The sequence below is a fragment of the Kogia breviceps genome, chromosome 3 (genome assembly GCF_026419965.1).
Source record: "Kogia breviceps isolate mKogBre1 chromosome 3, mKogBre1 haplotype 1, whole genome shotgun sequence".
Taxonomy (NCBI): Eukaryota; Metazoa; Chordata; class Mammalia; order Artiodactyla; family Physeteridae; genus Kogia; species Kogia breviceps.
The window spans coordinates 97,260,661-97,403,810 of NC_081312.1; the positions used below are offsets into that span (position 1 = coordinate 97,260,661).

At 44.7% G+C, this 143,150-nt stretch overlaps 2 protein-coding genes and 1 long non-coding RNA gene across 10 annotated transcripts in view; 2 read left to right on the forward strand and 1 right to left on the reverse strand.

Annotated features, from left to right (window-relative positions):
* The first annotated feature begins 1,685 nt into the window (after positions 1 to 1,685).
* On the forward strand, positions 1,686 to 87,433 carry PAQR5 (progestin and adipoQ receptor family member 5). 5 transcript variants are annotated; one of them, XM_059056065.2, is made up of 8 exons: positions 1,686 to 1,794; positions 44,093 to 44,259; positions 63,580 to 63,707; positions 66,582 to 66,787; positions 70,779 to 70,905; positions 79,075 to 79,171; positions 81,705 to 81,846; positions 85,185 to 87,433. In XM_059056065.2, the coding sequence occupies exons 2-8, from the start codon at positions 44,209 to 44,211 to the stop codon at positions 85,424 to 85,426; spliced, it is 993 nt and encodes a 330-aa protein (XP_058912048.1). In that variant the 5' UTR covers positions 1,686 to 1,794; positions 44,093 to 44,208; the 3' UTR covers positions 85,427 to 87,433. The 5 variants fall into 5 exon arrangements, with proteins under 5 accessions (XP_058912048.1, XP_066885358.1, XP_066885356.1 ...); XM_067029257.1 differs by lacking the exon at positions 1,686 to 1,794 and adding an exon at positions 8,671 to 8,840 and having other exon boundaries at positions 85,185 to 87,248; XM_067029255.1 differs by lacking the exon at positions 1,686 to 1,794 and adding an exon at positions 8,779 to 8,899 and having other exon boundaries at positions 85,185 to 87,248.
* Positions 87,434 to 93,897: 6,464 nt separating this feature from the next.
* On the forward strand, positions 93,898 to 131,986 carry KIF23 (kinesin family member 23). Of its 4 annotated transcripts, XM_059056053.2 has the most exons (24): positions 93,898 to 94,076; positions 96,082 to 96,151; positions 97,509 to 97,637; positions 101,774 to 101,879; positions 111,987 to 112,123; positions 112,335 to 112,444; positions 112,828 to 112,998; positions 115,627 to 115,668; positions 116,349 to 116,461; positions 116,617 to 116,738; positions 118,031 to 118,133; positions 121,923 to 122,002; positions 122,087 to 122,206; positions 122,432 to 122,558; positions 122,816 to 122,974; positions 123,820 to 123,977; positions 124,608 to 124,781; positions 125,058 to 125,237; positions 125,507 to 125,818; positions 128,514 to 128,744; positions 129,622 to 129,704; positions 129,888 to 129,966; positions 130,573 to 130,643; positions 131,354 to 131,965. In XM_059056053.2, the coding sequence occupies exons 1-24, from the start codon at positions 94,066 to 94,068 to the stop codon at positions 131,367 to 131,369; spliced, it is 2,904 nt and encodes a 967-aa protein (XP_058912036.1). In that variant the 5' UTR covers positions 93,898 to 94,065; the 3' UTR covers positions 131,370 to 131,965. The 4 variants fall into 4 exon arrangements, with proteins under 4 accessions (XP_058912036.1, XP_058912037.1, XP_066885360.1 ...); XM_059056054.2 differs by lacking the exon at positions 115,627 to 115,668 and having other exon boundaries at positions 93,899 to 94,076; positions 131,354 to 131,891; XM_059056057.2 differs by lacking the exon at positions 125,507 to 125,818 and having other exon boundaries at positions 93,933 to 94,076; positions 131,354 to 131,750.
* The window catches only part of LOC131752037 (uncharacterized), a 33,629-nt gene continuing 13,112 nt past the window's right edge, over positions 122,634 to 143,150 (reverse strand). Inside the window, exons 2-3 of the long non-coding RNA XR_010839697.1 lie at positions 129,086 to 129,200; positions 122,634 to 122,937 (exon numbers count right to left, since the gene is read on the reverse strand). This is a non-coding gene — a long non-coding RNA (uncharacterized lncRNA). The remainder of the gene's footprint in view (positions 122,938 to 129,085; positions 129,201 to 143,150) is intronic.

Genomic DNA, 143,150 nt, shown 5'->3' on the forward strand with positions numbered 1-143,150 from the left:
AACGCAGCCAAAACTAATTAGAAAAGAAAGAAAGAAAGAAACCCACTGAGCATTTCCCTTTATGTTGGGAGACTCTTCATCTTTCCTCTTTCTCTCCCCAAGCCACACACCAGGAGGCCTGCAGGGGGCTGGAGTCTGGTGGGGCACTGCATCTCTGTTCACCTTCCTGGTGTCTGTGTATGGCTGGCATGTGGGGGTACCTGTGCCTACTGCAGCGCCTACAGGGTGGGGATGAAACAGCTCTATAGGCTTCAAACAGCTCATGCCCCATTCTGTCTCCGAAGCCCCTCGCTGCCATGGGCATCAAAAGAAAGCACACACCCTTTGCCTTCCCCCTTCAAAGGCCTTCATAGCTCCTAGCTCATCTAGTCCCCCAGTACCCTTGGGAAGGCAGAGCAAGGATTAACAAGGGACCTGTCTGAGGCCACTCTGAATTCAGCATAAGCTGGGACTGGGATCCATGCTCCCTTGTCAAGCTCTGGTTTGCACAGGATGACTGCCTACCTGTTGGTACAGCCACACCACTTGCCCTTCAAGAACTTAAGTCTGAGAGGACAAGCTAGTCTAGACTGAGGGACACACACACACACACACACACACACACACCCCTTTACAAGATATGTAGCCACAGGAAAACCTAATAAGCCGAATGCTCACTAGCATGATTGAGGATCTATAGAAAGGACCTTAGCGATCATCAGCTGCAACCCACTCACTGCAAATGGGGAAACTGAGGCTCAGAAAGGGACAGAGATTTGCTCCAGTTTACAAAGCTAAATGGAGCCTAGAGCCCAGGTCTCTGGACTCCAGGTCCAGTACTCCTGCCACCGCCGGCACACCTAGCAAACAAGTCAAGGCAGGGAGAAGGAGCTCAGATAGCCTGGGGCCACAGGTGGGATGCACCTCCACTTCAGTCTGGGAGTTTTATCATCCAAAGAGTGGACTTTCCTGAGTTCCTCTGGGAGGGGGAGGGGTGAGGGCAGGAAGTAGCTGCAACCTGTTCCTTCAGCACATGGGAGTAGCCACGGAATCTGGGTGGCGGGGATGGGGGGGTAATGTTTTTTCTTTGCCCTCTGTGTGCCTTTGACTCTTATCACCGTGTCCTCTGAGTGGCAGAGGTCCAGGCCCAGCACCTTCCAGACCTGGGGAAAGGGTGAGGGTGGCAAAGCAGCCCCCTGCTGGGGCACTCCCGAGATAGCTGGGTGGAACTGATGACAGGGGCCCAGAACAGACAGGAGCCTCTCCCACGGGGGAGAGGTCATGGTCGGGTGGGGCTGCGGGCGCCCAGTTGGTTTTTTTCCCTGTGCTCCACCCCACGCATTCTTCCGAAGAGCAGGCTCAGTGGCCTTGCCCTCCAGGGGGCCTCGGGGCTCCCAGGTCTCTGCCCATGAAAGTGGGAGAAAGTGGGGGTGGGCAAGAAGGGGCAGGGGAGAGGGAGCCTATGGACACCTCAGACTCCACCTGAGCGCGGGGCTTGCCTCGCACCGCAGGCTGGCGAGTGAGGGGGCGACCCTTTGGAGGTCAAGGAGCCCGGCGTGGCTGGCACACTGTTAGGTGCGGGCCCCACGATGGGACCTGTGCCTTGCCTCGGCTCCTCCCCCGCCCGCACCTCCCGGCCCCGCCCCGCGTGGGAGGGGTGGGCGGGGCCCTCGGGGAAGCGCGCCGACCTCCCAGGCAGGTGCAGCGCGGGCTGTCCCGTGGCTGACGCGGCCGGGAGGAGAGTTCGGGTCTCCTCCTGCCAGTGCTGCGTCCCTGCGCCCTCTCGGCCGGATGCCCGGGACACTCAGAACCCAGGTAACCGAGGGCGGGACTCCCCCGCGGCACGCGTCCTCCCGCCTCCCCGTCCACGCGCACCCCGCCTCGGCGGCCGCCCCACAGGCTCCCCGGAGCTCGCCGGCCGCTCCCCGGGCGGCTCTTGGAAAGTTTGCGCCCGGAAGACCGTGAACCGGACGGCGGCGAAATGCAGCCACTTTGCCCCCGCGCCCTGCGCCCGGGAGCCGATGCGGTGGGGTGGCCTCTGCCGGTGCACGGGGTCTCCGCTGAGATCGGTTGGAAGTTTGCCTTCTCGCTTTTCCCATCCCTCACTCTTCTGAGCGTTTGTGTCCCTCCCCCGTGTCCCTCAGTTCCTTTAAAAATATGTGTATATCCTTAGATGGGGACGGCAGAGTTGGTGATTTCTTAAGGGATGTTTACGTTTGTGCTTCCCGCCTCCTCCGGCCAAGATGTACGATAGGAGACTGGGCTGAGCCAGACAGGGTGCGGGTGAGGGGGCGGCCCTCTGCCGGGCGTGGGGTGGGAGGCAGGCGTCGTCTGGACCCTGCTGAAGTGGGTGCCCAGCCATGGGGAGTTCTGGGCTTCTGTCTTGTCTCCCACAGTTCACAGCCCGGAGGGGCATCCTCGGCTCCCCCAGCACTCCTCGAGATGAGCACTGGGGAGAGGGTGGACAGAGGCAGGCATCTAGAGCGACCTCTATAACCCTCGACGATTTGAACAGAATGGGCTTCCCTTTGTCTTGGCTGCGAGGAGGGCTCAGCTGTGTGTGGGAAAAGGGGGATGAAAGATGGTCCTAACCACGCAGAAGCAGAGAGGACAGGTGGGGGAGGTCAGAGGATCAGAGAAGAGCTAACAGCACTCACACGGACACTTTCTTGATTTCATCCACACCCCCTCCCTAATTAACCGGTGAGGTAGTAGGTCTTATTCCATTGTTAGATGAGCAAAAACGGTTTAATCCAAGAGGTTAAGTAACTTGCTGGAGCAGAGTGGTGGACCTGGACACAAACCACAGTCAGATGGTTGGTTCTCCATTTTGCTGGGCCCCTGATCAGCAGGGGTTCATTTCTTCTCCCCCTCCCTTGAGTTTCTTCCCCTGAAAGGGGTAGGCCCAGAGAGTGCACCTCCAAGAAGAAATAAAATCTGGTCAGGAAGCTCCTCCAAGAGAGGGCCAGCACCTTGCTAAGCTAGGAGGTCTGCAGGAGGTGAGGACCTGTTTTGTTCACAGCTGTAACAATAGTACCTGGCACTCGGAAGGTGCCCCACAAGAATGGAATGAATTAACCTGAAATAGCGGAGACTCGTTTCCAGCTGATGGATCTTTGCCCTTGGTGAACAGAAAGGGCATTCTGAAAAGTCAGACCAGAAAAGCGCCCAATGACATCACTGTGGGTCCTTGAAATCCTTACCCCACTTGGTTCTTTTAAGCCAGTGAGCATATCCATAATCCCATGTGCGTTTCCAGACAGCCAGATTCACCTGACCCCCAATCTACTTCTTGTCGGGCTAGGAGAAGCACCAGGAAGTGGGTTCCATGCCCAACTTGGCCCTGCTCTAGGTTGGAGGCAGAGGACCCTTGGCCCATCTGTACCAAAGTCTACCCATCTCTCCAGGAAATCTTATTTGGAAACTCTAATCTTCATTGCCTCTTCCCTGATCCTTCCATGGGGCAACCATGGATTCAGGTTGGATCCATGGATTCATGGATTCAGGGAAGAGGACTTGCTTTTCTGAGCCTCAGTTGCCTCATCTGTAAAATGGGGACAATAGAATCTGCATGGCTTTACACGAGAGTGTGTGGTCTAAAGCGCTCTGCAAGCTGCAAAGCAGACTGTGAGAGATGATTTTTCTTTCCTCACATGTTTGTTAGCCTTACCTCCCCAGGTGGGCTGTAAATTCCTTCTGGGAACTGATCACACATCTTGGTATCCCTCTGTGAGCTCTCCTCATTGTGAGCACACAGTAGGTTCACAGGAATGAAAGAGGAATTGCTAAAATTGGTGAAAAATCCACCCCTGCCCCCATGTAAGGAGAGGGGATACTCTACAATACAGGGGAGGATCTAGGAGGGACAGGAGGGGTCTGAGATCCAAGACCAGGAACGAGTGGGAAGGCAGGACATAGCAGGCTTTCCATGGCAGTGCCCCGAAGATTTTTGAGGCTCTGCCAGGAACCTTATAACCTTGGACTCCTTAGCAGATGTGGTGTCTGCTTTGGCCTGAGGACAGGCCAGGACACCCAGAGTTGGCCAGTTCTGCTCCTTGGGAGAGACCACTGAGAACATAGCTGGGATTCAAGCCCCTGCATATCCCCACCCCCATTCCCCACCCCCCCACACACCATCTGTTCCTCCCCAGGGGTTTGTGCACACGAAGGGCGCACCCAGCTTCCTACTGCCTGTTCCTGGCTCTTAACAAGAACCCAGTGGAGTAAGACCTTTAGACGCGGAATATCTCAGCTGAAATAAACCTTAGAGGTCTTATCTCTACACCCCTTCCCTGCTTTACTTTCCATAGCACATATCACCATCTAACATCCTGTATATTAAGAATATTGAAGAATCTTATTTCTTGGCTGTCTTTCCTGTTAGAGTATCAGCTCCATGGGGGCAGGGCTTTCCGTCTGTTTTTTTTTTTTTTTTTTTTTTTTTGCGGCATGCGGGCCTCTCACCATTGTGGCCTCTCCCGTTGCGGAGCACAGGCTCCGGACGCGCAGGCTCGGCGGCCATGGCTCACGGGCCCAGCCGCTCCGCGGCATGTGGGATCTTCCCGGACCGGGGCACGAACCCGTGTCTCCTGCATCGGCAGGCGGATTCTCAACCACTGCGCCACCAGGGAAGCCCTTTCCGTCTGTTTTATTCTGCTCTATTCCCAGGAGTCAGAGCAGTCAGTGCCTGGTGTGCAGTGGGTGCGTAGTTAATATGCGTTGAGTAAATGAATACTCCAGGCCATCCTTCCTCATTGTACAGTTGGGGAGACTGAGGCCCAGAGATAGGAGTGACCTCTTGAAGACAGAGCTGGAGCTTTTCTTGATTGGACTCGAGTTAATTCTAAGCTGGGTCTCTGTCCCCTGCACCAGGTTGCTAGGGGTGCTTAGGAGCTGCCTTGGAAAGAACCTTCAGACCAGCTGCCTCCAGTTACTCAGAGGGGCAGCTCCTAGCTGAACAGATCACCATCCACATAGAATGATTTGAGAGAGCAAAGGGGGAGCGCTCCCGATTAGACCCCCATCCCCCAAAGAAACCTCCTAATGCTGCTTTTCAAAGGTGGTTGGTGCCTCTATTAGTGGTGAAAACAGTGCCATCTCCAGGCAGGCTTTTCAAATTCCCCGGGGCACTGGACGACCCAGGCCGACAAGCCAAGTCCCTGGCAGCCCTGGGGAAAGAGGTGGAGCTTCAGATCCGCTGGGCCAAGGATAACAAACCAGTCTGAGAAGACGCAACCAGATGTGTGGGCCAGGAAGAGTGAAGACATTATTCTGCCCAAGACGCAGGAGAAGGTGGGGGGCTCTGAGGCCTCACTTAGGAATCTGATGAGTGGTTTTCTGGAGGCCCCAAGAGCTTGAAATTCTGAGGCACTGTGTCAGGACAAGGAGGATGGAGAAGCTTGCGTGTGTGTATGGGCGGGGGGATAGGGTAGAAGCTGGAACTATCTATGGGCTAGAAAATATGGGAGACACATCCACAAACACCAAGCAACTTTAGTCTCCCACCCCACCCCATCATTCTGCTGGCCACTGTTGTTTCTGTAAAGGACTTTTGTCTGTGTTCTAAGGGAGAACTCTAGGCCGTGTGGAATTGATTGGAGGAAAAGATACCTATGGCAAGAAGACCTCCCAAAGAGGCTATTGCAGGAACAAAGCCAGGAGATGGGGTCCCTGGAGGTGGCTTTCCTCCTCACACTCACTGGGAATGTAGACGCTTCCTTCTTTCCTAACTGCTTGGAGGAGCAGGGTTACATTTTTTTAAAAAAATTTATGTGTGTATGTATGGCTGCGTTGGGTCTTCGTTGCTGCGTGCGGGCTTTCTCTAGTTGCGGCGAGCGGGGGGCTACTCTTTGTTGCCGTGCGCAGGCTTCTCATCGCGGTGGCTTGTCTTTGTTGCAGAGCACGGGCTCTAGAGCGCAGGCTCAGTAGTTGTGATGCACGGGCTTAGTTGCTCCGTGGCATGTGGGATCTTCCCGGACCAGGGCTCAAACCCATGTCCCCTGCACTGGCATGTGGATTCTTAACCATTGCACCACCAGGGAAGTCCCCTGAGTTACATTTTTAATAATAGTAATAAGTATGCAATAAATGCTAGTTGGATGCCAGGCACTGTTCTAAGCACTTTACTTGTACTAGGTAGTCCTTACAACAGCCATGAGGTTGAAACTGTATCATCTCCATTTTACAGATGAGGAAACTGAGCCTCAGAAAGGTGGCATAACTTTGCCCAAGATGACTTGCAGGGAGAGGGGCACCAGAATTAGTCTGGCTCCAGACCCTGCAGGCTTTGCCTCCACGCTGTGCTGCCTCAGTCAGCCAAGTAGGCCACACAGACAGGACAAAGAGCCTGGAGGCCAGGGAGGTCGGCACACATGTGGAGACAGGGGAAGCAGCTCCTGTGCAGGCCCCCACATTAGATCCATAGGGAACTTTGGCGTTTTCCCTGCTATTGACCCCCAGATCTTCTCCCATTGGCATTGTGGTTTGCCAAATTAAGAGCTGAAATTGATGTTGGGAGAGAGACTCCAGAAGTTGGGCTTTGAGGGATGTGTAGGAGTTTACCAGCATGTTGGGAAAACTGGGGAGGAAGGGAGGCAGGGCAGGTGGAGGGAACAATGATAATGCTTTGCCTGAAGAAATGAGTCCATAATAGTGACTCGTCCTGGGCTTCCCTGGTGGCGCAGTGGTTAAGAATCCACCTGCCAATGCAAGGGACACAGGTTCTATCCCTGGTCTGGGAAGATCCCACATGCCGTGGAGCAACCAAGCATGTGTGCCACGACTACTGAGCCTGAGCTCTAGAGCCTGCGAGCCACAACTACTGAGCCTGCGTGCCACATCTATTGAAGCCTGCATGCCTAGAGCCCATGCTCCACAATGAGAGAAGCCACCGCATTGAGAAGCCCGCGCACCACAACGAGGAGTGGCCCCTGCTCACCACAACTAGAGAAAGCCCGCGTGCAGCAACGAAGACCCAACACAGCCAAAAAAAAAAAGTGACTCATCCTGTGTCTGAGGCCACTGTAGCTCCCCTCCCCCCATTCTTGTCCCCCAACCACTCCTTATGGGCTCCCTTCCTGTGAAGAGGGGAGACCCTGACATGAGACATAGCTTATGCATTCCTGTCCCTTGTCTCCTTTATTACCACCATCACTACAAGGCTGGTGGCTTTCAGCAACAGTAGATGAAAAAGTACGCCTGTTGTGACATGACGTGAATCAGTCCTTCATAAATAATGGGGTTGCATTGTCAGTGCTAATGCCTGGACCTGTGCTCTAGTGTCTGGTCCACAGTGGGAGACATAGTGTTGGCTCCTGAGGGAAAAGGACAAGGGTGACTCTAGGTGTTAATTCTGAAATTGTGCAGGATGGCAGCAAGGAGCCAACAGGTGTGAGAGATACAGTCATTTTTGGCAGCTAGGGAAGAAGACAGCGTTCCCCCAAAGCAGTGATCCTAGCTGCTTGAGTCGGTCACTGGAGTCGGGAGCTGAAGGCCTGGTGTGGCAGGTGGGGAGCCCTGGATTCTAATTTATATATATATATATATATATATATATATATATATATATATATATATATATATATATATATATATATATATATATATATACTTTTTTGTTGTTGGTGGTGTTGCGTGGCATTCGGGATCTTAGTTCCCCTACCAGAGATTGAACCCCGGCCCCCTGCAGCAGAAGCTCGGAGTCTTAACCACTGGACCGCCAGGGAAGTCCCCCTGGATTCTAATTCTGACATGATCTAACTCACAGTATGACTTCGGCCCTGTCCCTTCCTGGGCCCCAGTTTTCTCATCTGTAGAAGAGACAGCTTGGCTGAGATCAGGGACTGTTGACCTTTTGGACCAGATACTTCTTTGCTGCAGGGCTGTCCTGTGTTTTGTAGGATGTTCGGCAGCAGCCCTGGCCTCTACCCACTAGATGCCAGTAACACCACCTCTCACTTCTCTCCTGGCAAACAGCAGTGTCTCCAGACATTGCCAAACAACCGCGGTGGGCAAAATCGTCTCTGGTTGAGAACCACGGGGTTAGATGATCTCTGAAGACCCTCCCAGTGATTACTCTCAGGACCAGGAAGACACTTTTCTCTTTCAGCCCCTGTTTTGGAGATGTTGACTGTGTGAGAACCAGGAGCCTGTGCTTGGGGTCTCCAAGGGCTTACAGGGTAGGATGTGAGCTATGAGAACAGGAAAGGCTCTGGGCCCACTGGGCCTCTTGCTGAGAGCCAAGGCCAAGGTCTCTGCCTCCCAGGCCTTGGGTTACATAAGAAGGTGGGGGGTTGGGGAAGCAGGCCTGTGGTTGGCCCAGGCACTAAGGTCAGCAGCCTTCCAGCCAGTGACTAATCATCTCTACATGCCCTAAGGACTTAGCTCCTCCATGGTCCCTTCTCCCACTGCTCTGGGAGGGGACACAGGAAGTGAATCAGCCCACCCGCAGTGCAGAGGAAGGGGAAGGTGGAGCGCAGCAGTGTTAGACCCAAGGACCACACACCCTTACCCCAACCCATCCCTGGTTTTATTTTGTTTATTCCTCCCAAGTTAGTTGTTTATTAACCACCCATGGAAGCCCCTTCTGACCTTGTTGCTTAACAGAAGGGCGAAGATTTATCTTCTCCAGGAATGGGAGGAGTTTGTCAATGAATCTTGGAAGGAAATCACTGTTCTGAGGACAACAGGCTCAGAAATACGGGGAAGTGTTAACCCAAAATGATCGGTTTGGGTTCTTCATTCTTACAGTTCTCAATGAAGGACGAGAGACTGCTCTAGACGACACACGTTAGATGCTGAGGAAGGAGCAGGGAGTCAGACAAGCCCCCTGCCTCAGAACCCTGCAGTCTGGGAGGACAGAGGTCAGTCTGTAATTGCAGTGCCCAGAGGAGAGTCTGGTCAGCTCCACCCAGGGTGTGAGGTAGGGAATTGGGGATGGTGGGTGGGGGCGTGCATGGGTTTTTTGGGGGGGAGGTAATGGTAGCGTGCAGAGGGTTTCAACGAGGAGTGCTGGGTTTGGGTTTTGGTTTTTGCCTTTTTTATTGTGGTAAAATATACATAACATACGATTTACCATTTTAATCATTTCAAAGTATACAGTTCAGTGCCATCAAGGACATTCAGACCATTGTACAACCATCACCACCATCCAGCTCTGGAATTCTTTGCACTTAAAACCAAAACTCCCTACCCGTTAACTCGCCTTTCCCCCCTCCCCTCAGCCCCTGGTGACCACCATGCTTCTTTCTGTCTCTGTGAATTTGACTATTCTGGGTACCTTACCTAAGCAGAGTCTTACAACATGTGAGTTTTTGTGTCTGGCTTCTTTCACTTAGCATGATGTTTAAACGTTTATCAGTGTTGTGTTATACATCAGAATTTCTTTCCTTTTGAAGGCTAAATAATATTCCAGTGTGTGGCTATCCCACATTTTGTTTATCCATCCATCTATCGATGGACACGGGTTGCTTCCACCTTTTGGCTGTTGTCAGTAGTGCTGCTGTGAACATGGGTGTACAAATATCTGTTTGGGTCCCTGCTTTCAGTTCTTTGAGGTGTATTCCCAGAAGTGGAATAGCTGGATCATATGGAAATTCTGTGTTTCATTTTTTGAGGAACCACCATACCGTTGAGGAATAGGTGTTGGAACTAGATCTTAAGGATGAACATGAGCTCTCCAGGCCTCTAAGTAGAGGAAGAGGGAGGAAAGCGGGAGGGGGAGGAGAGAGGGCAGGGGAGGAGAGAGCCTGGACTGCGGCAGGAGACAAGTGGCACAGTGGTGTTTGTGCTTGGGGCTGGAGATGGGGCCCTGGACGGGTAGAGTGTGAAGGGTCTTGGACCAGGCGAGGAACTTGGGCTGTACGCTGTAGGCAGTGAGAAGCACTGAAGGGGATTTTAATCAGGAAGTGATACAGGCCTATTATCATCCTAGATGGACAGAGCTGGGAGTGATATCACAGATGGTCTGGGAGGGAAAGAGGCTTAAGGCAAGAACCAAGTGGGAGAAAACTGGGTAACACTGGAGCCTTGTGGTTGGGGCGGGTGTAGGGAGCAGGTCAGGAGGGTGGGTGCGCTGCACAGGGCACCCAGGTTTGTGCTTTGGTGCTGGGTGAGTGGTGGTGAGGCTGCCGATAAGCTTATAGGAGGAGGAGCCGGTTTGACAAGATGATGAGGGCATATCCATCGGCTTGAAGGGGCCATGGAGCCACCTGGGTAGAGACAGGACTTGAGGGCTGTGCAAAGCTGGGCAGAGCTAGATGCTGTGAAATAGGGGGAGAAGCTGGTCCAGGGCAGGGAAAGGACCGCAATCGGATGGCACAGAGGACCCAGTGGAGTTGGAGGCCAGGACAAAGGGAGGTCTCTGCTCAGTACCTCTCAGTCCCTGCCCTGCGTATTTCATATCGAGCCGCACATTTTCACTGCCAAGCTCAAGGCTCTAAGCTTGAGGCTGGGCACGGAAGGTGGAGATACAGAGATAAACCCAAGCCAGTGACTTTAATTCATTTATTCATCCCATAAAGCTTAGAAAATGGAACTTGGCCAATACCTTTGCACAGTTAAATATTGACACAATTGGGATAGGTGCTATGCAGGAGAAATGGAGCATGTTATGAAAGTGTGTCAGGGGACATGCCTAATCTAGGGCAGGGCTTCTCACATCAGCACTCTTGACGTTCTGGATCAGGTAATTCTTTGTCGTGGGGTCTGTCCTGTGTGTTGCAGGATGTTTAGTAGCTTCCCTGGTCTCCACCCACATGATGCCAGTAAGTAGCCACACACAACCCACCCCCAGTTGTGATCAACAAAAATGTCTCTAGACATTGCCAAATGTCCCCTGGGAGGCAAAATCACCCTCAGTTGAGAGCCATTTGCCTAGGTGCCAGGAGAAACTTCTTGAGAGGATGATGGTAATCTGAGTTCTAGAAGTTAGATAAGAATCAAGATAAAGCAGGGGTGGGGAGTGGAGGGGAATGTTCGGGGCACAGGAAACTGTGTGCAGAGGTCCTGAAGTGGGAAGGAGTGAGGAGGCTGGGGGAGCCGATGAGGAAGGCTTCCATTAGGTGGGCAGTGGTGGTGGCAGGGAAGAGTGGATGGATTCAGGGATACTCAAGAGGGAACACAGGCAAGGGAGCCTCCTGGGTGTGGAGGATGAAAGTGGCTGGAAGCTGACAAGTTACATTTTGGGCCTGTTGGGTGAGCGATACCTGGGAGTCATCCAGGTGGGCCCCTGCGCTCAAAAGAGAGGTCTGGCTGGAGATGCACATTTGGGAGTGACATGCGTGTAAATGATGAACTTAGCCTTGGGTAGACCAGATGGCCCAGGGGGAGTGTGTGGACCAAGAAGAGAAGAGCAGAGAGGAGGACCTAGAAGTGAGCTCCAGGGGTGCCAGCATTCGGGGACGGAGCATGGGGAGGTGTCCCAGAGAGGGAACAGGGAACCCGGGGAGCCCAGTGCTGGAGGAGCCCGAGGATGCTGAAGGATGGGGGCCTGGCCCACGGTGAAGTCTCTGGAGCCTCAGGTATGAGAACTGGGAAGTGGCCGCTGGGTTTAGAGTCCGGTGGCTGCCACGGGGGAGGTCAGCCTAGGGTCGCTGAGGAAGGGGCAGGAGGGGAGGGAGGGGGCTGGTAGACAGCTTTTCCAAACCTGTGTCAGAAGAAGGTGAGGAGAGAGAGCATGGAAATCAGAAGGGAAGTGTGTTAGGGAGGGTTTTGTTTTATTTGTTTAATCTTGATTGTTTTGCCCCCACCCTCCCTTTGTTTTCTTAGAAAATAAAAGTACATGGTTCAGAATTCAAAAATTGTGAAGATTTCGCTGTGAAAAAGTCTCCACCCTCATCTCCCTTGGCCTCCCAGTGCACTGCCCTCCTCTGGAGGCAACTTTACCAGTTTCTTAACATATTCTTCCAGAGATATTTCATGCACAGATCAGTAAATGCATATGTGGTCTTTCCCTCCACATGGTAGCAATATTATATGCATCCTTCTACCCCTGATTTGGTCTTTTTCCACTTAGCTCTCTTGAGAAGCTTCCAGATCAGTACATGGAGAGCTTCTTCATTCTCCTTTACAGCTATATGATGTTCCATGCTATGTATGGCACGTAATTTATTTAACAAATCTCCTGTTTGGGGACATCACGGTGTCTCACTGAATCTCCTTGTGCTTCAGTCATTTTGCAGTGTTGGTGGGTGCATGTGGGGAAACGTCTCAGAAATGGAATTGGTGAGTTGGATGGTTTGTATTTGGAAAGATATCAGCAGGTTGCTCTCCATAGAATTTATAAGAATGTACACTCCTACCAGTAGTGTGCAAGGACGCTCATTTTTCTACAACCTCCGAAATAGAGTGTTACCAACTTACTGATGTTTACCAATCTGGAAGACAAAGATAGTTTTTTTGTTTTGTTTTATTTATTTATTTATTTATTTATTTTTAGCTGTGTTGGGTCTTTGTTGCTGTGCACAGGCTTTCTTTAGTTGCGGCGAGCAGGGGCTACTCTTTATTGCGGTGTGCGGGCTTCTCATTGCAGTGGCTTCTCTTGTCGCGGAGCACGGGCTCTAGAGTGCAGGCTCAGTAGTTGAGGCGCACAGACCTAGTTGCTCCATGGCATGTGGGATCTCCCCCGACCAGGAATCAAACCCGTGTCCCCTGCATCGGCAGGTGGATTCTTAACCACGTGCCACTCAGGGAAGTCCCAAAGATAGTTTCTTGATGTAGTTTTAATTTGCATTTTTCTTGCTCTGAGTAAGGTTGAACATGTTTTCATAGATAGAAGAGCCATGTGTATTTCCATTTCTATGAACTGTCTATTCATATGTTTTGCCCATTTTCTATGAGGTTGTTGGCCCTGTTCTCATTGAATTAGAGGTGATCTTTGTGTATTAGGGTAAACTAGTCTTTTGTTGGGAATGTAGTTTACAAGCATTTTCCCCCCCAGTTAATCAAGGAAGTTTTTTGTTTGGTTTTGTTTTTGCTGTTGCTGCTATGTTTTCAGAATTATGAATGCTGATGGGAGAGAGTTCCGGGGTTTGGGGGTCCCTGGCTCAGGGATCCCTGAGGAAGCATTGGAGTGGGTTCCAGATTGAAACCAGGATGGGAAACACCTCTGCTGTGTAACAGTTGGAAGGGCAGGTGGGAGGATGGTGCCTGGTGCCAGGGGGTTGGTGGCAACGAGTTTTGAGAGCAAGGGCAGATAGCTGGGTTCGTCCAGGCATGGGATTGTGTTAACAAGTTATCAGAAAGTTAGAGGGCAGGAGAACTACTGTGTTAGCGAGAGAGTGATCAGATTAATGAACGCTGACACCAGAGCAAGATGAGGGGAAGTGCGTGGATGGGTGTTCTGTGTTTTCTTAGATAGGATACTTGTCTGTTTGGCACGCGGTAATCACCAGGCCAGGCTAACGGCCAACGTGGTTACATTTCCCCTGCGATCAGACCCCATACTCTGAATCCCCTGCTTATCTCACTCTGTCACAAGCCAATATTTCCCCTGCCCTAAAGCAATCCAGTGCCAGGTACCAGACAACTAGGGACAGCCCCGATGCCGCAGAGGCCACGGGAACTATTCAAACCAGCCAATCCCAAGCTGCTTTGCCATGCCTTTCCCACTGGAAACCCCAACAGAGGCTCTGGCCTTACGCCTTCCCCTTGCCCCTGCTTCTGCCTCTTGACCAAAGCCTAGTGCTTCCCTGTGGTCCTGTGTGCTGTGAGGTGTCCCCTTCTCTTGGGAAATGTAAGCAATACGTTCTTCTTTCAACGTCATCAGCCTCTCCGTGCGCCATTCAGACACCTCTGTAAATTAAAATCCTATGGGTACAGTTAAGACAAGAGGGACCCTTGGACGGGATAGAGTGTGAGGGTGAGTAAACTGCAGGTCCCAGTGGGGCTCCAGAGCTGTCACCGTGTGAGTGGTTAAATAAGCAGGCTCTCAGGGTGGACTTCCTGGAGGAGGTGGCTGGAGATGAGGAGAGGCTTCGTGGTGGGAAGGGCAGGAGCACAGACTGGGAGGCACAGGGAACTGTGTGGCGGGGGCCAAGGGGGCGGGTGGCCGGGGTGATCAGAACTGGGAAGCTGGAGGAAAGTATACAAAGAGGAGGTGAATCTGACCGTGTACGGGGAAGGAGGGAGCCGTGGGGTCAAAGACGCAGGCTGGGTCCTGTGGCAGCTTCTTGAAGACAGTGTTTAAATTCCCAGTGTTAACTCCCTTTATGAGTTCAGGGTGGGGCTGTGGAGCTGCAGATGATGAAGGACCTGGAAATGACATGGGTCTAACCCAACTCTGGCTTTTTGATGTCGCGTTAACGAAACCCTGTCCCTGGATGAACTCGGCTATCTGCCTTCACTCCCGCAGCTTGCCCCCTCCCACCCCTGTCTGCCTGTGCCACCGCAGAGGTGTTCCCGTCCTGTCTCAAGTATCCCCACCATTTGGGCTTTCTGCCTCCCCCATGAAAGTTCCCTCCTCAATCCGGGAGCCTCCTTTCTCCAGGATCAGTTGCTCATCCCTGGCAGCTGGCATTCCAGTGGCATTGGGTTTGAGAGAAGAATTATTGAAGATCAAAAAGTCTTCAAAACATGGAGAATAGAGTAGTAATGGTAGAACGGTCGGTATTAGAGCTGGGGGCCCTGGTCCACACGGCCTCAAATCACACAGAATGTGTGTGTGTGTGTGTGTGTGTGTGTGTGTGCGCGCGCGCGCGTGCGCTGGGGGAGGACATGCCTATTCTAGTAATGATGGTCTACCTCCCAGTCTTGTGTGCTCTAAGTCAATAAATCCACCAGAAATTCACAAACACATGCACACTTGGCAATCACTCATGCTACCTTGCGATTTTTCTTTTATTGTTGCCTCCGGAGTTATTTGCCTTTTTGAGAGTGGAATTTGTGGGGAAATAACCTCACATTCAGCTAGTGTTTACCTAGTTCCCCTGAACTCTGAACTGGGCTGGGCATTGTGGGTCTTGCAGGTTTGTTGCATTTGTTCTGCTTCCCCGGAAAAGGCACGGTGTCCCCTTCTCCAATATGCTCTATCGCCCCAGATGCCAGTGCAGAGAATGAAGGGAAACCAGCTGGGCTGTGGTTGGCAGAGATGACTTCTAGAAGGAGGAAGAGCTCAAGCAGACAGTGGGTCTCCTCGAAGGAGAAGGAGGCAGCAGGAGCCCGGTGAGGCCAGGTGAGGCCAGGTGTCCCCCCGGGGAGGTTGAGCATCAGGCCCCCTGGGGCGCAGGAGGACGGGTGATGGCTGCCCTGGGGGCGACAGGTGAGCCCCTGGGAAGGGATGGGGCAGGAGACGGGACTGGGGGGGAGGAGGAGAGCCTCTCTGTGTTCTGTCAGCAGTGTCACCTGTCTGCCGGGAGGGGAGCCCTTGGGGGCTGCCGGCTGGATGGACTGTGACCTTGCACTTCTGTGAGGGACAGTGAGGCTTTGAAAATGCTTCCAGCTGGGCGATTGTTGTCCCCTCAAGCATCCTTCAGTGGCCCTCAGGGCAGGAAACAAGTGTTTCCCCAGATCAGGACCCAGTAATGCTTCTCGCTGGGGTCCTTTCTCATGATGGGTGGAGCTGCGGAGCAGCAGCTTTGAGAAGGGTGCCAATAGTGGGGGAGGGGGGTCTGTTTCTGAAATATGGGACGTCAGTGGTTTATTTCTTAGATGCTTTTGGTACACATCCTCTCTAGAACCTGACCGATGCTTTAAGAAAAGTTTGATTTAAAAAAGCAATTATGTGAAGGATGACGAAACTTCTGGCTTAAGCATGAGGCAGGGCGGGGCGGGGGGTGGGATTCAGGAAGAAGAGAAAGTGGCTCTTCCCCTCCTCCCTCTCCACTCTTGGTCTGGTTTGGTTTAATCTTCACTGTCCTCCCAGGGACAGTTCCTCTGAGTCCAGCAGGGGCCCAGCTGCTAGAATGTTGCTTCTAGGTTGCCCCTTAGCAAGGCTGGGGGCTTTTGGACTTACCCTAGGATCACCTTGCTGGGTGACCCTGAGCAGGCCTCCTAACATCTTTGGGCCCCGGTTTAACACCTGGCTTCTCTCTGGAAGCATCAGTTTTGTCCTTTAGGTACCTTTTAGTCTTTTTCTAATGATCAAGTCTTTGCTTACCACCCTTCAGATTTCCATCAGGGCCTGAAAGAACATAAGGGGAGTCTGAGGAAGTGAAGTCCAGTGGTCAGGCTCTCACGGGCAGTGGGCCAGGGAGGGAGGGGAAGGGAAAGGGATGCAGCCTCTGCCTCGGCCTCCACCCCACTGACCTGGGTGTGCTGTGAATACCCCTCCTTGTTCGAAGGCCTCAGATTTGACTTTCAAAGGGAAAACCTGTCCTGATAAAGTGGGCCTTGTTCCATGCAAGTCAGCTTTGTTCGGGCTCCCGGGCTCAGCTCAGTTCATGTGTCCCGCCGGTGTGAGGAGGACAGAGGCTGGGCAGGGTCTCTGTGGAGCTAGATGATCCCTGCTTTGGGAGAGCCAAAGGGTTTCACACACTTGATGGTGCCCAGCTGTGCCTTCACGCTGTTCCCCTGGCGCCTCCTGGTACGGGCAGGTATCACCACCTCTGCTTTCTCACACTGGGATGTGGAAACTGAAGGTCACTCAGCTCATGCAGGGTCACCCGGGCCACCCAGGGCAGCTCAGTCAGACTTGACCAGGTCTTCTGACTCCTTGTCCAGTGCTCTCTTCCCACAAACTGTTTATGATGGACACTACACAGCTGGGTTCTCTGCCCCTTCGTTTCACCCCTCATGCTCGGATTTATCCCCCTGAAGTGCCAACTGCCACCAGTTAGCGTGGAAATGAATTCACTTTGTGCAGGAAGGAAGATCAGGGACTCGGCATGAAAAGTAAGAGGGAAAAAAATTCCTCCGATAATTTCCACTACTCCCCATGACACCTCTCCTCTCCCCAAAGTATCAGCATGTTCCTCAGGCCCTTCCTTAAAGGCCCAAAGAAATGAATCTCTAATGGTAAAATTTCTAGCCTCACCGTATGGAGGTGGCCCCTGACTCAAACTGCAGAGGTGACCATTTTTCCACCTCCTTATGTAGATGCCAGTCCAGTCTGACATTCCTGAGCCAAGAAATAAAGGGACCTATCTCCAGGCGTGTTTCCACCTTGATGGTACTTCCTGCTTCCCAGTGCTCTGTGGGACACTGTGGGGACGTGATTGGGAGAGGTGTTTTAATCGTGGAAATGATTTTTTCCTTTCTCACTTTTCATACAGAGGCCCAGCTTTCCATGCATGGGCAGAGTGAATCACTGTCCACAGAAACCAGAGACAGTTGGGGCTTTGGGGGGCAGGAAGGGATGGCCAGGGATGGCTACGGCCAGAGTCCACACCCACTGTCGCCCGCTTGCTGATCCCACGCTGCTGCCTCTGGTGGGCCCTCTCGGGTTCTGGGCCAGCCTCCGGGCAGGGGTGCAAGCCAGCCTGGAGCCTCAGAGGTGGTCTGGCAGCAGAGGCTCAGGCAGGGCAGGGTTAACTGTTTACAACTTCCTGAGCTCTGGCTGCTCCTTCTTGGGGGCTGATTTGAAGGCACCTATTATTCTCATTCTTCATGGGGTTTTGAATAATGCATTTTTTCCTCAGCCCTTAAAAAAAAAAGCCTGTGCTTAATAAGACTAGAGTAATGACCTTGTGTCACACTTCAGCCACTGGGGCTCTTAATCCACCGCTGCATTCAAATATTGTGAAATGTGTTGCCTCTGACATTGGTTAGCAGGAAAAATACCGTGCCAGCGAGGAGGAAGGAGGATCTGTTTTGTGGTCTACCTTGTAGGCTGCGGCAGCCCAGCAGAAGAACATCCTCTGTCATAACAATGTTGTACGGGCAGGTGACTTTCTGCACGCCTGCTGTGCACGAGGGCCTTACACATGCACTCTTGTTAATGCTCGAGACAGACCAATGGCGTAGTCACTCTGGGGACTATAAAAGCACCCACCTGGAGGCAGATTGTAAAAATTCAGTGGGGTGTAAAATGCCCATAAGGGTCTTGGAATAGACCAAGTGCTCAGAAAGAGGGATTTCAAATCAGTGCCATCATCGCCATTTACAGAGGAGGAAAGTGAGGCCTAGAGAGACCTCAGGACTCAAAGCCAGGTCCACCTGACTCCAGGGCCCAGACTCACTCATCACCGATGGGAATAATTGTATGTTACAGAGCTGCCCCCCGTGTCCCCCGCCCCCCCCATCTGAACTCCTCATTGGCTATGGGGCCACTTGTAAAGTCATGTGGGTCCTGTGTCCTTCCCCTTCCCCCTCTGGGCCCCATGTCCTTCTCTGACCCCCAATGTCCTCTAGTCTCCGCTGAAGGTCTGGGCACATGCCAGTCCCCTGCCAGGTCCATAGGACCTCCTTTCTCCTGCCAGCTCACACCTCCCTGGCTCCTTAGCTGCCCCTGACCATTTCCCCCTTGCTTGTGGGGTGTGTTCTTTGGGTAATAATTACATGAAATGGCTCACTTGCCAGTTAGATCAGTAAATAATTCCCCCCAGTCCTAGTGGGTGAAGCTCAGAGTTAATGATTACCAGGAAAGCTTCTCAGGATGCAGATCATCTGAGGAGGTCATGCTGAGCTTGACGGCTGGGAGGAGGGGTGCACCCAGGGGCTCCTGTGCCCCGCTCCCTGCCCCCTGCCATCCTCCCATCTCTAGTGTCTGAATTCAGCACCAGCAGACCTCCCTGTTCGCAGCCAGCCCATTTCCCCGCCCGGGGTCTTTGCTCTAAAGCTTGTCTCCTTTCCCCTCCTCTCTGCCGGAGCAAGTACTCCCCCCCATTTGGGGTCCACTTCTAGCGCTGCCCCCCCTGCCAGGGGCCTTCACTGACTGTCCTGACATCCTTGCTCTGGGCCCCTTCTCTGGGCTCCTCGGGGCCATTGGGCAGGTCTTTTCTGAGTGCTCTCCACCATGTCAGGGGCAGCACTTGGTTCCGGGGACCCAGCAGTGGGCAAGGTGGGGTTGGACATGCTCCTGGAGTACCCACACCGCTTGAGGTGTGACAGGGAGGCCCCGAGGACCTGGGGGCAGTGGGCAGGTGAGGGGCACTGGAGCCTGATGAAGTGGGGCTCGGGCAAGGATGAGGTGGGACTTTCCAGGCAGACGCGGAGTGAGGGCAAAGGCATCTCAAAGCCGAGGGAGCGGTGTGTACTAAGTACAAAGGCATGATCTGGTGGCTGGATGGGTGATGCCTCACCTGCAGATGTGTGGCATTCCAGACACCTGGGAATCGCCCAGGTGGGTGTGTCCAGGGGGCGGGTGGTCCCTTGGAGAAGTCTGTTTCCCTCCCTCCTGTCGCTCCCTCATGGTTTCACTACTGGACATGTCTGGTTTCTCAGAAAGAAGGGATTCTCTGTGTGGGCGGCCGTGCTTTCCTATACCCTGCTCACCAGGGACCTGGGGTTGCAGCACCTGCTCACTGAGCAATGTGGATTCGAACCTAAGCTCCTTCAGTGCACAGTGGATTCTGGGCCACGTGAAGGTGACCGATCCCAGGAGCTCAAGGCAGTTGCTTCCCCCCTGGGCCATGCGCTGGAATCCCCACAGGCGCTTGATACTGGGGATTCTGATTGAAAAAGCATGAGGTGGACTCACCCAGTAGGTTCTGCGTTCACGGCCCCTGGGTTATTTGGATGCACGGTTGGGTTTGGAACTTCCTGCTAGAGTGCTTTTCCAGACTCCTGCCTCTATCCCTAACTTCATCCCCTCCCCAGAGTTAGCACCCCAGACCCCACCTGGACAGTTTCCGGGTGGGAAGCTCTGCCCATAGAGCAGCCCTTCCTCGTTGGGGGACGATGCCTCTGTGGCTTGAGCTGACGCCTGCCTCCCAGAAGTTCCCATCTGTGGGGGAGGTGCGGGGGTGTCTTGGTTCTGCATGGCCTCCTCCAGTCTTCCAGGGCTGCTTCCCTTGGATGTGGGAAGGCAGTCACCCTTGCCCAGAGCCCTCACTGGGTCTCCCTGCCTTCCTTCCTCCTGTGGTCTGGGCTCCGTCTCACAGGATGACAGCCTTGTCTCAGACTTTAAGCTTCTGATCAGATTAGCAGCTTGGGAGGAGGGCGGAGATAGGATCTGCCTTCACCAGCAGCCTGACATTTCCTGTTGGGGGGAGGGGAACGCCAACAGTCAGGGCCTGGTTCACCTTCCATCAACCTGGCAGGGACTCACCCTTTCCCAACCTTGGGGGAGGGAACTGCCTGCTGCTCCTACCCTGGAGGTCAACAAGCTGTGTAGCTTAGACACCCTGGTCCTGATTCTCCAGGACTCAGTGGAGGACCAGCTCAGCTCTTGCCTTGGCCTAGAGTCTTAGCGGCCTCACCCTGGCTGTGCTGTAGAGAGTCACCTGGGCTCCTCCTTCTCTCCCTGATCTTCGGAGGCCTTGAGTAATGGGTCCAGGCATCAGTATGTTTTCAAACTCCCTAGGAAAATAGTACTTTATATTCCTTATCATATCACTTTTTGTAAGTGTTAAATATATTCCTGTTTATTTTTCTATGTTGTTTTGTAGCCTTAAGAAGTGTTTCAAACATATCTGAATGTATAAAATAAGAGTAAATGCCCTACATGGTGTGATGCTGCAATATATATAAAACTGTGTGTATATATTAAATTTTGTCTCTTGAAAAAAAGCCCAAAAAACTCCCTGGGTAGCTTTAAGGTGCATCCAGAGTTGAGAACCACTGGGCTAGGTGCCCAGCACCCACCTGTCCAGCTCCTACAATGTGTGGAAATAGTTTCACTGGAGTAAAACAGCCAGGGCCTTTTTATTATGTATATCACCTAATACCAAAGTACATCTTTGTATTTTGCTGTTGTTGTTGTTGTCAGAAGATTTTTAATCACAGTTTCAATTTCATTACTTGTGATTGGTCTGTTCATATTTTCTGTTTCTTCCTGGTTCAGTCTTGGAAGGTTATACCTTTCTAAGAATTTGTCCATTTCTTCCAGGTTGTCCATTTTATTGGCATAGAGTTGCCTGTAGTAATCTCTTAGGATGCTTTGTATTTCTGCCATGTCGGTTGTAACTTCTCCTTTTTCATTTCTAATTTTATTGATTTGAGCCCTCTCGCGCGTTTTCTTGATGAGTCTGGCTAATGGTTTATCAATTTTGTTTATCTTCTCAAAGAACCAGCTTTTAGTTTTATTGACCTTTGCTATTGTTTTCTTTGTTTCTATTTCATTTATTTCTGCTCTGAACTTTATGATTTCTTTCCTTCTGCTAACTTTGGGTTTTGTTTGTTCTTCTTTCTCTAGTTCCTTTAGGTGTAAGGTTGGATTGTTTACTTGAGATTTTTCTTATTTCTTGAGGTAGGCTTGGATAGCTATAAACTTCCCTCTTAGAACTGCTTTTGCTGCATTGCAGAGGTTTGGGATCATCGTGTTTTCATTGTCATTTGTCTCTAGGTATTTTTTGATTTCCTCTTTGATTTCTTCAGTGATGTCTTGGTTATTTAGTAATATATTGTTTAGCCTCCATGTGTTTGTCTTTTTTATGTTTTTTTCCCTGTAATTCATTTCTAATCTCAGCGTTGTGGTCAGAAAAGATGCTTGATATGATTTCAATTTTCTTAAATTTACTGAGACTTGATTTGTGACCCAAGATATGATCTATCCTGAAGAATATTCCGTGCGCACTGAGAAGAAAGTATAATCTGCTGTTTTTGGATGGAATGTCATATAAATATCAATTAAATCTATCTGGTCTATTGTGTCATTTAAAGCTTGTGTTTCCTTATTAATTTTCTGTTTGGATGATCTGTCCATTGGTGTGAGTTGTTAAAGTCCCTCACTATTATTGTGTTACTGTCGATATCCTCTTTTATAGCTGTTAGCAGTTGCCTTATGTATTGAGGTGCTCCTGTGTTGGGTGCATATATATTTATAATTGTTATGTCTTCTTTTTGGATTGATCCCTTGATCATTATGTAGTGTCCTTCCTTGTCTCTTGTAACATTCTTTATTTTAAAGTCTCTTTTATCTGATATGAGTATAGCTACTCCAGCTTTCTTTTGATTTCCATTTGCATGGAATATCTTTTTCCATTCCCTCACTTTCAGTCTATATGTGTCCCTAGGTCTGAAGTGGGTCTCTTATAGACAGCATATATATGGGTCTTGTTTTTGTATCCATTCAGCAAGCCTGTGTCTTTTGGTTGGAGCATTTAATCCATTCAGATTTAAGGTAAATATCGATGTGTATGTTCCTATGACCATTTTCTTAATTGTTTTGGGTTTGTTTTTGTAGGTCCTTTTCTTCTCTTGTGTTTCCCTCTTAGAGAAGTTCCTTTAGCATTTGTTGTAGAGCTGGTTTGGTGGTGCTGAATTCTCTTAGCTTTTGCTTGTCTGTAAAGCTTTTGATTTCTCCATCGAATCTGAATGAGATCCTTGCCGGGTAGAGTAATCTTGGTTGTAGGTTCTTCCCTTTCATCACTTTAAGTATATCATGCCACTCCCTTCTGGCTTGTAGAGTTTCTGCTGAGAAATCAGCTGTTAACCTTATGGGAGTTCCCTTGTATGTTATTTGTCATTTTTCCCTTGCTGCTTTCAGTAATTTTTCTTTGTCTTTAATTTTTGCCAATTTGATTACTATGTGTCTTGGCGTGTTTCTCCTTGGGTTTATCCTGTATGGGACTTGCTGTGCTTCCTGGACTTGGGTGGCTATTTCCTTTCCCATGTTAGGGAAGTTTTTGACTATAATCTCTTCAAATATTTTCTCCTGTCCTTTCTCTCTCTCTTCTTCTTCTGGGACCCCGATAATGCAAATGTTATTGCGTTTAATGTTGTCCCAGAGGTCTCTTAGGCTGTCTTCATTTCTTTTCATTCTTTTCTCTTTATTTTGTTCCGCAGCAGTGAATCCCACCATTCTGTCTTCCAGGTCACTTATCCATTCTTCTGCCTCACTTATTCTGCTATTGATTCCTTCTAGTGTAGTTTTCATTTCAGTTATTGTATTGTTCGTCTCTGTTTGTTTGTTCTTTAATTCTTCTAGGTCTTTGTTAAACATTTCTTGCATCTTCTTGATCTTTGCCTCCATTGTTTTTCTGAGGTCCTGGATCATCTTCACAATCATTATTCTGAATTCTTTTTCTGGAAGGTTGCCTATCTCCACTTCATTTAGTTGTTTTTCTGGGGTTTTATCTTGTTCCTTCATCTGGTACATAGCCCTCTGCCTTTTCATCTTGTGTATCTTTACGTGAATGTGGTTTTTGTTCCACAGGCTGCAGGATTGTTGCTCTTCTTGCTTCTGCTGTCTGCCCTCTGGTGGATGAGGCTCCGTCTTTGTATTTTATAAGAAGGTATTTAAAAATTTAAATCAGTAAAAGTAAGTATTTAATAATTTTAAAGACAAAAATTGTGTAACATTTTGGAACCTCAAGTAAATGTAAACTTATAAAAACAGACTTGTAATTCTGGTCTATATTTGCAGATAAACAAAAATGAAGTATTCAAAACATTGAAATCTACACACTTCAAAAACATAAAATCTGGGGCTTCCCTGGTGGCGCAGTGGTTAAGAATCTGCCTGCCAATGCAGGAGACGTGGGTTCGAGCCCTGGTCAGGGAAGATCCCACATGCCATGGAGTAACTAAGTCCGTGCACCACAACTACTGAGCCTGCGCTGTAGAGCCCGTGAGACACAACTACTGAGCCCGCACACCTAGAGCCCATGCTCCCAACAAGAGAAGCCAGCACAATGGCTTGCACACCACAACGAAGAGTAGCCCCCACTCGCTGTGACCAGAGAAAAGCCCGCATGCAACAACAGAGACCCAATGCAGCCAAAGATAAAAATAAAAATAAATTTATAAAAAAAAAGATCTTAAAAAAGGGTGGATATATGTATACATATGACCGATTCACTTTGCTGTACAGCAAGAAACTAACACAACATTGTAAAGCAACTATACTCCAATAAATTTAATAAAAACAAAACAAAACAAGCCCCAAAGCATAAAATCTAGTCATGAAAAATGGAAGATGAATTATTTGATCCCTTTTAGCAGAGAATCTTTTTTTTTTTTTTTTTTTTTTTGCAGTACGCGGGCCTCTCACTGTTGTGGCCTCTCCCGTCATGGAGCACAGGCTCTGGACATGCAGGCTCAGCGGCCATGGCTCACGGGCCTAGCCGCTCGGCGACATGTGGGATCTTCCCAGACCAGGGCACGAACCCGTGTCCCCTGCATCGGCAGGCAGACTCTCAACCACTGTGCCACCAGAGAAGCCCAGCAGAGAATCTTAAAATCAAAGTTGGCAGTATAATTATTTCACAAGTATTTTTTTTCTGTAACATTTTCTAGAAAAAGTTTTCCCTGACTCTACCCTAGTTGGGGAATGGTAAGAAGATATATTTGTGAGATAACTTCGAACATTTTCCACTGACAAGGCCTTTTGGCTTATTTTTTTCTGGGACTGCAGTCTTTTATTTATAAGGAGCCATAGTTTTTGTTTCTAAAGCATTTCTGGTTTGTCCTTAAGTTATTTAGTTTTATCTTGTTCAGATGGAGATTCTGATGCAACACTTCCTGTGTCAGTTTCAAAACTGTCATGTTGATATTCCACACGTTAGGAAAGTCTGTGAATAGAGTAATAATTTTCCTTGCAACAGCATTTTGCTTTGTCTACTGCCGTGCAATGTCTGAAAAGAACTTAAGACATATTTCACATTTCAGCATTTTTTTTTGTTGTTTTTGGGTTTTTTTTTTACATTGTGATTGTCTTCTTTTAAGAACATACCAGAGCTTCCCTGGTGGCGCAGTGGTTGAGAGGCTGCCTGCCGATGCAGGGGACATGGGTTTGTGCCCTGGTCCGGGAGGATCCCACATGCCGCGGAGCGGCTGGGCCCGTGAGCCATGGCCGCTGAGCCTGTGCGTCCGGAGCCTGTGCTCCACAATGGGAGAGGCCACAACAGTGAGAGGCCCGCGTACAGCAAACAAACAAACAAAAGAACATATCAAAATTGAGAGATTAGTATAATGAATTTCCATGCCTGGCCTCAACAATTATCAACTCGTGACCAACCTTGTTTCACCTATACCCCTACCCATACACCCTGCTCCTGCCAGATTCTTTTGAAGCCGATTTAAGACATCATCTCATCTCTTCTGTGACTACTTCAGTATACATCTTGAAGTGAAAAGGGCCCTTTAAAAAATGTAACCATCATCCTATTATTATATCTTACAAATTGATCATTTCTTGTTATCATAAAAAATCCTGTGCTCAGATTTTCCCAGTTGTCTCATACATTTTTTTCACAGGTGGTTTGAGATTTCAGATCTTAAAAATTCTGAAATACAGCAGAAACTAACACAACATTGTAAAGCAATTATACTCCAATAAAGATGTTTAAAAAAAAAATTCTGAAATAAAAATTTTAGACCAAGCAAAAGAGACCATTTTGGCATGGAAGTGCAGGATTCACCAACAGAGCCTGCAACCACTGGGTGGAAGTTTCTAGACAAGTGGGCCAGACCCTGTCTCTAGGTTTCAGAGTGCAGTGGATGGCAGAATCGTTCATTCAGTAAACGTGTTCATTCCACAGTGACGCCGGGCGCAGTCCTGGGCTGGGCACCTCGGACAGAGCAGTGAACAAGACAGACTGGGCCAGTCTTGAGGGGAGCCAGAGCTCATTTCACCCTGAGGTTTGCAAAGGGGATGTTATAGACCCTTGTAGGTGGTATTGAGCGTAGCCTGGAGCAATGAGTAGAATTCCGTCAAGAAGAGAGCGTGGAGGGAGTGGTGTCTCTCCCTGAGTAATCAGCAAGGGCAAAAGCATGGAAGTGTGAAAGCCCGGTGCGAGCAAGGACAGGGATGGGTGGTGGGCGTCAGGGGTGTCTCAAGGCTGGGGACTGGTGAGGCTACTGCGGGCTCGAGGATATGCCTTATAAGGAGCGGGGGCCTCTGGGGCCTTCCAGAAGGGACCCCACAGTTTTGTGGTAGGAGCCTAAGGTGTGGACCGTGAGTCTGAGAGCCTTGCAGGAACTCTGAGGAGTTACCTGGAATTCCTGGCCCTTCGCAGGGCGGGGCCTCCGCGAGACTGGAGCCCCTCTCCTGGGGGCGGCCAGTGTCTGCCTGGACCTCCACGTACCTCCAGGGCGAGCATGGTGCCCTGCACGCAGAATGGGCTCACTGTGTGTCTACTATTGATGACCTTCCGGCGCTCCCAGTGCAAGGCACCCCTGTCCCCCTCCCCCTTCACCATGGCCGGCACAGAGGGAGCCCCTGAGGCCTTCGGCTTGGGGAAAGGTGGTGGCTTTTCCAATACGTGTCAGCTATTTGGCTTTGGAACCTGGGCCCCAGCGACCCTGAATGGGGGACTGCAAGGCCAGCGTTGCCCCTGGGCCAGCAGGCAGGCCGGGGGCGCATGGAGGAAGGCTTGAGACCAGAGCTTCTCATGAGGAAATGCCAATATTTGCAACCCCTGGGCTGGCTCGCATAGCTAGTTTATCCAAGACTGGCCAACGGTTGGAGGACTCATTCATTTATTTCCTTTTAATAGCATTGGCGCTTTGGTAAAAACAAAACAAAACAAAACAAAAAACGAATTAACAAATACATAAATAAATAGTAATGCACATGCTCATTGTGGGCAAACTCTAATGTTATAGAAAAGTAGAAGCAAGAGAATAAAGCATATCCCAAGAGGTAAACCCTACCGTCTAGAGAGAACACCTGTGAACTCTTTGTGGAATCCTTTCAAACACTTTTCTGTCCATAAATACAAGCACTTAAATGGAACACAGTTTTATATAGATGGCATTACAAGATTTATGCTGTTCCATAACCTGCTTTTTTCATTTAATAGCATGTCATGACACCGTTTCCTGTCCATAACCACAGATCTGTAACATTTTTATAGCCCACAGTACAATTTTACATGGATGTACCATAACTTACCCAGCCAGCTCTCTATTGCCAGAAATTTGGATTGTTTCCAGTTTTTCTCTACAATGTGCTAAAGAGTATCATTCAGCTTTTTTTAGATGTGCAATAATTGCCTAGCAGTAAATATCTAGAATAGCTGGGATAGCTGGAACAAAGGAAAGATTCCTTTCACGCTGCACAGGAGGTCACCATGGCAACCCCGCCCCAGTGTGTGGTGCACCCATGAGCCTAAGCTCCAGCCAGGGAGATGGGTCAGAGACAAGGGGAAACAATCCATTTTCAAGCAGAATTATAAACCAACACAGAAGCAGCATGAAGGAGCATTAATGCAGAATTGAGATGGTTTAGGATGCAGTAGTATTCTCTGGTAGACACCATGGCTTTTCATTCTCACAAGAGCCATCAATACTTTTATTATCCTCATTTAGCTGATAAGAGAATTCAAACTGAAGAGGTTAAGTAATCTGCCCGAGGGCACACAGTAAATGATGGAGCCAGGGTTTGAAAGTGGCCTGCATCCACTCCTCATAATCCTGCTTACCTGACCTAGGGTCACCAGCCACCATCTCTAACCTTACCATCCCTGAGACTTCCAGTCCTGACTCCCCGCAACCCCTCCAGTGCGTTCATTCCCACCGCATCAGATGGGGTCCGCACTGAGCCTTCATCTGGGCTCTTCCCAGGCTCCACCTTGGCCACCTGCCACTCCACACCCTATGCCACCTCCACACTAAACTATGGACAGCTCTTCCTTCCTCCATGCTTTGGCTTCTGCTACACCCTCAGCTTAGAATGCTCGCTCCTCCGTGGCTGCTGGGCTCCTGTTTATTCTTTTTTTAAAAAATAAATTTATTTTATTTTATTTTAATCTTTGGCTGCATTGGGTCTTTGTTGCTGTGCGTGGGCTTTCTCTGGTTGTGGCGAGCGGGGGCTACTCTTCGTTGCGGTGCGCGGGCTTCTCACTGTGGTGGTTTCTCTTATTGTGGAGCGTGGGCTGTAGAGTGCAGGCTCAGTAGTTGTGGTGCACGGGCTTAGTTGCTCCGTGGCACGTGGGATCTTCCTGGACCAGGGCTCGAACCCGTGTCCTCTACATTGGCAGGCAGATTCTTAACCACTGCGCCACCAGGGAAGCCCTCCTGTTTGTTCTTCAAGGCTTAGCTCAAGCTTCGTTTCTTCAAGAGGTGTTTCCTGACTCCCTAATATGATGTCTCTCCTCTGTGTGCCCCTGGAAGCATCTGGTTCTAACTACAGTTTGACCATCAGATGTACTTTGTGTCAGTTGTCAGTGCCGAGCTCCTAAAAGGTGAGCTCTTAAGGGGTGGAATCATCATTTTCGTTTCTCCATCCCCACATCCTACCATAGCCTTGGACACAGAGTGGGTATTCAGTAAATGTATGCTGAGTGAATGAGTAAATAACCAAGCATCTTCCCATTCACTCTCCATTTCTGCTTCCAGCCCCAGGGACTACGTTAACCCAAGCAGATTGGATGAGCACTCTGACCACAGGGAGCCGCTCCCTGCGTCACCACCTCTCACCTGGCTGGTTCCCCAATGTTGCCCGACAACAGCTGGCCCCAAGCTCCAACCTCCTTAAGCCCCAGTCACCTCTTTTCCTACCCTTGCCTTGCCAGGGAAACTGAGGTACTGGGCGCCTCCCCATCCCAACTTTGTTAGTTTTGCCCCATCAGTCCTAGGAGCCCTTTTCTCATTCCTTGGGCTCCTCTGTCTGTGGCTCCTCTCCTTGAGGAACCTCAAGTGCTTTGCAAGTCACCTGTCTCTGCCTCCTAAATTGATATGCAGCCTCAACTTCTCCTCCAAAATGTGGTCGCATTTTTAAATTGTAATGTATGCAAATCCAACTTGACTGAAAACTGCCCTGGTCTTCCTCCCTCCCTTCATGGGTGTCACCATTTCCCAGCCCTTGGAACATGACCCTCTGAGACCCCTATGATTAGAAACCTGACCCTTATCACCAGCTCTCCAAACGCAGAGCTCCCGGCCAGGCCTGGTTGGCACATGGGGGCTACCGTGAACCTCAGAGACTTCCCTCACTTTCCCCACAGGAAGGGACAGCCAGCTGCTGCCATGGGCGAATTTGACCCAGGGCTGTAGATCTTTCGATTTGTCAAGAGAAACTGGAGTCCAGGTTTTTACGTGAGGTCCCTTGATATTTTAATATTGGCCTAGGTTTTTTTTTTTTCCCCTTAATAGACTTTTTTTTTTTTTTTTTTTTTTTTGCGGTACGCAGGCCTCTCACAGTTGTGGCATCTCCCTTTGCGGAGCACAGGCTCCGGACATGCAGGCTCAGCAGCCATGGCTCACGGCCCCAGCCACTCCGCAGCTTGTGGGATCTTCCGGGACCGGGGCACGAACCCATGTCCCCTGCATCAGCAGGCGGACTCTCAACCACTGCGCCACCAGGGAAGCCCTAGACTTTTTTTTTTAAGGTGCTGTTTTAGGTTTTTAGAAAAACCGTGCAGAAAGTAAAGGGTTCCCAGTAGCCCTTCCCTCCCCTCACAGTTTCTCCTATTATTAATATCTTGCGTTAGTGTGGTACATCTGTTACAAGTGATGAACCATATTGACACATGCCTGTTAAATAATGTTAGGGTTCACTCTTTGTGTTGTATATTCTCCGGGCCTTCACAAGTGCATACTGTCATGTATCCATCATGGCAGTGTCATGCCATTTAAGTCTGCTTTCCATACTCTCCGCCCACTCCGCCCCTCCTTTGCATTGTCTCTACCCCGCCCTGTACGCAGGTCTTCTCACCTTTCTGGACTCCCTGGAGCTCCCTATCCCTGGTCATGGACAGTTTCCTGTCCCTCTCACCTCTCCATCAGACTGTAAGTTCCTTGAGGCCCTCACAGAAGGCTAAGAAGTCTAGAAGGCTGAGTCTCCCCAGCACCTGGGGCAGGGCCTTGAATGCTTTGGGGACTCACTATAGCCTGTGTCAATGCTTGCTTATGGGCCGGGTCTGGGGCTTCCAGGGAAAATGCTTTGGGTACAGTTGACAACAGGGAGAGGGCAGGGGGCAAGCAACGGAGACCTGGGCAAATCTCGTTTCAGTGGCTGCATGGAGGGGAAGGAGAAGAGATGTCCCACTAAGTCTAGTTTTAGAGAGGGGAACATTGAGAACAAACACGGCCCTGGGGGGTGGGATGTTTGAATCCTTAGCAGGAGTGAGAGGAGGTTTCCACGGCCCAGGGAAGGAGGCGCCCCCAGAGAATGCCTCCCTGTTCCCCACACCTGTGCCTTCCCCTCCCGCCCAAGCAGCTGCCTCCTGTGGGAAAATGGGTGAGCAAGCAAGTATGGGAAAACAGATCAAAAACACCTCCCTAGTGAAGCTGACCTTCCCGCCACCCCTTGCTCCCAGCCCCCATGGCAACCCTAGGATCCCTCCTACTTGTACCCTCCCAACTCTGCCCCCAGTTAGGCAGAAGAGGACACACATCTCCCACTCTGCTGACGGAACCCAAAGCAGTGACTTGCTGTTCCTGTAACATGCCTCTGGGCCTTTGCACGAGCTGTTCCTCCTACCAGCTGTGCCTTCTCCAAACTGACCGATCCTCTCTGACCTCTTACGCCCCAAACAAACGTCACCTCCTCTGTAAAGTTGACCCTAACCTTCTCCTCAAGACTGGCAGCACCCCAACCTCCCCCAGATGCTTGCACAGAACTGTTTCCATTATCCACGTAGCATCTAACCCACTGGGTCACTGGTTTGTGTACCTCCCTTGTTCTGTGTGTGCCTCCCACAAGGTGCAGCTTGTGGTTACACCCTGCATCCCAGCTCTCAGTGGAGTGCCAGCACCTGGCAGCCTCATTTCATGGATAAATGGATGGACACATGAATGAATGACCCCTTCTTTTGGTTTGTTTTTGGGCTGTGCCACGCGGCTTGCAGGATATTGGTTCCCCGACCAGGGATTGAACCTGGGTGCAGTGAAGGCTCCAAGTCCTAACCAGTAGACCGCCAGGGAATTCCCAATGGACCACCTCAGAGTAGAACAGTCAACATGCTTCAACATGCTATTATTGGGTCTCTTGTTTTATATTAAAACAGATCCAGGCCCTGTCTTCAAGGAATCTAAATTGTGGCTGCCTAAACAACCACACCTAAGAGAATCAGAACAATATACAACCCGGCTAGTTATAATAATTGCCAATGACTGAGGTGTCTGCTGCAGGCCTGGCTCCATGCAAAGAGCCCACACACGTTGCTTCCTTCACTTCTCCCGGAGCTCACTCACGAGTGAGGGATGGGACCCGCGCTGAGGTTAGGCAACGTGCCCCGGGGCACCAGCTAGTGGCCAGAGAGGCTGGGACTGGAGCCCAGGTCTGCCTGAGCCCAGTCTGGGATTGCCATTCCCTCACTTCGTCTAGAGGTGCTCAGGGAAAGGAGCGAGAGGGGGTGAGAGGTGCCGTCTGGGGAAGGCTCCTTCCTGGAGGAGCCCTGCTGTGCGATGCTGGAGGCTCGGGGTCGGGCCTGAAGCCTAGACAGACAGTGTGGAGAGACCCCAGGAGTTTCAGGGCCCCAGCCTGTGCTCACTCTGGGGGGCCCACAGAGGTAGCGGTACTAGCAGTGCCCTGCTGGGTCCCGGGGGCCTTCCCCCGGCCGGGTGGGGAGAGCCGGGTCTGCGTGAGCAGCACACGCCCTGCGCCCATGGGGTGGGGCTGTGTGTGTAGGGGAGCACACCTCCTGAGGGGGTGCCCTGACCAGCCCACAGGGCCAGTTTCCAGGGTGGGGCGGCGGGGGCAGGAACAGCTTTCTGGAAAGAACACGCCCCTCGTTCACTGACTGGTAGACACACCCAGAGGGTCCAACTGTTTTCCGAGGCTTGGAGCCACTCCTGGCCTTCGGAGGGAGGGGGCGGATCCTCTGAGGAGCTGGCACAGCCTTCCAAACATTGATCAAGCTCAGGACGGCCAGGGGGCTTGTTACAGTATATCAAGGGGGGCGCTTCTGGTCCAGCTGTTCTTCTGTCTAGATACCTGGCAGCCTTGGTCCCCCCTAAACTCCATGGACACGTCACGGTGTGTGTGACTCTAGATGAAAATAAGCCATAGCTCCCCCAAATCAGTACAGGTGACCTGTGACATTAGAAACTTTTTTGACTGTGACCTTCAGGAAGAATTACCTTTGGGGCTGGACCGGGCAGTGGAGAGAAGACATGAGGATGTGTTTGTCAGGGGCTACAAATTTTCAGTTATGCAAGATGAATAAATTCTGGATATCTACTGTGCAATACTGAGACTGTAGTTAACAATACAGTATTGTACACTTGACATTTGCTAAGAGGGGAGATCTCTTAAGTGTTCACATTGTAAAAGAATATATGGTAACTGTGAGGTGATGGATATGTTAATTAGCTTTATTGTGGTGATTATTTCATGATGAATATGTAGAGCAAATCAAGTTCTACACCTTAAATATATATAATTTTAAATTGTTAATTATACCTCAGTAAAGCTGGAAAAAATAATTAGAAAGAAAGAAATACCTTTTATGTTACAACCCAGTACACACATATGGTCATAAGTAATACCACAAATATACATAACATACATAACAGAAATATCACAAAATGATACTTATCTGTACTCTATGCAATACGCTGATATTTTCTGTTCTTTTATTTTGCAAACTGTTTTTATTTTTTTATTTTTTTGCGGTACGTGGGCCTCTCACTGTTGTGGCCTCTCCCATTGCGGAGCACAGGCTCCGGACACACAGGCTCAGCGGCCATGCTCACGGGCCCAGCTGCTCTACAGCATGTGGGATCTTCCCAGACCGGGGCACGAACCCGTGTCCCCTGCATTGGCAGGCGGACTCTCAACCACTGCGCCACCAGGGAAGCCCTATTCTATTTTTAAATGCTAGTCATGATCCACAAAATTGATTTTATGATCTACTGACAGGTTGTGACCTTCAGTTTGGAAAACACTGCATTAACAGACTCGGTAATCGTGGTTTTAATTATTAGCGAGCTATCTGGAAGTTGTGTCTATTTTGCTGAGGTGGGCATGTGACCCTGGCCGTGGGCAGGCTGGAGTTCAGGTACAAGTCATCCAGCTAAGGAGAGACCCACTCAGTCTCCTGGGATTTGGTTCTTCTCTCCCTGTGGTGGGTTTCGGAGCTGGCACTGGGACTGCTGGTCTTTCAAATCCTGTTGGCCATCTATGTATATGTTCCCACTGTTCATTACAGACCTCGTTTCATCCTGACCTTGCCAAGCCGATGTTGAGTGACCTCAGATGAGACAAGTCATTTCCTATCTGGGGTCTTTATCAATAGAATACGATTAAGGGTGGTTGTACTAGTCTGTGCTTCTCAAAGAAGGAGGGATTTTGCAGCAGTAAGTTGTATATAATTTCTCTGTATGTATATGTGTGTGTATGCATGCTATGGTCTGAATATTTACATCCCCCCAGAATTCATATGTTGGACTCCTAACGCTAGTGTGTTGGTATTAGGAGGTGGGGCATTTGGGAGGTAATTAGGCAGAACCTTCATGAATGGGTTTAGTGCCCTTATAAAAGAGGCCCAAGAGAGCCCCCTTGCCCCTTCTGCCATGTGAGGACACAGCACGAAGTTGGCAGTCTGCAACCTGGAATAGGGCCTTCACCAGAGCCCAGCCATGCTGGTACACTGGTCTTGAACTTCCAGCCTCTAGAACTGTGAGGAATAAATATTCGTTTTTTTTTTTTTTTTTTTTTTTTTTTGCGGTATGCGGGCCTCTCCCGTTGCGGAGCACAGGCTCCGGATGCGCAGGCCTAGCGGCCATGGCTCACGGGCTTAGTTGCTCCGCGGCATGTGGGATCTTCCCGGACCGGGGCACGAACCCGTGTCTCCTGCATCGGCAGGCGGATTCTCAACCACTGCGCCACCAGGGAAGCCCTAAATATTCGTTGTTTATAAGCTACCCAGGTAATGGTATTTTGTTATAGCAACCTGTAGGGACTAAGACAATATGTATATTTATGATTTATACTTTTTCTGGAAGATTTGGAGAAAATAAAATTTTGTATTAATACAAACATAGCTAGGTTATGGAGCAGACTATAAAACTCACAATGCTTTTTAAAAAATATACTTCTTTTTATTGCAGTAAAATATACACAAGATAAACTTTAACATTTTAACTATTTTTAAGTGTACAATTCAGTGACACAAAGTACATTCACGGTGTTGTGCAAACATCACCACTATCCATTTCCAGAACTTTTTCATCATCCCAAACAGAAACTCTTGTACCCATTAAACAATTACTCCCCATTCCTTCCTCCTCTTAGCCTCTGGCAACCACCATTCTACTTTCTCTCTCTATGGATTTGACTTTGTACCGGATATAAGTGAAATCATACAATATTTGTCCTTTGGTGTCTGGCTTATTTTACTTAGCATGGTGTCAAGGTTCATCCATGTTGTAGCATGTGTCAGAATATCACTCCATTCTAAGGCTGAATAATATTCCATTGTATGTATATACCACATCTTGCTTATCCATTAATCTGTTGATGGACACTTAGATTGTCTCTACCTTTTGACTGTTGTAACTAATGCTGCCACGAACATGGGTGTACAAACATCTGTTTGGTCCCTGCTTTCTATTCTTTTGCATATATACTGAGGAGTGGAATTGCTGGATCATATGGTAATTCTGTTTAACCAGTTGAAGAACTACCATACTGTTTTCCACAGCAGTTACACCTTTTGATAATGCCATCAGCAGTGCACTATGGTTCCAATTTCTCCATATCCTCATCCACACTTGTTCTTTTCTTTTCTTTTCTTTCTTTCTTTCTTTCTTCCTTCCTTCCTTCCTTCCTTCCTTCCTTCCTTCCTTCCTTCCTTCTTTTCTTTTCTTTTCTTTTCTTTTCTTTTCTTTTCTTTTCTTTTCTTTTCTTTTCTTTTCTTTTCTTTTCTTTTCTTTTCTTTTCTTTTCTTTTCTTTTCTTTTCTTTTCTTTTCTTTTCTTTTTTGTAATAGCCAACCTAATGGGTGTGACGTGGTATCTCATTGTGGTTTTGATTTGCATTTTCCTAATGACTAGTGTTGCTGAGCATCTTTTTGTGTACTTATTGGCCATTTGTATATTTTCTTTGGAGAAAGGTCTATTCAAGTCCTTTTGAACTGGGTTGTTTGATTTTTGTTGTTGTTGAGTTGTAGGAGCTCTTTATATATTCTGGATATTAATCTCTTATTAGATATGTGGTTTGCAAATATTTTCTCCCACTCTGAGCTGTCTTATTACTTTCTTTTTTTATCTGTCAATATATTTTTTCTTTTTTTAAAATTAGTTATCCATTTTGTACATATTAGTGTTTACATGTCAATCCCAATCTCCCAATTCATCCCACCACCACCACCCCAACACTGCTTTTCCCCCCTTGGTATCCATATGTTTGTTCTCTACATCTGTATCTCTATTTCTGACTTGCAAACCGGTTCATTTGTACCATTTTTCTAGATTCCACATATATGTGTTAATATATGATATTTGTTTTTCTCTCTCTTTTCTTTAATAGATGTTTATTGGAGTATAATTGCTTCACAATACTGTGTTAGTTTCTGTTGCACAACAAAGCGAATCAGCCATACGCATACACATGTCCCCATATCCCCTCCCTCTTGCATCTCCCTCCCATTCTCCCTATCCCACCCCTCTAGGTCACCGCAAAGTATGGAGCTGGTCTCCCTGTGCTATGTGGCTGCTTCCCACCAGCCAACTGTTTTACATTTGGTAGTGTATATGTGTCGATGCTACACTCACTTTGCCCCAGCTTCGCCCTCCCACCCCATGTCCTCAACTCCATTCTCTGTGTCTACATCTTTATTCCTGCCCTGCAACTAGGTTCATGGGTACCATTTTTTTTTTAGATTCCATATGTATGTGTTAGCGTACGGTATTTGTTTTTCTCTTTCTGACCTACTTCACTCTGTATGAGAGTCTCTAGGTCCAACCACGTCTCTACAAATGACCCACTTTCGTTCCTTTTCATGGCTGAGCAATATTCCATTGCATTTCTGTACCACATCTTCTTTATCCATTCATCTGTCGATGGGCTCTTATTGGTTTCTTGATAGTGTCCTTTGATACTCAAAAGATTTTGATTTTCACGTTTGAAGGTGGCGTGGGGGCTGCTTCTAGGCTCTGCCTTCCACCCTCTTCCCCAAGGGCACGTTAGTCCTCTGTGGTATTGAGGACCTTTGGTGGTCCTCTGATATAGTGATAGGATGGAAACTCTGCCCGGTCACCTCCTGGGCTCAGGGCTGTTTTCTGTTTACCATGAAGGACATCTCGATGGGCCTGGAGGAGGCAGAGGGTCTGAAGTGTGACTCAGACCCCAAGCCTCACCAGCAGCTGCGCCTTAGCGAGCAGCCTCCTGCCACATCCAGGAAGCTGGAGCCTTATCAGGACCAGTCAGCATTCAGACAGCTCTGGGGCCCACCCAGCCTAGAACGGACTGATGAGTAGGGGCAAAAGGTGACTCTGGTCCCCTCTCCACTTACTCCCCACTGGCTTCTCACGGAACCTGAACTCCTGCTGGTAACCTCACTTCTTTGGGTCAAATGTATGACCTCTTGTCTGAAACGCCCTCAGTGACATCCACGCATCCGTTGGTAATTTGGACTAGATGGCCTCTCAGAAGCTTCCTGATCTCATGCTTGTAGTTTTCTAAAAGCAAGCAATGGAGAGATTCCCTACCAAACAGCATTCTTTGCCTTTGCTATGTATGCCCAGCAAGGAATTGTATGTTTTCCAACATAACATTTTTCAGAAAAGAGGGAGGTGGGTCCATCCAGAGTTCTTCCTATTTAGGGTCACTCTGTTCCTGTATTTTGAACAATGGGCTGTATGGGCTGCTTGAAGGAAGTCACGGTCACCTGAAACTCTCACAGTCAATGCTTGTTTGGGGTCCTTTCAGAAGGCACCTGACATACACAATCAATTTAAAAAGAGAGAAGGACAAAAAATGTAATACAGGTTGAGATTTATTCCCAGGAATCTGGTCTTCCATTTGCAAGTTCTGGTTTTGTTGTAAAGGAGCTTTTAATGATCCCTGTAAAAAGCAGAGTAGTGGGTCTGGAGAGAGTAGCTATGCAGACTGACCCGAGCCAATCAATCGTTTATCCTCACTGTATTTCATCAATTACTACGTGCACTTTAAAAAAAAAAAAACAGCTCTGAAATCAGGATTCCCTTCCAGTCCGTGCTGTCTCATGATTATAATTGTCGACAATGTTTTTTCGGTCGTAGTGGTACACAAAATGGTGGTGTGACTTCCAGCTGAGCTGAGCACATGTGAAGTTCCTGGAAATACAGTCTCAGGCACTATCAGTACTTCGAGGTCCATGAGGGCTACAGGACCCCCAACCTGACCGGCAGGTGGCGCAGCACAGTGGGAGTCTCAGGCTGAGTCCCACCCGCCTGTTCCCTCCCCCCATACAAATATTTTCCAGCAAGCGGGCACAAAAACATTAAGATGACCTGTTTCGTTGGCAGAAGTCCCTGCAACCTACCCTCTTAGGGGCTCTTAAGCACCTTTCTTTTTTTTTTTTTTTTTTTTTGGAGGGGTACGCGGGCCTCTCACTGTTGTGGCTTCTCCCATTGCGGAGCACAGGCTCCGGACGCGCAGGCTCAGCGGCCATGGCTCACGGGCCCAGCCGCTCCGCGGCATGTGGGATCTTCCCGGACCGGGGCACGAACCCGCGTCCGCTGCATCGGCAGGCGGGCTCTCAACCACTGCGCCACCAGGGAAGCCCTTAAGCACCTTTCTTGAAAGTTCGCGTGAGCTGGTGTGACAGCTGTCTGGTGGCATGTGTCAGCTGAACTTCTTGTGGGTTCAAGCCCAGAATCCTCCTTATAGGGCTCATCTGGGCTCATTCAGAGGGGAAGCCACTTTGGGACACCCTCTGCTCATGCAGGAGGGAGGGTGCCTGGGCAACACTGCTCATCAGTGTACATATCTCTAATTCCACTCATTTCTCCAATGAGACAGCATCCATCTGGCTAATTAGTAAACCCTCTGGTGTTGATCAAAAATAATCCCAACTGAACAAAAGTTGTGGCCTCTGGAATGTGAGTTTAAGGTTTGTCTTTCAAATGCTAATGAACCACCACCCCAGGGGTATGGGTTAAAACTAACATTTTCACATCACACTGTCTGTGTGAAGTGTTTGAAAGCAAAGTGCCTACAGTGTCATAATAGCAAATGAATACTTGTGACTTGGGGTACATTTTTAGCAATAGCATTAAACACAGCTTCAAAAAGTGTAGCTTTCGAATAACTTAGATGGAAATGAGAATATTTTACTTAAACTGTGTTAGGTGACTCCAAAGAGTGGCTGTGTTATGAAGATACTGTTGTCAAGGATGCATGCAAAGATTGTGAACACACATTTCTATGAACTAGAGGTGGAAAAACAATATTTTAAAATTAATACTGGGACTTCCCTGGTGGTGCGGTGGTTAAGAATCTGCCTGCCAATGCAGGGGACATGGGTTCTAGCCCTGCTCCAGGAAGATCCCACATGCCGCAGAGCAACTAAGCCCACGCGCCACAACTACTAAGCCTGTGCTCTAGAGCCCACGAGCCACAACTAGTGAGCCCACGAGCCACAACTACTGAACCTGCGAGCCACAACTACTGAAGCCTGCGCACCTAGAGCCTGAGCCCCGCAACAAGAGAAGCCACTGCAACGAGAAGCCCTCATACCACAATGAAGAGTAACCCCCGCTCACTGCAGCTAGAAAAAGCCCGTGCACAGCAACGAAGACCCAATGCAGCCAAAATAAATAAATAAATAAATTTATTAAAAGAAATAAATAAAATTAAATTAATACTATGTTGGATATGGTAAGGGATTCTAAATAGGTACGTCTAACTAAATTAATAAATTAATGTGATAAAGAGTGTGTACCATTTGCATCCCTAGAAGTTGTATATTTTTTTGGACCCTCTCATTGGGGAAACAGCCCATCAGGTTATATTCAGCCACCTAATATGTAAACATACTCATTCGGGAGGTGATAAGTTTTGCTGGCCATGTCCTTTAAGGCCTGGGATACACAGTGTGTAGGCTGAAGTTTACTGGGGGAGGATCCAGGAATATGGATGGAGCACTAGCCTGAAACAGATAAGAAGTCAGGTGCAAATTTCACCTCTTGTTAATTTCCCTTGGTTAAATCTGCAGGACTAGCCTGAAACCTCCTGGTGGTGGTTTTGTTGTTGTGATTTGTCTTTTTTCTTTTTTTTTTTTTTTTTTAGGCTAAATCAGGAGAACTTGGCAGGTCCCTGAAAGTGTATAACAGCCCATTTTCCTTTTTTTTTTTTTTTTAAAAAAAAAGCTGCTTTAAAACATATTTTAAAGCTGTGGATCCTCTTTTAAATGAAATCCTATAAGGAACACCAATATACTGTTGAAATATCAACAAAGCTTCACGTTGTGGGTTTTAAAAAATATTTATTTATGTATTTGGCTGTGTTGGGTCTTAGTTGCGGCATTGGGATCTTTTCATCGCAGCACGTGAACTCTTAGTTGCGGCATGTGGGACCTAGCTCCCTGACCAGGGATCGAACCCGGGCCCCCTGCATTGGGAGCACGGAGTCTTAGCTACTGGACCACCAAGGGAAGTCCCTCACATTGTGTTTTGATTTCAGAATTCTCTGAAGCCTTTGTTTTATTCAGTCTTATTTCTAGACCTCTGTGAAAAGAGACAACAAACCAAGCTGCAGTTTGAAATACTGGAAATTACACTCTGGTTTTTACAATGTTGGTGAAATTAAGAACTTTAGCTTGTGATGGCTAAAATGACGAGTGAGTTCATTTTACGTGCAGTTAATTGAAATGATTAACAATAGACACAACATACGAATCATCAGCTATGCTTTAATCACTGCCCATGATCATCCATGGATGTTTCACAGTATTTGACAAACATAAAGGTTTACATTTTACAGGCACAATAACAGTGTATTACTGGGAGAGTCCTTATTTCTTTGAATGGTGGGAAAACACCACACAAGAAATCTCCAACTGTTGAAACAGCAAGGTCAAGTTTGGTCTTACCTGTGAGTTTGTCTCAACCTGATTAATTGGCAAAGAGGGTCATTGTTTAGCATCTAGGTTATAAACATCTTTGTGAACACTGTATTTTTCATCTTTTCTCAGTAGCAAAGAAAAATTAAGTCCTAGTGCTTTGTGCTAGGACTTAATTCCCCTTAATCAAAGTTACTTCTCTTCTTAAAAGGAAACTTATGCCTCTTATATTTTCTTTCTCAAAGAGAGGACTTGTGTTATTATATTTTTACTATAATTCAGAAAAATTTCAACCAAGACATCTTCTGGTTGAAATAGGGTAGAAATAACCTTTCTGTTTCTCCTAGTTACTGGTACAACGTCCACCCCCCCAAAAGTGGTCCCTAGAATGTAACTTAGGGTCCCACAGAATGCAGTTTCGAAGTCTCCAATCTCTCTCTACGTACGTAGCCTGTAGTCCTCAGATCAAATAACACAAATCCAGAAGCATCCCCATCCCCACCCAAACCTCCCTCCACAGACATCCATACAAACTGGAAATCAAATGATAGCATCTTTGGCAAAGCCCCCTAACTTTCCAATGCCTCGGTTTTTTCCTGCCTGCAAAATAGAAAATCAGTTTCATATCTGAAAATGAATAACAATAGCAAGTGTTTGTTGGATCTTTACTTTATGGCGGGCCCTTTACATAGGCTCTCTCTTTTAATCATAACCACCACCACCCTATGAAGAAAGTAACTGCTGTTATTTCTATTTCACAGATGGGGAAACTAAGGCACAAGGAGTTAAGTTCCTTGCCTGGAATTGCACAGGAAATGGCAAACCAGTCTTTAAACCCATGTGGCTTGAATCCAGCCCCGAGGCCCTTAACTGCTCTGCCTTAATTCCTGAGAGGGAGTGGTGAAGGTGAAGGAGACCAGGTGGGCAGGCAAGGTGACCAGCACAGGCTTGGCACAGAGTGGGTGAGGGTTCCCATCCTTCGAGGGTGACTTGTCCTGGTTAGTTGGGTGCCTATCTGTCTCATCTTTTCCTTTATACATTTCTTGGGGACAAGGACTGTCTTTTCATCTTTTTTTTTTTTTTTTTTCCTGTGCAACATAAGGATACAATGGTACAGAGGACACCTATTTTCCTCCATTCTGTGTGTCACAAACCTATGCAATTTTTTATTTCAGTTAAATTCTCCTTTTCCCTCCAGCTACTGCAGCTCACAGGGTGTAATCAGCTCTACATTGAGCCCTTAACCTTATTCGTCACATGATAAAAATGCCAGACACACTGGTTGAATGAAGTGTGTGAATCATATGCTACTAAGTATTACCCTCCTTTTGTATGTTTCGTCGGGTCATCCTTCCTGGATGGTGTGTGCTTTGAGAGTAGGGACCATTTCTTTCCTTTTTCTTGCCCATGACATTGAAATCCAAGGAGAACCAGGGGACCAAGGTGGGCAAGTCCGTGGAAACCCAACCTTGGTCCCATTATTGCTAGAGGTTTTTCTGATGTGCCTGAGTCTCCCCTGGTACCAGACCATTGCCTCTCATCCTGCCACCAGGTGAATTAGTGGTACATCTGGGAGTGAAAGTGTCTTGGTGATTTAGATCAGAAAACCAGGAGGACCAAGGTGTGCCAGGCCCACTTACATCAGTTGTTCATTTGTTTGCAAAGTATCAACTTATATTTTTTAACCTGGGTAAAATGTACATGTGCTTTAAAAAATTATTTTCTATATTATTTTGTCATTCAGAAATATTTTGTAACTTTTTTTATTGTGGTAAAATATACACAACATAAAATTTATCATTTTTAAGTGCATTTTACGTTTACAGTAGTGAGCAACCATCACCACTACCCATTTCCAGAACTTTTTATCCTCCCAAACAGAAACTCTGTACCCCTTAAACAACAACCCCTGTTCCTCCCTCCCCACCAGCCTCTATTCTGTCTCTGTGAACTTGCCCATTCCAGGCCCCTCATATAACTGGAATCATGCAACATTTGGCCTTTTGTGCCTGGCTTATTTCACCTGGCATAATGTTTTCCAGTTTTCATCCATGTTGTAGCATGCATCAGAACTTCATTCCTTTTGAAGACTGAGTAATATTCCATTGTATGTGTAGACTGCATTTTGCTTATTTGCTGGTTTCTCTGTTCACCTGCTGGTGGACACTTGGGTTGTTTCTGAAGCACTCCTTCTTGGATGGTACTCTAACCCAGCCGCACCTCGGATTGGGACTTGAACCCATGAGCTCTGACTTAGGAGGGGTCTCGAGCCCATTGTCTTTTAATTGAAATGGCTCACCTGGTGTCAGGACTTACTGAAGCTCAGGTTCTTTTGTCTCATTGCACAAATAATTCAGCGTGAGGCAAAGCAATAGGCAAAGGGTGAGTTTATTAGCATAGGATGCTTGTGAGAGATACAAGCGGGCAGGCAAGGGAGAACAGCCCCGAGAAGAAAGAGGGATACATTTTTATAATCAAAGCAAAAGTGGGGAGGGGAGAAGACCACCTTCTTCCTCATTCTTGGGCAGACATCAAGGCTTACATCATTAGTTCCTCCTTTGACCCTACATGGTTTAACCGGGACTGTCATGGCACTATTTAAATCATATGTATATTAGCAAAAGAGTGGTAACATATACTAAAATATGGTAATTCATCTCAGGTTTTAGTATCATGTCCCCTTTCACCTAGTTTCTTTCCCCTTTCACCTGTATTCCTGTCTTGGTTACATGCAGAGATGCTACTCTTTAAGGACCATTAACTCCCTGACTTCATGTAACAAGATTCAGACCCCGTATCTATTGTCTTGTGTTTTAACTATCAGGATTTGTGGCTTGAGTGTGTCTGGCGCTCGGATGCACCTGGTCTTCCTTCAAGGTAGTGCTGATTGTTGCTAGGTTACTGGATTCTTTTCTTGAGTGATCATTAGTTTACAACAGTCTCCCAAACTCCCTTCTTCCCTGTCTTTAATCCCCTAGTGGGATTTCTAAACTATTTAATTATCCTTCTCTATCCCTATCATTTCCACCTTTTGACTATTATGAATAATTGCTTACACCAGCAATTATTATGCTTATAATTTCTGCTTACACCAGCAATTATTATGAATGATTGCTTACACCATAAAGATGCATATTTACGGTGAAACGTAACTATATTATATTTTGCTACATAGTTCCAGATAATAATGCATAGGACCTAAAGAACTCTAATAAAAAGCAAAAGTATAAACAAACCACAACAGCAAAAAATCACTTTAAGTTCAAAGAATGAACACCATTGCATCATTACATAAGCATTTGCTGAAGGCCTGGGATGAGCCAGGCACACACCCTGCGTTTCCAGCCAACTCAGGAGGGTCCTCCCCAGTTGGGACGGATGGGGGTGCAGGGGAGACAGGGCCTAGGCGGGTGGCTTTGCCTGCAGGCAGATGTGGATGGCGCTGCAGGAGAGGTACAGGCAAGGTCTTGGGGCCTTCGGAGGCAGGGACAGAACCCGTCCGTGGGGCTCTGAGGAGGTGGCAGATTTGGGGAGTAGGTGAGGCATGGACTATGGTAAACTCCTAACTCTGCTCTTTCTTTGTGGAACCCAGCTAGTAGTTTTCAGTTTCTTGGGCCTGCCCTGAGGGCTTTGGGTTCCTCTAGTTTACATTACTCACAGCTTATTAAACAGCCTGAATCCTGCATTTAAGCAGCCCTGTTGCTCTGATTCAAAGTGCCTCGGATTTACCTGGTCTGGTCCTTTGGTGCGTCTTAAGTCAGCCTTGTGGAAGTGCTGCATCTCTGTGGGCGATCTGGAGGACAGCGCTTGATGGACTCGGACCCGGGATCGCACTGTCCGTCCAGGTGTAGCACCTGATGCAGGGAAAGTGAGCAGCCCCAGCTCTCCCCGAGCTGTGGGACATTGGGGAGGTTACTCCACCCCTCTGACCCTCTTGTGCAACATGAGGGCATTGGGTGACCTCTGTGGCCCTTTCCAGCGCTGTAATTTTATGATTGCCCTATTATGATTTAAGTACCTCCCTCTATCACTCTCGGAGTGAATGACTCAGCAGTCTGAGAGTTTCACTATTGTTTTTAAGGAAGCCTGGTTATTTTGCCATCACAGGCAAGGGTATGTTCCTTAGGTAAACAATCTGACAGTGTTGATCCAGCTGGTGTTAGGCTGACACTCACTGGAGTTCTTCATGCTGTATTCTTTCAGTGAAGCAGCTCAGACACCGGCTGGCCAGAGGAATCCGGAGCCATGTCAGAACTTTGAGCGAGGCCTGGTGACAGGGACCGGCTGTCACCCACCAGTCTTCCCAGCTCGGCTTCGAGATGCTGAGCCTGAAGCTCCCCAGGCTGTTCAGCATAGAACAGGTGCCCCAGGTACGTGCTGTTGTTCCGGTGGTTGAGTTCCAGGCTGGGACTGGGGCTTGGCCTCTGCAACATGGCGACTGCTATGTCTTCAACCAGTCTTCTCTGTGTACTCCCACTCTCTTCAAGGAGCCCCTCCCAGACTCCCTTGGGGAATTCGAGCCTCCTGTTTCCCTCACCTACACCAAACCTGGAAACGGAAGTGATCCTGAAACCGTTTAAGTTGTAGCCCTTCCCTGTGACATCTGTATTTTTTTCCCCGAAGCAGAGTCATTATTGAGACTACTGACTCAAGCTACAGAGGTGAAGCTAGCAGCACTTGTCTGAGTGACAGTTTTTTAAGGATGCTCCCGTGGGTGCTTGAAAGCAGGCCAGGGGCAGAGTCACCTCAGAGCGTGGCTTTGGGGTTGTCCTCATCCCTTGCAGGAGGCCCAGGCCAGGTGTGTGTTGAGGCGATGAAGAGAGTTATTGATCCGCCTGTGCCTGGGTGCTCAAGGGCAGCCACCCCGAAACATCTGGGATGCATTGATGATCTGCGTTTTTAATAAGCCTTAGGCGAGGTCATGCTGCTTGTGAGCTGGGCCAGTGGTGTGCCTCCTCCTTCCCTTGCAGAGTAAACGTCATCTCATTACACCCTTGTTTCGGTGTTATGTTTCCTTCCTCTTTGACTGAACAAGAATAACTTGTTTCATGGATGTTTCATCTGGAGGATGTCACAGAGGGAGGGGAGATCTCCTTCCCACCCAGCCGACCGCCAAGCCCTTACGACTTTCCCCAGGAAAATAAATCCCAAATGATCTCAGCATCATGAATGGAAGGTTAAGGGGAGACAAACTACCAAACCCTCTTCCTAAAAGCCTGCGCGGCTAGGTGATGCCAGCAAGATGGCATTGGGGGAAAATCAGAAGGATGCGGAGCTGTTGAAGGGCAGAGATGAGGATGTGGCAGGTAACAGACACACTGGAAATGAGACCAGGTTCCCACAATGCTGTTGGGCAGGTGGCCCACCTCTGTTCCCACAAGGCTGTCTCTTCCTGGTGCTCTGCCCCAGTTGGTCCTACCCACAGAGAACTAGTGGCTGTGATTAGCGGGGACACAGTGATCTTTTGATTCATTCACTCGTGACATTTTTATTGACTGCCTACTATGTGCAAGGTGTTACTCTGTGTGGGGCCCAGAGAAGAATCACATACAAATCCTGCCAAGCCTTAAGGGTCTCTCTGTTGGTTGGGAAGATTTAAAATTGTGCAGGAGCACTTCCGTTGCAAACTGGATTAGGGTGTGTGTGTGCTCAGAGAGGGAGAGATGGGTTCAGAAGAGGAATTGGTCACTTCCATCATGGGGGAGGGGGGAATCAGCGATGGCTCCCCAAAGGGGGCGATCTGTAAGATTGGGTTTGAGGATGGGTAGAATTTGGGAGGCGGGGAGAGTGCTCTAAGTGGAGGCATGGCATGAGTAAAGGCCTGGAGCTGGGAAACCAGGGGGCAGGTGTGGGGGCCTCTTGGGGCGGGGATTATGGGTATCTGCTCGGATATCTCCCTGGGACTTTTGGTCAAGGTTGGGTTCAGAGACTGTGCCCAGGAAAGAAGTGAAGGAGAGAGAATGGTCTCACTGGGGACCTTGGGTAAACTGCTGGGATTCTGAATGTATGGGGGTTCTGAGGGTGAGGACCAGACGACCCCTGAGAGCTGAAGATTTAATGTGTCTTCTCCGTCCAGTTTTTCATAAATGATGGAGATGACAATTTTATTTTTAGTAAAATGGCACTAGTCAGAGGCAGAGAACCAACATCACACCTCACATCCGTTTACTTCAGAACCTTCCTTGGGCTTCTGCATCCGCTACTGGGTTTCCCAGCATCATGCCCAAGGTTCATGGGGCCACAGAGTAAACACAGTGGCTCTGCCTGCCAGGAGGGTAGTTTTTTTTTTTTTTTAACATTTATGAAATATTGATGTTTATTCTCTTTGCCCAGTAACTCCAGGAGGGTAGTTTTATTTGAGGATTTAGTGGGGGAGGGTGAAAGGCATTTAAAAAATATTCAAACAGATGCAAACATATTAAGGAGAAAATGCATAATTTTCATGAGTATTTAAAATAGGAGACTTCATAGAAATAGTAAGTTTACTTTTGGTGGGCTCTGTGGGTTCCAGTACTTGGTCTGCAGAATGACCTTGGGCAGAGTGCCCTTAATCTCCCTACCTCAGTTTCTGCATCTGTAAAATGGGGTGGTGCTAGAATCTGCTTCCTCGGGTAATGGTGAAGATTAAATGAGGTAACCCATGGAAAGTGCCTGGCATATGGTGAAGTCAGTAATGTTGGCCGTTATTATTATTATCAGCTCTCCTGTGCACTCCGCACTTGGAGGGGTGGAGGGTGTTGGGAGGAGACGTTAAGCAGCCCCTCCCACAGACTCCCACCCCAGCTCCCTGCCTGGTATTCACAGGCCCAACCCCTACCCACCTCTCCCACTGTTTTTCATCTGTAAACCCTCTTCTCCAGCCACACTGGTGCTCTCTCTAGACTTCCCACCAGATTGGACATTCACTTCTCTTGATCTCTGTTTGAAGAAGGCTTACCTCCCCTGCCCCTCCATCCCCCTTTCTGGCCTCCTTCTCCGTGGAGCTGCAGGTGCCCTCTCCCTTCCCTGAGCCCCTTCAGCTGTTGGTTGGCACCTCTGCAGGCTGCCCTATATGGCCACCTCTCCCTTCGTATATCAACCAGCTGTGTGGCCTGGGCCACTTCCCTACCCTCTCTGTGCCTCACCCATCAGAGGAGAGCGGGGCACCACCTCTTGGCATCCTCAGGGTTCTAATCCTGGTGCATTCCTCCTAATGGACTATTCACAGGAAAGGACAGTTCTCCCTTCCCGTAGAAGGTAGGACTTGGGTACATGCCTCACAATTTCAAGTCTCCCTGTGTCTAATAACAGACCTGGGTACGTTAGGGAGTTGTGAAAGACGTGAGCATACAGCTCAAGGAATGGAATAACTATCTAGGTGTTGATTTCTACACAGACCCAACCTAGAGACAAACAGGGAAGTCTAGACAGCAAGTTCATATGGAACATGGCATGACACTTGGCCAGGAAACAAGAGGATTTTGTGTCAAATTGAGAATCTTTTGTTAACGGTAGTCTTGGCCCCCAGGCTACAGGTAAACTCACCATATTGTCCTGGAAGCCTTAATTTAGGGGCACAGGCAGGAAGATTCCAGAGGTGCTGCAAAGCATTTCCCAGCCTGGCACTGTAGCTCTGCCGCTTACTGTGGGAATTTGGACAAGACTTGTAACCTCTCCAAGCCTCAGCTCCCTTATCTATGAAATGGAGATAATATCTGTCTCACAGAGCTATTGTGAAGATCCAAGAAAAATGAAATAGAGTAGTGGGATAATTATGAAGGAACGGAAGCAGAGCCAGATCAGTGGCTGGGAGTGGTGTTGGGTAGGTGGGCTTGGGCACCTGAAACAAGCCATATCTCAATAGGCAACTGGTTTCTCCAGCTGAGAATTTCTCAAAGTGGGCGCTTAGATCGCCACCACGAGAATAACTGGGAGTTTACGAAAGGGAGTCATGATTGCAGGCTTTTTGTATTGTTCTTGATTTTAATCCAAATGAATGCTTTCAACATTTCATCATTTAATATAATAGCTCTTTCTGTGTGTGTGTGTGTGTGTGTATGTGTATAAATAACCTTTATCAAGTTAAGACTATTCCTTTCTATCCCTAGTTTCCTAGGATTTTTTTTCCCTCTAATCAGTAATAAACTCTTTTTTCTATCAGTATATCTTTTGAGATGGCCATATATGATTCATTTAAGTTATTAACATGGTGAATTACATTGATTGATTTACTAATGTTAAACCAACCTTGCATTTATTTATTTATTTTATTTATTCTTTTTATTTTTACTTACCTACTTACTTATTTATTTTGGCCACACCACGCAGCATGCGTGATCTTAATTCCCTGACCAGGGATCAAACCTGTGCCCCCTGCAGTGGAAGTGTGGAGTCTCAACCACTGGGCCGCCAGGGAAGTCCCCAACCTTGCATTTAAATATTACTTGGTCATGATGGAGTATCTTTTTAATCTATCGCTGAAATCAGCTGATATTTTGTCTAGGATCCTTAAATCTATTTATTGAGTTGGCCTGAAATTTTTCCTTCTTATACTGCCCTCCCCTGGATTGGGATTAAGATGGTGCCAACCACAAATGAGTTGGAGAGTTTTGCCTATTTACTCTATGGAAAATATATGTAGTATTTGTATAATATTAGAATTATACATTCCTGACAGCTTGGTAAAATTTACCTGGAAAATTGTCTGAGCAGAGCCACCATGTTGCCCACCCAAGGGAGCATCGTTTATCTCTTAGTCTGCGTGAATGACAGACTGTGGAATTGTGCAAGGAGCAACCCGATGCTACAGCTGCATTTTCTCTATAGAAAGTTTTTTTTTTTTTTTTTGCAGTACGCGGGCCTCTCACTGTTGTGGCCTCTCCCGTTGCGGAGCACAGGCTCCGGACGCGCAGGCTCAGCGGCCATGGCTCACGGGCCCAGCCGCTCCGCGGCATGTGGGCTCTTCCCATACTGGGGCACGAACCCGTGTTCCCTGCATCGGCAGGCGGACTCTCAACCGCTGCGCCACCAGGGAAGCCCGAAAGTTTTTTTAATAACAGTTTTGTTGAAATATAATTCACATACCATAAAATTCTCCCTTTAAGAGTATACAGGTCAGTGGAGTTTAGTATGTTGACACACACAAAGCCATCACCACAGTGAATTTTAGAACACTGTTAACACCGTGGAAAGAAACTCTGTACCAATTAGCAGACGTTTTCCACTGCCCCCACTTGCAGGCCTATGGCAACCACTAATTTACTTTGTCTCTATGGATTTGCCTCTTCTGGATATTTCACATAAATGGGGTCATGCAGTAGGTGGCCTTTTGTGAATGCCTTCTTTCACTTAGCATAGTGTTCTCAAGGTTCATCTGTGCTGTAGCATGGATTAGTACTTCATTTGTTTTTATGGCTGAATAATATTCCATTTATGGATATACCAGTGTGTTTATTCATTCTTCAACTGATGGACACAAGTTGTTTCCAATTTTTGGTTATTATGAGTAATGCTATGAACATTTGTGTACAAGTTTTTGTGTGGACATATTTTCAATTCCCCTAGGTACACACCTAGGAGTGGAATTGCTGGGTCACATGGTAACTCTATGCTTAACTTTTTTTTTTTTTTTTTTTTTTTGTGGTACGCGGGCCTCTCACTGTTGTGGCCTCTCCCGTTGCGGAGCGCAGGCTCTGGACGCACAGGCTCAGCGGCCATGGCCCACGGGCCCAGCTGCTCCGCGGCATGTGGGATCCTCCTGGACCGGGGCACGAACCCTCGTCTCCTGCATCGGCAGGCGGACTCTCAACCACTGCGCCACCAGGGAAGCCCTTAACTTTTATTTTTATTGTGGCAAAATATACTTAACAAAATTTACCATCTTAACCATTTCAAAATGCACAGTTCTGTGGTATTAAATACATTCACCTTGTTTGGCAGCCGTCACCACAATTCGTCTCCATTCTTTTTATCTTGTAAAACTGAAACTCTGTACCCATTAAATAAGAACTCCCCATTTTCCCCTACCCCAGCCTCTGACAACCACCATTAATACTTTTTGTCTTTATGATTTGACTACTTTAAGTACTTCATATAAGTGGAATTATATAATATTTGTCTTTTTATGACTGTCTTATTTATTTTACCTAGCATAATGTCTTCAAGGTTTATCCATACTATAGCATATACCAGAATTTCCTTCTTTTTATTTTATTTTTAATTTAATTTAATTTTTTTTTTTGTGGTATGCGGGCCTCACTGTTGTGGCCTCTCCCGCTGCGGAGCGCAGGCTCCGGACAGGCAGGCTCAGCGGCCATGGCTCGCGGGCCCAGCCGCTCCGCAGCATGTGGGATCCTCCCGGACCGGGGCACGAACCCGTGTCCCCTGCATCGGCAGGCGGATTCTCAACCACTGCGCCACCAGGGAAGCCCTCCTTCTTTTTAAAGACTGAACAATATTCCATTGTATGTACATAGCACATTTTGCTTATCCATTCATCCATCAATAAGTACTAGGTTGCTTGTATGTTTTAGCTATTGTGAATAATGCTGCTATGAACATAGGTGTAGAGATATCCCTTTAAGACCCTGCTTTCAATCCTTTTGGGTATGTACCCAGAAGTGGAATTGCTGGATCATTTGGCCATTAAAAAAAATTTTTTTTTGAAGAACCACCATGTTGCTTTCCACAGTGGCTGTACCATTTTACATTCCCACCAACAGTTCACAAGTGTTCCAGTTTCTCCACATCTTCACCAACACTTGTTGTTTTCTGTTTTTTTTTTATAGTAGCCATCCTAATGGATATGAGGTGATACCTCATTGTAGTTTTGATTTGAATTTCCCTAAAGATTAGTTATGTTGAGCATCTTTTCATGTGCTTATTGGCCATTTGTATATCTTCTTTGGAGAAATGTCTACTCAAGTCTTTGGCCAATTTTTAAGTTGAGTCATTTGTCTTTTTGTTGTTGAGTTGTAAGTGTTCTTTATATATTTTTGATGCAAGTCCCTTATCAGGTACATGGTTTGAAAATATTTTCTACCATTCTGTGTGTTGCATTTTCATGTTATTCATGGTATCCTTGGAAGCGCAAGAGTTTTAAAATTTAATATTATCTATTATTTTTCTTTTGTTCCTTGTGCTTTTGATGTTATAGCAAAAAAAACCTTTGGCTGATCCAAGGTCATGAAGATTAACTCCTATATTTTCTTCTAAGAGTTTTATCCCTAAAATTTAAGTCTATGATCCATTTTTTTTTGTGTTAGTTATTGCATGTGGTGTGAAATAGGGGTCCAACTTTATTCTTTTCTTTCATGTGGGTATCAAGCAGTCCCAGCACCATTTGTTGGAAAGACTATTCATTATTTCTTCAATGAATTATCTTGACACCTTTACTGAAAATTGATTGACTGTAAATGTGAGGGTTTATTTCTGGATTCTCAGTTCTATTCCATTGATCTGTTTGTCTCTTCTTATGTCAGTACCACATTGTCTTGATTACTGTGCTTTGTAATGATTTTTGAAATTGGGAAATGTAAGTCCTTTAAGCTTGATCTTCTTTTTCAAGATTGTTTTGGCTGTTCAGGGTCCCTGGCATTTCCTTATGAATTTTAAGATCTATTTGTCAATTTCTGCAAACAGACAAACCAACAAAAAAACCAGCCAGGATTCTGAGAGGGATTGTACTAAATCTGTTGATCAATTTGGGGAGCATTACCATCTCAATAATATTAAGTAAATTAAACCCATGAACATGGACTGTCTTTCCATTTGTCTAGTTATTCTTTAATTTCTTTTGGTGATGTTTTGTAGCTTTCAGTATACAAGTCTTACACCATTAAAATGATTTGTTAAATTTATTTCTAAGTATTTTATTGTTTTTGATACTGTTGTAAGTGGAATGTTTCCTTAAATTCATTTCAGATTGTCATTGCTAGAATATAGAAAACTGAGTTTTGTATATTTATCTTATATCCTGCATGCTTGCTGAACTAATTTATTAGTTCTAATAGTATTTTAGTGGATCCTTTAGGAATTCCTGTATGTAAGATCATGTCATCTGCAAATAGAGATAGTTTTGCTTCTTCCTTTTAATCTAGATGCTTTCTATTTCTTTTTCTTGTCCAGTTGACCTAGCTAGAATCTCCACTACAATGCTGAATAGAAGTGGTGAGATCAGACATCCTGATCATAGGGGAAAAGCATTCCATTAAGTATGTTAGCTGTGGGTTTCTCGTAGACGGACTTTGTTGGTTTAAAGAAGTCCTGTTACTATTTTGTTGAGTATTCTCTTGTCATGAAAGGGTATTGGATCTTGTGACATGCTTTTTCTGTGTCTATTGACATGAATATGTCATTTTTGTTTTTCTGTTCTCTTCTTGGTTAATCTTGTCAGTTTGTCTCTTTAAAAAAATTTGAAAAGAAGATGATTTGGGCTTCGTGGAGCCTCTCTATTATGTATTTTATATCTCTAATGTCTTTTATTTTTATTATTTTCTTTCTACTTTGGGTTTATTTTGCTGCTACTGCTCTAACTTCTTAAGTTAATCACTCTACCATTGTAATGTAAGCAATTAAATATATATATATTTCTCTCTAAGTATTGCTTTAACTGCAGTCCACATATGCAGTTTTAATTAATTTCTAACTTCCATTTTGATTTTTTATGCAACTTAACGATTGCCCAAGGTATCCATAATTGAAATGTGTTAAAATCTTTCCTAACGGTGTCAGATTTGTGAATTATTCCTTGTAGGTAAGTCAATTTTTGCTTTATATATTTTGAGCCTGTGTTTTTTAGGTCCTTCCAAGTTTGTAATTGTAGCTTTCCAGTGAAGTAAAGTTCTTATTATTTCTAAAAAGTGATTCTCTTTATATCTAGTAATGCTTTTTGTCTTAGCATCTGTCTGATAGTTGTACAGTGACTCCAGTTTTATTGTTTTTGATATGTGTCTGGTTTATTTCTTTCCTTACTTTGACTTGTAATCTCTCCCAGTCCTTATATTTCAGTTGTGTCTCATGTAAATTGCACATAGTTGGATTTCATCTAGATTGACAATATTTGTCATTTAAAGGAACAGTTTAGTCTGTTTACATTTATAATGAGTATTGAAATATTTGCATTTATTTTGATCATCTTATGTGCTTTCTATTAGTCCTGTTTTCTCTGTTGCCCTTCCCTTCCTGCGCTCTTTGAATTGAGTTTTACATTCTGCTTTTCTTTTTCCTTTTGAACATGCTGTTTTCCCCTGCCCTTGTTTTATAATTAATATGCTAGAAATAGTCTCTGAATTTATCAGCTTAATGGTTACTCCAGCCATCTTTACATGAATAACTGTAGGAAGCAGGAAGGGCTAGGCTATGCTGAATTTAAACATTACCCCAGATAGCTCAGTGACTTAACAAAGGTTTATTTCACCCTCACATTACATAGCTAAGTGGTCAGTGAGGAACTGTGAACGGCCCAAGCAGATGGAAGTTCTGCCACCTCATAGCTGCTCCATCTGGAACATGTGGCCTTCTAGGTCGCCACAGAAGGGGAAGAGAGAGAGGTGTCTTAGGTTGGGTTTCCCAGAAACAGGCTCTGAGACAAAGATATACATGCAGGAAGTTCATGAGGGAGTGTTCTCAAGAACACCTGTAAGGAAGTGGGGGAAGCAGGCTTGGGTAGAAGGAGAAGTTGCATCAGAGGCCTCTCCTGAGCACCCATGGAGCTCTGGAGTGGGGTTGACCCTTCAGAGTTATCCCCAATGAGAAAAGAAGGCCAGGACTTTATATCCATCCTTAGTGGGTATGTGCTGCCCCTGGACAGTGAGCATAAAGTGGGCAAGGTAGCAGCCTTTGGCCAAAAGTGATTCCCAGAGAGGGATAGTGGCTCAGTTCTGAAAAGGGGAAGAGTTGCATCCCCAGTCCATCATGACGTCTCCTACAAGAAGGCATTGTTCTTCAACTGCCCTGGCCTGGAATTAACTTTAACCAGAAATAGTCAACATGGCCCCAACCTAACGACAAGACAGTCTGAGAAATGTAAGAAAGCACATGTGATATTTGGTGAGCACCAACTGTCTCTACTATGCCTCACTTAACTTCTTGGATCTGAGGACTGGTGACTTGCAACAGTTCTAGACATTTACCAGTTATCTCTTCAAATATCACATCAGAACCATTATATTTTCTCCTTCTAGAGAAATATTCGTTATGTCTCTTGTTTGCTTTTTCACATCTTCTGTCTCTTAATCTCTCTGGACTGCATCCTGGATACTTTCTTTGGATCTACTTTCAGTTGACTAATTTCCTCGTCAGCTTGGTCTAGTCTGCTATTGATCCTTTCAGTGACTTTTTATTTCAATTATTGTTTTTTTTAATTTCTGAAAGTTATATTAAGTTCTTTGCAAATCTGCTTGCTTATTGTTCATATTTTTAAGCTCTTTCTTTAAACATATTGAACACAGTTATTTTATATTTCAGTATCTGTTCTTTGATCTCTCTGCTATCTCCTATTTTTTGCTGTTTCTCATTCATGGCATTTTGTTTCCAGGTATGTGCATGATTGTTTTAACGTAGAAATCCTTCAGAGAGGATTTGCATTTGTTTTGTTGCTTGCCTGAGGGAACTACAAAACTTTGACCTCTATCTATTTGTAACCACTTTAAATTTTCCACTTGAGAGTTCTTGGACCTCAGTGGTAGCGTGGATTTGGACCACAAACCCCTATGAAGATGAACTGATGGTTCTGAATTCTTGAGAGAGATTTTTTTTTCAGAGAGACAACTTTTGTAATTGTATTGTTCTGTCTGGTAGGATTTATTTTACATTCACTTATCTTGAAAGTCCTAGCTTTATTGATAAGGTCTCCTATTAGATTCCCTGCCTTTGATGGGCCTTGGATTTCATCTCTCATTTGCAAAGGCTGGCAGCAGAAACTCTGATGGTGAAAGCAGCATACCTCACAGGGTTCCTGGTTTCCCTTTGTTTTGAGGGTTTTGTGACTTCCTTGCTTTTGTGCCATCTTGCTGATAGATTTATCCAGCGTAGAATGCAGGCTTCATCTAGCATTTTAATTGTTTTCATTGGAAGGATCCTTCATGACATCTAATCGACCATCATTCTGCCAGAACCAGATGTTCCCCAGCTATTCTTCCAGGTCCTTTCTGCATCACATGGGTCCAGTGATCCCTTCCTTCTGAAAACTTGTATAACATCTAGTATATCCATGAAATGTTTGTAGCAATCCTTGGTTCCACTAGGCTGGGTGCAGTGAAGCGTCCTGGGCTTTTCAATCTAACAAACTAGGAGTTGCATTTTGGTTCTGCTATTTTTTATGAAATAGCAGATGAAGCTCCATCTCACCGAGCTTCAGTTTCCTTTAAAATGGCTTGACAATCCCTACCTTTCAGTGCTCTCACAGTGAGCTAATGATATCGGGTCTGCCCCTGCCATGTGCTGGATCTGAATCAGGAGAACAAATAGAGGCCACAGACCATATGTCTAAATATGTAAAAGTCACAAATGAAGCTCATAGTTATACAAATTCTACCTTGACAAATATTCCTTCATAATGACAAAAAACAATATGTAAAGCTCTGATTTTTGTACAGCTAACGCCAGCAAAATGTCAAAGACAACTAAACTTAATTATTATTGCACATGTCTGGATATAATGTTGATGGATTAGTGATGTTTAGATGGGCATAACATACATAATTCATAAATTTACATGTTTATTCTATAAAATTTATTTTTCTTGCCTTCATTTCAGCAAAATTTTGAGATGTTGTAATCAACATTATCACATAATTTGTGTTCTGTTAACAGTGTTGCCAAAATAGACCATTATTCTTGAATTATTGTAGTTCTTAGATTTTTTAAAAATTTTAATTAATTTTGCTTGGGAGAAACTTCTGTTGAGTTTTTATTCAATTCTGCTGAGGCAGAGCAACTGGAATTATCAAAAAATATTCTTAAAGCCACATTTAGAATCAGGAATGAGTATAAATTTTACATACCAAGTTCAAACATTGTAATGAGGTTTCATATGATAGAATTAGGTGGGAAAATTATTAAATATTTTAATTTCATGTGGATCACCATCTTTTATGTTGCTGTTTTCACTTTCTTAAAACAATATCTAGATCCATGTAGTACTTACTGAATTTTTCTTTTTCCAAGAAAAAAATATAAAGAAAACAAAATAGCATCTTGCTCAGTCAAAATTATACCTCAGTTTGCAATGGCCAGAAAAATAATTTCTGTGGGAATCAATTTCAGGATTGTTTGTATGTGAATCTTTTCTCTTTCATAGTCCACAGACATTTTTGTTTCCTTATTTGAATTTTATTTTATTGGAATATCATTTTTGTTGCATATTTCATGTGTGGCTCTTTAGTTTACAAAAGTCCTAGAGATATTTAAAATAATAAATATGCATTTTTAATCCCTTTAAAAGTGAAATAGCCAAACTAGATTTTTTTTTTTTGTAGGCTTTTGCTAACAACACCCCATAACATATATCTGTGGACAGCTCAGGTTCAAACCTAATGTCATTTCCCACCAAAGATGGGATTTGCTTTGTATTTGAGGACCTTCTGTTGTTTCACTGATTTCTTTCAGTCATCTTGCATCTTGCCTAAATTTTACTTAAGTGTTTAATGATATTTATTTGGCATTCCCATTGCAAGAATAAGAGTAGTTTGTGGTCAAATTTGATATGTGTTTCAGGAAGATATCCCATATTGGGGAAGATTCTGAGGATCTCATATATAATCTTTGAATTGTTCCAAAGGAAGGCATCAATTCTCCTAGTAAGAAATTGAAACCATGTGCTGCCATCTCCAGCTCTAAGAATGCTTTTGGATTTTTGGACAAATCGTGACCTTGTATTAGTTTTCTGTTGTTGCCATAACAAATTACCACAAATTTGATGGCTTAAAAAAGAAGATAAGTTGATTATCTTACAGTTCTGTAGGTTAGAAATCTCACATGGATCTCACTAGGCTAAAATCAAAGTGTCGATGGAGGCTCTCTGGGGAGAACCTGTTGCCTTTTCCAGCTTCTGGCAGCCACCTACAGTCCTTGGCTCCTGGCCCACTCCCTCCATCTGCAGAGCTAGCAATGTTTCATCTCTCGACCCTTCTTCATAGTTACATCCCCTTCTACCTCTCCCTTCCACTTTTAAAGGTTTTTTTTTAAAAAAATATTTTATTTATTTATTTTTGGCTGCGTTGGGGCTGCGTTGCTGTGCGCGGGCTTTCTCTAGTTGCAGTGAGCAGGGGCTAGTCTTCTTGTGGTGCACGGGCTTCTTATTGCAGTGGCTTCTCTTGTTGCGGAGCATGGGCTCTAGGCGCACCGGCTTCAGTAGTTGTGGCTCGCGAGCTCTAGAGTGCAGGCTCACTAGTTGTGGCGCACGGGCTTAGTTGCTCCACGGCATGTGGGATCTTCCCAGACCAGGGCTCGAACCCGTGTCCCCTGCATTGGCAAACAGATTCTTAACCACTGCGCCGCCAGGGATGTCCTCTCCTTAACACTTTTAAGAACCCTCGTGATTACATTAGGCCTACCTGGATAATCAAGATAATCTCCCTATTTTAAAGTTAGCTGATAAGCAACTTTAATACCATCTGTGTCCTTAATTCCCCTTTGCTGTGTAACCTAACATATTTACAGGTTCTGGCGATTAGGACATGGACATCCTTGAGAGGCAATTATTTTGCCTACCACAGACTCAAATCATGTTATCACAAGCTTGCCTGTGGCAGGTTTTTAAATCAATGTCTAAATTTTAAGGTTATTTTTCTAGTTCTTAAATCAAAGACTGTTATTATAATAAAGTAAAACTGATGGAGTGCTCCATTATTTCAACTTCGTCACTTTCTTCTTCTGCAGATCAACACTCCGTATAATGCTCGTCATTCAGTGGGACTTCTCACCCTGGTACACCTACCTGTACTGAGTAACATTTACTTCTTAAAAACATCCTATGTGACTGTTTTTTTCACTTTATTGCTCATTAAAGTACTAATATCCTTCAGATCCTCCATCCTAGATACAGTGATCATTTGTTTCACTACTTTGTATCCATCTTACATGTTCGGCCAGAAGAAGTTTACCATCATCTTGTATAAATATTGTCTTGCATGTATGGAAAGCATCCTTATGCTTGACTGAATATTAGACACCTATATTTTAAAGAACATCACCCCAGTGTTCTAAATTGACCTTTATCTGTAATTGCTTAATACCAACAATGGTTGGCTATTAATTCAGCTAATTTACAGTTCTAGTAATTGCATGTGGGCTGTGTACCAGTGATGTTTTATGTGTTTTAGATTGAGAACCTCAGTGTTCTCTTTTACCAGGACCAAGCATGGTCCGTCCTGCATGAGACAGTGGCTTGGTGTCCGACCCAGTGCCAGGCGCGTGACAGATACTCACTAAATGGCGGGTTATACTCGATATGGCAATTTGTGGCCTGCTCTCTTCCTTCCCATTCTATCCATGCCTCTGCCTGCCAACACCTCACCAGACTCCTCGCTGGTCTCTCACGGTCCCCTACCTTGCTTTTCATGCCTGTGTCTTTGGGTTCATCTTAACATACCTAAAGGGCACCTCCTCTTCTGTGATGAACTACAGATTCTGGACAGGGAGGTGACAGCACGATGCTGAGGCAGGAGCCTGGGCTGGGAAGCTGGAGATAGCTGCAGAGTCAGCATGTGCTGGGAGCGTGTTGGAAATGCAGACTCACCCCAGCCCCACCGAACTGCAGTAAGATCCCTAGGTGATCTGCAGACACCTGGAGAGGCGCTGGCTTAGAGACTTTGTGCCCCAACTTTACCACTTGCATTTTGTATTAGCTCGAGCTGCCGTAAAAAAGTACCACAGACGGGGTGGCTTAAACAACAGAAATTTATTTTCTCACAGTTCTGGAGGCTGGAAGTCCAAGATCAAGGTGCTGGCAGGGTTGGCTTCTTCTGAGGCTTCTCCTCAGCTTGCAGAGGGCCATCTTCTTGCTGTGTCCTCACCTGGTCATCCCTCTGTGCACACACAGCCCTGGTGTCTCCCTCTGTGTCCAAATTTCCTTTTCTCGAGAGGGACACCAGTTAGATTAGATGAGCTGTCTTGTTTTAACTTAGTCACCTCTTTAAAGACTATCTCCAAGTACAGTTATATTCAGAAGTGCTGGAAGTTAGGGCTTCAACATATGAATTTTGTGGGAGATGCAATGCAGAACAATGACACCACTTTAAAGAAGAAGCAACTAAGGTTCAGAGAAGTACGTGACGGTCCACAATCACACGGCAGGTTGAGAGGTGAGAGCTTCATCTCCGACAAGCCCTCTGCAGTGGCAGGGAGGATAGCGTGAGAGGCCAGGACATAGAGTCTGATGTCTCAGCTTTGCTTCCACTACTTCTGTGATCTTCGATAAATGCCTTAACATCCACAGACCTTAGTTTCCTTTTCTGTGAAATGGGGACAGTAAAAGGTTGTCCCTCACGAGGCCGTGAGGATTCAATGAGATCTAGACGGGAAATACAGATTAACACGCCGAGGACAGTGGCCTGCTGACCCTGCTCTGACAGCCTCTGTGCTTTGCCTGCCATGAATATCCTCTCTTATTTACTGCTAGCCAGAATGCCTGATTATTTTCCCCAGGTGATTTGCAGTTTAATAGCTGGAAAAACCAAGGGTTTAAAATGGTCACAGTGGAATTTCAGGCATCAGCTGGCAGGGGCACAGGGCTGTTCTTGGAAGCCGAGTTCATGACAGGCAGTAAGAGAAAAACCCGCTGACGTGCCCTTCCACCTGGCTGCCTGGGGGTTCTCGCTCCTAAATTATAGGCCGCGCGCAATTTGATTTCATTTCCTTCTAGATTGCCCAGCCTGCAACCTGGGAGGCGAGGTGGAGTCAAATCAATTCTGCTGTACAAATATGCCAGCATCTGCTAACTTTGGGCTGCTTACAAATGAGGCCCAGCTATGGAGTATTAAGGCAATGACCACAGTTTGCCTTTGGGGGTCAAACTAGGCACGAACGCAAAATTGTTTTCAAGTGTTTTGCTGTTCAGATTTATGTAGCATGCATTCTGTAAGGATCTACTCTATGCAAAGTGCTTTGCTAAGGCTGGAGCCAGACAATGGAGAGCATGCATCTCCCTTCCTGTGTTTGGAGGGGCTCAGAGCAGGAGTGGACATAGCAATGCCTCCTCATGAGTAGGGGGTCAAGGTGGAGAGGCAGGAGGCAGAATCACTCTTCTGGGACAGAGGGGCTCCCTTTCTTTTATCCATCCTTTATCCATCTGTCTTTTTTTTTTTTTTTTTTTTAGGGGCTGCTTAAAATCCTGCCCCCATGTCTGGCGTCAGGATAGCCGGTCAGAGGGAAGCAGGTTCTTTTAATCTGTGCCCAACCCTGGCCTTGGTGGTAAGGCATTCTCCCCAGGTCTGGGGCCAGATTCTTCAGTGTGGTCAAGCTGTCCAGTTTGTGGACTTCCCAGCCCCTCTGTTCCCCTCTGGCTTTTGACTCTATCAGCATCCTCTCTTGCCTCCCAGAATGCAGGGTCCAAAGAGAGAAGGACAGTAGTCATATCCTGAGTCACCGTGGACAAAATGTGGGAGACTCCCCCCTGCTCTGGGTCCCGTCTATCCACCGTCCAGCTGGGGCTGTCACTGCATCTGAGCTGTCCTGCAGCCCCGCCCTGCTTCCTCCCTGTGTGTCACCCTCACATGCCCAGGGCTCTGTAGGCCCCTTGTCGTAAGATGTCCTGCTACTCGGGATCTGCTGAACTTATTCACATGAAGCAGTGAATAATTAATAACAATTGCTCCTTTCTGGAGTCCTTGCATTTTAACAAGAGGCCAATGCTTTAATAAAAAAAAAAAAAAAAAAAAAAAAAGAGGGCTTCCCTGGTGGCACAGCGGTTGAGAATCCGCCTGCCAATGCAGGGGACACGGGTTCGAGCCCTGGTCCGGGAAGATCCCATATACTGCGGAGCAGCTAAGCCCGTGTGCCACAACTACTGAGCCTACGCTCTAGAGCCTTTGCAGCCACAACTACTGAAGCCCACTTGCCACAACTACTGAGTCTGCGAGCCTAGAGCCCATGCTCCACAATGAGAAGCCACCACAATGAGAAGCCCGCGCACTGCAACGAAGAGTAGCTCCCGCTCACCAAAACTAGAGAAAGCCCGCGTGCAGCAGCAAAGACCCAACACAGATGAAAATAAAATAAATTTATTAAAAAAAAATTTTTTTTTAAGGAATAAAGCAAGAAACATAACAGGTAGAATGATAGACTTATAGTTTCTGCTGGAGGGCCTTACGTGTGCCTACCAAGCACGTGCCATCCTCCTCGCGTGAATCAAAGGCTGAAGGCCATCAGCCCGTTTGCCGCCTTGTCAGCAACCTTGGTGGGTGGGCAGCTGCAAGCCGAGATGCCTGCTGCCCATTAGAGAAGCTTGTCCACTGAAAAGCGGGGATGTCAGCAGAAATGCACAGTGAATCAAAAACTGGAACAAATCGCTTTAATTAGCTAAAACCCAAACCTAATTCAAACAGTATTTCTTCAGTGGACCATGAACCAACTTCATTCTCCCCCCTTCCCCTAGTTGACTAATTTCACCCAGAATTGAACCAAGATGGGAATGTGCTCACTGTCTGGTGAGCAAACAACCCCCCCATTTCATAGGTGAGGACGCTGAGCCCTGAGAGTTGTGGCCCAGCTCAAGGTCATAGGGTACCTAATGGGCCAGGATTTGACTCTTTACTCTGATATCCCCTTACTAATTTCTCCACTATTCCATGAGACCTGTTGACTCATAACCTCAAGAGATAGTCCAAGTTATGCCATACATTGTGTATTCTTTTTTTTTAATTTTTAAAAATTTGTGGCTGCATTTGGTCTTTGTTGCTGTGCACGGGCTTTCTCTAGTTGTGTTGAGCAGGGGCTACTCTTCCTTGCGGGGCGCGGGCTTCTAATTGTGGCGGCTTCTCTTGTTGTGGAGCATGGGCTCTAGGCGCGCAGGCTTCAGTAGTTGTGGCTCGCGGGCTCTAGAGCACAGGCTCAGTAGTTGTGGCACACAGGTTTAGTTGCTCCTTGGCATGTGGGATCTTCCCAGACCAGGGCTCGAACCCGTGTCCCCTGCATTGGCAGGTGGATTCTTAACCACTGTGCCACCAGGGAAGTCCCTACGTTGTCTATTCTTGTGGTTTTTGTTTTGTTTTTGATTATTTATTATTTTTTAAACCATTTTTTTAATTGACATATAGTTAATTTACAATGTTGTTTTAGTTTCAGGTGTACAGCAAAGTGATTCAGTTATTATCATATACATTCTTTTTCAGATTCTTTTCCATTATAGGTCATTACAAATATTGTGTATGTTTGAATCATGATCCTCTCTTAAACTAAGAAGTTGGTAACCCAAATGGGAAATGGGTGGTTAGGTAGTAATTCTCCCAGCCTTCCATTCCTCCTACAGCCCTAGAAAATCAGAGGGAAACCTTTAAAATTGATTGTGATTCAATTTACATTACGATTACTAATATTGTCATTGTCATTATTTGCCTCAGTTAATCTACTCATTTTTACTTACCTCTCAAAGATTATAACAACATTCGGCTAAGTCAGTGGTTCTTAACTGGGGGAGATTTTGCCCCCAGGGACACTGGCAATTTCGGGAGACATTTTTGGTTGTCACATTACTGCTAAACAATGCCTAGGACAGCTCCCCCCAGCACAAAGAATTGTCTGGCCCCAGGTGTCAGCAGGGTCAAGATTGAGAAACCCTGATCTGATCAACACAAAAGGGGGAGAAAATCTCCTGCAAATCCTGCTAGTTCAACAAATAAAACTCTTTCCTTTTCCGCGTTTCTCCCAGTCTCCATCCCCCTATGTGTACTTAAAATTTCTATAGTTCTAATCATCATGGCAGGAATACAATTGACATTCCACTTTTTTTCACTTAGTATCACATCCTGAGCTTTTGTCCCTCATGCCTCATTGTCTCCATAATTACCATTTTTAATGGATGTGATGCAGTCCTCCAAGCAGGTTGACACCCCCTATTTTACCTGACCCGTCCAAGTTCTCATTCGGGATGGTTACTGAGAGCCTTGCCAGGTGGGCTGCGTGGGGTGGGGAGCTTGCATGGGCCCTGCTGTGACCAGCCTTCTCCTCCACCTGCAGCGCAGGCTGATGCCATCATAGTTTTCATCATCAACAGGCCTTTATGAAGTGCCTTGGTGAATATACCCTGGCCCCGGCGGGGAGGGATCTTCTGCAGAGATCGTCCCACTAGCCCCTGACAGCCAAGGCTTGTTGGCTCAAACAGGCAGCATATATGTCAACCAACCGTGAAGGCATTCGAAGACTGGGCTGTGGGCCCCAGGCAGAGGGTGCAAAAGCAGATTCTTAGGCAATATTCATGAAACGAGTAAGTGCATCTGGAATGCAACGACAGGCTGGATTCCCAAAGGGAGTCAGGGCCTTGAATCCTCTCCTCCAGCTGACTGCAGACTTCTGGAAGGACATGGGAGTTTAGAAGTGATGGGAGGGAGGCAGGAGCAGCTTGACAGGTCAAGGACTCAGGGTCAAGTGTTCCAGGCTCCACGGTACAAGTGCACAGCCTTGGAGAAAGCTAGAGACTACCGGAGATGTTCCTCCTGAGACCTTCCCGCCACCCTCTCGTCTCACCTCGGCGCCCCTTTCTCTTCCCCCTGCAGGTGTTCCATGAGCAGGGCATCCTCTTCGGCTACCGACATCCACAGAGTTCCGCCACGGCCTGTCTCCTCAGCCTTTTCCAAATGACCAATGAGACTCTCAACATCTGGACGCACTTGCTGCCCTTCTGGTACCTTCCGTACCTTCCAGCCCCCTTGACCAGCTGCTCATTTAGAGCCTGGGAACTGGGGCTTCTTTAAACACAGCTAGGGTGGAGAGAGCTGAGATTCCATGATGGGATTTGGGGGACTACCCCGTGGTGCTGGGAGGTGTGGCGGTCTGCTGCTGGGGTGAGCTCTAGGACCCAGATTGTAGTAGGATTCGAGGGGCTCCTGGCAGCTCCCCGGTCTTTCCCTGCTCCCCTGCTTCGGGGCCTGATTTGAGAGGATTGTCTTATTCAGTCTTGGAGGCTTTCTGGGTCTTCTGGCTAAAATTCCCTAGCTTGAGCAAGTCACTTAACCTCTCTGGGCTTCGCATTTTCCCATATACAAAGCAGGATAGTCTGCGCCTTTCCTGGGGTTGCCCTGAGGATTAAGGGATGAGGCATTGGAAAAGACATCAGGCACAGAGCTGTGAGTGCCTGGGACCACAGCAACTGTGAGGCATTTGGTCAGGCAGCACTTTAACGGAGCCAGCCAAGAGAACGCTCCGGCACGTGCACACGTACAAATGGGAATTGCCAGGAAGGTGAGGAGGGACCTGGATGAGAAAGGTGGGGACCGAAGACCAGCTTCACATACTGGTGCCTGTGCATAGTGAGTGAAGGGTGCAGATGGGGTCATAGTATACGAGAGCTGGAAGGACCATATGGGAGTCATGCACGCCACCAGCCGACTCAGATCACCACTGGCTGACACAGATGCGGCCCAGAGAAAGGAGTGACTTGCTTACATCCCCTGGCAAGTTCTGGTACAGGTTGGTCTCTGGACTCCCCCTCCCAATCATATTGAGAAGCCAAGAGAGTAGGAAGGACCCCAGGGTGTGCTGCAGGCAGAGAGGGGCCCGAGGACGGCGGCCTGCCTGGCCAGCAGTCAGAGACAGACCCAGAGCAAAATGCAGGGGAAGGCTGCTTGGTGCCAGAAACGTCACCAGTGGAGAAGAGGGAGAGCTCAGGCTTGGGGTGGGATAGGACCACCTGTAAAGAAGCCCTAGGGCCTGCAGACTGGTCCGGGTGGCAGCAAGATCTGCTCACGGGGGCTGTTCGTTGTTTTAAATTTAAGTAAACTTAAGTAAAAAGTCTAAATGATAATAAATTATAACATTGCAGAAGGGAGTAGAGTCGGAGTCTTTCCCCGGCCCCTCTTCGTCCTCTCTGGAGCTGCCGGGGTGACCTGCTGCTTGTGCATCCTCCCGGAACGCTTTTCTAGAGACTCGAGCATCTGTGACATGTGTGTACACCCAGCACCTGGTTCTTTCCTTCCTTGCTTTTCCCTCAGAGATCTCTGTCTGACCCTCACAGAAGCCTCTCTGGCTTTTGAACAGCTGGGCGGTGTTCCATTTTCGGGATGAACCACAGGTGACTTAGGCTATTTTGAAGTTTGTGCCTCTACGAAGTGCCAGCCTGACCATCCCTGTTTGTGGGGCTTGAGTTGCTGTGCGCAGATCCGATTGTAGCTGTTTTACAGCTGAGACATGCTGGCAGGGGCGCCACATTGGGCATGGCGCCCCTGTACTGCCAGGCCCTGAGAGCGCAACGCAGAGCAGCAAGGAGGGCTTGGGAGAGCCGGAGAAAGATGCCCCAGGGAAGTAGAAATCGGGAGTAATCTCGAGATGATAAAAGGGTACATTCTGAAAAATAGCGGATAGCTTAAGCTTGATTTCTGCTGGGACAGGAGGGAAAAGATCACAAATGTAGCCAGAGAATTTAGCGATGCTCTTGGGGTTTCTGTGTGAAAGGCTTTTAGTCCCTTCCCTGGGAGAGTTTGTGGGCAAGGGGCCTGGCTCTCTAGTAGAGGTTTGTGGAAACGGTCAGCTCTACAAGCAAGAACCCCACGCGTGGGTTATAGGTTAGGCAGATCTGACACAGAACTGTGCAGTGTCTCCATGTAGAGAAGAATCTGGAGGCCTAGGCTTAGCCGAGACTCAGCCGAGGGGCCAGGCCCCTCAGAAAAGAGATGGTTATATTGGTGGAGGAATGGCATGGAAGAGGGGCGAGAAAATCGTCCTGTTGTCTTCCAGACTTTCCAGACCCCACAGAGGGGATTGCTTCTCTTTGAGGTGCCCTCCTGCAACGGGAACTTGGACCAACCACAGGGATGGTGACAAGGCCAAATTTGGATCCCATGAGGAATGGTTGAATGCACTGAGGTTTTTTTTTTTTCGCGGTTCGCGGGCCTCTCACTGTTGTGGCCTCTCCCGTTGCGGAGCACAGGCTCTGGATGCGCAGGCTCAGCGGCTATGGCTCACGGGCCCAGCTGCTCCGCGGCATGTGGGATCTTCCCGGACCGGGGCACGAACCCGTGTCCCCTGCATCGGCAGGCGGACTCTCAACCACTGTGCCACCAGGGAAGCCCTGCACTGAGGTTTTTTAATGTGAAACTCAGAGAGGTGTGAGGGATTATGAAGACAGCCTTGAGATATTTGATGGGTTTGTTTTCTGTTGTGCTGATGGGGAGAACTAGGGCTGATCCAATGGAGAGAGATTCCAGGGAGACAGACGGAGGCTCAATGAAACTTTGCAACACTCAGAGCCGCCTCAAGAGATGGTGAGCTCCCTATCCCTGGAGGTGTGTGTGCAAGCTGAAGCTGGAGAGTCACCTGGGCAAGATGCTGTGAAAGGGATCTGTCACCACATATGCAGGGGGAGGGGACTGGACCATTGCCCATCCTGCATATTTCCAACCAGAAAGGACCCCACTCACCCTTCCTCTCTCATGGCGTGTCACCAAAGCGAGACCATGTAGGAGCCGATCATCCCAGGGAAATGGAAGGCAGGTGACGGTCGGTTGAGGGCTGTAAGAGGAGCCCCTGTCTCGGAGGTTGAGGGTGTCCCCCTGTGTTCCAGGTTCTTCATGTGGAGGTTTGTGAGCACCCTGCGTGTGACGGACGTCCTGAATGACAGCTACTCCTGGCCTCTGCTCGTGTACATGGGCGCCAGCTGTGTGTACCCCCTCGCATCCAGCTGTGCACACACCTTCAGCTCCATGTCCAGGAACGCCCGACACATCTGCTACTTCCTGGACTACGGCGCCGTCAACCTCTTCAGCCTGGGTACGTCAGGCCCTGCTCTTGTCTCCTCTTCCCTGTGACTGAACCACCTGCATCTTCCCCTGGGAGCTGGGGTCACTGTGAGGCTCTGGTGGGCTTCCGGAAGAGTCACTGCAATGCCAGTGCCCCTGCCTGGGTGCCTGATGAGTGTTTTATAAGAAACTTGTCCAAAGGCGTGCTGGCAAATATTTAACAACTGGCTCTCTGTGGACAAAAGTCCTGGTCTGCGGTGTTAGCAGGTTTGCTGTGGTGTAAATGCTCCCGCCACGGCCGGCTTCAAGCCGCCAACATCACTGAACACAGGGCTGGGGAGAGATGCGTGGTAGGTCCCCATTGCGTAGCAATTCCTCTGTACAGATACAGCGGGTGCATTGACTGAACAGTTGTTACTCTTGTTAATATGATGCATGTCATTGTAAGTTTATGTCGTTCAATTTTTAATGATGGCCATGTTTAACAGTTGGCTTGCGAGTTCTCTGACACTAACAATCTGCTGTCACAGGTCAAGGTGAGCCAACTGCACTCATCAGTGCTGGTCTCTGTTGTGTCCCGCAGAGAAGGAGGTGGTCACAGACCCCATCGGCCTGGGGGCTTGTAGGGGTTAGAGCTGCAGGGATAGAGTGAGGGGGGGTGGTTGACACCCCCTCCTCCTGTCTCCTCTCCTCTCCCCCAGTTGTGGGCATCCGTCTGTCCCCTCGCGTCCCAGCTCTAGCCGCTTCCTCCCTCCCCGATCCTGCTCCAGGTGTGAAAGCAAAGTCACCGTCTTCCCTTTGCCCCAGAGGGTGTGTGAGGAACCTACCTCCATCCTGTTCTCCCGCCCCCTCCCTCTCTCTTCACTAGTAACACACATGTACATACGTACACACCAACACATATACATAGACAAACATAGACACACACGCACACACACACACACGAGTCTCTACACGCTCACCACTGCCCAGTGCTCTGCTGCCCAGTCCCCACCGTTCACTAAAACTCTGGTTGCCGAGGCCCCCGGCCTCCTCCTGACTCGCAGGCCCCGTGGGCTCTCTCTCCAGCCTTTGATGCAGGGGCACCCCCGTGCTCCTCAAACCTCCCCCGCTTCCTCTGGCCCCTGTTACATCACTCCCTCCTAGTTTTCCTCCCACCCATTCACATGCTCATCCTGCTTCGCCAGTTCCCCTTCCTCCATCCCCCCCATATGGGTGCACGAGCTGGGAGTCCATTCTTGGGCCTCTGCTCTTCCGTGGTCAGGCTCCCTGGGAGATCTCCTCTGCACCCACACCATCCCCCAACACCTCTGGGGGACACTCCCAAACCCCATCTCTAGTAAACTGCTCACCCAAGCTCCACACCACATCCAGCCCTGGGACCAGGACTGTCTACATCCTCCCCGCCCCTGCCCTTGCATCTCGTCCCCTTCGAGTCAGAAATCTGTGAATAATCAAGTTTCCCCTGCCTCTCATTCCCCACCCATCCCACCTCACCATCCTTTCTAATCGGTTGGCAAACTCAGTTGAATTTCTCCTACATACTTTCCAAATCGGCCGTGCCCCCATTTGGCTTGGCTCAGTCCCTCACACATCTCCCCTGGGCTTCACCCAGCTGCCCTGGGGGGTTTCCTCAAGGCCTTCTGACCATGGCACCCCTCCCACTTAAACTTTTCCAGGTTCCCGGTTACCTGGGAGGAAGTCCAAACGCCTTAACCCGGCAGCTTCCATCACCCTCGATCGCCTGCCCCAGAGTCATTTATGATAAGGGCAAGCGTTTTGGAGGCATCACGGCAGGTTCCATGCCGAGCGCCCGACCCACATCCCACATCACCAAGGGCTGGCATAACGCGGGGCTTAGCGGCCTAACTGCACCCCCCCCCCCAATACTTATATGCTCTTAGGCAAGATACAGTTGGCATAGTATCTTCCTCATAGGAGTGTTATAAAGATTAAATGGGTTTTGTAAGTGAAGCGTGTCGGACAGTGCCTGGCACTTAGTAAGCAACAGAAGGTAGCGATTACTACGATTACCTAGTTAACCCTGACAGCAGGCCCCTGAGGTGGGGACCATCATTACACCCACGCTCTAGGTGAGAATACTGAAGGTAAGTTACCCAGGTCGCGCAGCTTGTAAATGGCAGAGCCAGGGCCTGGGAGCCTCAGGGCCCCTGCCTGTGGCTTCCTCCAAGTCCCCGGGCCTGGATCCACCTCCATGGAGCTCTGTCTGATTCCTTCATTTCTGCTCCTTACTGGGAACAACTCGCTGAGGACAGCCATGCGTCTTTCACTTCTGGTTTTCCAGCCCGTAGCCCAGAGCCTGACATGGGGGTGTTCAGTAAACCTGGAAGGAAGGTCTAGTCAGTCGAGAGAGCCTGTGGGATCCACCTGGGACTCCCTTGCCTGCAGCCATGTCTCCTCCTCCCTGACCCCGTGGAAACCCTCAATCCCTGGAGGGTGGCGTTTGCTCAGCTTCCTCCCGGATGTCCAGCTGTTCCCCTCCCTCTTGGACCTCCCGCGCACTTTCACTAGGCTTTGACCATCTTAATCCCCTGCTCAGAAACCTTCGGTGGGCCCCCTATTGCCTGAAAGGGGACGTTCACTTTCCTTAGTCTGGCATCCAAAGGTGTCTCCTGCTCCCTGGAAAGCCGTCCCTGCCCTCAGGCACCTGTAAGAATCCCCCATCGTCCAAGGATGCTTCCAAGGTCAGCCACTTGACTGCATGCCTGCCCGTCCTGAACGCCCACCTCACTCTAGAACCCGCCTGGAGGCACTCACCAATTTCCCTTTCCACTGCAGTTTTTGGCAGGGACTGAGTCTCCTTCGCTCTTATATCACCCACGGAGCTTGGCCTCAGTCAATACACACAGAGCAGATGCATCCTGGTCCACATGGGAGCTTCCCGGTGGTATCAGGCTGAGACAAGAATCTGTCCCCCTGGAGGCAGTTCCAGCTGAAATCTCACAGGTAGCCTGCAGGAGTGGGGAGCACTGTACCAGGAGTAGTGATTTGGGGCCCTTTCTGCCTGTATGACCCTGGGCACCTCCCTGGCTTCACTAGATTTCGCCAGTCACATGGGATCAAAGGCAGAGGTTGAACTTGCATGGCCTGAAGTTGAGTTCAGCCTTGAACTAGCATTCGAGGGTTCTTTGTTTTTGGATAACAGGTGTCCTTAGGCCTGATCTTAGGCTCTGGGCTGACAGGCCTGCAGCTGCCTCTCCCAAAAGGGACCTCAGCAGGTGAGGGTGCCTGGAGAGGCCATCTGGTCCAGGCTCCTGGACACATCTGTCCCCTTTGAAAAGGACAGTGATCTCCCCTGTTCTTTCAAACAAAAGCTGCAGCAGACAGGTCTCTAAAAGGTCCTTCAGTAACCCTTCTCTCACAGAATCCAAAACCTAAAACAAAACAAAATGCTGAGGCTAGCATCTCACGCCCAGCCTCTCAGCTGGCCGGTCCCCGAGCCCGCTGATATGACACACCTCGCCTCAGCAAGGGCCTCATCCCACCCCCCCCTCCCCCACAGCCTTGATCGTTCCACAAGAGACACCCATATCATCAGGCAGGCGAGATGTACACACTCAGAGCAAAGCTGAGCACATTGGGGTGTCATCGTGGAACATAGTTAAAAGCAGGGACTGTTGCTGAACTTCCTGAATTTGAAGCTTGGCTTTGCTGCTTTCTAGCTGTGTGCCCCTGGGAGGGTTACTAAACCTCTCTGTGCCTCCATTTCCTCATCTGTAAAATGAAGATAAGTGCAGGATTGATGTCAGAGGGTGGTTGTAAAGTTTATGTGAGTTAATGCATGTCAAGCCCTTGGGGCAACGCTTGGGCTCACAGAACATTCTCATGCTGGGAGGGTGATGCGTGATGGCATAAGTAAGGGTGGAGCTGCAGGACTGCTCATGGTCTGTGGGGATGATGGGGGGCTCAGCCAGATGCGGGGGGGGGGCGGTTGGTCTTCCCAAGGAGTCTAGACAGTGCGGAATCCTGGCTTATTGCCCAAGGCTGGTTTTTCTTCCCAGGCTCGGCCATTGCCTACTCTGCCTATGTGTTCCCGGACGCGCTGGTGAACACCGTCTTCCACGACTACTACGTGGCCCTGGCTGTGCTGAACACCATCATTAGCACCGGCCTCTCCTGCTATTCCAGGTACCCGGCTGCTCTGTCTCAGATGGGATGGGGTTGGGGGCAGCACAGAGCACGCAGCTCCCTGGACTATTGGAGGGGACAGTGGAAAAGACACTCGGGAACCTGGGACTCAGTTCCAGATGGACTTCCAGTGGCCAGGCAGGACCAGCTTCACAGGCACACGCCTGTGCAGGCACTCAGGGCCCTGTGATCAAGAGGGCTCCCCACTTGGTTTAATTCCCTGCTGTTGTTTCGAAACACTTAATGAGTTTTGAACAAGGGGGTCCCCCTACTTTCCTTCTGCTCTGGGCTCTACAAGTTATGTAGCTTGTCCTGTTGCTGAACAAGTCACTTACCCTCCTTGAACCTCAGTTTGCTCATCTATAAAATGGGGTCAAGGGAGTGGCCTGGCAGTCCAGTGGTTAGGACTTGGTGTTTTTCACTGCTGTGGTCCAGGTTCAATCCCTGGTTGGGAAACTAAGATCCTGCAAGCTGCGTGGCGTGGCCAAAAAAAAAAAAAAAAAAGTGGGGTCAACACAGCTACCTTGTGAGACGGATGTAAGGATTACAGGTAATGTATCCAGAACACCTAACACTAGCCTGGCCCATAGGAGGTGCCCCATAAATGGGCCGTCTGCTAATAGGGACAGAGGGGGCCAGCCTCTTCATAGAGGCACACCTTGGAGATACTGCAGGTTCGGTTCCAGACAACCTTAATAAAGCCAACATCACAATAAGGCAAGTCACACAAACTTTTTGGTTTCCCAGTGCATATAAAAGTTATATTTACACTATAGTCTATTAAGTGTGCAATAGCATTATGTCTAAAGAAACAATGTACACACCTTTAAAAAATACTTTATTGCTAAAAATGCTATCATCTGACAACACAGTGTTGCCACAAAGCTTCAATTTGCAAAAACCACAATAAAGCAAAGTGCAATAAAACAAGATATGCCTGTATGTGTGGTGGGTGATGGATGATATTCAAACGTCCAACACATCCCCAGGGGAAGACCGGTGGCCATGAGTCATGCCCAGCTCACTGGCTCTTATTCCTTCTATTTTTTTCCTTCCACTCAAGGAAGCTCATTGGAGTATGAGTACAAGAGGCATTTTTTAGGATAACTACTCTAGTTTATTCAGCTCTCGGTAAAAATGAACTACCCGAAATTACTTGGGAAACCTCTGGAATGGTGGTGTTGGGGTAACATCCCTGTGTAGATGGTGCTGGGAGCTGGGGGCCTTTCGTGGTGCATGAGGAAGAGCGCCAAGGAAGGCTGGCGGTCACCCTTGGCCATCTGTCCCCCTACCCGTGACTCCACTGAGCCAGTCTGAGTCTTCTGAATAGACTGCTGATGGCCTCATAGAATTCTTATTCCTGGCAGCCGCCACCTCTTCCCTCCCCAGGAGAAAACAGGGAGGGAGAGGTATGCTTCTGCAACTTCCCCGCAATGATTTTGGCTCCAGCTTTCTTTGGGTGACACTCTAGTTTTGTGGGATCCAGAGGTAGGCAAGTTCCCCAAACTTGTCAGGTTGGTTTTCTTTAAAAATCAAAGGACAGAGCCGTAAACAGCATGGGGGATGCTTGCCCCAACTTGCCTTCCACTTACCTGTCCTGAGGCAGGTGGTGGGAAGCACAGAGCTGCTTGCCATGGGGGTGAACCTCATTTCCAGGCTCAGCCTCAAGACTGGGCTTTGTGTTGCTTCGTCCCTGGGATGGGAGTGGGGGCTAAACTCCCCCTTCCCGCTTCCTGGAAATCAGAGCGCCCCTCCAGCTGTGAGGAGATAGGGTCTGCCCAGAGGGTAGAAAACTGAATCAGACATCATGGGGTTATTATTTCCTTCTCCCCCAATTCCTCAAGGGCTCTGGCAATTAAAAGCTTTTTCTGAAGTGCAACCTCTGTGCCAGGCCAGAGCTGTGAGGGCTGCCACGGGTCGGGGAGAGGAGGAGATCGGTTCCCTGCCTTGGGTGAGACAAGGTGTAACATACATAGAAAAGTAACACTGATGCTAAAAACAGCCCAAGAGAGATGAAGCATGGCCTGGAGGCACAGTGCCTGGATGTGAGGGCACACCGACAGGCCTGGGCCAAAGACACACCTGGATCAGGTCCTTGGATGAGCCACTGTCCTGCCTGGTTAGCTCCTGTGGGGCTGCGTGGCTCTGCTGTTGCGAACTTAGGATCAGAGGGAGGCGAGCACTGCGGACTGGCGGGGCAGGTGGGCTTCATGGGTGGAAGAAACAGTCCCGCCATTCATGATCCAGGACTGCTTTCCCATGAACTCCCAATGCAAATTCTTAGAACTTTTTTTTTTTTTTTTTTTTTTTTAATCTTCCTGAATCACCTATAAGCCATGAGGGTATATTGTTTTCTTCTAGCCAGGAGTCCTCCCAGATTGTTCAGGTACAATGAATCGGTCTTTTTTTTCTTTTTTTGTTTCTTTTTAATTTATTATTTTTGGCTGCGTTGGATCTTCATTGCTACATGCAGGCTTTCTCTAGTTGTGGCGAGCAGGGGCTACTCTGTTGCATTGTGCGGGCTTCTCATTGCGGTGGCTTCTCTTGTTGTGGAGCTCGGGCTGTAGGCACGCGGGCTTCAGTAGTTGTGGCATGCAGGCTCAGGAGTTGTGGCTCACGGGCTCTAGAGCGCAGGCTCAGTAGTTGTGGCGCACGGGCTTAGTTGCTCCGCGGCATGTGAGATCTCCCCACACCGGGGCTCGAACCCGCGTCCCCTGCATTGGCAGGCGGATTCTTAACCACTGTGCCACCAGGGAAGTCCCTGAATGAGTCTTTTGGATGTGACATGCCTGGCACCTTTAGACAAACTTGTTTGGCAGGGCAGGTTGGCCAGGAATCTCTTGAATGTCCATTTGGGGCTTCTCCCTTGTCAATGAAATGGATGATTTCTGCTTATGGGGCACATCTGTGGCTGTTTCATCCATCCATCTATCCATCCATCTACCTACCTATCCATCTTCCCACCCATCCATCCATTTACCCAGCCACCCATTCATCCATCCACCCGTTCATCATCCATCCACCTATTCATCCATCCATCCACCCATCCAGCTACCCACCCATCCATCCATCTACCCAGCCATCTATCTATCCATCCATCCACTTATTCAGTTTATCCACCCATCCACCCATCCATCCATCCATCCATCCATCCATCCACCTATCCACCCACCCATTCATGCATCGATCTACCTACCCAACCACCCATCCTTCCATCAATGCATCCAACCAACCACTCAACATTCCTTAAATGCCTGCCATGCTCCAAGTGTCATGTTAAGACCTGGGAATACAGGGATGAGTGAGGCTCAGTCCTTGTCCTCAGAGAGTGCCCGATGCAGTATGAGAAGCAGACTGCAGACCCTCAGAAAGTCCAGATGGAGTCATCATTTCCTTTAAAGCCTTTCAGTGTGTAGCATTACAGGATATAACAGAAGCAAATAATGATAACACGAAATGACACCTGCTTGGATTCCCAGGCTTCTGCGAAGTGTCCTTAGGAATGAGTATTGAGGAAGGTTGAACACTTCAGCTGGAGAGGAGGGAAGGGCCTTTTGGACAGAGCCAAGAGCCTGGACAAGGGCGAGGGCCTGGAGAGGGTGGTATATGACATTGGGAGGCAACAAGGAGCTTCAGAGTTCCCAGAGCCTGTGGGGCTGGAAGCGGGGAGAGAAGCTAGAGGGGGGCTAAAGAGAGGCGGGGGGAATGGAAGCACCTCGTATGTCCTACAGAGGACTGGCCTTGTCCTCGTGAAGGACAGTAAACTTCCTAGGAAGACAGTTCTGTGGACACAGCTCCCGTGCCCTGCAGGGCTTAAGTGGGGGCTTGGGGAACAGAAAGGGAGAGAGGGGTAAACGCTACATGCTCAGAGTTAAGGATAGAGTGGGATGTCCCCCCCGCGGGCCCGTCCGGCCTCCTTCGCACCTTGTCTGCTCTCCTTTCCGTGTGTCGGTGGATCCCTGCTCTTACAAGGCCCGTCCCCTTTGTTTTCATTCTCTGTCTTTGTCTTCAGTGTCTGAGGAGTGAGGAGGGGGACTCGTGTGTGGGGAGAGGCTCTGGCCCTGATTAACTTCAGAAGCAGGTGGAGGAGGGCGAGGGCCATCTGGGGTCCCGATCTCACAGACTTGCTGTGCTGCCTCTGGCCGATCACGGCCTTTAAACAGGGGCATCTAAGAAGATGTCCCCTGGGTTCCTTCTGGTTTGGGCATTCTATGATGCCCGCTTCAGCGCCTTTTCCAAGATTTCTCTCCTTGCCTTCTTCCCTACCCCCCAAGCCCACGTCTGCCTCCCGCGTCCCGCTCCATCCATCCATGGCTGAGAACCACCTCCTTCCCTGATCGGCAGACCGTGGCGCTCAGGAGTCGTGCTTTAGTTATCCACATGCTTCCCAGAGTAGCATGGTCCTAGTGGCGTTCATTCCCTTACGGTACATGTCCGTTAGGTAAAGTCCACCCAGGGAGACGTGGACTCCCCCAACTGGTCTATCGATCCTTATTATCATGGAATTCAGTTCAAAGGAACACGTTCTAGAAAACTGCTTTCTTGTTCTGCAGCATTTGAGGGGGGAAATGACAGAACGCGTGACCTCTCTGTGGCTCTCAGAGCCAGGTGAGGGTGACAGAGACCCTGCCTGCTCATACGCGCCGACAACCCGAAAGCCTAGGAAGGCACCACCACTGTCTCAGGAATGTCAGTTACACAGTGCTGTTCCCCATGAGTCACTGTACGCACTTTTCCGTTCATCCATTCAAAGCATCCACCCATTGGTGTTTTGACATATACTTGCTCAGTGAAATGCCTTGTGGTCGGTGCTGTGAGGGAGAGATGGATTTTCATCCTTGGCGGGTAGTGAGCTGTGCTGTGAGAGCCTTGCCGTGGCAGCTCAGAGGGGCATGGGGCCGGCCTGGAAAGGGGTTTAGAGGTCAGAGCTGGAGACAGGAGGCTTAGCAGACAGTGGTTCTCAGATACATCTGGAGGTCAGAGGGCTCAGTCAGATGACAGAGTGCTGCTAGGGCTAGGGGCTAGCACGTGGAAATGTCCACATTCCTGCTATGTCACCCACACAACAACCAAACTACCATAACACCCGCCCCCCAACACACATACAGACACACCTCCGCAGCAGTATGATGTTTCCAAAGGCCCACTTCTTTCAAGCACTAGTTCCAGAATTCACCTGCAAATCTTTCCAGCTTTGTTGCAACAAGAATTTATCAGGTTTCAGAATAGACTGGTATTGTATCAACCCTCTCTTGCTGGAGGCTTCTCCCAAAACCCAGTGTTTCCTGCTCACCTGGTTCTAGGCGGAGGAGGCCTGGCTCCCTGCCTCCCAGCTCTGGGGTGCAGGGATTGCCTTACCAGGCGAGGCTTTGGAGACTTTGGGGTGTGGGGTGCTTTGGAGGATGCTGTGGCTCCCTCCCGTCCCTCTCGGAATCTCTGGCTGTGGCGACACCCTGTGGCCTGATTTGGAATTGCACCTTGGTAGTGGGAGGGGGCCCCCCCCCCCCACTGTCTCTGTGGCTGCTGGCCCTTCTGCCTCTTATTCTTTGTTGCTGTCTCTCTTCTGTTCTGCTTTTTCTCCTTTTCCCCCCTGTAGACTCGGCTTTGCAGCTGGAGAGGCTGGTTCGTTTGCCCTTGGGGAAGTACTTTATCAGGCCGGGCGAAATGTCTCAAGTCGCAGGAAATCCATGGTTTGGGGGATGGCCCTCGTCAGCCAGAGCCAGCCTTCTTCCTGTGTAAGTGGCCGCAGAAAGAGCGTGCTTTAATAGCGAGTCTCTTTGCACCCAGAGGTGATAGGCGGTGGCAGTGCATGGGGAGGGAGGGAGTGGGCTTGCCGTGGTTGGACAGGGTCTGCCAGTGTGGACTGAGAAGGCCATCGAGATGGGCCCTGGTTCCTGGGGCAGCAGGTGTGTGTTTCGATTGCCTCCTGGGGCAGAGGGGTGTCTGTAAGGTAAGGACAGAGGCTGAGTAGTGGTCAGATGCCTGCTCTGCCTGCCCTCAGGGAGAGGGTGGGAAGCCAGCCAGATGGCCCTGGCTGTAAATCCTACCTTTGCCTCTTATTAGCTCCTGTGATTTTAGGCAAATCACCCAGAACTCATCTGGTCCCTCCTGTTCCTATTTTCTGGTACGACATAGCTACAGGATGGGGATGGGGAGAGGATGGGGATGGGGAGAGGATGGCTCCTACAACACACGTTTGTTTTAAAAGCTGCCATTTCGTGAGTGTTACTCTGTGCCGTGCACAACTGTAAGTTCTTTGCGAGCATCATTTTGTCAAACCCTGGCAACAATCCCTTGCAGGGATTCTGTTGTTGTCCCTGTGTTACACATGAGGATTTTGGGGCACACAAGGGTTACATCACCTGCTGGATGACATGGTCACAAAGGGCAGGGACAGGATCAGACTCAGGGTGTCTGCCAGATCGTGACCCTGTGCAGCCTCACCAATCCCAGGGTTTGTGGTTCCTTCCAAGGCTGGGGTTCTGTTCTGGGGGATGATGGATTGAGGTCCCTTATTTCTCCTCCTCCTTCTTGACCTTCTCTTCCATCTCCGCCCAGTGTCCACAGGGACAGGAAAGAAGGAGGGACATGCCCATGGGCTGGAGCAAAGTTGGAGCTGATCTCTGGAGGTTATGGGGCTTCTCGGGGTCCACGGTGGCCGCCTCTTACCCAGAACAGGGATCCCCAGGCTGGGCTGCCCTGAGAGCTGGACGGCACACAGCAGCCTGGCGATGTCGTGTCCTCAGACACGATTCTGAGCTGGATGCTGGGGATGGAGAGCTGAGCAGACCCAGCTCTGCCCTCGAGGAGACTTCCCCAACCACTCAGGAGGCAGTTGTGGGTGTCTCTGCCATTTTCCACGCCAAAGAATGTGGGCACAGTGGGGCGTGTAGGCAGGTGACTGCACTGGCTTGTAGGGGACGTGAATAACCTGGAAGGGGAGATGGGCCTGGGCTGCAGGGGCAGCAGTCTATGTTTGGTGGAGAAGGGGCAGGCCAGTGGGCTGGGACGGGGTATCTGAGGAGCAGAGGTGAAGAGCAGTGGTGGAACATAGACTCCATCCCCGCTGGAGAGTGTGATGAGGGGTAGAACTGTCGAGGGGGGCTGAGATGGCCCCAGCGCCTCCCTCATCTTACGGGCTGCACTAGAACAGCTACCCCATGAGCCTCGGCGCCCGGGCTCCGCACACCACCCTTGGGGGTCCTCTGGCCTCGCAGCCCTGTGGGCACCAAGGGAGGATCCATCGCCCACAATACACTGTGCTGCTGAAGCGGGTACCTGCCCTGCCCCCCGGCGCAGCCTGGGCGTGTGAGCTCTCCCTTGCCCGAGCCCCAGTTCAGGGCTGTGGTTTCATGTGGAGCCTCTCCTTACTCCTCCCCTCCCAGTATCCAGCCTGCCATCCGTGCTGCCCGGCTCCGCACACCCTCAGCTGCTGCCCCCTCCTCAGGCTGGGCCCAAGCCAGCTGAGGCCCCATCGTGTTCCATTCGGGAGGAGCTGCCTGTCTTTGCAACAGTCAGCACCACTCACTTTAATGCTGGCTTCTTTCTTTGAACCGGAGGCAGGTGGGGGTGATGATGAAAGAGAGAAGGAAGGACCATGCTTACTCAGTTTCCCTGGCCCAGTATCCCTGTGTGTGGTATTAAATATTCCAGAAATCTCTTAAGTAATTAAACCCCTAATTACACCCAGGGCTTCTGCAGGGTAATCAGCTGGCGCCTCTGACTAATCAAGCATCTCCACCTTCGCAGAGGTGCTCGCCCCAGGAGCCTGTGCCATTGGGCCCACCTGCTCTGCACATGTCTCCCTGTCCTGGTGGTTGCTGGACTTCCGGAAGGCTCTTTGGCATCTAGATAACTTGGCCCTTGAAGGGCTTCTGCTCCTTCCTGACTTTGTCTGGATGCCATTGCTTCTCAGGATGCTGGGAGATGGTTGCCCCCTCCCCGCCCACCCTGAGCTCTTTCCACATCTGAGACTGAGCCGTTCCCATCAGGGTGGGAGAAGTGGAGAGGGCTGGGGGAGAGGCTGCTGGCCATAGGAGGAGCTTGTGCAACAATGCTTGTCCTTCGTGGGTTGCTTGCCCTTGGTTATTTTTAATGTGCGTGTGTGTGTTATTTACTGAAACTCTTTTTTCATTCTCATTTATCTCCCCCTTTCCTTCCCTGATTTAGGTTTCTGGAGGTCCAGAAGCCCAGGCTCTGTAAGATGCTTCGTGTCCTGGCCTTCGCTTATCCCTACACCTGGGACTCCCTTCCCATCTTCTCCAGGGTAAGGGCCCGGCTCCAACCCCTCTCTGCCTGTTGGCAACATCAGGGAATCAACTGTGTCCTGAGCTCTGGGGGTCAGAGCACTGTCCTGGTCACACTGGGACACACAGGAGTAGAGCCCGAGGTGCTCCCTTAATGGCACTTGCAGACTAGTTAAGAGACGGCATGAACACAGAGGCCCTGATGAACATAGGAGATGCACCAGTGGCCAGTGCAGACTGGGGGCTCAGGAGCAATTGCAGAGGGCTGGGCAGGGGAGGCAGCCTCGGGTTCAGTAGAGTAACCAGGAGAGCGGGCTCTGGAGGGAAATCTCTAATATTTACTCACTGCAAGACATTGGACGAGTTATCTTCCACCTATGTGTCTTGATTTCCCTCATCTGTAAAATGGCCTGGTAATAACACCTCCTTCTGTCAGGCTGTGGGCAAGATTATATGAGACAGTGTGTAAAGTGCTAGCTGGTGGTGAGAGTCCAATAAATGCAGTATTATATATTATCATCAATTAACATAGTAGTAGTAGTGAAGGAAAATGCATGAATGAAGGTCTTAAAGGATAGGTGGGAATTAGATGGAGAACACAAAGGAAGAGGGTGTAGGAGGAAAGACAAGGAGGGGGAAAGTTCGTGCACGTCCAAATCCCAGTCCCACTGCCAACTGGCTGTGTGACCCTAGGCAATGAGCATAAGCTCTCTGAGCCTCGGTTTTCTCATCTTTATTTTTTTTTAGTTTTTTATAAATTTATTTTATTTATTTATTTTTGGCTGCGTTGGGTCTTCGTTGCTGTGCGTGGGCTTTCTCTAGTTGCAGCGAGCCAGGGCTGCTCTTTGTTGCAGTGCGCGGGCTTCTTATCGCAGTGGCTTCTCTTGTTGCGGAGCACGGGCTCTAGGCGCCTGGGCTTCAGTAGTTGTGGCACGCGGGCTCAGTAGTTGTGGCTCGTGGGCTCTAGAGCGTGGGCTCAGTAGTTGTGGTGCACGGGCTGAGTTGCTCTGCGGCATGTGGGATCTTCCCGGGCCAGGGCTCGAACCTGTGTCCCCTGCATTGATTGGCAGGCAGATTCTTAACCACTGTGCCACCAGGGAAGTCCTCCTCATCTTTAAATGAGGCTGACATCCTGTCCTTCACAGGGGGGTAGAGGAGAATAATCAAATAAACAGAACTGATGGGCTCAGCAATGCCAAGCCCAGGCCCAGTGGGTGGAGTTCCCCTCCCAGAGGCAGCGTAAGGGTGTGCTGTGTCAGGCCAGGATGGCAGGGCCCAGGGATAAAGGAGAGGGGTCGGGCTGGGTTCATTAGCTGAGGCACTGAGCGTGTGCTCCTGTTCAGTTCATGTGGGCCTGGGGGAGACCCAGAGATGGGGATGCAGCCCACTTCCTTGAATCCTTCTTCGAGGACACAGACCACACACAGGAAACCGGAGCAAGTCCCACAAGGCCACCGAAGCATACAGCACAGGTTCTTGCTATTATGAGCGCTGGGGGCTCCTGGGACTCGGCTGCATCAGCCAGTGGGCAGCGGGGGAGGGGACGGCTTACCCTAAATGGCGATGTGGCTGAGCACACAGGTTCTGGAATCAGCCTGACTTCACTGCTAGTTAGTGGTTTGCAAGTCACCCTCCAGCCCAGTTTCCTCATCTGCAAAATGGGGGGGAATAGTGTCTGCCTTGTGGTCATTGCTGAGGCTCCAATGAAGTGATGCAAGTAAAAGGCCTGGCCTAGTGCCCTCCGTAGTGGTGGCTGCCGCCACTATTTATAACAATTGTACAAAAACCGTACTGAACTCCACACCAGGGTAATGTCCATAATTAATAGTTTTTGATGACTCAGAAGGCCGGCCTTAAAGCCTTAATTAGGAGCATCAATTCAGGGGATGTGCTGGTTAGAAGTGAGTTCAAGTGTGAATAGGCCATTTTTTACTATACTCACGTTTTAGCCCCAGGAGAAAAGTAGCGCTGTATCTAACTGGATTTTTCTTTTCCTTTCAGTTTGTCTTCACTTCTGTTGTTTTCCTTTTCTTCCTTCCTTTCTTTCTTTCTTTCTTTTTTTTTTTTTTTGGAATTAAATAATCCAAAGGCTCTCATGAGCATGTGGGGAATTAAAATACAGTTGCCTTGGGTCTCAGTTGATCACACTCAGAACAGGAAGCCTGCTCACACAGTCCCTGCGAGTTCCCTTTCCAAGCCACAGAACTGGAGAGGGAACGGCCTTGGCCCACAGAGTCCACACATATGTGCGGGGATGTCCACAGGCCTCCTCTCAAGACCTGACATACGTTCCTTCCTTCCTTCCTTTCTTCCTCTCCCTCTTTCCTTCTCTTTTTGAAAATTTTTACTTTATAATGAATATAGTTGATTAACAGTGTTGTGTTAGTTTCAGATGTACAACAAAGTGATTCAGTGATACATATACGTGTATCTATTCTTTTTCAAATTCTTTTCCCGTTTAGGTTATTATAGAATATTGAGTTCCCTGTGCTACATAGTATGTCCTTGTTGGTTATCTATTTTAAGACCTGACGTTTCTTTAAATATGTGCAGCTATTCCTCTTCCCCGGGGAGAGTGCACAGAATGAAGCCACCTTGTACCACCAGAAGCACATGGCCGTGACCCTCCTGGCCTCCTTCCTCTACTCCGCGCATCTGCCAGAGCGCCTGGCTCCTGGGCGCTTCGACTACATCGGTGAGTGCCTGGTGGCCCCGATGCCCCTTGCCCTCCTGTCCAGGGAGGGTTCCCATCCCTGACACCAGTGCACATAGTTGCAAAGAGAGGCCGGGGCAGGGAGAGAAGCAATTCTTCTGGAAGTTCTCCAGGCACAGACCAAGGTTAGTGAAATTGTAAGGTGACAGAGGCCAGTATGTACATAGCCAGTGGACAACCAGGGAGGATGGTGGAGGATGGAGAGGAGGTGGATCTATGACTCTAAAGCATTTCCGGCAGGTATGGGGACAGGAGAGTCCCATTATTACCTAGAATGTGAAATCCCATTGTTAAATGAACATGTAAGGTAGCCGTAAAGAGGAAGAGGAAAGACAGAGTACAGCTGGCTCTGAGGGTACCAGCTGGCAGGGGGCTGTGCTGAGGAGAGGAAAGGGTCTTTGTCTCGTTCAGGTGGGTACAATGGGGCCAGGGATCATGGTAGAGCAGTGGTTCTCAGGTATGGCCCCTGGACCAGCAGTCTCAGCATCACCTGGGAACATGCAGATTCTCAGCTCCCAGCCCCCAGACGTCCTGTGTCTCAGAAGCTGTGTGATTCTCTAGGTGAGCCTGAGCTCACTCAAGTTAGAGAAGCCATGTGGTGGAGAGGAGGTGTCGGAACCACAGGGGTTTACACCTGCTGGCAGGGTTCCTTCCTCTCTGTCTAGGGAAGTGGGTGGCACTGCGGAACGTGTCTCCTCCACCCTGGCTCTGGGACTGACTGGAGGAGGGACCCTTGGGCCACTTCTGGTGAGGCTGATGAGTCCTGGGATGAGAGCTCCTTAGATAAGCTATCAGTACCATGAGGATTCAGATCCTCATCCCCAGGTGGCAGGCAGGAACCTTGGTTCTCCCCAAGCCCATTTTGTCCATGGGTTTCCATCTTCTGCCCAAGACACATGGCCAGATTTTGCTTTGTTTGCTCTGATTAGAGTTTCATCTCCTTTACTCCTTCTCTCCTGCCAGAAGGGATTACAATGAGCAAAATGCTTAGAGGGCAGATTTCAAAAAAGGAGGGAGATGAGAGGGCCAGAGGATTGGAACCTGCCTAAGGAAACTGCCCAGCACGTCCACCGCCCCAGCTCCAGCCAGATGAAATAGAGGTGGTAGTGTACGAAGTCTGGGGTGAGGGCGGGGCAGGAAAAACAGCCCTGGGCCTTGTTTTGCCAGCTCTGGCTCCTTAATAACATTTTATTTACTGGCCTCTATCCTGTCCTCTTGGGCCTACAGCTGAAAGACACTCCTATGGGGGGAAATTGGCCAGACGGGCAGTTAGTAACAGATCTTTAACAAAGGGTTTGGAAAGTTCTCCGTCCTTAAATAACAGAGTCAGTCAGATGCTGGGCTCCCTCTCCAATGCCCACAGGAAGTTCCTCCCTATTCCTGCCAGGCGGGATTGTTGAAATCACTCTTCCTGCTGCAGGCACATTTCACATCTGTACAGGGCTCGTGGCTCTTCTGTCTTTTTATCTCCTGCCCTAACAGAGACCGGTCTGTGCCTGAGCACAGCTGGTCACCTCCTTCTGCTTGGCCCTGTGTCCTTGGAGTACACGGCTCTCGCTGGATAAGGAACCACTTCTTTGCATCACACACAGATTTGGAAACTAGATGCAGCCCAGTAGTATGGCTTGAGTGAGGCAGGGGTGGCCCCTCCAGGCGCACTTCCTCCCTGGGGGATGCAGGTTGGGGCGCTGGCAGCTCCCTGCCCTAAGGAACTCATTGGCCACCTACTCAGCTCTCCTACACCCTCATTCTTTTTCTTTTTTTTTTTTTTTTCTTGCGGTACGTGGGCCTCTCACTGCTGTGGCCTCTCCTGTTGCGGAGCACAGGCTCAGTGGCCATGGCTCACGGGCCCAGCCGCTCTGCGGCATGTGGGATCTTCCCGGACCGGGACACGAACCCGCGTCCCCTGCATCGGCAGGCGGATTCTCAACCACTGCGCCACCAGGGAAGCCCCACCCTCATTCTTGACTCCGCTCTTGCTTTGTTGGGCAGATGGCCAGGTTGGTCCCTTCTGTGGACACATTTATTGAATACTTACTCTGGGTTAAGTCCTGGGGGTACAACACTGAATTCTTTTTTTCTTTTTTTTTAACTGAAGGAGAATCTTTAACTCTTGTGTCATATTAGCTAGGGCTGCCATAACAAAGAACCACAGACTGGGTGACTGAAACAACAGCAATTTATTTTCCCGTAATTCTGGAGGTTAGAAGTCTGAGGTCAAGGGGACGGCAGGGTTGGTTTCTTCCAAGTCCTCTCTCCTTGGCTTGCCCATGGCCATCTCCGTTCCTCTTCCCATGGTCTTTCCTCTGTGTACGTGCATGTCTGTGTCCTAATCTCCCCTTCTTAGAAGGACACCAATCAGAGTGGGTCCCACGCTAGTGACCTCATTTTAACTTAATTGTCTCTTAAAGACCTTATGTCCAAATATGATCACATTCTAAGGTACTGGGGGTTGAGACTTTCAACATATGAATTTGGGAGGGGGAGATACAACTCAGCCCATGAAACATGGTTTCTGCAGGCTGTCCTCCAAAGCAATCCCCAGCCCTGGGCAATGGACTCCTTTTCTCACCAGTCACCAAATCAGCACATCCCTGTTCACTCCAACCACCCTCCACTGGACTCCCACCCTCTGGGGATGCATACATGGTGACTGGGGTCCTGTAAGTTATTGGAGAGGAAGAGTCCCTGGTTGTGTCCGGGATTAACCAGCAGTGGGGAGAGGAGCACCTCATAAGAGTCCAACAGAAAATATGGCTGGCTTCTCCTTTGAGATTGAAGTCAGAATCTGAGCTGATCAGTGACAGCTCTCAAGAGGTAACCTCTGGCAGAACTTTTTCATGTGAAAAACAGGACTGGTGGATAAGTTGTTTTAAAAATGGATTTGGTTTTGTTCTCCTGGCCCTTTTATTTTTCTCATGTTACATTTTTAAAATAAATTTTTCAAGTATATATTATATGTTACATAATACCCTAATTTCAAGTATATGATTCAATGATTTTTTAGTAAATTTACCACATTGTACAACCATCACCATATATGAGTTTTAGAACATTTTCATCACCCCAGTAAGATCCTCTGTGCCCATGTACTGTTAATGCCAACTCCCACCGCTGCCTGAAGCAACCACTAATCTATTTTCTGTCTCTGTGGATTTCCCTTTTCTGGACATTTGATATAAATGGAACCATACAATATATGGTCTCTTGTATCTGGCTTCTTTCACACCACATAGTGTTTTTAGCATACATGCCATAGCATGTATCAATCCATTCTTTTTTATTGCTGATCTTGGTGGTCTTTTGTGTGTTTGCTATAGGTCATAGTCACCAGCTGTTTCATGTGTGTGTGATCCTGGCCACACACATGCAGATGGAAGCCATCCTTCTGGACAAGACTCTAAGGAAGGAATGGCTCCTGGCCCACTCCAGGCCCCTGTTGTTCTCTCAGATAGCCGGAGCCATACTTCTGTGCCTCATCTTCAGCCTCAGCAACATAATTTATTTCTCAGCTTCTCTGTATCGGATTCCTGAGCCAGAATTACATAAGAAAGAAACATAATTCAGACCATAAGCTTTTTGTGCTAAATGTCAACATTAAGCTACAACTTCCTAACCACCATAAGCCAGTGTCATGGTACCAGTTTACAGTGGCCTAAAATATTTATAATGGTTGGTGTCTTGGCATTTTTGAATGGGTTCATGTCAATAAGATATTGACATGGGGACATTTCTCTAGACGTGCATTGGTTCCGTATGTGTGATTTTAAAAGGGGAACATGGGTTCAAGTAAGTCCTCATTCAGGCAAATCATTAATATTTCATTTAGTTTTTAATTTATTTAAACTGAGTTCTCCAATCCTATTTAAACAATTGGATTAAGCATACCTCCCTTGTAGCTTTACTATGAAATAGTTGGATTAAGCTTTACTACCCTTGTAGTATTACTCTTGGAGAATGCAACGTGCTTCATCTGATGAATTTCATGTAACAAAGCCTCTCCCAAGAGCTCCCACAGTGGGAAGAGAATGAGCTGGAAAGGTCAGTAGGGGAACCTGAGAAAGAGTAAGTTGGGTCTGTGGGAGCCCTGGGGGCTGGGAAGGCATTCCAGAATGAAGAAACCTGGTTTGGGGATTGGTCTTCTTCCTTTCCCCACCTAGTGAAGGGAATGAATAGAAAGAGAGTCCTCTTTTCCTACAAGTACATTCTTTTTTCACAATGCAAGTTTCCCATGTCATTATAGATTTGGATTTTCTTAAAAGTCCGCAGCCCGTGGCTAAGTGTTATGTGTTGTTTTGCTCTGTTTTCTTGTCACCAGTTTGATGCTGCCAAGTATTATGCAGCACAGGTAAAATGTGTTACCCAGTGGGCATTGGCTGAGTCAATCCCAATTTGTTGTGCTTGTCTGTCACCTTTTAAGCCAATGACATCGCGATATTTGGGGAGGTTATACATTTGATGTTGCTTCAGCATTTCATATATGCTGCTGAGTTTAGTGTTCATGTGCAGAGGATGCTAAAGACCTTGCCAAAGGGATGGAAACACTTGTGAGCTTGTGACAAATGTAGATTCCCCAGGCAAATCAGGAGATGCTGCTTTACTGGTTTAAAATGTTGGTTTCCTGGAGAAGATCTACACTGGAGAAAGTCCCCCAGGTGATTCTGAGTCAGGAGGGCCATGGGCCAAACTTGCAGAAATGCTGATGTCACAAATTCCAGAAGGTACTGGGCCTATCAGCTTTGTTTTGATTGGTCTAACTTTTAGCAACTCACCACCTAAGAATGTGTCCCCTGCTTTCTACTCTGTGGAGTATTACAAAACACTGAGTATTTTCTCATCTGTTGCATTACTAATTAAAGTTCACTGTTTCATGATGTTTTCAGAGAGTACAGAAATGCTGACACAAAACAGTTTTTAACAGAAGCCCATCACTCCCTGATGTGCACTTGCTAATGACTTAAGGGGCCATCCGTCACAATGCAGGACCCTCTTTTGCTGACTCAGGAGCACCCCCATATCTTAGTATACTGCCTCTATGGTTTACTGGCCAGACACTCGAATAGCCTTATAAATAGATCATCGTCCAATCTTCTGAGGACAAGTAACAATTTATATTGGATGCGACTGGTCAAGAAATATGATTTGATTAGTTTTATTATCTGTTTACTTCCTCTGGGGAAGGTAGACTGATAAAATTATATGGGCTGGTAAATTTTTGGTACATTAATTGCCAGCTGCATGACAAAATTTGTTTTTTTGGCAAGAGGCTGACATTGTTAGTGGACTCTTACTCCAGCAGGGTCTGTGGGCTTCCATTTCATGTTATTATAACTTCAGTCTTATGGTGGACAAAGGTACAAAGTTTAAATACTCCATTCTAGTAATGCCAAAGGCATGAAGGCTTTTAAATTCTCTTGTTTATAGAGAGTAAAATAAGGTTCTTCATTTAGCTCAGAAGTAGTTGAAAGATAACGGGTGACTAATATGAAGGACTTTTAGATTATTTAATTTAATCTTTGGTTACGTTGCTTTTTCAGCATGCTTAATGATGAAAATGAAATGTTAAATCAACAAAATAAGACCAGGTGTTTCATAATGTTTTTATAAGTTTGGTAAACTTAGTCGTATACTTTTGGACAGTGTTACAAATTAAAATTTTATAACAGTTTGCAGTACACTGATTTGGAAGCTTCTAATGTTGAGTGAGAATGGGTTCAAATATATTAATTATCATTAAGTATTATGAAGTCTAATGTGAGTATAGTTTTGCCTAAGCCATTCCGGAAATTAAAAAGTTTGGCAGTGGGTCAGTTGAAACCTCATTGGGAAGATGTCTTTTAATATAGCAGTTCTCGCATTTTTTTCATGTCTCAATACACTTTAGAGATGTACCATATTCCCACTGCTGTCTCCAAAGGCAGGGGGTAAGTGACAGGGGAGAGAATTCCTGAAGAGGTGTATTTCTTCCCCCTCCTCCTGCTTGACAAACACTACTCTAAAATTTGCCAGTCATTTTTGTTGTGATAAAACTCAGATATGTTTGAATGAGGCCATTTAGTCAATTGCCCCAGTTTCATTTTCCTTTGCTCAGTTCTTAGAAAGGAACTCTCTCTCTTCTTTCTAAAGACATGAATTTGTCATTGTTGATTAGAATTAGAAGTGGGATGTTTAGAAGCCTTTTGAGTACAAAGTGATTTAAATATTTGGTCTGCTGCAGTCTTTCTCAAAGTGTTTTTTGTGGAAGGAACTCAGCTCCCAGGAGATGTTCTGAGGAAGGCAGGGTGGAGAAGAATGCTGTTTTCGGATGCATTGGAGAAGACTTTCCTTTGGATCTGCTGTGTCCCAAATTTGTTGTGGTCATGGTACCCTTTTTATATGAAACACCTATTAACACTGTATAACAACACTTGATAACATATTGTTGAATGCCAGCCTTTGATTTTCCAGTAGACAATCCATTATGGGTGAAAAGGCAGAGACCTATGTCCAAACTCAGAGATGTTCTTCCAACTTATACTAATGTCTGGTTTTCTTAAACTGTGTGGAAGAAAAAATAAAATAGAATGTATTTATTATAGGAAAGTCCTCCCATTTCTCACTTGACTTGGTTATATTTCACCTACCCCCCTGCAAACATGTTCATTCATCATGAGAAATAGATTCCTGTACATGTGTTTTGTTAAGTCATTCAATGAACATTTATTTAGTGCTTGGTATATATAGAACAAACACGGTCCTAGGAATTGGGGATACAAAAGAGAACAAAACCCCTCATGGAGCTGATGTTCTACGTCAGTCAGTAGGACAAGAGATATAGATAAATTCAGATAATGGTAAGTGCTTAGAAAATAAGCCTGGGACTTCCCTAGTGGTGCAGTGGTTAAGAATCCGCCTGCCAATGCAGGGGACACAGGTTCGAGCCCTGGTCTGGGAAGATCCCACATGCCATGGAGCAACTAAGCCCATGCGCCACAACTACCGAGCCTGCGCTCTAGAGTCCACGAGCCACAACTACTGAGGCCTGTGAGCCACAATTACTGAAGCCCGCACACCTAGAGCGGGTGCTCTGCAACAAGAGAAGCCCACGCACCGCAAGGAAGAGTAGCCCCTCCTGGCTGCAACTAGAAAAAGCTGTGTGCAGCAACAAAGAAACAACACAGCCAAAAATAAATAAATAAATAAATTTATAAAAAAAGAAAAGAAAAGAAGCCTGGTGAGGGACTAGGGAGGGGTGGGGTGGGGCAGCTGAGATAGGATGGGCACTCTGATAAACTGGTATTTGAGGAGCGACTTGATGGGTGAAAAGGAGCCAACTTTGTCAGCATGCGGGGGAGAGTATTTCAGGTCCAGGTAGCTCTAAGTGCAAAGGCCCTAAGGCCAATAAGCATTTGTCTTATTGGAAGGATAGAAATCAGGCCACTCATTCCTGAAATGTATAGCTCCAGAAGACATCGGCATGACTCAGAGAATTAGGAAATTTCTCCTGAATGTTCCTTCCTGGAGATTGCCCAAGGGGTTTTCCTATGGCTCCTTGGTATTTGTATGAATTCTTCAACTCTGTAATAGACATAGTTCAGCAAATGGTTGTCACACACATTCTCTCCGTGTTAAGAAACGGATTTCTAAAACTGGCTTCAATGTTGTCTCCTCCAGAGCATGGAACCACGAGCCGCAAGGGAAATTTAATCTAGCCTTTAAAAAATGTGTGTGATGATGTAAAATGCACATGCTCAGGGCCCAGACGCACAGATGTAGAAGACTCACTGGAGGGTGCTGGGGGTGGGCGTGGTCCTGGAGTTTTGAATTTTTATCAGAAGCCCCAGGTGATTTTTAATACCATAAGGGAGATTAAGAAGCACTGATATAGTCCAACCATTCTCTCTCTCTTTTTTTTTTTTTTTGGACATAATTTCATAGTTAGAAAAGTGTTGCTAAATAGTACAAAGAATTCCCAGGTACTTTTCACTCTTCCCCCTTTCGATATTTATATTACTCTCTAACAGTGAGAAACTTGGTTCCCATTATCCACAGTGTATTTACTTATTTGCTCAATCCTGGAATGTACAGAATGTCCTTTCAGAACTACTAATCCATGTCTTCAAAAAGGCCAACTAATTAGAATTCAATATGTGTTTCAAGGTTTTTTTGTCTTGAGCCTGAGGGCGTATACTTAGTCTCAATAGTCTAAATATCTTGGGTAAGTGATAGCTCCCTTTCCTTGTATGTTATTCATTTGAAGTTCTGTTCAGATCTTTTGTGGGGTTTTTGTATCAATTGTACACCCTCCCCCCAAGCTTGTTGATTTTACTAATTTGTTGTTGTTGCTTGAGCATGTAAGACATTAACATACAATCATTCATTTTTACAGATGGCCTGGGGGAGAGAGAGTCACCTGCCCTGGGGATGTGAGATTATGTTGCCAAAGCCACTGAATCCTTGGGTGTGCTGAGTGTGCTGGATGCTCACAGGCATCCTGTCTCCAGCTTACCACCTTTCCTCAAACACTCCAGCTTTGATAATTTCTGGTGCTTGCTGGTTATTAGGTTCCCACAGCTGGACTTGTTTAGCTGGGAGATTGGATTAATTATGGTTTCAAATCTCTGTAGTATCAGCCCCTCTTCAGTGATTTGCATAAGATCCTCCCAGTCCAGTTTGGCAGTTTCAACTGCCAAACTGCCAAACTGCCAAAGCATCGTAAGTTCAACTTACGATGACCACAAGACCAGCAATCCCACCCAAGAGAAATGAAAATATCTATGTCTACATAGGTAACTTTACTCAAATAATTATACCAGTTTCATTCATAATCGCCAAAAAGTGGAAACAGCTTAAATGTTCATCAACTAGTGAATGGGTAGATTGTCATACAGTGGAATACTTACTAATCAGCAATGAAAAGGGAAAAAATTATTGACAGATGCAACAACACATGGATAGAATCTCAAAAGCATTATGCTGAGTTAAAAAAAAGACATTCTGGACAAGACAGAAATCTAAGGAAAGAAATCAGAAAAGTGGTTGCCAAGGGCTGGGGATGGGGGAAGGTGATTGTGAAGGGTCAGCACAAGGAATTTTCACTGTGATGGGAATATTATACATTTGATTATGGCATTGGTTACAGGATGGTGTATGTTTGTCAAATATATACATGGGACAAGTAAAAAGGGTGAAATTTATTGCATGTAAATTATACCGCAATAAACCTGATCTTTAAAAAAGCTTCCCAGTTCTACTCTCTACCCCTCTTCTACCCTCACCCTGGTCTGGATCTCTAATTCTAGGAGAAAATGCAAATCTTTTACCAGCTGTGGGGAGTGCTTGACCATTTTTGAACAGAGAAAATGATATAATGAATTGGCATTAAAAATTAAGTCGGTGAGCTTTAATAAGGATATAGATAAGTGAGAAAGAAGAAACTGGCCAAAAGAAAAGCTGGGGGTGGTGTATTGTAACTGGGCCCCTCCATTGGGGTGTTCTGTGAAGGGATGGGTTCATTCATTCCTTCAAACATGTCTGCAACATCTTCCTTGCTGGGCACGGGGGATGCAACAGCGCCATCTATTGAGGATGTGGGGATAAGCTGGTAGAGGAGACTAATAAGCAACGATTGAAAATTGGGATGCGAGCTCCGAAGCAAATCAACAGATGCAGTGACTGGGGGAGTGCAGGGGACTGTGCATAGAGAACAGGGGTCCAGCATCCAGAGCAGGGTCGTTGGCAGAAGATCTGCTGAGAACTGAGGGTAAGGAGGCATTGTCAGAGGAAGGGAGGGAGGAGAGCTTAACAGCAGAGGGAATGGTGTGTGAGCCCAGTGTGTTCAGGGCACTGAGTCATCATGGCTGGAAGGATGCAAGGGGAAACGAGAGGTGATGAGCTTGGAGAGGAAGAGCCCCAGGGCCTGTTGAGGGTCTCCAGCAATGGGAACTACTACTGTAGTATTACAGGCAGGGGAATGATATGATCAGATCTGTGATTTAGTGGTGAGCTGGCTGCAAAATGGAACCAGGATTGGAAGGTGGCAGCAAGGGAAGCCTGTTAGGATACTGTTGCAGTCATTCCGACAAGAGATGGTAGTGGCCGAGGAGACAGAGAGGAGGGGTTTGAAAGTCATTTAGTTGGTAGAATTGTCAATATTTGGTGACTGAACGTTGGAACAGAAGGAGAGGCAGATTGCAAAGATGGTACCTTGCACTCGGGCTTGGGTGGGTGGTTAGATGGTGACGCCATCCACTGAGGGAGAATAGGTTCAGGGGAGGAGATTAGGATGTGTTAGGCGTGAGGTGCCTGTGGGGCACCCAGGTGGAGAATTCAGTAGGCTGTTGGACATATGACTGTGGAGCTCAGAAGAGCAAATGTGAGTGGCATGTGAGGTCATAGGAATGGTTGGGAGTGCCTTCAGAGAGGACACAGCTAGTGACCACCAGGTGAAAACCCTGAGCCACAGTATTTAAGGGAGAAAAAAGAACTCGCAAATGAGGCTGAGAAAGAGGGGTTAGAAAGCTAGGAGGAAAAACAAAGGCACAGGAAGAGAGGAATGGGAAATTTTTTTAGTGTGTCAAGTAAGATAAGGGTGGGGAAAGGTCAAATAGATTTAGCATCAATGAGGTGGTGTTCTTGGTGAGAAGAGTTCCAGTGGAAAGACTGAGGCCAAAGCCAGGCTGCAGTGTAATTAAGAGGTAAGTGGCCAGCAGCCCAGCCCAATTCCTAAATAATACAGACCTCTCATTTGACAACAAATAACTTTCTAATGGTTCAAAGACTTAAACATAAAAAACAAAGCAATAAAAGCACTAGGAAAAATAAAAGATTTAAAAAATTTATCTTAGAGTGGGGAAGACTTTTTTCTAGTATGACACAAAACAGAAGCCCCAAAAGAAAAGGCTGATAAATTTGGCTACCTTAAGTTTTTTCCTAAGCTGTCACAAAACAACATAAACTAATTAAAATAAAAATCAAGTTATGAACTATACAAATCTTTGAAATCAGATTTTGGATGAGGACCAATTTTCTTAATATGTGAAGAGCTTTTACAAATCAATAAGAAAAACTAACAACTCAATAGAACAAGAAGGCAAAGGATATGAACATAGTTCTCAAAGAAGGAAACACAAATGGCTATTGAACATAGGTACAGACACCCAAGCTCATTCATCATAAGAGAAGAGAAATTTAAATTGGTGACTTTTTTTCATCTATTAGATCAACAGTCACAGAAAAGTTTGGTAACACTTTGCTATCTGAGAATTGTGGAGAAACAGGTGCTCTCATACATGGCTGGTGGGATTGTGCCTTTGGACAACCTTTATGGAGGACAATTTGGCAACACCTGTGAAATATTACATACACATATACTCTTTAACACAGCCATTCTGTGTAAAATGATGAATTTCCAAGTTTATTCACTGTATGTTTGTAACAGCAGAGATTGGAACCATCTTTATGTGGAACATTATGGGCCTAGGATATTAATTATGTGTATCCTTATTGGTGTCTGCTCCTATAGGAAGTTGAGGAGATGGGACTATAGTTCCATGAGAGCACAGATGTAGATGCATATTTGATAGTCATCAGTTTAGGTGCAAATGTCGAAGTGAGATAGAATCAGTTCATCTTAGAAAAGACTGGTTCTGGAAAGAGCTGGAGGTTTCAGAGAGGGAGATCCCAGGAAGGGTGAAGAAGAGACAGAAAGGAAGCCAAGGTGTTGTGATGCTCTGGAAGCCAGAGAGGGAGTCTGAGTCTCTGCGCAGGGTACAGCCCAAGGATAGGACACTCCTGGGCCGGAACGACACTGCTGACTTCTGAATCAACCCTGGATTTGCCCTTCCATTGGACTTCTTGTGCTGTGGGAGAAGAAACTCTCAGTGTCATCAGAAAATTCAAGGGGTTGTATTTTCTAATATTTGAGCTCCGCTTCCCGCTCCAGCCCTGAAGCCCAGACACGCAGACAGCCCTTGCCCTTTCTGCGTCGGTCGCCTAGGAGACGAGCGCCCGGAGACGCAGGCGCTTCCTGAGGCCCCGCCCCTTCCGGGCGCTGATTGGCCCGTTTGAAATGCGCCGGGCGTGAGCTCACCTGGTCCCGGAGCTGCTTCTCCAGGCATTTCTGAGCGACACTCCTGAGCTGCCGAGTGCCGGTCCTCGCCAGCCCGCCCGACCGAGTTCGGCGTCCCGCTCGCACGTCTGGGCATCGCGGAGCCTGCTGCCATGAAGCCAGCGTGAGTACCGGGCCGCGGAGCCGGGGCCGGCGTCTCCTCACGCCGCAGCAGGCCCCGGGACACGCCGTCGGTACCGAGCCCCGCGTCTTCCGGGCCGCGGCCCTTAAAGTGGGAGGGAGCCCCCATCAGGACCGCCCAGGGGGAGCCCGGGAGCGGAGACCCCGTCCGCCTCGACCCAGTTCGGCTCCCCGCCGCCCGGAGTCGGGCGCCCGGCTCGCCGTCCTAGTTTCACTGGGCCAGGAAATGTCGGCCCCAAGTTGGGAGGAGGGGGAAGTTTGGGCGGCAACCCCAGTTCGGGTTAGCCAGTTCGCCCTCCACCTGGCTCCGGGACCTCCGCCTCAACCCTTTCTTAAGTTTCTCTTTCCATCCCCTGCCTCCCGCACTCGCGGGTTGCATTTTGCGGAGTTAGTGCGGGCCGGGGGTCGTCTCGCGGGTGCGCCGAGTGTTGTGTCCTGGGGTTGGGGTTGGGTAGGTGGTCTCAGCCCCCGGAGAGCCCCGGCGTCCGAGCGCACTGCGTGATATTCTTAGCCTAGCGCGGTAGCCTGGGGGCCGCGACCACCTCCGGGTGAAGGCCAGTTATTTTGCTCTGTTCTTGGGTCTCAGACAGCCCCGCTCCCGACACAAAAGCCCACGCCCACATTCCTCGCGGAGTCGGTGACATTTGCAGCTCAGCCTAATTCCTTGACTGCTGCTGGGTAACGAAATACTTGTGCAAAGAAGAGGGCTGCGTTTATAATTAGCACCATCACATAGCTAGTCGTTTGCAAAGGCAACTTGTTTTCTTAGGCTAAAGTCAAAATTGTTGAGGAAAAATGTTGAGTTTAAGTAAACCTACTGTAATATTTTGCACTTAAAACACGAATTTGCTTGTTTCATCTGGGAAGGGGTTAAAAAAGTATTTTAATAACCTAAAATCCAAGCCAGTAATTTCACTTAGTGTTAAATGTTTTTCTAGTCTATAGATAAATGGGGGAAAGAGGAGAGTGGCATGCTAGAGAAATGGTGAATAAATCAAAATATCTTTTTCTACTGTCTCTACTTAAGAGAGCACGAAATTGCAGTTTGGGGACCACATTTTGTTTGAGGACAAAGGATGATAGTTTTGAGAATTCAATAATCCCTTGTTCCTTGGAAGTAAAGACAAATTTTGATGAAAGAGTGGATTCCTCCATCTGCATTTTTATAATTTATTGAAGTTAATCACTTGTCAGTCTGCCTTGGCAGTGGGCTGTTGGCACAGCATGTGTGCTTATGTATCTACATAAATGACTTTCGAGATAAGTGTGGTCAGCTATCTGTAGATTTTTCAAATTTGTAGTGTCTGTAAAATTGTTGCTCAAGAAAATAAGCTATTTTACATACAGAACTATAAATAGATATTAAAAAACAGAATTCAACTAGGTAAATTTTAAAGATCTTACCGGCTTTTTTCAATGATTCATGAATCAGGCAGCCTCCTATCTATCTAGTGCACAGAAAGGTGCTCCTAAGAGCTGTACAAAATGGAAGTTTTTTTATAGGCAGAGGGGGATTGAACAAGGGAATTATACTAGCAATGAGTGGATTGTATGTGGCAAGGTGAACATCCTTTAGTGGATGGCAGGGGTCTATCAGGCAGATTACCTCACTAGCGCTGACCAGGTGATTCCAGATTGATTGGTTTAAGATTCTACTCCTGGGAGAGGCTGGAACTATAGGTTAGGTATGAAGTCTCAGTTTGGTGATGTGGGGCTTAGCACAGGTGACCCCATTTTGGGCCTGTTATCTCTATTTTTTAGTAGCAAAAATGTCTCCTAAGCCAAATTTTAATTACTTTTGGGTTATCCATGCCACAAACACTTTTCTACTAAGGAAATTTATTCTTATTCATGTTATTTGGGATATAGTGTTGTGGAACTGCTAAAGAATAATTTTATAAACCCTAGGAAGGTCGTCTCTGTATGAATTACAGGTGAAGTTTTTATATGTTAGTGTTGAACTGAAATTTTTTTGTATCTATGACCAGGAGAACCAAGACACCCAGGAAACCACCAGTGAAAAAAGGATCCCAAACCAGTCTTAAAGACCCCGTTGGGGTAAGGTCTCCCTGTGAATTTGTGTGTGTCTTCTTTCTTCAGTCCTTTTATGTCTTATGCTAATGCTTGGAAGGGATGGAGACATGGATGTGGAGTCAAAGAACATTTAGCTAAAAGGGCGATACTAAATTGCTTAGGCTGGTTCCAGCTTTGAAACTTTGTTTCTATGTAGGATACATTAGCCCAGTAAAATGAAGTGTTTGGTTGTCAGTTGCATACTTCCTATAACTAATTATATTTGAAAAGTTAGATAATGAAAAAATATTCTTTAGCTATCTTGGAGAATTCTTCATGCAGGCTTGGGAACTTGCTTTAAAAAGCAAATGGCAAATAAAAGAAAGGTGGTTTGCTCTGGGGTTTTAAAATCTTACCTTCATTGGCACTGGAATGTATCTCTCGCTCTTTTTTTTTTTTTTTTTTTTTTTTTTTTTGTGGTACGCGGGTCTCTCACTGTCGTGGCCTCTCCCGCTGCGGAGCACAGGCTCAGTAGCCATGGCTCACGGGCCCAGCCGCTCCGCGGCATGTGGGATCTTCCCGGACAGGGGCACGAACCCGTGTCCCCTGCATCGGCAGGCGGACTCTCAACCACTGCGCCACCAGGGAAGCCCTGGAATGTATCTCTTGATTTGAGTTGTGGGAACCAGATGCTTTGCATATAGTACTGAAGAGTTTTTCCCCAACCCTATCACTGATTAAGAAGACCACATTTCGGGCTTCCCTGGTGGCACAGTGGTTAAGAATCCTCCTGCCAATGCAGGGGACACGGGTTCGAGCCTCGGTCTGGGAAGATCCCACATGATGTGGAGCAGCTAAGCCCGTGCCCCACAATTACTGAAGCCTGCGCACCTAGAGCCGGTGCTCTACAACAAGAGAAGCCACTGCAATGAGAAGCCCGTGCACCATAACGAAGAGTAGCCCCCGCTTGCTGCAACTAGAGAAAGCCTGTGTGCAGCAACGAAGCCAACGCAGCCAAAAATTAAATAAATAAAATAAAATTTTTTTAAAAAAAGACCGTATTTCAGATCTCACAGTTTAGTATATTAAGTGTTAAGATGGCAAGTTTTAATTGACATCCAATTTCAGACAATCCTAATAGCTTTTCAAATAATTCTCATTGTGTGATATGTTTTTGATTTTTAGAGAGAGTTTTGATATTATGTGCATTTAAAATTCTCTCATATCTAAAATATCTGTTTGCATTTGACAATCAGCAGATCGGGTAGCAGGGTAGTAAATCTTGGCTTTCACAGCTCTAAGTATATATACTTAAGTTTAGAGACCAAATATTTGAATGAATGATTGAAAAGTCAGGTAAAAAGTCATCCTTTGTTCTTTAAGCACCTTCGTGTATTTTCAGGTGTACTGCAGGGTACGCCCGCTGAGCCTCCCAGAGCAAGAGTGCTGCATAGAGGTGATCAATAATACAACAGTTCAACTTCATACTCCTGAGGGTTATAGGCTCAACCGAAATGGAGACTATAAGGAGGTAATTCCTATTGGAAGCACCTGTTTTTAATTGATAGGTTCTTTCCTGAATGGCTTTTCCATTTTTTCCATTTAACAACATTCATGTGTTTCCACTTTATTGAAAGAATTATTTACTTCACTCTAACCACCATATCAAAAGTGTCTTTAATTTCTGGGCTGTACAGACACACCTTTGGTATACTGGAGTTAGAAGATTGCTTTCAGATGATTAATTTCTTGTATTGGATAATTATTGCTTTTTAGAGCATATATTAGGGATGGTTTAATGTGGAATGATATCTGATTGTGCTAGGCAGTTACATGTATATATAGAGTTTCATGTGTGGGATTAAAATAACATTTAACAGGCATTGTATACTTGTATCGATCTCTTATGAAGTGTTTTTTTTGTTTGTTTTTTTTGGTTTCTTTGTTTTTTTTTTATGAAGTGTTTTTATTTTTAGTAAAATGTTAAACAAAGAGAGTTCAGTTCGACAAACATGTGCTAAGCTGGAGCATAGAAGGAGACTTTAAAAACTGAGTAAGACACGGTCCTTGCCTTTATGGAGCTTACAACTTAGTTGGGAGCACAGATGCTAAGCAAGTGACCCTCATTGGTAAGGCAGAGGTGTGTTTAAAGAAATGGACTCTGGGAATGCAGAAAAAAGGATTAATTCAGGGTGTCATCTCTTCTTTCAAGCTGCCTTCACTGTTTCGTGTACACTACTTGAGGGAGATTGCTAGTCAAAAGCCCACCAGTGGCCTCTTTGCTGCTAGATGTGATGGACACCTCTTTATCTTCATTATGATCTATTTCTCAGCAGCACTGTCCTGTCTTCCGCTCCAATTCTCCATGTTCTGTCTTTCACTGGCCACCATCTGCAGGCTTCGCCTCCTTTTCCAATCTCTAAATACCAGGTTGGGTTATACCCAGAGCTCTCTTCCCTATCTATACTTTTCCATGGCTTTACATGTTGATGATATGGTAATAATTTGGAATTTTTATCTCCAGACTAAATCTTTTCTCTAACTCTCAACTTGAACGTCCACTGCTTGGATGTCACACAGGCATGTCCAAAAGGACTCTTGAGTTTTTTCCCCTCTAGATCACTTCCTCCCTTGTTTTTTCTTGTCAATAAATAGCACCACCACCATCTATTTGCTCAAACCAGACACCCTGTCGCTATCTTTCTCTTGTCCCCCCTGCATATCCCATTCATTAGTAGATCCTATCAGTTCTACTCCAGTGTGTATCTTGAAACTGTCCTTTCAGTTCTATCTCCACTGCCACTACCCTCGTCTGAGGCCTGTTATTAATTACGGAGACAAGTGCTTCTCAAACTGTGGTGAAGAAACAGCATTTTTATTTTCAGTGCATGGTGACTGATACTTTTGTGCAGCTTTGCCAGAAGAAACTGTTAAACAACTGTTAGGCAAAGTTAGACAGCAGAGGACTGGTTTATAATCTGTTCAGAGATAAGCCCCACTGATCACATGCTGGGATGTTGCAGCCCTGTGAAATGGCTACAGAGGTTCTAAGCATTTACCCTCCATCTCTGTAATTACCTCCCCCTGGACTGGAGACAGACATCTCTCAGAGGGGCATTGGCCTGCCTGCTGACTACACTTTGAGTAACATTAGCAAGACTATGCTGAAGCCAGCTGGACCACCTGCTTCCACTCTGAATCTTCTCTAATTCATTGCTACAGAGCAGCCAGTCATCTTTTAAAGCAGAAATCAGACCTCACATTTTCCTTTTTCGTTTTTTAACTGAAGTACCATTAATTTACAATGCTGTATTAGCTTCTGGTATATAGCAAAGTGATTCAGTTATACATTTATGTATATGTTCTTTTTCATATTCTTTTCCATTATGGTTTACTACAAGATATTGAATACACTTGCCTGTGTTATACAGTAGGATGTTGTTTATCTATTTTATGTAAAGCAGTTTGTATCTGCTAATCCCAAACTCCTAATTTATCCCCTCTTCCTGTCACCATTTTCCTGTTTAAAACCTTCTAAGGAATAAGGTTTTTAAATGGGCACAATCCTGCATAATCTTCCTGTTCTCTCTCTCTCTCCACCTCACTTCTTAGTACTCATACAATCCTAAATTGCTTGGATAAGCCAGAATCTTGCCTCAGGGCTTTTCCCTTAGCTCTTAGCAGGATGTCTCCTCATGCTTAGGTTTTTAGCTTAAATCACTTTCTCTGAGAGTGTGTCCAGATTACCCCCATCAGCAGTAGCACCCCTCCCACTTCTTTCCTGGTCTGTACTCTCTATACTTCCTTGACAGCACTTACCCCAAACTATAGATTTATTTACTTGTTTATTGTCTCTCCCCTGGTGTAATATACACTTCTAGGGCATATGTACCTTATCTGTCCTGTTTGCCAAACACTCAGATATGGATTAAGCATGAAGGAATGGTCTGGGAAGGCTTCATGGAGGAGTAGGCCTTTGAGAATGTAAAATAGTTGAGAACTGATTTATTGAATTTTACTTCTTTATTAGAGTTAATTTCATGTATGTGTAAATAGTACTAAAGGTTTGGTGGGGATTAAAAGTTCTCAGTGCTTTTTGACAGAAGGCAGCACTGGATAATGGAAGAAGTGTTGGAATGGAAATGGCTTTGACACTAATTAGCTTCATGAGCTTGGGCAAGTTCCTTCTTGCCTCAGTTTTCTTCACCTGGAAGAGGGTGGGGATTGTTCATGAGGACTTGGAGGTCATCTTATTGACCCGTCAGCACTAACCTGTATGTATCTTTTCAGTTCTAAGATTCTTTGTTCTTTCTGTGAACTCTAAAGCTGTTTTACAGGATTGGAATAAAAACTTCTACAAAGGTGAGAGTTAGCTTAGCTGAAGTAGGTGTGTGATCTTCAACAAGTTATAAAATGAGCCATAATAATTGATAGTACCTACACCAAAGGTTGTAAAAACGATGATTCACTAATATGCTGAGGCAGCGCTTGGGACATGGTTAGTGTTAAGTGCAAGTTGTTGTTGTCATGATGATGATGATGTATTTGAGTCCTAATCTATACGTGTCTCCTTTTGGGGGACAAAACTGCTAATTTTAAAAACATAAGGGTCATGTTATTGATATGTGAGCAGGTTGAATTTAAGAGAAAACATATAAAACAGGGAAAAGGGGCCACGTGACAAAGGCTATAATCCATAATAAATTCTAGTGAATACTCATGTACCAAATAATAGCATTGACATTCATGGAGCAAAAACTATAAGAAATTCAGGAAGCCTATAGGAACAATTGCAATGTCTACAAACTAATAAAGCTAGAAGATAACAAAAATAGAAAGAATAGAACTCCAGTCCCTGGACAATTAGGGCATTTTAATTTATCTTGAAATATATACATGAGTCCCCAGTCTTATTTTCCAAGTAGGAGTTTGGTAATATTTCTGATAATGTAGGTGTGCTTTATAATAATAGTCATATTTTGAAAGATTTGATAATTGAAGTATTATTGCTTTTTTAAAGGTCACAGTTTATTTAAAATTTGTTTCATAGAAGAACTCAGATGAGGGACTTCTCTGGTGGTCCAGTGGTTGAGACTCCATGCTTCCACTCGGTTATATCCCTGGTCAGGGAACTAGTATCCTGCATGCCTTGTGGCACAGCCAAAAACAAACAAAAAAACTCAGATGAGATTATATTGACAGTTATTTTCTAGTTTTAAAAAAGCAGTGCATCAAAACTCTTGATTTTATACTGCTATACCATTTTAGATGACACCTTTATAAAGAAAAATAGATAGCAGTAAAATAGTATATGAAGTAATGCTTGAGGATTTTCACAAGTCTATGACTGAATCGTAATACCTTTTGAACTCCTTTGTCACTTAATTAAAACAAAATCAGCCTTAGTCTATGAAACATTAGTAGACAAGACTTTTCTACAGTCTCTTCAGTAGTTATAACTAAATATTTACCAGTTTATAATTGGTATAATTTAAGTATATCATGAATTTTTTAAAGATTCCAAGTTTAAAGACTATTGACATTTTTTTCATGTCTAGATCTAATTGTTCATAAGGAAACATCTGAATATGTTTAAACAGATATATTTCTAGCCTAGCTATAGTGGAATTCCGTTTATGTGCTTTTTATTTCTTTCCTTCTCCACAGACTCAGTATTCATTTAAACAAGTATTTGGCACTCATACCACCCAGAAGGAGCTCTTTGATGTTGTGGCTAATCCCTTGGTAGATGACCTCATTCATGGCAAAAATGGTATGATTCTTGGAGTTTTGTTGAATTTTTCTTTTCCTCCCCCTCTGATAAAACATTTTTGATACTTAGATATTTGGTTTATGTTCAGCCTTGAACCCAGTTAATTTGCCAGAGTAGTGTTAAACCTGCGTTTTTGAGCAGTTATTTTTATTTTTAAAATTTGCTTATTTTTTCAAATTTAATTTTTATTTTGCATTGGAGTATAGTTGATTTACAGTGTTGTGTTAGTTTCAGCTGTACAGCTAAGTGGCTCAGTTATACATATACATATATCCATTCTTTTTCAGATTCTTTTCCCATATAGGTTATTACAGAATATTGAGTAGATTTCCCTGTGCTATACAGTAGGTCTTTGTTGATTATCTATTTTAAATATAGTAGTGTGTATATGTCAATCCCAAACTCTCAATTTATCCCTCCCCTTTGGTAACCATAAATTTGTTTTCTAAGTCTGTGAGTCTGTTTTGTAAATAGGTTCATTTGTATCATTTTTTAATTTTTTAGATTCTGCATATAAGCAATATCATATGATACTTGTCTTTTTCTGTCTGACTTATTTCATTTAGTATGATAATCTCCAGGTCCATCCATGTTACTGCAAATGGCATTATTTCATTCTTTTATTTTTAAAAAAATTTTTAACATCTTTATTTGAGTATAACTGTTTTACAATAGTGTGTTAGTTTCTCCTTTACAACAAAGTGAATCAGTTATACATATACATATGTTCCCATATCTCTTCCCTCTTGCGTCACCCTCCCTCCCACCCTCCCTATCCCACCCCTCTAGGTGGTCACAAAGCACAGAGGTGAACTCCCTGTGCTATGCGGCAGCTTCCCACTAACTATCTAATTTACTTTTGGTAGTGTGTATATGTCCCTGCCACTCTCTCACATCATCACAGCTTACCCTTCCCCCTCCCCATATCCTCAAGTCCATGCTCTAGTAGGTCTGTGTTTTATTCCAGTCATACCACTAAACTCTTCATGACATTTTTTTTTCTTAGATTCCATATATATGTGTTAGCATATGGTATTTGTTTTTCTCCTTCTGACTTACTTCATTCTGTATGACAGACTCCAGGTCTATCCACCTCATTACAAATAACTCAGTTTCATTTCTTTTTATGGCTGAGTAATATTCCATTGTATATATGTGCCACATCTTCTTTATCCATTCATCTGTTGATGGACACTTAGGTTGCTTCCATGTTCTGGCTATCGTAAATAGAGCTGCAATAAACATTTTGGTACATGACTCTTTTTGAATTATGGTTTTCTCAGGGTATATGCCCGGTAGTGGGATTGCGGGGTCGTATGGTAGTTCTATTTGTAGTTTTTTAAGGAACCTCCATACTGTTCTCCATAGTGGCTGTATCAATTTACATTCCCACCAACAGTGCAAGAGGGTTCCCTTTTCTCCACACTCTCTCCAGCATTTATTGTTTCTAGAGTTTTTGATGATGGCCAATCTGACCGGTGTGAGATGATATCTCATTGTAGTTTTGATTTGCATTTCTCTAATGATTAATGATGTTGAGCATTCTTTCATGTGTTTGTTGGCAATCTGTATATCTTCTTTGGAGAAATGTCTATTTAGTTCTTCTGCCCATTTTTGGATTGGGTTGTTTGTTTTTTTGTTATTGAGCTGCATGAGTTGCTTATAAATTTTGGATATTAATCCTTTGTCAGTTGCTTCATTTGCAAATATTTTCTCCCATTCTGAGGGTTGTCTTTTGGTCTTGTTTATGGTATCCTTTGCTGTGTAAAAGCTTTTAAGTATCATTAGATCGCATTTGTTTATTTTTGTTTTTATTTCCATTTCTCTAGGAGATGGGTCAAAAAGTATCTTGCTGTGATCTATGTCATAGAGTGTTCTGCCTATGTTTTCCTCTAAGAGTTTGATAGTGTCTGGCCTTACATTTAGGTCTTTAACCCATTTTGAGTTTATTTTTGTGTGTGGTGTTAGGGAGTGTTCTAATTTCATACTTCTACAGGTAGCTGTCCAGTTTTCCCAGCACCACTGATTGAAGAGGCTGTCTTTTCTCCACTGTATATCCTTCCCTCCTTTATCAAAGATAAGGTGACCATATGTGTGTGGGTTTATCTCTGGGCTTTCTATCCTGTTCCATTGATCTATATTTCTGTTTTTGTGCCAGTACCATACTGTCTTGATTACTGTGGCCTTGTAGTATAGTCTGAAGTCAGGGAGCCTGATTCCTCCAGCTCCATTTTTCATTCTCAATATTGCTTTGGCTATTCGGGGTCTTTTGTGTTTCCATACAAATTGTGAAATTTTTTGTTCTAGTTCTGTAAAGAATGCCAGTGGTAATTTGATAGGGATTGCATTGAATCTGTAGATTGCTTTGGGTAATAGAGTCATTTTCACAATGTTGATTCTTCCAATCCAAGAACATGGTATATCTCTCCACCTATTTGTATCATCTTTAATTTCTTTCATCAGTGTCTTATAGTTTTCTGCATACAAGTCTTTTGTCTCCTTAGGTAGGTTTATTCCTAGATATTTTATTCTTTTTGTTGCAATGGTAAATGGGAGTGTTTTCTTAATTTCACTCTCAGATTTTTCATCGTTAGTGTATAAGAATGCCAGAGATTTCTGTGCATTAATTTTGTATCCTGCTACTTTACCAAATTCATTGATTAGTTCTAGTAGTTTTCTGGTAGCATCCTTAGTATTCTCTATGTATAGTATCATGTCATCTGCAAACAGTGACAGCTTTACTTCTTCTTTTCCTATTTGGATTCCTTTTATTTCTTTATTTTCTCTAATTGCTGTGGCTAGAACTTCCAAAACTAGTTTGAATAAGAGTGGTGAGAGTGGGCAACCTTGTCTTGTTCCTGATCTTAGTGGAAATGGTTTCAGTTTTTCACCATTGAGAACAATGCTGGCTGTGGGTTTGTCATATATGGCCTTTATTATGTTGAGGAAAGTTCCCTATATACCTACTTTCTGCAGGGTTTTTATCATAAATGGGTGTTGAATTTTGTCAAAAGCTTTCTCTGCATCTATTGAGATGATCATATGGTTTTTCTCCTTCAGTTTGTTGATATGGTGTATCACGTTGATTGATTTGCGTATATTGAAGAATCCTTGCATTCCTGAAATAAACCCCACTTGATCATGGTGTATGATCCTTTTAATGTGCTGTTGGATTCTGTTTGCTAGTATTTTGTTGAGGATTTTTGCATCTATGTTCATCAGTGATATTGACCTGTAGTTTTCTTTCTTTGTGACGTCTTTGTCTGGTTTTGGTATCAGGGTGATGGTGGCCTCATAGAATGAGTTTGGGAGTGTTCCTCCCTCTGCTATCTTTTGGAAGAGTTTGAGAAGGATAGGTGTTAGCTCTTCTCTAAATGTTTGATAGAATTCACCTGTGAAGCCTGGGCTTTTGTTGGAAGATTTTTAATCACAGTTTCAATTTCAGTGCTTGTGATTGGTCTGTTCATATTTTCTATTTCTTCCTGGTTCAGTCTTGGCAGGTTGTGCATTTCTAAGAATTTGTCCATTTCTTCCAGGTTGTCCATTTTATTGGCATAGAGTTGCTTGTAGTAATCTCTAATAATCTTTTGTATTTCTGCAGTGTTAGTTGTTACATCTCCTTTTTCATTTCTAATTCTATTGATTTGAGTCTTCTCCCTTTTTTTCTTGATGAGTCTGGCTAATGGTTTATCAATTTTATTTATCTTCTCAAAGAACCAGCTTTTTTTTTTTAGAAGAGTTTCAGAAGAATAGGTGTTAACTCTTCTCTAAATGTTGACAGAATTCGCCTGTGAAACCATCTGGTCCTGGACTTTTGTTTGTTGGGAGTGTTTTTTTTTTTTTTTTTTTTAACATCTTTATTGGAATATAATTGTTTTACAATAGTGTGTTAGTTTTCCCTCTACAACAAACTAAATCAGTTATACATACACACATGCTCCCACATCTCCTCCCTCTTGCATCACCCTCTCTCCCACCCTCCCTATCCCACCCCCCCAGGCGGTCACAAAGCACAGAGGTGATCTCCCTGTGCTATGCAGCAGCTTCCCACCAGCTATCTAATTTACATTTGATAGTGTATATATGTCCCTGCCACTCCCCCACTTCGTCACAGCCCACCCCTCCCCCTCCCCATATCCTCAAGTCCATGCTCGAGTAAGTCTGTGTTTTATTCCCGTCCTACCACTAACCTCTTCATGACATTTTTTTCCCTTAGAGTCCGTATATATGTGTTAGCATACGGTATTTGTTTTTCTCCTTCTGACTTACTTCACTCTGTATGACAGACTCCAGGTCCATCCACCTCATTATAAATAACTCAGTTTCATTTCTTTTTATGGCTGAGTAATATTCCATTGTATATATGTGCCACATCTTCTTTATCCATTCATCTGTTGATGGACACTTAGGTTGCTTCCATGTCCTGGCTATTGTAAATAGAGCTGCAATGAACATTTTGGTACATGAGTCTTTCTGAATTATAGTTTTCTCAGGGTATATGCCCAGTAGTGGGATTGCTGGGTCGTATGGTAGTTCTATTTGTAGTTTTTTAAGGAACCTCCATACTGTTCTCCATAGCGGCTGTATCAATTTACATTCCCACCAGCAGTGCAAGAGGGTTCCCTTTTCTCCACACCCTCTCCAGCATTTATTGTTTCTAGAGTTTTTGATGATGGCCAATCTGACCGGTGTGAGATGATATCTCATTGTAGTTTTGATTTGCATTTCTCTAATGATTAATGATGTTGAGCATTCTTTCATGTGTTTGTTGGCAATCTGTATATCTTCTTTGGAGAAATGTCTATTTAGTTCTTCTGCCCATTTTTGGATTGGGTTGTTTGTTTTTTTGTTATTGAGCTGCATGAGTTGCTTATAAATTTTGGAATTAATCCTTTGTCAGTTGCTTCATTTGCAAATATTTTCTCCCATTCTGAGGGTTGTCTTTTGGTCTTGTTTATGGTATCCTTTGCTGTGCAAAAGCTTTTAAGTTTCATTAGGTCCCATTTGTTTATTTGTGTTTTTATTTCCATTTCTCTAGGAGATGGGTCAAAAAGGATCTTGCTGTGATTTATGTCGTATAGTGTTCTGCCTATGTTTTCCTCTAAGAGTTTGATAGTGTCTGGCCTTACATTTAGGTCTTTAACCCATTTTGAGTTTATTTTTGTGTGTGGTGTTAGGGATTGTTCTAATTTCATACTTTTACATGTAGCTGTCCAGTTTTCCCAGCACCACTGATTGAAGAGGCTGTCTTTTCTCCACTGTATATCCTTCCCTCCTTTATCAAAGATAAGGTGACCATATGTGTGTGGGTTTATCTCTGGGCTTTCTATCCTGTTCCATTGATCTATATTTCTGTTTTTGTGCCAGTACCATATTGTCTTGGTTACTGTAGCCTTGTAGTAGAGTCTGAAGTCAGGGAGCCTAATTCCTCCAGCTCCATTTCTCGTTCTCAAGATTGCTTTGGCTATTCGGGGTCTTTTGTGTTTCCATACAAATTGTGAAATTTTTTGTTCTAGTTCTGTAAAAAATGCCAGTGGTAATTTGATAGGGATTGCATTGAATCGGTAGATTGCTTTGGGTAGTATAGTCATTTTCACAATGTTGATTCTTCCAATCCAAGAACATGGTATATTTCTCCACCTATTTGTATCATCTTTAATTTCTTTCATCAGTGTCTTATAGTTTTCTGCATACAAGTCTTTTGTCTCCTTAGGTAGGTTTATTCCTAGATATTTTATTCTTTTTGTTGCAATGGTAAATGGGAGTGTTTTCTTAATTTCACTCTCAGACTTTTCATCATTAGTGTATAAGAATGCCAGAGATTTCTGTGCATTAATTTTGTATCCTGCAACTTTACCAAATTCATTGATTAGCTCTAGTAGTTTTCTGGTAGCATCCTTAGGATTCTCTATGTATAGTATCATGTCATCTGCAAACAGTGACAGCTTTACTTCTTCTTTTCCTATTTGGATTCCTTTTATTTCTTTTTCTTCTCTGATTGCTGTGGCTAGAACTTCCAAAACTATGTTGAATAAGAGTGGTGAGAGTGGGCAACCTGGGAGTGTTTTTTTTAAATTTTATTGACGTGTAGTTGATTTACAATGTTTGTTAATTTCTTCTGTATGGCAAAGTGATTCAGTTATACATATATATATTCTTTTTCATATTCTTTTCAATTATGGTTTATCACAGGATATTGAATATAGTTCCTTGTGCTATAAAATAGGACCTTGTTGTTATCCATCCTATATATAATAGTTTGCCTCTGCTAATCCCAAACTCCCACTCATTCCCTCTTCTACCCCCCCTTCCCTTGGCAACCACAAGTCTGTTCTCTATATTTGTGAGTCTGTTTTTGTTTCATAGATATGTTGATTTGTGTCATATTTAAGATTCCACATAATAAGTTTTATCATGGTATTTGCCTTTCTAACTTACTTCGCTTACTATTATACCTAGAGTGTGATAATCTCTAGGTCCATCCATGTTGCTGCAAAATGGCAGTATTTCATTCTTTTTTATGGCTGAGTAATATTACATTGTATATATGTACCACATCTTCCTTATCTATTCATCTGTCAGTGGACATTTATGTTTCCATGTTTTGGCTATTGTAAACAGCATTGCAATGAACACTGGGGGGCATGTATCCCTTCAAACCATGGTTTTCTCTGGATATATTTCTCCGGATATATGCCCTGGAATGGGATTGCTGCATCTATGGTAGCTCTATTTTTAGTTTTTTAAGGAACGGCATAGGAGGGTTTCTCCACACCCTCTCCAGCATTTGCTATTTGTACACTTTTTATTGATGGCCATTCTGACTGGTGTGAGATGGTACCTCATTGTGGTTTTGATTTGCATTTCTCTAGTCATTAGCGACACTGAGTATCTTTTCATGTGCCTATTGGCCATCTGTATGTCTTCTTTGGAGAAATGTCTATTTAGGTCTTCTGCCCATTTTTTATTGGGTTGTTTGTTTTTTTTGTTATTGAGTTGTATGAGCTGTTTGCAAATTTGGGAAATTAAGCCATTGTCAGTCGCATCATTTGCAAATATTTTCTCCCAGTCCGTAAGTTGTCTTTTCATTTTGTTTGTGGTTTCCTTTGGTGTGCAAAAGCTTATAAGTTTGATTAAGTCTAATTTGTTTATTTTGCTTTTATTTCTATTGCCTTGGGAGACTGACCTAAAAAAACATGGGTATGATTTATGTCAGAGAATGTTTTGCCTATGTCCTCTACTAGGAGCTTTATGGTGTCTTGTCTTTTTCTTTCTTCTTTATTTTTTTCATTTTGGCCATGCCACGCGGCATGCAGGATGGTGCAATCCAGGGATTGAACCTGGGCCTCTGCAGTGAAAGCGCCAAATCCTAACCACTAGGCCACCAGGAAACTCCCAGTGTCTGGTCTTATAATTAGGTCTTTAAGCCACAGGTGTGTGGGTTTATTTCTGGCTCTCTCTTCTGTTCCATTGATCTGTATATCTGTTTTTGTGCCAATACCATGCTGTTTTGATTACTGTAGCCTTGTAGTGAAGTCTGGGAGTGTTAGGCCTCCTGCTTTTTTCTTTTTCCTCAGGATTGCTTTGGCAATTCTGGGTCTTTTATGGTTCCATGTAAATTTTAGTATTATTTGTTCTATTTCTGTGAAAAATACCATTGGTAATTTAATAAGGATCACATTAAATCTGTAGATTGCTTTGGGTAGTATGGCCATTTTAGCAATATTAATTCTTCCAATCCAAGAGCATGGGATATCTTTCCATTTCTTTGAATCATCTTTAATTTCCTTTAATAATGTTTTGTAGTTCTCAGCATATAAGTCTTTCACCTCCTTGGTGAGGTTTATTTCTAAGTATTTTATTTTTTTGTCAGAGTTTAAAAGGGATTGTTTATTTACATTCCCTTTAGGATATTTCATTGTTTGTGTAAAGAAGTGCAACCTATTTCTGTATGTTAATCTTGTATCCTGCTACCTTGCTGGATTCATTTATCAGTTCTAGTGGTTTTAGTGTGGAGTCTTCAGGGTTTTCTACATATATTATGTCATTTGCATATAATGACAATTTTATCTCTTCCCTACGCATTTAAATACGTTTTATTTCTTTTTCTTGTCTGATTGCTGTGGCTAGGACTTCCAATACTATGTTGAAGAGAAGTGGTGAGAGTGGGCATCCTTGTCTTGTTCCATATTTTAGCAGGAAGTCTTTCAGCTTTTCACCATTGAATATTATATTGGCTGTGGGTTTGTCATAAATAGCTTTTATTATGTTGAGCTATGTTCCCTCTCTACCCAGTTTCATAAGGGTTTTTATCATGAGTGAATGTTGAATTTTGTCAAATGCTTTTTCTGCATCTATTGATGATCATGAGGTTTTTTTCCTTTCTTCTGTTGATATGGTGTATCTCATTTATTGATTTATGTATGTTGGATCATCCTTGGAACCCTGGGATGAATCCAGCATGGTCATGGTGTGTGACCTTTTTAATGTGTTGTTGGATTCGGTTTACTAGTATTTTGCTGAGAATTTTTGTGTTTGTATTTATCAAAGATCCTGGCCTGTAATTTTTTCTGTGTTACCCATGTCCAGTTTTGGTATCAGGGTGATAGTGGCCTTGTAGAATGAATTTGGGAGTGTTTCTTCCTCTGCAATTTTTTGGAATAGTTTCAGAAGGATAGGTGTCAACTCTTCTCTAAATGTGTGATAGAATTTGCCTGTGAAGCCATTTTGTCCTGGACTTTTGTTTGCTGGGAGGTTTTAATCACAGTTTCAGTTTCAGTACTTATGATTGGTCCTTTCATATTTTCTATTTCTTCCTGGTTGAGTCTTGGGAGCTTGTACCTTTCTAAGAATTTGTCCCCGTTTCTTCTAGGTTTATCCATTTTATTGGCATACACTTGCTTGTTGTAGTCTCTTATGATCCCTTGTATTTGGTTTTTTTTTTTTTTTTTTTGCAGTACGGGCCTCTCACTGTTGTGGCCTCTCCCGTTGTGGAGCACAGTCTCCGGTCACGCAGGCTCAGAGGCCATGGGTCACAGGTCTAGCCGCTCCATGGCATGTGGGATGTTCCCGGACCAGGGCACGAACCCATTTCCCCTGCATCGGCAGGCGGACTCTCAACTACTGCGCCACCAGGGAAGCCCCGATCCCTTGTATTTCTGTGGTGTCTGTTGTAACTTCTCTGTTTTCACTCCTGATTTTCTTGATTTGAGCCCTCCCTTTTTTTTCTTGATGAGTCTGGCTAAAGGTTTATCAGTCTTGTTTACCTTTTCAAAGAACCAGCTTTTAGTTTCATTATTGCTCTTTTCTGTTGTTTTCTTCATCTCTATTTCATTTATTTCTGCTCCAATCTTTATGATTTCTTTCCTTCTACTCACTTGGGTTTTGTTTATTTTTTTTTTTTCTTTAGTTGCTTTAGGTGTAAGGTTAAGTTGTTTGAGATTTTTCTTGTTTCCTGAGGTAAGATTTTATTGCTATAAACTTCATTGCTAGAACTGCTTTTCCTGCGTGACATAGGTTTTTGATAGTCATGTTTTTGTTGTCATTTGTCTCTAGGTATTTTTTTTTATTTCTTCAGTGATCCATTGGTTGTTTAGTAACATATTGTTTAACTTCCACTTATTTTTTTGACAGTTTTTTTTCTTGAGATTGATTTCAAATCTCTTAGCGTTGTGGTCAGAAAAGATGCTTGATATGATTTCAGTTTTCTTAAATTTACTGAGGCTTGTTTTGTCGTCCAGCATGTGGTCAGTCCTGGAGAATGTTCCATGTGCACCTGAGAAGAATGTGTATTCTGCTGCTTTTGGATGGAATGTTCTATAAATATCAATTAAGTCCATCTGGTTTAATGTGTCATTTATGGCCTGTGTTTTGTTATTGATTTTCTGTCTGGATGATCTGTCCATTGATGTAAGTGGGTGTTAAAGTCTCCCTATTGTGTTACTATTGATTTCTCCTTTCATGGCTATTAGCATTTGCCTTATATATTGAGGTGTTGAGCAGTTAATTTTAAGTGTTTTCTAATACAAAAAATATTATACGTGGAGGACTTTTAAGATATAGCCAAGTGTGACATTTAATATATAACTGTGACTTGTTACATTGTAGGTCTCCTTTTTACATATGGTGTGACGGGAAGTGGAAAAACTCACACTATGACTGGTTCTCCAGGGGAAGGAGGACTGCTTCCTCGCTGTTTGGACATGCTCTTTAACAGTATAGGGTCGTTTCAAGCTAAACGATACGTAAGTTTAATTTTTTGTGTGTTGTGACTCACTAGAGGGCATAGGTGCCAAAATACCTGTGAATACAGTAGTATTAAGGGAGAACTAAGGCATCGGATACCTTTTGAAACTTTAAATATGTTTAAATATTGTTTTTTATTTCTTAAATATATTCCTTACTATTTAAGTCAAAGTCTAAAAATTATGGTCTGATTTTTGCTCCCACTTTAAGGTTTTTAAATCTAATGATAGGAATAGTATGGATATACAGTGTGAAGTTGATGCTTTATTAGAACGGCAGAAAAGAGAAGCCACGCCCAATCCAAAGACCCCCTCTAGCAAGTAAGTAATTACATTTGTAACACTGGCCTCATGGGAACCCTGTCCAGTGGTTTCCTCAGGCACAGGGAATGGTGAACAGAAGTTGGTCTGACAGTTGACTTTAGTGAGGTCAAAGTTGAGGGATGTTCTTAAGTAAGTTTATTTGCTCAGATGTTCTGTTTGTTTCTGAGCACACTGCCCTTGAATCCCTGTTTAGGGAAGGTGCCACTCTTGGTGAGAGAGGGTGTAAAAGCCTGTGTTGTGTATCTGGGGAGATATGGGAGAACTGTTGGCCCAACCATGAGTATGAATAAAGTTGCTCTGCATTCCTGATTGTAATGGAGGTCATTTATTTACTCACAGTGTGTAAGATGAGACTTTGGGGCTTTTTTTTCTTTTTTCAGACGACAAGTAGATCCAGAGTTTGCAGATATGATAAATGTACAAGAATTTTGCAAAGCAGAAGAGGTTGATGAAGATAGTGTCTATGGTGTATTTGTCTCTTATATTGAAATATATAATAATTACATATATGATCTATTGGAAGAGGTGCCGTTTGATCCCATAAAGCCTAAGTAAGTAGTGGAGAGAGTCCCTTAGCTGCTTAACTTTGAAGTCACTTCACATCAGTGAGGTTTAGTTTTCTCAGCTATAAATGGGGATAAAGCTTACTTTTGTTTTCAAAATGAAATATAACTCATGTGTCATGCAGTTGGTGCTTGGTGAATAATTCTGTATATTAACTAGATATGTAGCTATATTAGGAAAACCACTGGGTTAAGGCATCTAAGGAGAATATTCACCTTAGACTTTACTTTAGAAAAACTCTTGGCCCTGGGCTGTATTTTTTTTTTTAACATCTTTATTGAAGTATAATTGCTTTATACTGTTGTGTTAGTTTCTGCTGTATAATGAAGTGAATCAGCTATATGTATACATATGTCCCCATATCCCCTCCCTCTTGCATCTCCCTCCCACCCTCCCTATTCCACCCCTCTAGGTGGTCACAAAGCACCGAGCTGATCTCCCGGTGCTATGCCACTGCTTCCCACTAGCTATTTGACATTTGGTAGTATATATATGTCAGTGCAACTCTCTTACTTCATCCCATCTTACACTTCCCCCTCCCCATGTCCTCAAGTCCATTCTCTACATCTGTGTCTTTATTCCTGTCCTGCCCCTAGGTTCTTCAGAACCACTTTTTTTTCTTTTTTTTCTTTTTTTTTTAGATTCCATATATATGTGTTAGCATACGGTGTTTGTTTTTCTCTTTCTGACTTACTTCATTTTGTATGACACACTCTAGGTCCATCCACCTCACTACAAATAACTCCATTTCTTTTTATGGCTGAGTAATATTCTACTGTATATATGTGGGCCCTGGGCTGTATTTTGACAAGGACCTTAATTGTATAAAGAAGTGTCCCTGTAGATGTGCCCTGAGGCTACCTTTAAGAACCTGACACTTAATGTTGGGAGTTTGTAGCCTCTAATCTGTGTTCTGGTGATCCCCACAGAATGGAGCCTAAAGCTGTTGTCTGCACAACTAATAGTCACAGACCTTCCATCACTGACCAATAAGAAGTGACATCTGTATTGTCATTCCACCAGAGTTAAAAGACTATTACTTAGATTTCCTTGGGTCTTGCCCTGCTGAGACTGAAGAGCATTTACAATCTAGCATCACAAACTACATTTGTGCCAGAGCTGACTCTGGTATCTTGTTCCTTGATGGTTTTGTTCTTAAGCTAAATGCTTATCTTCAATGCTGTCTTTGTCAGGGCCTCTCAAGACAAATAATATGAAGACCTGTGTTGTATTACTTAACTTTTGTGTATATGACTCAGTGAATATTAATGGAGGAACAGTTAGATTTTGGAAAACCATTAGACTGAGAACAGGTGTCTGTATACCCCCCCCCCCCCCCCCCCCCCCCCCCCCCCCCCGGTACGCGGGCCTCTCATGTTGTGGCCTCTCCCGTTGCGAGGCACAGGCTCTGGACGCGCAGGCTCAGCGGCCATGGCTCACGGGCCTAGCCGCTCCATGGCATGTGGGATCTTCCCGGGCCAGGGCACGAACCCATTTCCCCTGCGTTGGCAGGCGGACTCTCAACCACTGCACCACCAGGGAAGCCCCCCACTTTTCTTTATATTAAACAATTTATAGACGAATTACTTTCCCATTTGTTTCAAAGTATCAGTTGTATGTACCCATTTTCCTAAACTTTTGTGATGTCATTCACTGCTACTAATCACTTTCATGTCTGCACATGTGCCAAGTTTCTGTTTGATTTGTTCCAAATGAGATTGTTTTCTAAGAAGCCTATCTTGGTTTTGTTACGTAAATGAAGATTGACAAATGTGACTATGCCTTGTAACCTTTCTGGTAACTCCTTGAATGAACTCACAGGGTGCTTATTGGGCAGTGAATTCAGATTTTATTTGTTAGGGTGGTGATTAACCTGCTTTTTTGAGCTGGTTTAAGGTTTAGTTTTTAATACAATGAAGAACTATTAGAAGCAGAGGATTTTTTAAAAAATTTATTTATTTAATTTATTTTTGGCTGCATTGGCTCTTCCTTGCTGCGTGCTTACTTTCTCTAGTTGCGGTGAGCAGGGGTTACTCTGTTGTGGTGCACGGGCTTCTCATTGCGGTGGCTTCTCTTGTTGCTGAGCACGGGCTCTAGGCACACGGGCTTCAGTAGTTGTGGTTCGTGGGCTCTAGAGAGCAGGCTCAGTAGTTGTGGCGCATGGGCTTCGTTGCTCCATGGTGTGTGGTAACTTCCCGGACAAGGGCTTGAACCTTTGTCCCCTGCATTGGGAGGTGGATTCTTAACCACTGCATCACCAGGGAAGCCCGCAGAGGATTTTTTTTTTTTTTTTTTTTTTTTTTTTGTGGTACGCGGGCCTCTCACTGTTGTGGCCTCTCCCGTTGTGGAGCACAGGCTCCGGACACGCAGGCTCAGCGGCCATGGGCTCACGGGCCCAGCCGCTCCGCGGCATGTGGGATCTTCCCGGACCGGGGCACAAACCCGTGACCCCTGCATCAGCAGGCGGATTCTCAACCACTTCGCCACCAGGGAAGCCCCCCGGCAGAGGATTTTTAAGATACGACTCATTGTGACCGTCAGATACTCCCGACTGAACGTGTTGCTGTGAGATGGCTGCTATAGAAACAGTAACTTCTACCTTATTCCTTTGGTAGGTGGAATAGTTGCAGCACGCCCATGAGGAACACAGATTTTGTGTATGTGTTGGTGCTCTTTTCTTAAGGAGAAGGGTGCAGTTATACTAGTAGTTGGCATCTGTGGCATGTTTGCATGTAGGTGGTTTTTCATTGGTACTGGGCTGGCTGCTACTTCTAAGCCCCTCCTTGGTCCCTGAGAAATCTGCATTTGTTGAATAATGGTGGCTGGCAAATGTTTCTACCCCCACCATTCACAAGAATGAGGCCAAACAGGCAGCACCTTTCCCATCCTCATCCTACCTTAGACTAAAACTTGACAAGCCACTTTGAAAGGATTGCCACTCCTGGTATATACCAAACTCCTTCTGAATTTGTTTTTTGTTGACACTGAAGTCAGAACCAGCTCTATCTGTCGATCTTTTAAAATTAAGAAAATGCTAGATTTTGATGCTTAACCTTTGCATGTGATGGTGCTATACTACTACTTTGATGTCTAATTGTTTAGTAAGTGTTGTTTCATGTGCTTTGTTAGAACAAATTAGAGCAAAGCTTTTAAAACAAAATAGATTCCTGTTATCCTGTTATGTAACTAATCTTTTTCTATATATCCTTATTCTTATCCAAGTGTAATATGCTTCTGGAGTCTTGCTTAGGCTTATTCCCATTATAAGAATGGATGTCATGTTGCCTGACATTTTAGTCCTTGTCTTATAGGAAACCAATGTTTTTCTTTCCCATAGACCTCCACAATCTAAGTTGCTTCGTGAAGATAAGAACCATAACATGTACGTTGCAGGATGTACAGAAGTAGAAGTGAAATCTACTGAGGAGGCTTTTGAAGTTTTCTGGAGAGGTTAGAAGCAGAGCTAGAATTACAGATATATACAGTGATAAATATAATCCTGAAAGTTGCTACTCTAATTTGACAATACCTTTTGGTTTGGTAGAAAGTATGTACACTGAAATGACTCGGTCGAGATTTGATCAATAATTTCTCTGTCACTGTAGGCCAGAAAAAGCGACGAATTGCTAACACACATTTGAATCATGAGTCCAGCCGTTCCCATAGCGTGTTCAACATTAAATTAGTTCAGGCTCCCTTGGATGCAGATGGAGACAATGTCTTACAGGTAAAGATTTAACGTGTGGAGTGTTTTCTTGTTCTGAATCCTTAATTTTGGGAATCTGAGATAAATCATGGAGGTTTCATTACACTGAATATTGCTCTAGAATTAATATATGTGTAGGTGATGACATTTAAAAAAAAAAGTTCCATTAATTAGATTATAGTTTTGGGAAACTGGCTATTCAATCTTAGAATCTGGAATTTTGTTGTAAAAAAGGTTTACAAATTTTTATAAATATCTAATAGAGGAGATAAAAGAATGAATCATAACATATATTTTCTTTTATCTCTGAAGACTCATTTTGTATGTAGAAGTTCAGTTAATGGTTTTTAAATGTCAGCAGTTAACTTTCCAGGCTAGGTGCAGTTCAGGAGTGGCCAATTCTAAATTGTTCTTCTCTTGGCTGATAGGCCAGTAGGGGCCCCATCTGCTGATCACTCTTTACTGCTGGGCCTGTCATGCTACAAGGCTTATATCAATTAGTAACAGCATTTGGGCCTGAATATATAAATCATTTATTAATAACTTTAAGCTATTAAAATGTAATTCCATTCAAAACATATCGTGAAATTGTGGTATATCATGAAGGTTTTCAGATGGCAGTAGATGGTACAGCATGGTACTAAAGACCACCAGGATTTGAATTCTGATTCCTAGGCATTTACTAGCTTGTCTCACCTAATTGTAATAAACTCCTCGTAATGCTGTGAGGGTTAAAGGAGGTGAGGCATGTAAAGTTTTTAGTCCATTGCCTGGCTTACAGTCAGCACTTGATAAATGTTAGCTAGAAAATCCTTTTACGTGAAGTCTCTGTACACTTGCTTTCCATTGAACCACATCTAATATTATAGTATCAGTCATGTATCTCTTGACTTTCATTTCTTATGTTATTAGAGTATTATGAAATTATTAGACTGTAAAATTATTAAATGTCTCATTATACAAATATTTAGCCTTGTTGTAGACTCACTATTTAGCAGACATTTATTGAGCTCCTGCTGAGTGCTAGGCACTGTGCAAGGTGCTGGAGATGAAGTGGTTAAAAGGTAGAATTCCTGTTCTTGTGGAGCTTACAGTATAATGTAGAAGACCAGACAATGGGCAAGTAATGTCATGAGGATATTTATCATATGCTTTTAGCAAACTCTTCCCCCAAAACATGTATCCTTCGCCCCTACTATACATTTTGAATTGTGCAAACATTGTATTCATGACTTAATTTGATTTGAATATATTTAAAGAACACTGTAAATCAGTTATAACTTATGTTACTGGCATTATAATCTTTCCTTCAGGAAAAAGAACAAATCACTATTAGCCAGTTATCCTTGGTAGATCTTGCTGGAAGTGAAAGAACTAACCGGACAAAAGCAGAAGGGAACAGGTTACGTGAAGCTGGTGAGCAAAGCATAGTACTTACTTATTGCTACTACTTTCAAAAACTTGCCATGCCAGTTTATCGTCACTTATTGATAGGTGGTTTATGCATAACTGTCTTCAATTTGACTAAAAATTTAGAGGCTAAATGACCAGTGCTTTTTCTTTAGTTATGCTGGTTTGGTATTGATCTATTACAACACACTGATTTCTTTAAGAAGGAGGAAAAAAAGTGAGTAAAATAAACATAAAATAGGTTTTATTCATATTGAGAGTGTCTATTATATCTATGGCTGGCGTGTCAGTACTGGGTCCATTAAATTAAGTGACTGAATAGCTACTCCAACATTCAAAGTGGTAAAAATCACCTTCTGGAGATAGGAAAGATCTTTGAGTACAAAAGCCAGTTGAAAGGAAATCTGTATGTGTGTTTTTCTCTTTTAATCTTTCATTTAGTGCAGCCATTCATGTTTTATGTTAATAACATTTATGGAGTACCTACTGTGTTACAGGAGTTGAACATAGATATAAAGGATGCCACCCTGCCCTGGAGAGCCCATCTAGTACAAGAGAGGCAGGTAATTAGAGGTCTCAGTAGAGAGTACAAGGTGCTGTGGGAGTGCAGAGCAGGGCCGCTCCATCTGTTCTGGGGCTGTGTGTGAGACAGGGGCTTTGGGGAAGAATGAGTGGGGTTGACATTTAAATTGAGGCATGAGCTCTCTGAAGAAGGATAGAATTAAAGGCATCATTCCTGAGAGAACATGGCAGGGTCAAGGTAGCTGGAGTATAGGGTGTGGGTTGGCGAGCCGTGACCACTGAGGCAGTAGGGCAAGGCAAGGTCATTAAGACCCTTGACTATTGTATTAGAAAGTCTGAATTTTTTCTTGAAGGAATAATGGTGACTACCGATTATTAAGGGACTAGTGTGTGTCACAGTATCTACTATACGTGGGCTTGACTTCTTGACTGTGACTTTTTAGGACTGTATCATACCCAGTTTTCAGATTGGAAGAGGTTAAGTAATTTTCCCAAGGTTAGAGCCTGGTTCAAACCCAGGTTGGTTGAACTTTCAAAACTTGTATCTTTCTGCTGTTACACAATCAATGAAGGATTAGTTTTAGAAAGACCATTTCCCCAGTGTAGCAGATTAATTTACCAGAGGCAAGTCTAGAGAGATGAAAAGCAGTCAGGAGCCTTTTGCAGGAATTCAGATGAGCAATCGTGTCACCTGGAGGCAAAGGTCAGCCAAAAGTAAGAGCTCGTTCAGAAGTAGGCCCATCTGGATGTGGAGAGGAAGGAAGAGAAGAGGGTAAATCAAGGAAGATCTTGATGGAGGAGAAGTAGCTTGAGGTGCAGGTATGGGCAGTTAAAGAGTTTTGTGTTGGATATATTCAATTTATTCAAGTGTAGGTACCTAGTAATTGGATGCAGAGAGGTACATGGATTTGGAAGAGAGATTTGACTTGAGGTTCATAGTTTTAGGTTTTGCCAATAAAAGCATGATTTAAGCAATTGGGAAGATAAGATTATTCATGGAAAACAAAGAGGAACAAACTGAGGGCAAGGCCGAAAAACAAAGACTATCAGTGTTGATGTGGATGGGGAATAGGTGTGACATGGTCAGGGAGTGAGAACTAGAAGAGGATATTGTGCCTGGGGCATAGTTTAGCCTCAGGTTTCTAGAGGTGCTGCAGTTCTGAGTGATGAGGTTCAGGGCGTGGTGACTGGTAAAGAGAGAAAGATCTGCTGGACTTGAGGAGGCTGGGGCCCTCTGATGTCAGGTCAGAGTGACCTTCCTCTTAGATCCTGAAGTTGACCCAGGAGCTGGCATGTATGGGGAACATTTATTTGAAGGCAGCAGTAAGGAACCAGGAAAATGTTGCTGGCCTCCCTCTGCTCACCATCCTTATAAAATGTCAGGCTTTAGAAAACAAGCAACAATTCACAAGACTACAGGGCCGCAGGGGAAGCACCACCCTTCTGGGAAATAAAAGTAAGGTTGCAGGGCTTTGCACCATGGGATGGGGTAAAGCTTGTGGACACTACTCAGAATGATATTTTAGAATGTATAACATAAAATACAGGATTAAAAAGGAAATCAATTAGATTGAAATGTGTTTTTTAAAGTATTTTTAAAACCTTTGTCATATAGTAATTTATGTGCTTTATTAAGGCCTTAAATAAAATCCCAACAGCATGTCTAATAACTGCATAATTTCAAAGTATCTTGAGATCAGCAATAAACCATAGTGTTATAAAAGTATCTGTGACTTCTGATTAAAAATCACAGGTGGTACTAATACCAGCACTGCAGGTTTTTGGCCTACATTCACAATGGAAGAAATAGCTAAATTTCAGAGATCAATAGAAATAAAGATGTAATTTATTTCCCATCCACGTATGCAGACTCCCTGAAGTGTACCCATAGACAACACGGACCCCAGGTTAGGGGGTCCTGGCATTAGGGAAAGAGGTGAATGGATCATTCTGTGAGAGGCCCGAGGATGAGGGAAGTCTGTTAACAGGAATATCGCTTTTGGAGACACGATGGAAGAAAAAGAGGAAGGGCAGTGGGAGTTGGGGTCAAGAAAAATAAAGCACGCACACATCATGGAATATCACGGAGGAGTGGATGAGCTCTGTGGGTTTTTTTTGTTTTTTTTTAATATATATATATATATATATATATATATGTATATATAGATAGATAGATAGATTGACTGATTGCGGTACACGGGCCTCTCACTGTTGTGGATTCTCCCGTTGCGGAGCACAGGCTGCCGACGCGTAGGCTTAGCGGCCATGGCTCACGGGCCTAGCCGCTCCGCGGCATGTGGGATCTTCCCGGACCAGGGCACGAACCCGCGTCCCCTGCATCGGCAAGCGGACTCTCAACCACTGCGCCACCAGGGAAGCCCTATTTATTTATTTTTGGATGCGTTTGGTCTTCATTGCTGCACGTGGGTTTTCTCTAGTTGTGGCTCGTGGGCTCTAGAGCGCAGGCTCAGCAGTTGTGGCGCACAGGCTTAGTTGCTCCATGGCATGTGGGATCTTCCCCAACCAGGGCTCAAACCCGTGTCCCCTGCATTGGCAGGCAGATTCTTAACCACTGCACCACCAGGGAAGCCCAAGCTTTGTGTTTTGAGAGGTGGCTAAGAATGAAAGCATGGTGGAGTCAGCTGACCTTTAATTAAGGTTTCAGGATGAAAAAATTCTCAGGTACTTCTGGGGTCTATGCAGGTGAGCTCTCCTGTATTGTTGGCTTGATAGATCTGTCAGACTTGCCTTGACTCAGAAATTCAAATGAGTGGCCAGGACTAACAAGTATGCTGCCTAAGAAACCCTTGTTTATGTATTGAGGGAACAGAGTTAGTTGGCTCTTAAGACACTTGACTGGTAGAAACAGGAACTCCTGGTGCAGGGGAGACTTCAGTGTCTGGATGGAGCCAACTATAGCTTGAAATGGTCATGCTTTAGAGAAAATATTTTATTATAACGATATTAAACATCTGTATCTAATATACTCTCTCACATCACAGTATTTAAGATTTGGAAGAAACTTTATGGGTCATGAAGCATAATGTTGCATTCAGTGGAGGGTCTTTATGATAGAGTCCCTGAAGGACGGTACTCACCTTCTCCTGCAACACTGCCAGATATGGACAGCTCTTTAAGTTGAGCCACTAAAATCTGTCATTTGTAATTTCCATCTAATAGTTCTATGAAGTAGGGATTTCATAGGCAAACAGACCACACTCTAGCTACTCAACTGTTGTCTTCAAATGTCTTATGTGTACATTCTTCTGTCAGGTAACATTAATCAGTCACTAATGACGCTAAGAACGTGTATGGAGGTCCTGAGAGAGAACCAAACGTATGGAACTAACAAGGTAAGCAGCAGCCTTTGGACATTTGTATGGTTTTGTTTGTGTGCATTTTCTGCCTTATGTATTTGGATTTGAATATATTTATAGATGGTTCCATATCGAGATTCAAAGTTAACCCATCTGTTCAAGAACTACTTCGACGGGGAAGGGAAAGTACGCCTGATTGTGTGTGTGAATCCAAAGGCCGAAGATTATGAAGAAAGCTTGGTAATTTTAATGCCTCTATAAAGCCTGACTTTCTATAGAGAAAACAACCATTAGGATGCGAAGAATAACATTTTGAACATTTTTTAAACTGATACACAACCATTAGTTACAGAAGTGAACTAATGACCAATCTATTACCATTTCATTTACTAATTTCTTTAGAAAGACTTGAATACGCTTATTTGTTTAAAAAAAAACAAACTCCCCATTTATTTTGTGTCTTAGCAAGTCATGAGATTTGCAGAAGTGACCCAAGAGGTTGAAGTAGCAAGACCAACAGACAAGGCAATATGTGGTTTAACGCCGGGAAGGCGATACAGAAACCAGGCCCGGGGAGGTCCTGTTGGAGATGGTATGAGCTGCTGTTATGTCATTTGCCCACTGATGAGTCTGTCTCTTTTAAAAAAAAATCTGAACCAAAGTGACATTTCTTTTATTATATACCTTTTATTCATTTTTCCTTCTTTATAACACATTTTTAAGGAAGTATTATGACAGCCCAACAAGGTACAATGTTGACTGGGGCTCTTATCACAGTGTTAAAACTTGTTTGAATAACTTTTTCTTCTCCTGTGTAACTCACTTTTTATTTTTAATAACTCAATACAGAATTGCTGGTTTCAGAAGTGGTTTTGCAGAGTTTTCCACCTTTGCCATCCTGCGAAATTTTGGATATCAATGACGAGCAGACTCTTCCCAGGCTGATTGAAGCACTAGAGAAACGACATCACCTACGACAAATGATGATCGATGAGTTTCACAAACAGTGTAAGGGCAAAACTGCAGTCATTTTAACACCAGAAATTTGCAGGGAATTGAGTTCTATGGTGGGACAGAATCTTCAAGGAAGGGTTATTTTGTCTCTGAATTTAGTAGTCCCCAAGGCATCATTTTATATTCCAAGAAAGTAAAGCAAAAGAGAAAAGTGGGTATGAATTTCTCCCTTTCAAAAATCAACAGTGATGATCAAAGGGATAACAGCTACTTTTTAGTTCCTACTAGTTACTTATTTGCAAGGCATTTAACATGTATTACATTATAATAACTATCTTAGAGAAAATCACTTAATCCTTTATTTCTAGTTTCCATCCGCAAAATGAGGATTGTAATTGCTCCTACTTCAGAGGGTGCTGTAAGGATAAATGAGATAATGTATAAAAACCATGTAGGACAGGAACAGCTTGGAACATAGTAAGTGCTCAGTGAATGTACTTACACTTATCATCTTCATAAGAAAAATGTGAGATAAGTGGTATTTATTTAAAATCCCCATTTTGAAATGAGGAAATGTGGCTCAGGGAGGTGGTTCCTTCACTCAGAAATGAGATAGAAATATAGAAGAGGATCACTGCAGCAGGGTTAGTGCCAGTATTATTTTAAAACATTGTAGCAATAGATTTTAATCTGTGTTTTTTTAACTAACTTGGTTCAGAAAGTTCAACGGAAAGATGGGTGAGCACTAATATAAACAAGGTCTAATTTTCCTATTTGAAAGATCAGATCACCCTGAAATTGAGGCCTTGAAAAAAACAACTTACCCACATCACATAAAAGTTGATTTCATTGGTTATTTTCGAATCGGAGTAAACTTGGCCTGCATGCTCTTGTTTCAGCTATTACTTTTAAAGGTTTGTTGCAAGAATTTGACAATGCTGTTTTAAATAAAGAAAACTACATTCAAGGAAAACTAAATGAAAAAGAAAAGGTGATCTCAGGACAGAAATCGGAAATTGAACGATTGGAGAAGAAAAACAAAACTTTAGAATACAAGGTTGGCTTTGGTATTATAATGGATGTATATTTAGCACTGGTCTCTGACTTAGCCATTCTGCTATACTGGCCTGCAGCTGCTGCTTACTGGGAGTTATCATTTGGTTATTTACTAATCTTCATCCCATCCCCCCAAAAAGGAAATATGAGTGAAAAGAATAAAAGGGGTAATACACTCTTTAATTTTACGAGATAAACTTTAGCAATCGAAGAGATTCTTCTACAGTTTAGCTTTGCTTATAGCTTGCTTTTTGATTTACTGTGTAATGTTTGTTCTCTCATTTACTGAGGATCATTTAGGGGGTACAATTCATTCTAGAGAGAAGCTAATCTCAACCAATAATACTGTTCTCTATTCTGAAAGTAGCCTAAAAATTAAATTTTAGGCCTTAATTTTCAGGAAAAGTAATTTTCACACGAAATCAGTTATAACTTAATCTTTCAGTGAGGAAAAGTTCTCATTTCTAGGAATGGAGGTGGGAATTCAGATGAAATTTTAGAAGAAAATGCTTTCTCCATGATTTTTCTTTCGGTAACTATGCTTGCATAAGAAGATTATGAGAGAGATTATTTTAAAGCTACTTGAAATGTTTACATACCAAATGCTGAACATAATGGTCTACTTTCCCAGGTTGAGATTTTAGAGAAAACAACAACTATCTATGAAGAAGATAAGCGCAATCTGCAACAGGAGCTGGAAACCCAGAATCAGAAACTTCAGCGACAGTTTTCTGACAAGCGCAGACTAGAAGCCAGGTTGCAAGGCATGGTGACAGAAACAACCATGAAGTGGGAGAAAGAATGTGTGAGTATCATTCATACAGTGCTCATGTCAGGGATGATTCACCTCTAACTGTAGCATTCGGAATCACTTGTACTTGGGGTAGGGTTTTAGTGGTGGTGGCCACAGCAGCCCCTATTCAGTTCCTTCCTTCCTTTGCCTTTACAAGTCACAACAAATTAATAAGCATTACGAAGAACTGGAGAACTGTCATCTTTAGGAAGTAAAGTGTTCAGGTAAACTAGTGCACTTGTTTGCTATAACTGAATTAGACTATTTATCACCATACATAATCTTCAGGAGCGTCGAGTGGCAGCCAAACAGCTGGAGATGCAAAATAAACTCTGGGTGAAAGATGAAAAACTGAAACAACTGAAGGCTATAGTTATTGAACCCCAAACGGAAAGGCCAGAGAGACCCTCTCGGAAGCGCGATCAAGAAAAAGCTACTCAAAGATCTGTTTCTCCATCACCAGTACCTGTAAGTTATTTGTAGTTGTGTAGTAACTTAGTAGTACTAGAGAAGGTTTGTTCAGATTAGGTGACTATTTGTGTGAGAATCAATTTTTTGTTTTATATTACTGTATTTCTCAAATTTCTATTTATAAATATTTTAAAATTTAGTATAAACAAATTTAGTATAAAAATTAGTAATTTAGTACAAAAATTATGTCTTCCTGTGCTAATTAAAGTAATGCATTGTTTCACTTTTTCAAGTCTTGCTCATTAATTTCTCTTCAATTTTTTTAGCCTTCTAGTAACTATATTGCTCAGATTTCCAACGGCCAGCAACTCACGAGCCAGCCACAGCTACATAGGTGCTCTAACTCTTGCAGCAGCATTTCTGTAGCTTCCTGTGTTTCGGAATGGGAGCAGAAAATTCCTTCGTACAACACACCTCTCAATGTCACATCTATTGCAAGGCGTAGGCAGCAGGAGCCAGGACAAAGTAAAACTTGTATCGTGTCAGACAGAAGGCGAGGGATGTACTGGACTGGAGGCAGGGAGGTGGTTCCTTCACTCAGAAATGAGATAGAAATAGAAGAGGATCACTGCAGCAGGGTTAGTGCCAGTATTATTTTAAAGCATTGTAGCAATAGATTTTAATCTTCTGTGTTTTTTTTAACTAACTTGGTTCAAAAAGTTCAACAGAAAGATGGGTGAGTGCTAATATAAACAAGGTCTAATTTTTCTGTTAGTTTTTAAGATCAAATCACCCTGAAATTGAGGCCTAGCTCTTCATCTGAAAAAGCCTAAACCCGTTTGGCACAGAAATACTGCCTCCTGTTCAGTGAAAGCAGGTCAGTGGGGCACATCCCAGAGTCACATGTGCTTTTCAGCTGCACAAACTGATGAGCATCCACAAAGTCGGTGACTGAGGGTCTTAGAGCACATTTTCCATTTCTGATTTTGGTTTCTCTTCCCCAAATTAGACTTTTTGCTGTTTTCGAACTTTCATTTTAAAAATTGCTTTCCCAGGCTTTTATTTTGAAAAATAGATTTGTAAATATTTTTTTTCTTGAACCTTTGACAGTAAGTCTATATAGACTTAAGTGTCCTACATAACCACAATCTTCATCACACCTAAGAAAGCGTTAACCCTGAAAAGTACCTTCTAACATACAGTTCATGTTTACATTTCCCCAGTTGTGCCAATAATGGCTTTTCTTTTTTCAAACCTTGGTCCTATCAAGGTGAATACATTATATGTGGTTATCTCTCTTTAATCTCTTTCAATATAAAATAGTCCATCCTCCCCTTTTTTGATTTTCATGACACTGACTATTTTTTGAAGAGCCCAGGCCACCTGTTTTATAACTGCCGAAGGAAGGTTTCCATCTCCAATATATTGCTTTTTATCTCAAGGCCTTTATTTCAATTTACAAGGGCTCTGCCTCATTCAAGGGTGTTTAAACAAATTCATGTCTATATTTTCTTCTTAAGGATTAAGGTAAAGTTTTCCTTTGAATATGAGTAAGTGGACAAAGTTAATATTGTGAATTTACTACATTTAGTAAAAATTTTAATATATCTTTTTTCTTCGAAACAACTTAATCTTACAGTAAATATTTGCTTTAGATTTTCTTGTATAATTTAGGGTGCAGAAAAATTTCAGGTGGCCTGCATTCCTGATTATTAAGGGATGATGATGAATTACAAGGTATTTACCAAGGCAAAACGGATAATTCTAAAGTCGCTTAAGTTCTTTGCAGATTTTGCTTTAAACCTTTTTTAGGGAGCAAATCATGGTGGCTGGTCTTTCTGATCAACTCTAATAAATCCCCCTTATTTCATGCAAGTCTATAGACTGAAAACTATTCAAGGCCTACTTATGCCTGGTCAACATTAATGTAATATCTAATTTGGCTATGAGATATTTAAGAGGATTTACTAGAGGTCCTTTAACTTCTTCATTTGAAATCAAAATCTCTTTAGAAGTGCAGCAGAGAAAAGTTTAGGCTAGTATCTATGCATCTAGGTTTGTTGGTCAAAAATTAGGTCAGGTGGACTGAATTTATAATACTTCAGTGAGGAAGAAATTTAAAATATCATTTATTTCATAAACGATCGTAGAATGTAAGGACTGTCATCTTTCCAAAGCTTGTTTCAGAATGTACTTATTGCTAAGTGTGTTTCAGAAATCTGTCACCTTTGCTAAATGGTAGGACGGGAGAGCCACATTCTTCCTTTTCAACATTAAGCTATTTTAAGAATGGGAAGTTTCCTGCTTGTTGTGAGGTTTGGGCATCCAGAGTGGCAAACTCTATTGCCCATGTTTTAGTATCATGATTTGTCACTAGTGCTTCATTTGTTTCTTGTACAGGGAAAAACATTTCAGTTCTCCACGTATGCATTTTATATTAGATGTTCATACTTGACCAGCTTTGAAGGACTGTTTCATTTCCTTTCAGTTTTGTAAACAGAAAGATGTTTGCAAAGTTACAAAGAAACTATTAACTATGTTCTGTATGTGATATTTTTTTTCCCCTTAGGCTGAATGTGCTAAATTTAAGTGTCCTAAAGTTATATAACATTCTACTGGAAGCATCTAGTTTTTCATTGTATGATAGAGGCTGATTTTACAGTATATTCTTTATCTAGTTCTTATTGTTTTTGAACTTTTCAAAAAGTTCTCTTTTGAGATTTTTTAAAGTACTCAGAAGTATTTGATTTACATTCTTTTAATCATTTTATACACAAGGTTCTCATTATACCTTATGTTCTTTAGCATTCTGTAGTCTACAGCTCCATCAGCTTTGGGGAGAGTCCTGGTTTGTAATAGGAGTATTTTCTCTTTTGTTTAGAGGCTTATGATATATTTAGGACTTCTGCTGGTCTTTCTGAAGCTTTTAACATAGTCATAGACCTAACAGATTAACTCACAATAGCAGGCACAAATACTGGTTTTTGATTAAGAATGCAAAATGAATTACTTGTCCTGAATACCACCTATGCAGGAAGGACTAGCGGCATTACCAGAACTTTTCCTTCCATTCTTTGTTGAAAGGGAAGCTCCCTAGTAGAATATATAATACATATACAAAAGCTGGTGTTAAAAGATGTCCGTTGGTTTTGTTTAAATACAAAGAGAACATTTAAATTGCTTGAGTAATAACGTTTAGCTTTTGAAAAGGTTCGTGCATTTGTTTTGATATTGTCACCAACTAATGTAGCCAAAACTGCTGCACTTCTAATAGCACTCTTAAATTAATTCTGGGTTATGCTTGTTTCTTGATTCCTCTTTCAACCTGATCAGAACGCACCACCAGTTCGTCTGCGACACAGACGATCACGCTCTGCGGGAGACAGATGGGTAGATCATAAGCCTGCCTCTAACCTGCAAACTGAAACAGTCATGCAGCCACATGTCCCTCATGCCATCACTGTATCTGTTGCAAATGAAAAGGCACTAGCTAAGTGTGAGAAGTACATGCTGACCCACCAGGAACTAGCCTCCGATGGGGAGATTGAAACTAAGCTAATTAAGGTAAAAAATTTACACAAGAGAAGAAAATATTCAAAAAGTCAGCTTAACAAAAAACCATTTACCCCTTCCTCTGTGTCAACACTCTTCCTGTGTGTCAACACAGACAGTGTCAACTGGAACTTAAATGGGTATTTGATAAAACCTCTTTGTTTGTTAGAAAACTAAAGTAACTACTTAGATTATGAATCTACTAAATTGGAACAAAATCTGCTACTTTCTGTCAAATGAGGCTTAGAGTCTCAGGTTTGTTAGAGGAACTGCAGATGTATTAGGTACTTTTAATTAATATGTATTTTGTTTTAACCCCTACTTAAGAAGTAAACCAAACAAAGAACTCCTACCTTTGACTGTACTGTCACTTGAGGGAATTCCCTGGCAGTCCGTGGTTAGGACTCTGTGCTTTCACTGCCGAGGGCCCGAGTTCGATCCCTGGACCAGGAACTAAGATCCCACAAGCTGTACGGTACGGCAAAAAAAAACCCCAAAACAAAAACAACTGTAATGTTATTTGAATATGAGAGGAGGGGTACATCCAGAGAACAAAGTATATTGCCTTCTAACATTTAGAAATTTCTGACAGATTTCTTGATCTCTAGTGTAGTTTTTAAATTATAGGTTGAATAAAAAGGAATGTTATTTTCTGCAATTAAGAATGCTACTAATTATATTACATTGGACTTCTTTTGTTTAGTGAGAGGTAGGTACAAAAATCTTTAAAGTAATTTTAACGGTACAGACCCAGCAGTCCAAGCACCATCTGGTTTTGTGGATGGGAGTCTGCATAAAACAGAGTCTTAAATTTAATTTGAAATATATATGTATGTTTACCCTTTGGATGTATACAAAGTGTAATGGTGACCTTTTCTCTTGGCTGTAGGGTGATGTTTATAAAACAAGGGGTGGTGGACAAGCCGTCCAGTTTACTGAAATTGAGACTTTGAAACAAGAATCACCAACTGGGTGAGTGATCCTCAAATTCCTTTCTTTAGAGGGCTGTCATTTTCTTAGCTGCTCATTCTTGAGGAACAGACTAGCCTGTAAAATGTATCAATTCTCTGAAGGAGTATATATGGTATTTCCCTATTTCTATTTCCTGTTCTTAGATACAAAAAATAACTTGCATTGTCTTCCCTTTTTCTGTAGTCGAAAGAGAAGATCTTCCACAGTAGAACCTGCCCAACCAGATGGAACAGAGTCTGAATGGACCGACGTAGAAACAAGGGTAGGAGTAAAAAGTATTTGGTAGGGATGTCATATTTGAAGCCCTACAGCTGTAGCTTTTCATGCTCTTTGAAACAAACAACTAAGGTCTGATCCCACATGGCCAGTGCAGCCTGTAGGTCTGTCCCCAGCACATCTGAGAAGGTATTTGTATTTCTGCTCTGGTTTTACTGGAGCTCTTCAGTTCAAAGCCCATTTTTAGTGTAGAGGGATAGGGCCCAAGAATCAAGTCAGAGAGCATCACCCAAGAATGCCCATCAAACTGATGGGAATCTTCTCAGGAGAAGAACTTCCCTGTGGAACTGTTATTCCTGAGGAGAGATTGACATAAAGATCATGGGAAGGTGGGGGTCAGCTGGCCAAGCTCTAGCCTTTGCCACTTTCTTCTTCCTGATAGAAAATGAGGAGATTTACCTGGATGATCTCTAAAGACCAATTTTTGTGGCACATCAAATATATTTCAAGTACCTGATTGGTATTTTAACATACGTATCTGTGCTGGACTAGAAAGCAATGTTGGATTTCACCTTGGTTGAGTCTATCTAAATAGATCTGTTTAATAGACTGCAGAGAGGTGCTGATCTTTCCTCTGTGGTTTTTCTCTCAGTGTTCTGTGGCTGTAGAGATGAGAGCAGGGTCTCAGCTGGGGCCTGGGTATCAGCACCACGCACAACCCAAGTGAGTACTGACCATGTGTCGCCTTTCTCTGTTTTCCCTCCCCACTACCGCTTCTCCCTACCAACCACTTTTTTTTTTTTTTTGAGGACCTATGTGGTTTTTGTTTGCCCATTGGAATATCTGGGCCCTACTGGCAGACTACGCTAGGCAGTAGCAGTGCTGAGAACCCGGGGGGGTGGGGGGCAGGGGTGCTGAATAAGGGCACTTAGAGCTGTAAGAACGTTCGTTCTTGTTCATATTTTTGCCCGTGCTCAAAGTTTTCAGAGGCTGAACTGAGATCACCTATAAGGAGGGGAGGCTGGAGGCAGGGATGACAGCTCCTCGTGTAATTCATTCTTTCCTAATTTCCCTCTTTTTACAGCAAAAAGTGTTTGCTAAAATAAAACAGAATGGCAGAATTTATGGCCCATTTTTCTCCCCATATTAATCAAACCTGCTGCTTTTCAAATACCTACCTATACAGGTCCAAGGGTCCATTTTTGATACACATATTCCTTAGGCAGTTTGGAAAATCAGTGCAACAGGATAAAGATGGAAAGTTTTATTTTAAATTTAATACTAGATAAACGTATTTTATAAGTTATTTGCTTTCTTAGAAGGACTTTTAACTCTTCCAACGATAAGACACGAATTCTCTCAAAGCCCTCCTAGAGATTCATTGCAAAATTCAGCACTAAATGCTGGTTTTCATTTTTTTTTTTTCATTTTAGGCGCAAGAAGCCATGAATTGACAGTCCCAATAACAAAAGAACATTTTCATTTGTGTTGGTGATTTCTCCAAAGCAATGCCAGAAGGAGTCTTCTGAATGAATCATCTTGTAGAACTCCAGCTTTATTGAATACCAGACCTCAGATATGTCATCATACACTGGCCTACATAAACATATGGCTCCAAAGATATCTAGGATTCTACAAACTTTTTATATTATACACCTTGCCATATTTAATTTTAATAGCAAAGAAAGACCCCTCTTTTTCTCATGTCATATGAACTTTTTTATAATGCTATTTTTTTGTATATTTCTTGTATACTTATAAACTAATTCATGCATGTATTTGTCTTAGATGATTAAGGAAGAATATATCTAGATCACGCTTTGCTTTTTATTGTGACTTTTCTACTTGTCTGAATATTTCTTAAGGGTTTATAAACAAATGCTGCTATTGATTAGCTGCAAGAATGCACTTTAGGCATATATTTGACAATTCAAACTTTCAAAATAAAGATGTCAGAGACTGGACAATACTAAAACCATTTTAGGAAGGTGTTCTGAATTTTGTATGTATGTACTTTCTGACATTTAGATATACCAAAAGAATTGAAATAAAAAGCACTAAAATACAAGGTTGTATGATAGTAACTTAACACTTAGTCCCAGAACCTAGCCTTGTGCCTTGCTGGCACATTTGTGGGATGAATTAAAAGAAAGCACTAGAAATTTCTCTCACCACGTTGAGGATACTTGTTACAGCATGCAAAGGAACAGCTTCAAAAGGGGCTATTTCCTCTGTTGAAAACCAGGAATATTCTCCCAGCCCACTCGGTGTACTGCAGCCCCTGGGCAATCCTTCACACACAGACGGTGTTTGATTTGGAATCTTCCTTTTACTTCATTCAACTTAGGGTTTCAAGACCAGCACTCAGTCTCCAGGTATGAAAATTTTAAATTATTGATATTATACCCAACTCACACACATAGATATAAGGTAGAGGAGCAAGTGATGGCAGCATCATGGCAGTGTGAGTTGAAAATAAAAGGAAAAAAAGGAACAACTAATGGGACATTCATAACTGAACAAAAGTATCTCTGTACGTACGTTACACCAGAACATCCAAAAGATTTCTACCGATAAGTGCTTTGGAACGTAGGTGGACGGACCTTGGAGAGGGCTGCAGATCCAAGGGAGCTGCTGAGCCTGCCTCAGCCCCACTCGCTGTGGTTGCGGGGGGGCAGGGGAAGCTAGACTGGGAGTGCAGCACCGGGTGGACAGGAGGTCCAGCCAGCCCGACAGAGAACCAGGCACGCTGTGGGGAGCGGGACGGAGACCAGTTTGGAGGCAGAGAGAGGAAGAGCAGGAGCACACTGGGCGTCCACTGCCAGGGACAGCAGCCACCTCCCTCACTGAGGTCTCTAAGGGACTGCCTTGCTGGTCACAGCTGGAGGAACCTGTTTCTCTCCAGCAGCACAAATTCCTCAGGAGCGACCTCCCTGCCTAGTGGAAGTGGAAAGAGGGAGATAAGAACAAAGGGCACTGAAGTATCTCACTCCCTGCCGTCTGCCTCAGATTTCAGCAGGAGGTCCATGCATGGCCCTCTGGGGGCTCCCCGCAGTGGAGGATCTCCCTGCCAGGCTGTGGGCAACCACAGGTGGTGGTGAGCCCACACTTGCCCACTCTGCTGCCAGCTTTTTTACAGGCACTCCCTAGCACAGCCCCAGAGCCAGCTCAGGTAGAGAAACCGAAAACTTGAGCTATGGTGCCACCTTCTGGAGAATACAAGGTTTCTAATTGCCAGTGTTGAACAAAGCAAGCAACTAATAAAAAAAAATGTGTGCTACTTCAAACTCGATGGCAGGGGCACGTTTTACCAAGCACTATGAAAAATCACAGTGATATGGTATCACAATGAGAAAAACAATAATTCTCCAGCAACTGAACCCAAAGGCACAGAATACTGTGATCTGATGAAGAATTAAAAACAGCTGTGATGAAGGATTTATTTGCTGAGCTACAAGAAAACTCAGGCAATTCAAGAATATAGAAATAGGGCTTCCCTGGTGGCGCAGTGGTTGAGAATCTGCCTGCCAATGCAGGGGACGTGGGTTCACACCCTGGTCTGGGAAGATCCCACATGCTGTGGAGCAACTGGGCCCATGGGCCACAATTACTGAGCCTGCACGTCTGGAGCTTGTGCTCTGCAACAAGATAGGCCGTGATAGTGAGAGGCCCGCGCACCGCGATGAAGAGTGTCCCCCACTTGCCACAACTAGAGAAAGCCCTCGCACAGAAACAAAGACCCAACACAGCCAAAAATAAATAAATTTTTTTAAAAAGAATATAGAAATAAAGTTATTGAATGTAAGATGTTGTTTACCAAATATACTGAAAATTTTCAAAAGAACCAGACAAATTCTGGAGCTGAAGAATTCAATGAATGAGATCAAGAATGTACAGAAAGCTTAGGAAATAAGGCAGATAAGATCTGGGAAAGAATCTGCAACTCAGAGGGTAGAAATTTAGAAATGACTCAGGAGGAGAGAGAACTAAGATTTTTTAGAAAGTGAAGAAAACCTATGAGAACTCTCATATATGACAAGAAAATAAATATAAGAATAATGGTCTACCAGAAGCAGCAGAGAGGGAGGGGGGAGCAGAGAGTGTGTATTTAAAAAAATAATAGCTGAGACTCTCCCAAGCCTGGGGAGAGAATCGGATATAAAAGTCCAAAAAGCTAACAGGACACCCTATTATCTCAATGCAAAAAGACCTTCTCCAAAACACACTATAATGAAACTGTCAAAAATCAAAGAAAAAAAAGAAAAAATCTTAAAGGCATCCAGGGGTTAAAAATAAAAGTAACCTACAAAGGAATCCCCACAAGGCTATCAGAAATTCTACAGGCCAGGAGAGAGTGTTGAAGATAAATACAGCCAGCCAAGAATACTTTATCCAGCGAAGTTGACCTTCAGCTATGAAGGAGAAATAAAGGCTTTCCCAGACAAACAAAACCTGCCATGCAGGAAATGCTGAAAGGAGTTCTTCAGCTGAAACAGAATGATGCTAATTAGTGACATAGAAACAAATAAAAGTACACATAAAAAGAGGTAAATTGGGACATCAAAAGTATAAAAGGGGAGGAGTAAAAAGGGTTGAATCTTTATAGGCGAATGAAAACAAGGTGCTATCAACAGCACGAAAAGGACTATTTTACCTATGAGATATATTATAAGCCACAAGGTAACCACAAAACAAAAATCCAGAGGCATGAAACATTAAAAAAAAAAAAAAAAAGACAGGAGTGGGGGAAGACTGAGCAAATCACTAAGGAAAACCACCACTTTACAAAGGTAGACAGAAACAAAAAAAAAGAAAGGAGACAGAAAGGAGTGATATCAATAATCACTCCAAATATATATCACTTATATGAAGAATCCAAAAAAAAAAAAAAAAGGATACAAAGGAACCTATTCACAGAACAGAAACAGACTAACAGACTAAGAAAATAAACTTCTGGTTACCAAAGGGGAGGGATAAGTTGGCAGTTTGGGACTGACACATTCATGCTGCTATATTTAAAATATTTAAAATAAAAAGACAACCCACAGAATGGGCTTTGTAAATGATGCTACCGACAAGGGATTAATCTCCAAAATATACAAACAGCTCATGCAGCTCAATATCAGAAACAAACAAAACAAAACAACCCGATCAAAAACAACCCAGAGCTAAACAGACATTTCTCCAAAGACATACAGATGGCCAAAAAGCACATGGAAAGATGCTCAACGTCACTAATTATTATTAGAGAAATGCAAATCAAAACTACGAGACATCACCTCACATTGGTCAGAATAGCCATCATCAAAAAATCTACAAATAATATATGCTGGAGAGAGTGTAGAGAAAAGGGGACCCTCCTACACTGTTTGTGGAAATGTAAACTGGTACAACCACTATGGAGAACAGTATGGAGGTTCCTTAAAAAACTAAAAATAGAACTACCGTATGACCCAGCAATCCCATGCCCAGGCACCTACCCAAAGAAAACCATAATTTGAAAACATACATGCACCCCAATGTTCATTGTAGCACTATTTACAATAGCCAGGATATGGAAGAAACCTAAATATCCATCAACAGAGGAATGGATAAAGAATATGTGTACATATATACAATGGAATATTACTCAGCCATAGAAAAGAACAAAATAATGCTATTTGCAGCAACATGGATGGACCAAGAGATTGTCATACTGAGTAAGGTAAGTCAGACAGAGAAAGGGACTTCCCTGGTGGTCCAGTGGGTAAGACTACGAGCTCCCAATGCAGGGGGCCCAGGTTGGATCCCTGGTCAGGGAACTAGATCTCTTGTGTGTTGCAACTAAGAGTTCGCATGCCACAACTAAGACTCTGCATGCCACCACTAAGAAGTCAGCATGCCGCAACTAAGAAGTACGCATGCCTCAACTAAGAGCCAGTGCAGCGAAATAAATAAATATTTTAAAAAACCCCAGAAAAGAAATATCAGATGATATTGTTTACATGCAGAATCTTAAAAAAAAAAAAAAAAAAAAAAAAAAAAGATACAAATGAACCTATTTACAAAGACTCCCAGACTCAGAAAACAAATTTATGGTTACCAAAGGGGAGGGATAAATTGGGAATTTGGGATTGACATATACACACTACTATATTTAAAATAGATAACAACAAGGACTTATTGTTTAGCACAGGGAACTCGATGTTCAATATTCTGTAATAACCTAAATGGGAAAAGAATTTGAAAAAGAATAGATACATGTATATGTATTACTGAACTACTCTGCTGTACACCTGAAACTAATACGACTTTCTTTTTTTTTTTTTTTTTTTTTTGCGGTATGCGGGCCTCTCACTGTTGTGGCCTCTCCCGTTGCGGAGCACAGGCTCCGGACGCACAGGCCCAGCGGCCATGGCTCACGGGCTTAGTTGCTCCGCGGCATGTGGGATCCTCCCGGACCAGGGCACGAACCCGTGTCTCCTGCATCGGCAGGCGGATTCTCAACCACTGCGCCACCAGGGAAGCCCTAATACGACTTTCTTAATCAACTACACTCCAATATAAAATATAAATTAAAAAATGACTAAATCAGGAAGAAATAGAAAATATGAACAGACCAATAATAGCCAACTAGATTACATCTGTAATCATAAACTTCCCAACAGAGAAAACCCCAGGACCAGATGGCTACACTGGCAAATTCTACCAAACATTCAAAGAATAATCAACATCAATCCTTCCCAAACTCTTACAAAAATTGGAGAAGGTAATACTTCCAAACTGATTCTATTGACATGAGGCCAGCACTACTCTGAAGCCAAAGCCAGATAAGGACACCACAAGAAATGAAAATGATAGATCAATACCCCTGATGAATATAGGAACAAAAAGTCTCAACAAAGTATCAGCAAACTGAATTCAAGAACTTTTAAGGATTGCACACCATGACCAAGCGGGATTTATGCCTTGTATGCAAGGATGGTTCAATATATGCAAATCAATAAATGTAATATATATTCATTAAATGAAAGATAAAAGTCATGTGATCATCTCAATAGATGCAGAAAAACTATCTGACAAAATACAACATCCTTTCATGATAAAAACCTTTAGCAGACTGGGTATAGAAGAAACATACCTAAACATGATTGATAAAGGTCATGTATAAAAAATGCAAACCTAACATTACACCCAATGGAGAAAGACTGAAAGCTTTTCTTCTAAGATCAGGAGTAAGACAAGGATGTCCACTCTCACCATTCTTATTCAATATAATATTGGAAGCCCTAGCTAGTGTAACTAGGCAAGACAAAGAAATAAAAGGCATCTAAATTGGGGAAGAATAAGTTACTCCTCCTGTATATAGAAATGCAGGTGATATGATCCTGTATTAAGATAATCCCAAAGACTCTACTAAAAAACTGTTGGAACTAATCAATAATGTCAGTAAAGTTGCAGGATGCAACATCAACATACAGAAATTAGTTGCATTTCTACACACTAAGGAGAAAACATATGAAAAAGAAATGAAACTATCCCATTTGCAATAGCATTGAAACAATAACATACTTAGGAGTAATTTTGTCTTTTTAAAAAATTTTTTTGGTTGTGCATCGTGGCATGTGGGATCTTAGTTCCCCGAGCAGGAATCAAACCCACACCCCCTGCAGTGGAAGTGCACAGTCTTAACCACTGGACTACCAGGTAAGTCCCAGGAATAAATTTAACCAAGGAAGTGAAAGATATGTACAACAAAAATTATAAGACTGTTGAAAGAAATCAAAGAAGATACAACAAATAGAAAAATATCTGTGCTCATGGACCAGAAGAATATTGCTGAAATGTCTATAATACTCAAAACCATCTATAGATTCAATGCAATCCCCATCAAAATATCAACAGTATTCCTCACAGAAATAGAAAAAATATCCTAAAATTTGTATGGAACCACAAAAGGACCCAAATAGCCAAAGTAATCCTGAAGAAAAAGAACACAGCTGGAGGTATCACACATTTCCTGATTTCAAACTATACTACAAAGCTCCAGTAATAAAAACAGTATGGTACTGGCACAAAAATAGACCAAGAACAGAATAAAGAGCTCAGAATTAACCCCAGCCTATACGGTCAACTAATATTCAATAAGGGAGCCAAGAGCACCCAAAGTGGAGAAGACAGTTTCTTCAACAAATGGTGCTGGGAAACTGCATTAACATATGTCTAGCAATGAAATTAAACCCATACCTTACACCACTCACAAAAGTTAACTCAAAATGTATCACAGACTCAAACATAAGATCTGATACTATAAAACTCCTAGAATGAAACATATGGAAGAAGTTTCTCAACATTGGTTTTGGCATTGATTTTTTTTGGATATGACAACAAAAGTACAAACAACAAAAGCAACAATCAACAAATGGGAGTACATCAAGCTTAAAAGCTTTTGCACAGTAGGTACAATTAACAAAATGAAAAGGCAACCTACAAAATGAGAGAAAATTTTTACAAACTATGTATCAGATAAAGGGTTAATATCCAAAATATATTTTAAAAAACTCATACAACTCAGTATCAGAAAAACAAACAAAAAACCCCAATCTGATTAAAAAGTGAGTAGAAGAACTAAACAGACATTTTTTTCAAAGAATACTTCCAAATGGCCAATGGGTTCATGAAAAGATGCTCAATATCACTAATCATCAGGGAAATGTGAATTAAAATCACAGTGAGCTATCACCTCATGCCTGTTAAGAATGGCAATCATCAAGAAGACAAGAGATAACAAGTGCTGGCAAGGATGTGAAGAAAAGGGAGCCCTTACGCACTGTCAGTGGGAATGTAAATGGTGCAGGCACTATGGAAAACAGTATGGAGGTTCCTCAAAAAATTAAAAGTAGAACCACCATATGATCCAGACATCAAAGATAAATAATACATAAGTACTTCTAGGTATCTATCTGAAGACAATGAAAATGCTACCTTGAAATGATATCTACACCCCCATGTTCACTGCAGCATTATTTACAAGAGCCAAGACATGGAAACAACCTAAGTGTCCACCAACCAATGAATGGACAAAGAAAATGTGTTATATATAATAACAATGGAATATTATTCAACTATAAAAAGGAATAAAATCTTGCCATTTGAGACAACATGGATAAAACCTGAGCACATTTTGCTAAGTGAAATAAGTTAGACAAGTACTGTCTGATGTCACTTATATGTGGAATTTTAAAAAGCCAAACTTGTAAAACTCGAGAGTAATATGGTGGTTACTTGGGGATAGGAGGTGGGAGGACAGGAAAGATGTTAAGTTTACTTGCAACAAGTATAAATAAGCCCTAGAAATATAATGCACAGTACAGTGAATGTAGACAACAATACTGTATTATAAACATCAAACTTCCTAAGAGACTGGAACTTGATTATTCCAACTAGTAAAAAGAAAGAATAATTATGAAATGTGATAGAGGTGCTAAGTATTGCTACAATGGCAATATTATAATATATAAATAATCTAACTATACGTTATAAGGTGTTGAACACCTTAAAATTACACAATGTTATATATCAAATATATTTCATAAAAATGAAAAGTACATTTTTGCAATTGTAAAGAAAAGAAAGCACTAGATAATATAAAACAATTTGCCACTGGGGCTTCCCTGGTGGCGCAGTGGTTGAGAGTTTGCCTGCCGATGCAAGGGACATGGGTTTGTGCCCCAGTCCGGGAAGATCCCACATGCCGTGGCGTGGCTAGCCCCGTGAGGCATGGCTGCTGAGCCTGCACTCCGCAACAGGGAGAGGCCACAAAAGTGAGAGGCCTGCGTACCGCAAAATAATAATAATAATAATTTGCCAGTGAATTCACAAATTCAACGAATTGCCTGACAACCATAATATATATGTATTAAGTATGCTTTTCTAGACATTTCAACAAAAAACAAGGTTTGGGGACAACATAGATTAGAAGTACTATTGAACATCATGGTGAAATATCCATTCTTATCTGTGTGAACATACATTTTTCTCTTAGTTTTTTTTTTGAGGCTGAACTTTTTTATTACTAAAATTATAGTTTATCTGTTTTTTATTAATAGTGAAGGCATGATATTAGTCCTAGCCAAACGCAGATTCAAAGGTTAAGGAAAAGGACAAAATCCACTTTCTTGTTACTAATAGTATAGTAGTAAGCAGTGTCATAGGTGTGTTTCTAGAATGCTTCAGAGCACCTCTCTCAACAGACGCTACTGTATTTCATCTTTCTATTTCTTGACTATTTTTATTTTTAAAAAATATCCTATTGCTTAGTCTTTTGAAATGCTTTTTTATTTTGGTCACGCCATGTAGCTTTTGGGATCTCAGTTCCCTGACCAGGGATCAAACCCGGGTCCCCAGCAGAAGTGTAGAGTCCTAACCACTGGACCGCCAGGGAATTCCTGTGAAATACATCTTAACAGGATGTTTTTACTTTGATACGGGAACGTGGTGTAGTAGAATTTGTCTGAACAGTATGAATCTAGTAAGCCTCTGAACTACACAAAATAAAGGGAAATGCACAAGCAGTTGATGTTTTGCTTAAATATTTCTTAAATAGTCAAGAAGAATAGCTGTGGTTAACTGGGTGCTCAGTCTCTGATGCCCTGTAAAGGTGTTATTTATCATTTACAGGTGAAGAAATAGATGGAAAGAGTTAATGACCTGCTCAAGGACCCCCCCAAAGTCATAAATGATGGAGCTGATTTTTAAACCCAAGTCTGACATCAAAGGTGTTAACTACTTTGCTAATGACTGTGACTCATTTTTATAGTTTAACTAAAATTTTCTTAGCCCTAGTCAATTTTACCTGATACTTTTTGATGTACAAAACAGGACTAGCTTTTAGTCTTTTCTTATTGGTTTGTAGAACTTTATATATCCTTTGGGTACTCTGGGCCTCATATCTTCTCCCAATCTGACTTTCTTTTCCCACTTTGGTCATAGTATTTAAAAAAAAAAAAACTTAAGGGACTTCCCTGGTGGACTTCCCTCCACGCTCCCAATGTAGGGGGCCCGGGTTCAATCCCTGGTCTGGGAACTAGATCCTGCATGCCGCAACTAAGAGCCTGCATGCTGCAACAAAGATCCTACATGCTGCAGCTAAGACCCGGTGCAGCCAAATAAATAAATACTTAATTTTTAGAAAAGTTTAAGACTTACAGAATAATTGTGAAGATAGTATAGAGTTCCCACATATCTCACAGCTAGCTGTCCCTATTTTTTTTCTTTTTAATGATATCTTTATTGAAAATTTTTGAAGTTTATTGAAAAAGTCATTAATTTTAGTAATCTCTTTATATTCTCTATTTCATGAGACACTGTCAACACTTCTCCCTTTGTTTCCTTAAGCATGGTTTCCTTTGGTTCTTTGAACATATTTATAATGGCTACTTTAAGGTCTTTATTAAATCTAATATGTGATTGTTCTCACTGGCAGTTTTTGTTGCCTGCTATTTCCCCAAACATATAGGTTTTCCTTTCTTTGTATGTCTTGCATTCTTTTTTTTTCCCTTTGGAAACTAGACATTTTAGGTAATGTAGCAAGACTAGGTATTGGTTCTCTGGCTTTTTGCTTACTTGTTTAGTGATTGGATTGACGAGTTTAGTGAAGTCTGTTTTCTCACCACATTGCAAAACATCTAATGTTGCTCTTGGAGCAGTCTTGAGCACGCACAGTCACTCCGGGATGGCAGTGATTTTGGCAGGGCTCTCTGTTTCTTTCCCTGGCCACAACCAGTGGTTAAGCCCCACTGATTGACAAGCTGCCCCTATTTCTTTTTTTTTTTTTTTTTTTTTTTTTTTTTTCCCGTATGCGGGCCTCTCACTGTTGTGGCCTCTCCCATTGCGGAGCACAGGCTCCGGACGCGCAGGCCCAGCGGCCATGGCTCACGGGCTCAGTCGCTCCGCGGCATGTGGGATCTTCCCGGACCAGGGCACGAACCCGTGTCTCCTGCATCGGCAGGCGGATTCTCAACCGCTGCGCCACCAGGGAAGCCCTGCCCCTATTTCTTAACACACCAATATGATATATTTGTTACAATTAATAAACCAATATTGATATATTAACTAAAGTCCACATTGTATTTACATTTCCTTAGTTTTTACCTATTATCTTTTGTCTTTCCCAAAATTCCATGCAGGAAACCATGTTACATTTAGTCATTGTGTTTCCTTAGGCTCTTCTTGGCTGTGACAGTTTTTCAGACTTGGTTTTTCAGACTTTTGACTTGTACTGGGTTGGGCAAAAAGTGCCTTCGGTTTTCAAGTAAAAATAAAAGACACATTTTTCATTTTCACCAAGAACTTTATCCAGTGAGAAATCTCCAGCATAAAACTTCACAAACCACTTTTAACGTGTTCAGTCATACACTGCACAAATCTCTTTTTGCGTTTCAGCTGTGCTTCTACCTTTCTTGAAATAATAAAGCTAATATGCCAAAAAAGTTGCTTTTTTCTTCCATCTTCAATATTAAAATGGCTACACAAAAATTCACCAATTTTGGTAAATCTTTTTTTAAATGCATGCTGATATTTCAACTGTCACATACAATCTAACAAAATTGTTTTGAATGAAAATTGTTTTGAATAAAGACAACTAAGTGCTACCAGAGCCATCTTATGGAAAAAAACTAATGAACCTTTTGGCCAACCAAATAGTTTTCAATTTTAATGTTATCAAACACATCAATCTTTTCCTTTCTGTTCTGTGCCTGATGAAAATTTTCATACACTGATATCACAGAAAAATTCCTATGTTTTCCTCTAAAATTTTATAGTTTTTTTTTTTTTTTTGCGGTTCACGGGCCTCTCACTGTTGTGGCCTCTCCCGTTGCGGAGCACAGGCTCCGGACGCGCAGGCTCAGTGGCCATGGCTCACGGGCCCAGCCGCTTCGCGGTATGTGGGATCTTCCCGGACCAGGGCACGAACCCGTGTCCCCTGCATCGGCAGGCGGACTCTCAACCACTGCGCCACCAGGGAAGCCCCTAAAATTTTATAGTTTTGCTTTTCACATTATGTATGAGGAGGGAATTAAAAACATTCTTTCCCCACTCCCATACAGATAGAAAACTAGTTGTCCCACTGCTAGTTTTTGAAAAGGTACTCTTCCCCCTAACCACCTCTTTCCCATTTATAAAGCCACACCTCTGACCTTACCAAGTTCCCTTACATCTGGGTTCTCTGTTCTGATGGTCTGTTTGTTT

What these genes read in the sequence shown, in the direction of transcription:
- KIF23 (XM_059056053.2), top strand. An exon ending in GAAATGGAGACTATAAGGAG is followed by an intron (nt 97,638 to 101,773) that starts GTAATTCCTATT and finishes CCTTCTCCACAG; the next exon opens with ACTCAGTATTCATTTAAACA. An exon ending in AAGAGGATCACTGCAGCAGG is followed by an intron (nt 125,819 to 128,513) that starts GTTAGTGCCAGT and finishes CAACCTGATCAG; the next exon opens with AACGCACCACCAGTTCGTCT.
- PAQR5 (XM_059056065.2), top strand. Translation starts at nt 44,209, where the DNA reads ATGCTGAGCCTGAAGCTCCCCAGGCTGTTCAGCATAGAACAGGTGCCC. An exon ending in GCATAGAACAGGTGCCCCAG is followed by an intron (nt 44,260 to 63,579) that starts GTACGTGCTGTT and finishes TTCCCCCTGCAG; the next exon opens with GTGTTCCATGAGCAGGGCAT. An exon ending in CCCTTCCCATCTTCTCCAGG is followed by an intron (nt 79,172 to 81,704) that starts GTAAGGGCCCGG and finishes AAATATGTGCAG; the next exon opens with CTATTCCTCTTCCCCGGGGA.